This window comes from Lytechinus pictus, chromosome 10 (genome assembly GCF_037042905.1).
Source record: "Lytechinus pictus isolate F3 Inbred chromosome 10, Lp3.0, whole genome shotgun sequence".
Taxonomy (NCBI): Eukaryota; Metazoa; Echinodermata; class Echinoidea; order Temnopleuroida; family Toxopneustidae; genus Lytechinus; species Lytechinus pictus.
The window spans coordinates 14,111,624-14,255,802 of record NC_087254.1 but is presented as its reverse complement, the minus strand read 5'-3'; the positions used below and the strand labels follow the sequence as shown (position 1 = coordinate 14,255,802).

The following is a 144,179-nucleotide window of genomic DNA, read 5'->3' as shown; positions in this document are numbered from 1 at the left end:
AATTTGAGAGAAATAGCATTATGGTCTGCTTTAAAGCAGGGTCTTATATCAGTTGATGTGACCTTTGCTTGCAGGCTTTTACTTATTAACCAATAATCAAGTCTTGATGCAACTCTCAAAGATAAATTTCTCCACGTAAATTGTTTCGTATTTAAATGGGTCTTTCTCCAAATATCTATCAATCTTCTTTGTTTACAAAGTTGAGTTAGTTTTTGTGGTGTTTTATAGTATGAACTTTGACTACCCCGAACATCTTTCTTTGTATCCAATATACAATTCCAGTCACCACCTAAGATAAAAGGTGTTTTGTTTTCTGAAATATAAGGAGATAACCACTTTTGCATTTTCACTAGGAAATGTTCTCTCTTTTTCTTTCAGTAGGTGCATAGACATTGACTAAAACATAATTGTTACCTTCTATCATTACATCAAGGAGTAAAGTTCTTCCATCATTTTGTGAATCTATCTTATTAATTTTTAAAACAGCTTTGTCACTTATAAGAACAGCAACACCGCAAGAATGATTGGTACCATGTGAAAAGAAACATTTTCCTCTCCGTTCCATATTAATAATGGTTTCAAGTTCTTCAGTCCAGTAGGTTTCTTGCAAAAACAATTAATCAACTTTTTGTTGTTTACACCATCTATATATCTGACTGCGTTTAAGTTTGTTCCTTAAACCTCTTACATTCAAACTTAATAGGTGGCAAGAAGAAGTAGACATATTAAAAAAAATTGTAAAAGGAATTTCAAATAAACACACTGTACAAAGTTTCTTAAAAAAGAAGAAAGAGAGTTCATCTTTTCTTTGAGGTTTTCTTTCTTGATTTCTGTTTTCGCTTAGATGCATTGCTCATTTTGTTCCGTGCTGTCACTGGATCTGGAGACTCCGCCGAGAGGTCAGACTGATGTTCAGTTACGGTGTCTTCCTCGCACTCTGAGTACTCCGCTCAGTTTGATACTAAACAGGAAGAGTAATAGTATCTTATCTTGGCATGTCCTGAACTTCCTTGTTCACATTACATATTTCATATTAACGGAAGCTTAAAAGTACAAAGACACATAGATGGCAGATACATCTCTATCAAATGTTAGATTTAAACAAATTCTATCGTAATTTTTTTCGGAACTGAAGTGGCTACCCTGGGTGTAGTGTAAAAGAGAGCGATAAAAGCATTTATTTAAAAGCGTGTAATGATAACGCGCCACCTTTGTGTTTGTTGAAAAATATTCAAAATTTGGCATAAAAAATAACCAGAAACATGACTAAGGTTATGAGTACCTCCACCCGATGGCGTTACCATGGTAATGCAGTTTTGAACATTTTTAGAAAATGAATATTTCATGAGCACTGGCTAAATACTGGTGAAGTAGTTATGATAATAATGGTATTTTATTTCAAGACTGTTCGCAGCAAGAGGTGAATTGTACATAACTTTTACATAAACAAGTGGAATGCCTCTGGCCGTCTCACCTGCATCACGCGATTCAATATAGCAGCAGTGCTGATTTTGAAAACTACTATAACTCGCACAAGATGTTCAGTGATACTTGGTTACTCTTATTTCCACATTTTATGAACTAGACCAATACACGTATAGAGATATGATAGCAATTCAACAAATACCCCCAACGTGGCCAAAATTCTTTGACCTTACATGACCTTTGACCTTGATCATGTGACCTGAAACTCGCACAGGATGTTCAGTGATACTTGATTAGTCTTATGTCCAAGTTTCAAGAGTCAGATCCATCAACTTTCAAAGTTATGATGGTAATTCAACAGATACCCCCATTATGGCCAAAGTTAATTGACCTTTGACCTAAAATGAGCACAGGATGTTCAGTGATACTTGATTACTCTTATGTCCAAGTTTTATGAACTAGACCAACACACTTTCAAAGTTATGGCGGTAATTCAACAAATACCCCAATTTAGCCAAAGTTCATTGACCCTAAATGACCTTTGACCTTGATCATGTGACCTGAAACTTGCACAGGATGTTCAGTAATACTTGATTACTATTATGTCCAAGTTTCATGAATCAGATCCATAAACTTTCAAAGTTATGATGGTAATTCAACTGATACCCCCAATTCGGCCAAAGTTCATTGACCCTAAATGACCTTTGAACTTGGTCATGTGACGTGAAACTCATGCAGGATGTTCAGTGATACTTGATTAACCTTATGTATAAGTTTCATGAACTAGGTCCATATATTTTCTAAGTTATGATGACATTTCAAAAAATTAACCTTAGGTTAAGATTTTGATGTCGATTCCCCCAACATGGTCTAAGTTCATTGACCCTAAATGACCTTTGACCTTGGTCATGTGACATGAAACTCAGGCAGGATGTTTAGTAATACTTGATTAACCTTATGGCCAAGTTTCATGAACTAGGTCCATATACTTTCTAAGTTATGCTGTAATTTCAAAAACTTAACCTCAGGTTAAGATTTGGTGTTGACGCCGCCGCCGCCGCCGTCGCCGCCGCCGCCGCCGTCGGAAAAGCGGCGCCTATAGTCTCACTCTGCTATGCAGGTGAGACAAAAACAATATAAAACATAACATTATCAAAATAGAATTATACAAATACACAAAGCATGAAAAAATATACAATCATTAATACTTTGGGGATTACTATGAATCAACAGAATATTTTCAAATATAATTATTTGCAGAAGTTTCAAAATTTGCTTAAGATATAGTTTACGAGAAAGCGGAATGGAAGGATTTATGATGTAAGTGAATTGGATTGGATAAATTTGACTGTAGAGGATATCGAGATTTTGAATTTGTGACGTATTTAGAGTATAAGGAGATTGAGAAGTGGAAATTATACAATGATTTTTAAATACCTATTTCGTTTTACTGAAACATTACATTTGATCCACAAGGAGTTTTCCTGGTTTTATTACCAAGGCAATGCAATTTCTGATAAATGCAAAAAAAAAGTGTCTTGCACTTGTGAGCCGAATTTCATGAGAATTTGTTGGAAATTTATGAAGTAGTTTGAACTGCAAGATTTCTTCCGAATATTCGCCATATAATATGTTGTTACCATGGCAACACGATTTCTGACACACACAACAAAATGTGTCTTGCACAATTACCGCACGACCAATGTGTGAAACACAGTCATTACTGTGAAACAAAGTCACCATATTGTTAAACATAGCCCCAATATTCTGACACCCAGTTATCACACTATGAAACACACAGTCACCTCACTATAATACAGTAAAAAAAAACCTGTGAAACACACATATATCACACTGTGAAACACGGTTACCACACTATGAAATACATTCACCTAACTGAAACATAGTCATCACCCTGTGAAACAGTCACCACACCGTGAAGCACAGTCACCACACTGTGAAACACAGTTACCTCACTGTAAAGCACAATCACCTCACTAAAGCATACAGTCACCATACTGTGAAACAGTCACCACACTGACACTCCTTGACAACTACTTCAATCTTTACAGTGTTTACTTCATATCTCGCCATGTCGACCTAGAACATTTTATAAGTTGACTTGGCAAGATAAGATATCCCGCCAATAAACTTATTAAGTCGACATGGCAAGATAAAGTATCTCGCCATGTCAACAAATCGATTGCAATTTAAAGCTCCATACTGTATACACTGTAAAAAATGAAGTGTTAATTTAGCACTTACAGTGCTTGTATAGTGACTGCACTTCGGGTGCTAATTTTCTAGTTTGAATTTGAACTAGAAAATCAGCACTCGTAGTGTAGTCACTATACAAGCACTGTAAGTGCTAAAATAGCACTTCATTTTTATAGTGTACTAGGGGTAATTGTCTAGTCTAATTAGAGGGTAAATTTCCGAGGGGGGGGGGGGGGTAACAGTCCCCGGTGGTAAAAATATATTTTCCTTGAAGTAGTTGTCAGGGGCCCTTTGGTTTATTGTTATAGAAACCCATGGTCTAGTATCATTTGACCTTTTGACCTCTCGATGACATTTGATCTCACTATATCATGATCATAATTTCACACACACCGCGGACTATCGGGCTGTAGCCATTCTTTTAGGTCATGTGTTTGAAATAATTCAAAAATTGTGTAATGTAGGTGAAACTTTTGATCTAAAACATGTTATGAAATAATTATTTTTTCCAGACAAAAGTTGTATTTTACACTTTATTTTTGTTTAAGCCCAAATGATTTTTAGATCATGATAAAACTGAATATGTATGCTTTAAAATGATATAGGTTTCAAAATAAGAATGATTTTAATCGGGTCAAGATCACACTTTTCTTTGACCAAGTACATTTAGCAGCTTGAAAACAAGACCACGACACTCTGATTGGTCAAAGAGACTACAAACCTACTAAATTTCCAACCGTTCCCACACTGAGTCCCTCCAAAGTCACACACACCATGTGGTAATCTCTTCAAAATACCCGCGCCAGTTGTTTTATGAACCTTATCCAGCCAATCACAACTCTGGATGTCATGCTACTCCAAAATTTCAGAAATCTCGTCTTGTACCTTTGTGGAAAAAGTGTGATCTTGACCCGATTAAAAGGTGCCACATTTCAAGAGTGACATTGTAAGAGAGTACAAAAATTCAGCTTTATGGTGATACATTGTTAGAAAATGTATCCTTAAAATAAAAGAAGTTCCTGCAGCAGAGTCTCGAGAACACCTGTAATCTTACCAGATTGCGTAATCTTACATTATATCATGTAAAATTACAGGAAATTGGTATTTGGTGTATGGAACCTCACAAATTTCCTTAAATAAAACACCCTTTTCCCCTTTTTTAACAGACCTGTTCTGTTAAATTGCAGAAAAATTCCCATTTTATGAATTTATAGAATGATTCTGTTATTGCTTTCTGCAAAATCTTCTTTTCCCTGTAAAATCGTTTTTTTAACAGTGTATATATAGGTATCATCGAGGCTTAAAAATAAAAAGTTTTGCACAATTTGCAAAAGAAAACAGAGGAAGAAAAAAAAAATCAGTTTTGAGACACATTTTCACCCCAGAAACTCACTTATTCTATTTATCAAAATATTGTATTAAAAATAATGATGACCAATATAAAAGAGTAACATTTACTCTCTGATGGTGCAATGATATTTAATTTGACTTAAGTTTAAAGTAGGTAAATTTCGCTGGTGTGCTAAAACAGTGGCGGTGTCCGTAGGCTTGTATATAAAGCCGGGGATCAATCTTCCCCTCTTCACTAGACTAAATATCATTGAACCCATTGTTTGTAATTTTCTCTTTATTATTTTCACTCTCACTTTTGTTTCTTCTCTTTAGGCATATATTTCGCTTTCAATCACATTTTTTCCCGATTTTACCTTTCCATCATCTGTTTCACTTTCTCTGTCATTTCCTCTGTTGTCAATTTTCCTTTATTCACGTCTCACTCTCTCTTCTATTACCCTACTTCTAATCTATCTTTCTTTCACTTCCATACCATTTCTCTTCCTTTATCCCTTCATATCTTTCTTTCTCTTTCACTTTCCCCTTCTTCATATTTGGGCAACATACTGTCCACACAATTTGTTAAAACTTTATCCAATTGTGGGTAGTTTTAAACCAATTGCATGTGTGCTTTGGGTGAAAACTACACAGTATTGGTTGAAAACTACCCATGCAGAGTTGGATGATTTTTTTAACCAATTGTTGTGTGGACAGTATATGTTGCCCAACATTTTAAGAGTGAACCCTTTGTGCCATAGTCTATCTCCCCCTCCCTTTCTCTCTCTCTCTCTCTCCCATTACCATATCTCACCCTCTTCCAATCCCTCTTTATTACATTATCTCATCCACATATCTCACCCCATTTCACTTTACAAGAAAAAAATCTGGACACGTATAAGGTATGGAGAGCGGGGAGAAGTAAGACGCGGGAGAAGTGGGACACTTCCTCTATAGATCTGTAAAAGTAGAGAACCAATCAGCAATCAGTTTATACCCTGCAATACGTCTTACCTAGCAACCATAGTTGCTCGCTCGCAGCTTTTTAGAAATTCTACGCGATACGTCATATCTAACCCCCTCAATTTTTTTTGGCTCATTACACTACAGCGCGTCCCAAAAAAAATGTCCCTCTGACAAACGGCTGAATTAATTCTACAATTACGTATTATTCTGAATTAAATGTGCAGAACTAGAAAGTTCATTTCATATTCTAACTTCTGTAAAAATTTCATTGGTTTCGCTTCAGCGGTTTTGAATACACAATCTATTATGTAACAGTCGTGCTTTTCAGCCCATTTCAAGTTTGCATGCAGCAATGCTGTATGTTCTGCACCGTCTAGCATATCAACTCCCTTTGATCCTCCAAAAATCTGACAAGGGAATTCCCTAATCTGACCAGGGAAGTCCCCTTGAACCCCATGATCAAACCTAGCTCATCAAATCGCAACCTTGAGCATGTTTAGTAGGTCAAGAAATGTTACACCAATGCCGGACAGTCCATTGCAAGTTTGATAATGTTAAATGCAACACTGGTGGAGACAATAGGTCATGCCTGTTTCAGGCCTTGTTCAATGTTTCACTCATTTCAACTACATGTACTGCATTCTTGTTGCATTAATAATTTGTTATTAAGTTACTGAGGTCAAGTTAATTTACCTATTTGATTAAAAAAGTCAATTTCCACTGGTAATGTTCGAATTTGCAAAGTTACACTTGTGATTTGTCCGTCATTGTTTAGCTTATTGTACTCATCCATTTTTTTCAGGTTGATACATCTATTCCCCATATCAATCATAAAAAAATCTTCATGATGGATATTTCATTCCCTTCTGAACATGCTCATGTTTGTGATTTGATCAGCCTGGTCAGATCAGGGAATTGTCCCTGCTCAGATCGTGGATATTAAATGGGGGTTAACATGCTAGAGGCAGTGTATAAATACTGCACTGCTGCAAACTTGGAATGGGCTGAAATTTACCACTGTTACATAACAGAATGTGTATTCAAAACCGCTGAAGCGAGACCGATTACATTTTTATAGAAGTTAGGTTATGAAATGAGCTTTCTAGTTCTGTTCATTTAATTGAATATGATACTATATTTTGGAATTAATTCAGCCGTATGTCAGAGGGACATTTTTTTTGGGACGCGCTGTATACATCATTGGTAGGAACAAGATAAAATCGTTCTCATTTTTATATGTTACTATACTTATGAAGGAAAAAAAAATTGTGAGAATAATCCTACGATTCTTAAGTTTTACAGGTCATGTGAGTGGGGTAGATCTTTTCTTCGTTTTTAGATAATGCCCTTTTCGAGGGAAAAGGTGCCCTTTTTTCCTGTGCCCCCTACTTTCAACTTCGCTCCGCCGCCCATCATCATTATCATCATCACCACCATCACCGCTGCCATCATCATCACCACCACCAATCCCACCACCATCACTACTATGATGATCATCTTCTTCATCCCCATCATCATTAAAATAATCATCATAATCATCATCATTCTCAACCGTCCACAGCCGACTTGATCCATCACCATCCTCCAAGATGTTAGTCCTTATCATCGTCTTCATACCAACTTTCACTCAAATCCTCTGAAAACCTCAAAATCGCAAGTCTGAACTGAGTGATAAGGACCCCATGGTTGCATGAGCCTAATTACAACAGGAAGGCATAAGATCTTCATTCGACCCAACCCATTCAATTTTTTATATTTGATATAGCTGATTGACAAAAGTGCATGATTATGATTGAAAATCTAACACTGATTCTTGAGATGATAGCTACTGAACTTCCTTTGCCCAAATTGGGAAGATATATAAGTGACTTGGAACTATTTTTTGACTGGCGGAAGAATTAGGGCTATTTTACTGTTTCAGTTGATGAATTTGATCCATTCATAGTTATCATCATAAATGGCGATTTATTTTTAAAATGAGCAGGCTACGATACCCTTTCCTGTTCAGATATGAAATGTCAGATATATATCCTATCCAATGGTATTAAAAATTCCACCCTCCAAATTTCACATTTAATTTTTATTTATTTTTCAAAAGTGCCACTTTAACACACAAGTCTATGGGGAATGTTTTACGCGCGTGACACCTATAAGTAATATAGGGAATTCCCTAGTAGTGGATGGAATACCTGCCCAAACTCCTCAGTAGCAAACAATTTCTCACTGATATCAATATGTTAAGTCATCAAGTGGTGCAAAAAATTGGATTTAATGGCTAGCAATGCTATATCAGGTAAAGTTAGTAGGTCTGTGTATATGTAAGCCTAGGAATGTATGTAGACTGGTCAATGTATAGAGTCTAAGCCTCTTTGCTCTGATTCATCATTATTTTGTGTTAGTGTACATCACCTACTTAATGTTAGAAAGACCTTTACAAATTGCTCATGTTAAAATTGTTCTTTGTAAGGGGGTAGATAGGAGATATAACTTTAATTACTAAAGAGAAGAGTGGTACCTTCATAAGAAGGTTGATTTAGACAAAAGGCACAGAGTAATGGTAAGGTATCTAATAGTGCTCAACTAAGGAGGGGGTGGCTGTATGTGCTCCCATCTTAGTCTAGCCCCCCCTTATTATAACCCATGCCATCTGTAAAATTCTCTCTCCCCCCCTCTCTCTCTCTCTATCTATGTATTTCTTCCTTCTTACGTCTGATAGGCCATAACCCTAGGAAGATTTTGATAAAAAGGTCATATGCAGATGTACTGTTCTCATTCTTTTATTGTTTCCTCATTCAATATCATGTATATATCTGGTAATTATGTTGGGGGCAGTTCTGGTATCCTGATATTTACTCAAAATTTACATAACTACACCTTTATATTACAAGGAGAACAGGACCTGTTGGGCTATACGCAGGTAGGATATGTATACATCCATATAGTGAATATAACATGTATGGGTAACACATTAAAATGAGTCATTGCATAGAAAATAGGCATTTTCAATGCATTTCTTTGTGCTAGTGTGAGTGTACAGATATAAAAGAATACTAAAGTAGCTATTAAAAAAAATATAATTCATAGGTCATATAATATAGATTGCATGAGCCTAATTACAACAGGAAGGCATAAGATATTCATTCGACCCAACCCATTCAATTTTGTTATATTTGATGTATAGCTGATTGACAAAAGTGCATGATTATGATTGAAAATCTAACACTGATTCTTGAGATGATAGCTACTGAACTTCCTTTGCCCAAATTGGGAAGATATATAAGTGACTTGGAACTATTTTTTGACTGGCGGAAAAATTAGGGCTATTTTACTGTTTCAGTTGATGAATTTGATCCATTCATAGTTATCTTCATAAATGACGATTTATTTTTAAAATGAGCAGGCTACAATACCCTTTCCTGGTCAGATATGGAATGTCAGATATATATTCTATCCAATGGTAGTAAACATTCCATCCTCTAATTTCACATTTATTTTTTATTAATTTTTCAAAAGTGCCACTTTAACACACAAGTCTATGGGGAATGTTTTACGCGCGTGACACCCCATGGAAGAACAGTGGTATTTTGTTAATACCGCTGAAAGGGGCCATCCTCCATATTTTATATGATGTATACGATATGTTAAATTTGAACATGTATATATTTTATTATTCTTATATGGAAATAAATACAAACAAACAAACAACTGTTTCCGTTTAAATACAATCTGTCTATACTTTATATGATTCAGTTTGTATAACTAAACCTCGTTTACTTTTCATTTCTCCCATTGTGTAAGAGCGAGTACAACCAGAGTAGATCCTAAATACCGTTGGAATAAGTTTTTATACGTCAATATAACATAATGTGTAAATATTTATCCATTCATTTATTCATTTCAATTTCATATAAACAAAACATGAGCAAACATGACATGAAAAAGTCATATCAGGCCAACGGGAGAGTATAGATTCAGTATCAAACAATTTATGTATATATATATATATATATATATATTGTGTGAAAGAAATGGATGAAGAGAACAATGGTAGGCGTAGCTTAAATCAAGGTATATATATATATATATATATATATATATAGTTCATGTAATATGAACAGAGGAGTACGCTCGAAATGATGTAGGTCTATTTGAAATTTTCCTGATCGGATTTAAGTTCTAAAAAGTCAATTTCTGGGTTAAGATTAAAATCAACTGACTTGATTTGATTTACTGTTTCCTTCTGCAGTCATAACATTCGTATATAATACATTTTTCATTACACAACAAACATACATAACAAACATGATATATTGCTTACTGTATTTTGGCATGAATCATATATATAAAATGGACTTAATAAAATGTCATTATAAAAAATACGATATACTACTAAACATTGATGTTTAACATAATCGTTGCACACACCTATCAATACCACTATTAGATAGTTGATCCTGCATGGTAAAGGCTTGGCAGAAGACACGAAATGCCCTATCAATTGTGAACCCCCCAAAAGACGTAAGAGAACGACCCCCGGAAAATTGCGGGGGGGGGGGGCTGAAACAGCCAGCGTTGATCATGTGCATATAAATTACAGTATATGTCGATGTCACCTACTATCTTGGTCTTCAACATTTAATAATGAGATGTGTTGTAGAAGGAAAACACAAACGTCTCTAAACTCCTGATGTAGGCTGAAGACACCGATGGACAAGTCCTTTGAAGACAAAATAACAAGTAGCCAATGAACTTAGTAATGATTCATGTCATTGTATTTGCTGAAAACTGATATTTACAGTATATTTTTCAACATATAACCAAGTTCAGTGGAGACTGCTACGCCTGAAGGGAAGGCTAAAAACACCCATCATTTATTTATTTTTTTATTTTTTTTTTTTGGGGGGGGGGGTTGACTTAACTATTCGAAGATGTAAATCCTCTCTGTCGTACAGAAGGCGATCTCCCCAGATCGGAACTGTTGAATGTAAAACCAGTGCCTTTTAGGTTTCACAATCATGTGACGAACGAGTGTCTTAACTGGAGCCAACTCGTCATTGTGCTCCTTGACAGTGAGTATCCCCTCATCAGCCTGGAATGAACAGATGAGGATAGACCTTTCGCGACATACTGCAGAATGGCAGAAAGCGCCGTTCTCGACTGATACATTGTGTTCTATTACACCTTGACAGTCGACGACACTCACCGTACAGGCAGAACTACTGCTAGATTTTATTATGAACCCATTCCCAAAGCTGCAGATCTGCTCAGGTTCGTACCCTTGACATGATATCACTTTTATGGCATTTCCACCAGCTGTTGTGAATTCCTGGATCTGTTTAGCTGTCATGTAACTGATGTAGATCTGATTTTCATCGCCAATAGTGAGGTCAGCGATCCCTGCTTCATCAAGAGCTAGCGTCTGAAACCTTGTGCTCTGTATCTCCCATTCTGATGTGTACAATGTCATGATATTACTGGTGGATAGTACAACACGTCGACCGTCAGAAAGGAATCCTATCCCTAGAATATTAACGTCTTTGAGTACTGTTGTCTGCAGTTGGCCATCAGCATTGAAGACGTCGATTCCCCCTGTACTGTATCCTACTGCCATCATACCATCCGAGGTAGCTGCCATCGTATTGATGGTGTTCTCCTTTGTGAGACCAACGTCGCATTTCAGCCAACGTTTCACGAATAAGATATCCCCTATCTCTAGCTGATCGCACTGACTCTTTTGGTCAAACATTATCTCCTCAGCCTGTTCAGCTATGTCACGAGCAAGCTTCTGTTCTGGGTTATCCGTATCGAGGACTGTCTTTAATTCACTTGAAAGTGTTTCATGGATGGTAATGGTGATCCCTTTAAGTGGTGCATTTAAACTGTAGCCAGCCAGTTCACTCGCCTTCTCGATATTCAGGACCATTTTCACACTTGCGTCTTTCATTTCTTCTAGTCTCTCGCGGAGTTCCTTCTTCTGAAGATACAGCTGCCAATCCAGTTCTTGTTTTCGTTTCTTTAGTATCTTACACATGTCATTATAATCCTTGTTTATTTGAGCCTGTATGCTGTCAGTGTGATCAATAACACGGTCCATTTGACTCTTAACATAGGCTACATGATTGTTGAGTGTCTTGGTTTTTATTTTCCCTTGGACAATTAGATAATCAATTTCTTTTCGGATAGAACTCTTATAGTCGTCAGCGTCAATGACAGAGTGACCTTTCTTTTCATGAAACAGCATCCGACATCTCATACAAATAAACTTATTGCAAGTATTACAGACATCGGTACAGACATGATCTTTCCCATCAGACTTATGTTCTTGACAGTAAACTTTTTCGTTGAAGACCACCATCCCTTTCCTGATGTCCTTTAAGGAATTAACTTCATGCTTGATGTTGGGCGACCACTTGTTATGGATTTTTAGGCAAGCTCTACACATCGCCTTTTCGCAGTCACGGCAATGAAGCTTGGCTTCTGCTTTTTTGTCGCACATTCCACAAAGGCCCTTCTTACTTCTGTACTCTTCTAGGAGACACTTGAGAGGAACGTTTGTGTTAAGATTCCATACAATGCCACCATCGACATCCGTCGTGGTCTGACAAACTGGGCATTTTAGGCAATCTTCAACACTCTGTGAACAGCATGCCAACAAACCACGAAGACATCTTGTACAAAATGTGTGCTCACAAGATAACTGTTTAGGATCATCAAAAAGTTCCAAACATATTGGGCACTGTAAATTGGGTGGTAATATCTGATCCATGGAAGCCATCATGGTATAATTCAAAAGCTACGATAATACCAAATTTGTCAATTATAGCGACGATATAAAGACGATTTACTAACTGGACCTCGAACGGAAGATTCAGAAGAAGGCAAAATTACTATGATGCCAGAATTAATCGTTGTCGACAGCAGCTTCAGCACTGTTGAATTTCGAACTGTCCCAATTGGCGCTGTCTGTAAAATACGCTGAAATGATAATGAAAATACAATTATTATACATAATTATGGTATAGTATCATCAAAAGGGAGTTTGCGCAACACTACGCAGACGCTTTCTGGAACGTAGAGAATCTATTGTCAGTGCCCTTCATGACAAAGCAGTCTCTATCGAAATTTGGTGAATCAAAACAGCAGTGCCGTCCGTCGTCTGAACAAACGACATATTTGTGATTTTTCGTCAGCTCAGAATTTTATGATGATCAGCTGTCCCGGCTCAACAATTTTGACAAAGACCTTGCAGCTATTAATTGTGATTTTATGGGCATTTACAATAGATTTACTAAAATTTACCAGCAGCACGTGCTTAAAGGGTCAATTTACCAACATTCATGATATACGATAGGTTGTAGGAACAGAAGGATAAGCACAGGGAAAAAGAAAGAAAGGTGGAAAGAGAGGGAGAGTGAGTGAAATTGATAGAGGGGGGAGATGTGTGTGAATGTGAGCTGGTGAATCTAGGGGTGGGGGGATTATTTATTTATTTAGTTATAGTTATAGTAACTATAACTAAATAATTTTAAATGTTAATCATATGTAGTTATACACACAAAAAACAGAAACTTGCATGTGTTAGTAATCGTACTCAAATGTCAAAATAATTTTGACACTATAGCGACATACTTTGATGAGTACTTTCACTCAATGAAGGTACTTTGAAAACTCATCTTGTCGAGTATATTTCATTTGACACTATAGTGACACATCAAGTGAGTAAATTTGAATAACTCAATCTAATGAGTAACTTAACCCAGTGTAATGAGTATGTTTAAAGTATATTTACTGACTTTTTGAGTATGTGAGCATATTACACACTTGATTAGTTTTAGCGATAATCTGACGATTAACTGCGCTGAGAAAATGAGTAGTATATGACTCTTGTATGTGAGTTTTGGGGTGTTGAGATCATGCATCCAAGTAATTTTACTCGGATCTCGCGTTAATTGCTTGCGCGCACACGTGATACCGGCCAAATGTGCAGAGCATGAAGACTTTTCTGGTAAGTTCTACATGTCTTTTTATTTATTTTCCCCCTTTTCTTCTATAATTACTTTTCTTGACAATAATAGCTTAGACCTACATGTATGGGGCAAACATAAATGCTATTTATGGTGACAACAGGGTGCATTGATCTACATTCTCATCCATCCGAGGCTCACGCCTCTCGGTTTGGGTATGATTACATAAATCATGGACGATGTCACTTATTTGCCCTCCTCATAAATGACACCAGCAATCGTAGCGGCACACTGGCCTTCACTCCCTTCTGGCCCCGGGGTAGCGGCGCAACAACAGGCTGGTGTGTGGTTACCCAAACCGAGAGGCGTGAGCCTCGGATGGATGAGAATGTAGATCAATGCACCCTGTTGTCACCATAAATAGCATTTATGTTTGCCCCATACATGTAGGTCTAAGCTATTATTGTCAAGAAAAGTAATTATAGAAGAAAAGGGGGAAAATAAATAAAAAGACATGTAGAACTTACCAGAAAAGTCTTCATGCTCTGCACATTTGGCCGGTATCACGTGTGCGCGCAAGCAATTAACGCGAGATCCGAGTAAAATTACTTGGATGCATGATCTCAACACCCCAAAACTCACATACAAGAGTCATATACTACTCATTTTCTCAGCGCAGTTAATCGTCAGATTATCGCTTTACCTGGCTGTGAGTTTTTTCACCCGTTCTGCTATCATACCTTACAAACTTGAAGAAAAACTCATTTGTACGGATTGTTTTACATACTTTCACTGACAGGGATACTCAAGAAAAGTAGTTAATAAGTAATGTCCTTGAAAAAAAGATCAGGTGTAACAGAAACCCAGATTCTCGAGTAAAAACACATACGTTACGAATTTTTGCACTTAATTCTTTATGTAAAAAACAATTTTACTCATGGAAAATAGTTCTCGTTTTTTGTGTGTAGTAACTATAACTAAATAATTTTAAATGTTAATCATATTCTAACCACTTATGTAAAACACCTAAGCGTAATTATGTAGTACTATAAACACATGCAATATTATACCTAATATTATACCTTATTTATATATATGTAAATACTATGTTCATTCCTTCTGATTTCCTTTTTTGTAGGCCTGACGAAGGCCGAAAGCTTGCAATAAAAAAGGAAACCTGAGAGCTACGTCTCACTCGTCGTTATTTTTGTCTTCCAAGTATATATATATCGATAATTCGTATGATCGAGGTGCAGCATCATAATATGATAAACGGAGTGATTTTGAAAAAAGAGAGAGAGTCTGCAAGACGTAGCAATATTGTCCAACTCCTTTATTAGGCCAAGCTTTCGACCTTGTAACCGGTCTTCCTCATGGCTTTGAGGGACACAAAATAATATAAACGAACATAAAGATGTCATGCAACATCCGTTACATGCTTGCTTCGATTGTGTTTCTGTTGCATGACATCCTTATTTTCGTTTATATTCTTTCGTGTCCCTCAAAGCCCTGAGAAAGACCGGTTACACGGTCGAAAACTTGGCCTAATAAAGGAGTTGGACAATATTTCTACGTCTTGCAGCCTCTCTTTTTTCAAAGTCACACTTATCATATATATATATATATATATATATATATATATATATATATATATATATATATATATATAACCGGCTCGCGCTTCGCGCTGGCATTATGCCGATGAAATACGTATCCTTTCCATGAATTCCTACAAATGGTCCTTAAATTTTTCTTTGTTACCGTTCAGGTAAGTATATCACAAATTTCAGCTCACCCCTCGTGCTTGCATTCATTGCTTATTTAGATACACATTGCGGGATTTCTTCTCCCTAAAATGTCCCGATTTCAGGTCTAAATATCAACATTTTTCAGCTCGCGCTTCCGGCGCTCGCATTGTTTTCATATGCATCATGTTAATGATAATTTTTTTTTTAAGTGCTAAGAATAATCAGTCTTGAGATTTTAATATTGGAAAAAATAGGCTCGCGTTTCGCCCGCGTATTGCTTAGTATTAGGACGATTTATTTAATGAGATACCTATCATCTTCATGAATTCCTAAAAAGGGTCTTTTTAAATGTTCCCCTTTTTCAGGTCTGATTAAAGGTCAAGTACACATTGGAGAAACAAATTTTAATAAATAGAGAAAAATCGAACTAGCATAACGCTGAAAATTTCATAAAAATCGGGTGCAAAATAAGAAAGTTTTGCTTATTTTCACAAACAGTGATATGCACAACTCAGTGACGTGCAGTCGACGATGTCCCTCACTCACTATTTCTTTTTTTATTGTTTAAATAAATTATACAATATTTCATTTTTTACATATTTGACATTTAAGGACCAACTTGACTGAACCATAAACAGTGCTAATTCCAAATGTTCAGAGAGGAATTAATCGTGGTTTCATATTTTCATTTCATATTATATATAATAAAATACAAAAAGAAATAGTGAGTGGATGACGTCATTAGTCTCCTCATTTATATACCGACCAGGATGTGCATATAACTGTTTTCTTTCTTATTTTACATCCGATTTTGATGAAATTTTCAGTGTTATGTTTGTTGAAGTTTTCTCCTTATATTTAAATCAACTTTTTGTTGGACTTTTTAATAATAATTTTCAACTCGCGCTTCGAACTCACATTCATTTAGATACGCATCATGTTTATGATTATAAAAAAATATAACATTCTGTCTTAACGTCTTCATATTGAAAAAAATATTCGCAATCGCGCATTGATACTATGTTTCATTGTGACTGGTCGTTTAGCACTTGCCCCGGTGCCGTTGGATGAGTGAGGTAGAAGAAAAAGAGAAAGTAGTGAAGAACACAGGGGAGTGACAGGAAGAACACAGACGAAGACAAAATATTGTCAATTATGATTGATCCTAGGCATACAAAAGGATATAAATATCCTCTATAAGATACAAATACAAATTCTATATATATATTCAACAAGAGAATCACTTTAAACTATTTTCCAGTTTTAGGTCGGTAATGAGAACGGGGTCTTAGAGACGCGGACAAAAGTTTTTTTCCCGCTCTATTTTCTTTCCATCCCTTTCTCCTGTCTTCCTTCTCTCTCTCTTGGTTCAAATAGGTTTACTGACCTTTATTGCCGGTAATCATTCTCTTCCACACTCTCATCAATAGCTAGCACAAGTAAATAAACCACAACACTGGTACATCCTCCGTTATTCAGGACAATAGATGACTGTGATATCATTGCTCCTACTTGTATCATCATCAAATATGCTATTCCAAAGATGAAAAAATAATCTACAGCTTGAAAGTTATTCTGCTTCCGTAGTTTGATAAACCGATTAAAATAAATGAATTATCAGAGAAAAATGATCAGTGGATCCCAAAACATCGACCTCCGTGTGAGTCCCTCAGAACTACGTAATGTTATGGTTTAAATACACTTTCTCTCAATCGTTTGCAATGCCACATTTAAGGACTTCATGGACAAAATGCACATTTGTCACCCATAATGATACACACCCACACTCGTCATCCTAATGTAGAGGATTCAGTTAACGTCCAGGTCGCACGAGCCTATTTATAACAGGAAGGTAAAAGACATTCATTTTCCAATTAACACTGATTCTATGGAGGTTAACTGTACTAAACCTCGATCCTTTTCCCAAATTAGGAAGAAATGTCACCAACTTTGGAGCTATTTTGACTGGCGGAAGAATTAGGGCCATTTTACTCTCTCATGTGATGAATTGGATCCTGTCAAATGTCTTCATAAATGCCGATTTATGAGCCGGTCGAGGTACCCTTTCCTCGTCAGATATGGAATTTCAGGTATAGGCCTATTAGTATATCCTATCCACTGGTAGTAAACATTCTACCCTCTAGTTTCATTGTTATTTTTTACGAGTGTTTCAAGTGCTACTGTAACACGCGAGTCTGTGGGAAATGATTTACGCTCGTGAAACCTCCAGGAATATAATTATTTACTATTATAAAAAAAATCCCAATTCATTCCTTTATCGACCCCATGCGGGTTTCATCGGGTTAACCTTCACAACCTTTTCATCCATGGGCCGACAATCTAGGTGAAACTAATTGGGGAAACCCCTACCCCCACGCAATATACCATAAAAATACACACTCGCCATTCCATCGTGGAGGATTCAGTTTACACGCCACCACAATAGGAGCTATCTTTTAAAATCCAAATTTCTAATGTGACCCCAGGGTTCTTACAGGTTGCGGCTTCACCCTCACAACCCTGAAATCCATACAAGCTACACTGTGAAAACTGTGGTGTTAAAACTGACACCAGTGGGTGTTAATAGAGGACCACACCCTCTGGTGTTAAAATTACACCCTAGAGATTGAATATAACACCAAAGAGTGTACATATAACAACCAAAGGTGTTGCAATAACACCTATAGGTGCCAAACTAACACTGTCAATTTCACACCGGTGTAAAATAACTGGTGTGGTCCTCTATGTACACCGGTTAACACCGCATTTTTGCTGTGTAGAAACTAACCAGGGGGTCCCCTTCAACACCGATCCATTCGACCTCTCTGCCCCACCCCCTCTCTCTCTCACATACCCACACCCTCACACACACACCCTCACTCTCTCTCCCTCTGAATTCATTTTTTAATGTCCTCAGGATTGTATTCCTCCGCGCACACTGTATTTAACTACATTTTGATATAATAATCCACCCTCTTTCTCATTTAATTTATGTAAATATTTATACAGTCCACCCTAAATTAAAGCCGCTTTAAACAACAAAAATCAAAGCATATAACTGAAAGTTTGACGGCGGCACATCAACGTTTTAGTTATGTTAAAACACCAATAATTGCCATCTTTAACGCAAATGTTAATTGCGAACCTTTCTCCGAGCACATAGCCGGAACGCATGGTATTGATTACCGAGATCCAAATGTATATATATATATATTATTTGAAATAAATATTAAAACGATCCCGATTAATGGAGGACGTATTCAAGTAAACGAAGTTTAGAATTCCTTCCTTTGTCAAACCCTTGCAGGTTCCCCCAAAGCTTGTATATGGATTTCAAGGATGTATATATATTTTATGTCACTTTATTAAATTTTCGCATAGCCTGTTTGATGAGATACATATCTTGCTCAATAGGCTGATATGTAGCTTAAAATATCAAGTTTTGAAGTCAATATACAAAACATATTTCAGCTCGGACATCGAGCTTTTATTATTTTGTTTGATTTACAAATTGACTTTCTTTAAAGTGCTCTGTAAAATGTTTTATGGTGTGAATATTATTTGCAGCTTTTTGCGCTGTGCGCTTGCATTATTTGATTTGCCAAGTAGGCCTACATATTGTCTTTGATTATTCCATAAATTATATAACAAACTACTTAAAAAAAATCCCTTTTATGACAGTTTATAAAAATTTCGTCTCGCGATTTGCGCTCGCATTAATAGTTAAACATAAATCAACTCATAAATCCTATTCATGATTAAAAAAGTGCTTAAAATATCCAGTTTTCAGGCCTCAAATGTCAACAAATTTCACTCACTAATTAGGCTTATTATATTAATAAATATAATATAATTTTTTTGAATTCCTAATAATTAAATTGTCCCATTTTCAGAAAGAAATATCGACAAGTTTCATATCGTGCTTAGGAAGAGGAATCGGAAGATAGTCATCATTTTCATATGATGACAATATGTCCTTAGGCCTAGAATGTCCTGGTGCTAGGTCAAAATAATAATAAAAATATCAGCTAGCGCTTCGCAATCGCTACACAGTGTTTTAGATATTGCTTAAATTCACCCTTTTCATACCGGAATATCAAATATTTTCCGCTTGCGCTTCGCGCTCGCATTAGTGATTTTCATAAAAAATGAAACGTTATCAGAATGCCCAGATCCTGTCTAACTCTAAAACACGCACACACATGTTTATCGAGATACGCAGCTTGATCTTTATTCAAAACGTGCTAAAATTATCCAGTTTGCGCTCGTATTATTGATGTAGGAACTTCCTTTTTCATGATTTACAAAACATGAATAGAGTGTCCCATTTTTATGTATGAAATCTCAAAAAAAAAATCCGCTGGCGCTTCGCGCTCGTATCAATTGTTTAGTTTTATACCTATACCGTTTATTTCAAAATGTGCTTAGAATGTCAATTTTTCAGGTCGGAAAGAAAAAAAAATTCAGCTCGCGCTTCGCGCTCGCTAAAATTATCTAAAAGTTGAAATATGTATCTTCTTAATGGCTAACTGCAAATCGTCCTTAACAGGTCCCTTTTCAATCAAGCCAGAACCCATATTAAAAATTTCTGCTCGCGCTTCGCTCCCGCAGTAATTATCTAGTTACATACGCATCTTGTTCAGGTTCACAAACACTGCCCAGAATATTCAATTTTTAGGAAAAAATACATGAAATTCCAAAAAAAATTCAGCTCGCGCTTCGCGCTCGCACTATTCAAATAGGGCTTATGAGATTATTTCATTTTTTATAATGTTTTATAAGAATAATCTAAGAAATGACTGCTAGGACATCGGCGTCCCCCCCCCCCCCCCAATTTTTCACGATCAAGAAAATGGGGAGGAAAGGAAAGGGATAAGCGGTGTGAAATATGGGCCTATAATTTTTCAAATGTTATGTCAAAATTTATCACGAACTTTGATTTTTGTAATTAAAATGTCAAAATCTTTGCTCGCTCGCTTCAATCGCAACTTCTTATTAATTTTACACGATATGCCATATCAAGCCCCCTCAAAACTTTTGGCTCATTACGCCACTTAGACAACCCCTGAAACAAACAAAAATCAACTTTGAGCGGCCGATCGGTCAAAATTCGGGTGGAATAAAAAAATTCGGTACCCCCCTATTGGGGGAGCTGGATCCGCCCCTGGAACCCATTTACTCACCACAATCAAATGCTATACATCTACACGTATTCTGAAGTCGGGTTAACCTTAGTCTAATTCTGTGCTAAAATTACGGAAAGCCAAACGTGTCGAAATTTTGACTACATTATGTTTCTTATGTTTACTGCCCTCTTTCCTAGTTATTTAATGGTGAAGACAATTGTGCTTTTTACCCTCCCCGGATGTGCTAGAAATTGAACCTCAACTATTTGACATTTATGTCACAATTGGCTATCCATAGTTAAACCACAACGTGAGACAAGAGTTTGAATTAAAGCAGACTTCAGAATACGGGCCATTGAGTTTCGAGGTGTTATGGAAGTGCCTTATTCCACTTTTGTAAAAGTCGGATTACCTTCTTTGCCATCCTTTGCAATAAACCAATGGTCGGGTTAAACGCAAAAAGGTGACAAAAACAAACCTGTATTAATCTTTTCCCCCGGCATATTTTGGCCTAATCTTTCGAAAATAAACCGCATTTCACCCTGTTATCCTTCATTTAATCTTTCTTATTTTTTCTTGGTCGCGGAAATTTTGGGGGTCATGTGTATTTACCTACTCCCCTCCATCTATAAGTTAGTGACTACATCCCTCATTAGCGGAGGAATGCTTAGAAAATGACGGATTTATGAACAGATTTATGATTGTAAACATATTTATATAATGTGGGTTTTCTCTGAAATGAAATTTAACTTTTTTAATTTAACTTTTTAACTGTGAAAATATGTGATTTCCTTTTCTGTTTTTAATTAAAGCTATCGAACAAAAAGTAAAGGCTTAAATACATGCTTCACATTATTCACACTAATCCTCCCCTTGGGTATAGTATCTCCAACGTGTGATCGCGTGATTTACTTCTGAACAATCGTGCGACAATGTTTTAATAGGTTAAACATAATTGGATAAACACCGTCCAAAGTAAAGTGATATGAACTTCTCGTGTACTTTGTGATCTATCATTAAGAGAATTGTGTCAACAAAGCTTCCTCTCGGTAAAGGTTAGTAATAATAGTAATAATAAAAATAATATCATTATTGTATCGGTTTGTCTGAATGGGCTCAGTTCCAGTAAATGGGGGTCGAAATAACGGGAACTTCGATCATCACCAACTTGGGATTTTTAGGGGATTTTGTTTTCATTGCCATGAACAGAACTTTGATGAAAGATCATATATTCGTTTTTTGAGATCTTTAGGGCCTATCCTGGAATTTCCTAGATAAGCTATTCCAACAACTTTCTTGTTAAAAACTTCCCAATGTAACCCGATACGGAAACTTGGCGTTTATATAAAAGACTGGAAAGTTTTTACATTTTCACCTACATTTCTATGTCCCATCTACCGTAGGTTAGGCGAGGTTTGTCCCTGCCGGTATAGCAGCAGATTTGGTTCCACCGGCGGATGCGGTATCCGCCAGCAGGTATCGTTATCAATAGCAGATATCGTTCTTTATACGGAAAAAAAAAAAATTCTGTGGAGGTGCCGTGGCCGAGTGGTCTAAGGCGCCTGGATATGCATGAAAAAGTCTGGGGTTCGATCCCCAGCCGCGGCAGCTGTGCCCGTGAGCAAGGCTCTTTTATCCTGCTTTAAAAAAAATGGAAATGCTATATGTATTATTTGTAACTAGGTGTGAACTTGTTAAAAAAATAAAATAAAAACAAACAAACACATTAAAAACTTTAAAAATATAAAAAAAGTCTGCCGAGTTGACGCGGTTAGATTTTTATTCATTTTTCTATTATAAATAAAAATGGTAGGTCCTACACAATTTTGAAGGAAATGGGTACCGTGTGCATGCAGGTCGAGAAACGATATCTGCCGAAGAGAAATCGGTTCTGTATCCGCCTGAGTTGGAACACGATCCGCCGGCAAATAGTGTTCCTGAAACCGGATCTGAAATGATAATGCACCATCTTTGCGTTTGTTGTAAAATATTTAGAGGGGTACTCCAGACTGAAAATAATATAATTTGAAGAAACAAAACACTCAAAATTTGATCGAAATCGGACAAGAAATTACAAAGTTTTAAAGATTTATATTCTTTAGGCCAAACAGTTCTATGCATGTCTTCATGAAAATTGAATGAGCAAACTGATGATGTCACATCACAACTTGTTCTTTTGTATTTTACAAGTAGAGAAATAGTATTAAACTAAATTAATTGACAACTGATAATACTTTCGATTCATTGCTGCAACTTATCTTATTACACGATGGTTCACGAACCACGAGTCTCGCCTGATTTCGCGTTCAATACAATATGCAATATGGTATTTTGACCCCTAGATGACCTTTGACCTTATCATCCTCAAGAAAACACATATGGCATTGTATTACCTAATTAGTATTTGTACCAAGTGCATGAATAAACAAAATTGATGCAGATATAAAGAAATGAGAGCAAGTTGAACAAAAAAAAAAAAAAGGATGGACATGACCTTATATCATTTGATCTTTTGACCCCTGGATGACCTTTGACCCCATGATCCTAATGGACACACATGTGGTGTTACCCAAGGATCATTTGTACCAAGTGTAAACATAATTGATGCAGAATAAAGAAATGAGAGCAGTTTGAACACAAACCTGACCTTTTGACCCCTAGATGACCTTTCATCCCATCATCCTCAACAACACGTGGTATTACCCAATGTAATTTGAACCAAGTGTGATAAAAAAATGATGTAGAAATAAAGAAAAAAGAACAAGTTGCACAAAAATGTCAAAACAGTATAGACATGACCTTGTGTCATTTGACCTTTTGACCCATTGTCCTCATGGAAACCCATGTGGTATTACCCAAGTATCATATGTAGCAATTTTAACATAAAGAAAATAAAGAAATAAAGAAATGAGAGCAAGTTGAACAAAAATTTGACCTTTTGACCCCTAGATAACCTTTGACCAATCCTCAACAACACACATGTAGTATTACCAAAGGATCTTAATATTTTGAGATTTTCAACTGTGGTATAATAGCAAACAATATGATGATGTCGTTACTTGCATTTTCTTCTTTTTTTTAAATCGTATGTCAGTTTTGAGTATATTTTTAAGCTTTAGTGTATACTTTTTCAACCGTAATTATTAAATTATTTTTAATGCTAAAATTTGTATTTTTTTTACTTTTACAAAATTTACTCTATTTGTAATTTACTTGATGAAATACTATTGATGATTTTGTACATTTGTATGATTGTGTTCTCCAATACCCACTCTACGGGTGACATGGGAATAAATGTCATTGTTATAGTCATTTAACCAATTGTGATAAAAAATTGACGCAGAAATGAGTGCAAGTTGAACAACAAGTGGAACGCCTCTGGCAGTCTCGCCTGCATTACGCGATTTAATATAGCAGCAGTGCTAACTTTGAAAACTATTATAAAATAATCATTCACAAAAACACCATTCATATAATGACATAATACCACTTTCATTGACCATAGATGACATTTGAACGGTGACTTAAGACTTGTCAACTACACCCATGTGTCATGTGTATTTACCTACTCCCCTCCATCTATAAGTTAGTGACTACATCCCTCATTAGCGGAGGAATGCTTAGAAAATGACGGATTTATGAACAGATTTATGATTGTAAACATATTTATATAATGTGGGTTTTCTCTGAAATGAAATTTAACTTTTTTAATTTAACTTTTTAACTGTGAAAATATGTGATTTCCTTTTCTGTTTTTAATTAAAGCTATCGAACAAAAAGTAAAGGCTTAAATACATGCTTCACATTATTCACACTAATCCTCCCCTTGGGTATAGTATCTCCAACGTGTGATCGCGTGATTTACTTCTGAACAATCGTGCGACAATGTTTTAATAGGTTAAACATAATTGGATAAACACCGTCCAAAGTAAAGTGATATGAACTTCTCGTGTACTTTGTGATCTATCATTAAGAGAATTGTGTCAACAAAGCTTCCTCTCGGTAAAGGTTAGTAATAATAGTAATAATAAAAATAATATCATTATTGTATCGGTTTGTCTGAATGGGCTCAGTTCCAGTAAATGGGGGTCGAAATAACGGGAACTTCGATCATCACCAACTTGGGATTTTTAGGGGATTTTGTTTTCATTGCCATGAACAGAACTTTGATGAAAGATCATATATTCGTTTTTTGAGATCTTTAGGGCCTATCCTGGAATTTCCTAGATAAGCTATTCCAACAACTTTCTTGTTAAAAACTTCCCAATGTAACCCGATACGGAAACTTGGCGTTTATATAAAAGACTTGAAAGTTTTTACATTTTCACCTACATTTCTATGTCCCATCTACCGTAGGTTAGGCGAGGTTTGTCCCTGCCGGTATAGCAGCAGATTTGGTTCCACCGGCGGATGCGGTATCCGCCAGCAGGTATCGTTATCAATAGCAGATATCGTTCTTTATACGGAAAAAAAAAAAATTCTGTGGAGGTGCCGTGGCCGAGTGGTCTAAGGCGCCTGGATATGCATGAAAAAGTCTGGGGTTCGATCCCCAGCCGCGGCAGCTGTGCCCGTGAGCAAGGCTCTTTTATCCTGCTTTAAAAAAAATGGAAATGCTATATGTATTATTTGTAACTAGGTGTGAACTTGTTAAAAAAATAAAATAAAAACAAACAAACACATTAAAAACTTTAAAAATATAAAAAAAGTCTGCCGAGTTGACGCGGTTAGATTTTTATTCATTTTTCTATTATAAATAAAAATGGTAGGTCCTACACAATTTTGAAGGAAATGGGTACCGTGTGCATGCAGGTCGAGAAACGATATCTGCCGAAGAGAAATCGGTTCTGTATCCGCCTGAGTTGGAACACGATCCGCCGGCAAATAGTGTTCCTGAAACCGGATCTGAAATGATAATGCACCATCTTTGCGTTTGTTGTAAAATATTTAGAGGGGTACTCCAGACTGAAAATAATATAATTTGAAGAAACAAAACACTCAAAATTTGATCGAAATCGGACAAGAAATTACAAAGTTTTAAAGATTTATATTCTTTAGGCCAAACAGTTCTATGCATGTCTTCATGAAAATTGAATGAGCAAACTGATGATGTCACATCACAACTTGTTCTTTTGTATTTTACAAGTAGAGAAATAGTATTAAACTAAATTAATTGACAACTGATAATACTTTCGATTCATTGCTGCAACTTATCTTATTACACGATGGTTCACGAACCACGAGTCTCGCCTGATTTCGCGTTCAATACAATATGCAATATGGTATTTTGACCCCTAGATGACCTTTGACCTTATCATCCTCAAGAAAACACATATGGCATTGTATTACCTAATTAGTATTTGTACCAAGTGCATGAATAAACAAAATTGATGCAGATATAAAGAAATGAGAGCAAGTTGAACAAAAAAAAAAAAAAGGATGGACATGACCTTATATCATTTGATCTTTTGACCCCTGGATGACCTTTGACCCCATGATCCTAATGGACACACATGTGGTGTTACCCAAGGATCATTTGTACCAAGTGTAAACATAATTGATGCAGAATAAAGAAATGAGAGCAGTTTGAACACAAACCTGACCTTTTGACCCCTAGATGACCTTTCATCCCATCATCCTCAACAACACGTGGTATTACCCAATGTAATTTGAACCAAGTGTGATAAAAAAATGATGTAGAAATAAAGAAAAAAGAACAAGTTGCACAAAAATGTCAAAACAGTATAGACATGACCTTGTGTCATTTGACCTTTTGACCCATTGTCCTCATGGAAACCCATGTGGTATTACCCAAGTATCATATGTAGCAATTTTAACATAAAGAAAATAAAGAAATAAAGAAATGAGAGCAAGTTGAACAAAAATTTGACCTTTTGACCCCTAGATAACCTTTGACCAATCCTCAACAACACACATGTAGTATTACCAAAGGATCTTAATATTTTGAGATTTTCAACTGTGGTATAATAGCAAACAATATGATGATGTCGTTACTTGCATTTTCTTCTTTTTTTTAAATCGTATGTCAGTTTTGAGTATATTTTTAAGCTTTAGTGTATACTTTTTCAACCGTAATTATTAAATTATTTTTAATGCTAAAATTTGTATTTTTTTTACTTTTACAAAATTTACTCTATTTGTAATTTACTTGATGAAATACTATTGATGATTTTGTACATTTGTATGATTGTGTTCTCCAATACCCACTCTACGGGTGACATGGGAATAAATGTCATTGTTATAGTCATTTAACCAATTGTGATAAAAAATTGACGCAGAAATGAGTGCAAGTTGAACAACAAGTGGAACGCCTCTGGCAGTCTCGCCTGCATTACGCGATTTAATATAGCAGCAGTGCTAACTTTGAAAACTATTATAAAATAATCATTCACAAAAACACCATTCATATAATGACATAATACCACTTTCATTGACCATAGATGACATTTGAACGGTGACTTAAGACTTGTCAACTACACCCATGTGTCATGTGTATTTACCTACTCCCCTCCATCTATAAGTTAGTGACTACATCCCTCATTAGCGGAGGAATGCTTAGAAAATGACGGATTTATGAACAGATTTATGATTGTAAACATATTTATATAATGTGGGTTTTCTCTGAAATGAAATTTAACTTTTTTAATTTAACTTTTTAACTGTGAAAATATGTGATTTCCTTTTCTGTTTTTAATTAAAGCTATCGAACAAAAAGTAAAGGCTTAAATACATGCTTCACATTATTCACACTAATCCTCCCCTTGGGTATAGTATCTCCAACGTGTGATCGCGTGATTTACTTCTGAACAATCGTGCGACAATGTTTTAATAGGTTAAACATAATTGGATAAACACCGTCCAAAGTAAAGTGATATGAACTTCTCGTGTACTTTGTGATCTATCATTAAGAGAATTGTGTCAACAAAGCTTCCTCTCGGTAAAGGTTAGTAATAATAGTAATAATAAAAATAATATCATTATTGTATCGGTTTGTCTGAATGGGCTCAGTTCCAGTAAATGGGGGTCGAAATAACGGGAACTTCGATCATCACCAACTTGGGATTTTTAGGGGATTTTGTTTTCATTGCCATGAACAGAACTTTGATGAAAGATCATATATTCGTTTTTTGAGATCTTTAGGGCCTATCCTGGAATTTCCTAGATAAGCTATTCCAACAACTTTCTTGTTAAAAACTTCCCAATGTAACCCGATACGGAAACTTGGCGTTTATATAAAAGACTTGAAAGTTTTTACATTTTCACCTACATTTCTATGTCCCATCTACCGTAGGTTAGGCGAGGTTTGTCCCTGCCGGTATAGCAGCAGATTTGGTTCCACCGGCGGATGCGGTATCCGCCAGCAGGTATCGTTATCAATAGCAGATATCGTTCTTTATACGGAAAAAAAAAAAATTCTGTGGAGGTGCCGTGGCCGAGTGGTCTAAGGCGCCTGGATATGCATGAAAAAGTCTGGGGTTCGATCCCCAGCCGCGGCAGCTGTGCCCGTGAGCAAGGCTCTTTTATCCTGCTTTAAAAAAAATGGAAATGCTATATGTATTATTTGTAACTAGGTGTGAACTTGTTAAAAAAATAAAATAAAAACAAACAAACACATTAAAAACTTTAAAAATATAAAAAAAGTCTGCCGAGTTGACGCGGTTAGATTTTTATTCATTTTTCTATTATAAATAAAAATGGTAGGTCCTACACAATTTTGAAGGAAATGGGTACCGTGTGCATGCAGGTCGAGAAACGATATCTGCCGAAGAGAAATCGGTTCTGTATCCGCCTGAGTTGGAACACGATCCGCCGGCAAATAGTGTTCCTGAAACCGGATCTGAAATGATAATGCACCATCTTTGCGTTTGTTGTAAAATATTTAGAGGGGTACTCCAGACTGAAAATAATATAATTTGAAGAAACAAAACACTCAAAATTTGATCGAAATCGGACAAGAAATTACAAAGTTTTAAAGATTTATATTCTTTAGGCCAAACAGTTCTATGCATGTCTTCATGAAAATTGAATGAGCAAACTGATGATGTCACATCACAACTTGTTCTTTTGTATTTTACAAGTAGAGAAATAGTATTAAACTAAATTAATTGACAACTGATAATACTTTCGATTCATTGCTGCAACTTATCTTATTACACGATGGTTCACGAACCACGAGTCTCGCCTGATTTCGCGTTCAATACAATATGCAATATGGTATTTTGACCCCTAGATGACCTTTGACCTTATCATCCTCAAGAAAACACATATGGCATTGTATTACCTAATTAGTATTTGTACCAAGTGCATGAATAAACAAAATTGATGCAGATATAAAGAAATGAGAGCAAGTTGAACAAAAAAAAAAAAAAGGATGGACATGACCTTATATCATTTGATCTTTTGACCCCTGGATGACCTTTGACCCCATGATCCTAATGGACACACATGTGGTGTTACCCAAGGATCATTTGTACCAAGTGTAAACATAATTGATGCAGAATAAAGAAATGAGAGCAGTTTGAACACAAACCTGACCTTTTGACCCCTAGATGACCTTTCATCCCATCATCCTCAACAACACGTGGTATTACCCAATGTAATTTGAACCAAGTGTGATAAAAAAATGATGTAGAAATAAAGAAAAAAGAACAAGTTGCACAAAAATGTCAAAACAGTATAGACATGACCTTGTGTCATTTGACCTTTTGACCCATTGTCCTCATGGAAACCCATGTGGTATTACCCAAGTATCATATGTAGCAATTTTAACATAAAGAAAATAAAGAAATAAAGAAATGAGAGCAAGTTGAACAAAAATTTGACCTTTTGACCCCTAGATAACCTTTGACCAATCCTCAACAACACACATGTAGTATTACCAAAGGATCTTAATATTTTGAGATTTTCAACTGTGGTATAATAGCAAACAATATGATGATGTCGTTACTTGCATTTTCTTCTTTTTTTTAAATCGTATGTCAGTTTTGAGTATATTTTTAAGCTTTAGTGTATACTTTTTCAACCGTAATTATTAAATTATTTTTAATGCTAAAATTTGTATTTTTTTTACTTTTACAAAATTTACTCTATTTGTAATTTACTTGATGAAATACTATTGATGATTTTGTACATTTGTATGATTGTGTTCTCCAATACCCACTCTACGGGTGACATGGGAATAAATGTCATTGTTATAGTCATTTAACCAATTGTGATCAAAAATTGACGCAGAAATGAGTGCAAGTTGAACAACAAGTGGAACGCCTCTGGCAGTCTCGCCTGCATTACGCGATTTAATATAGCAGCAGTGCTAACTTTGAAAACTATTATAAAATAATCATTCACAAAAACACCATTCATATAATGACATAATACCACTTTCATTGACCATAGATGACATTTGAACGGTGACTTAAGACTTGTCAACTACACCCATGTGTCATGTGTATTTACCTACTCCCCTCCATCTATAAGTTAGTGACTACATCCCTCATTAGCGGAGGAATGCTTAGAAAATGACGGATTTATGAACAGATTTATGATTGTAAACATATTTATATAATGTGGGTTTTCTCTGAAATGAAATTTAACTTTTTTAATTTAACTTTTTAACTGTGAAAATATGTGATTTCCTTTTCTGTTTTTAATTAAAGCTATCGAACAAAAAGTAAAGGCTTAAATACATGCTTCACATTATTCACACTAATCCTCCCCTTGGGTATAGTATCTCCAACGTGTGATCGCGTGATTTACTTCTGAACAATCGTGCGACAATGTTTTAATAGGTTAAACATAATTGGATAAACACCGTCCAAAGTAAAGTGATATGAACTTCTCGTGTACTTTGTGATCTATCATTAAGAGAATTGTGTCAACAAAGCTTCCTCTCGGTAAAGGTTAGTAATAATAGTAATAATAAAAATAATATCATTATTGTATCGGTTTGTCTGAATGGGCTCAGTTCCAGTAAATGGGGGTCGAAATAACGGGAACTTCGATCATCACCAACTTGGGATTTTTAGGGGATTTTGTTTTCATTGCCATGAACAGAACTTTGATGAAAGATCATATATTCGTTTTTTGAGATCTTTAGGGCCTATCCTGGAATTTCCTAGATAAGCTATTCCAACAACTTTCTTGTTAAAAACTTCCCAATGTAACCCGATACGGAAACTTGGCGTTTATATAAAAGACTTGAAAGTTTTTACATTTTCACCTACATTTCTATGTCCCATCTACCGTAGGTTAGGCGAGGTTTGTCCCTGCCGGTATAGCAGCAGATTTGGTTCCACCGGCGGATGCGGTATCCGCCAGCAGGTATCGTTATCAATAGCAGATATCGTTCTTTATACGGAAAAAAAAAAAATTCTGTGGAGGTGCCGTGGCCGAGTGGTCTAAGGCGCCTGGATATGCATGAAAAAGTCTGGGGTTCGATCCCCAGCCGCGGCAGCTGTGCCCGTGAGCAAGGCTCTTTTATCCTGCTTTAAAAAAAATGGAAATGCTATATGTATTATTTGTAACTAGGTGTGAACTTGTTAAAAAAATAAAATAAAAACAAACAAACACATTAAAAACTTTAAAAATATAAAAAAAGTCTGCCGAGTTGACGCGGTTAGATTTTTATTCATTTTTCTATTATAAATAAAAATGGTAGGTCCTACACAATTTTGAAGGAAATGGGTACCGTGTGCATGCAGGTCGAGAAACGATATCTGCCGAAGAGAAATCGGTTCTGTATCCGCCTGAGTTGGAACACGATCCGCCGGCAAATAGTGTTCCTGAAACCGGATCTGAAATGATAATGCACCATCTTTGCGTTTGTTGTAAAATATTTAGAGGGGTACTCCAGACTGAAAATAATATAATTTGAAGAAACAAAACACTCAAAATTTGATCGAAATCGGACAAGAAATTACAAAGTTTTAAAGATTTATATTCTTTAGGCCAAACAGTTCTATGCATGTCTTCATGAAAATTGAATGAGCAAACTGATGATGTCACATCACAACTTGTTCTTTTGTATTTTACAAGTAGAGAAATAGTATTAAACTAAATTAATTGACAACTGATAATACTTTCGATTCATTGCTGCAACTTATCTTATTACACGATGGTTCACGAACCACGAGTCTCGCCTGATTTCGCGTTCAATACAATATGCAATATGGTATTTTGACCCCTAGATGACCTTTGACCTTATCATCCTCAAGAAAACACATATGGCATTGTATTACCTAATTAGTATTTGTACCAAGTGCATGAATAAACAAAATTGATGCAGATATAAAGAAATGAGAGCAAGTTGAACAAAAAAAAAAAAAAGGATGGACATGACCTTATATCATTTGATCTTTTGACCCCTGGATGACCTTTGACCCCATGATCCTAATGGACACACATGTGGTGTTACCCAAGGATCATTTGTACCAAGTGTAAACATAATTGATGCAGAATAAAGAAATGAGAGCAGTTTGAACACAAACCTGACCTTTTGACCCCTAGATGACCTTTCATCCCATCATCCTCAACAACACGTGGTATTACCCAATGTAATTTGAACCAAGTGTGATAAAAAAATGATGTAGAAATAAAGAAAAAAGAACAAGTTGCACAAAAATGTCAAAACAGTATAGACATGACCTTGTGTCATTTGACCTTTTGACCCATTGTCCTCATGGAAACCCATGTGGTATTACCCAAGTATCATATGTAGCAATTTTAACATAAAGAAAATAAAGAAATAAAGAAATGAGAGCAAGTTGAACAAAAATTTGACCTTTTGACCCCTAGATAACCTTTGACCAATCCTCAACAACACACATGTAGTATTACCAAAGGATCTTAATATTTTGAGATTTTCAACTGTGGTATAATAGCAAACAATATGATGATGTCGTTACTTGCATTTTCTTCTTTTTTTTAAATCGTATGTCAGTTTTGAGTATATTTTTAAGCTTTAGTGTATACTTTTTCAACCGTAATTATTAAATTATTTTTAATGCTAAAATTTGTATTTTTTTTACTTTTACAAAATTTACTCTATTTGTAATTTACTTGATGAAATACTATTGATGATTTTGTACATTTGTATGATTGTGTTCTCCAATACCCACTCTACGGGTGACATGGGAATAAATGTCATTGTTATAGTCATTTAACCAATTGTGATCAAAAATTGACGCAGAAATGAGTGCAAGTTGAACAACAAGTGGAACGCCTCTGGCAGTCTCGCCTGCATTACGCGATTTAATATAGCAGCAGTGCTAACTTTGAAAACTATTATAAAATAATCATTCACAAAAACACCATTCATATAATGACATAATACCACTTTCATTGACCATAGATGACATTTGAACGGTGACTTAAGACTTGTCAACTACACCCATGTGTCATGTGTATTTACCTACTCCCCTCCATCTATAAGTTAGTGACTACATCCCTCATTAGCGGAGGAATGCTTAGAAAATGACGGATTTATGAACAGATTTATGATTGTAAACATATTTATATAATGTGGGTTTTCTCTGAAATGAAATTTAACTTTTTTAATTTAACTTTTTAACTGTGAAAATATGTGATTTCCTTTTCTGTTTTTAATTAAAGCTATCGAACAAAAAGTAAAGGCTTAAATACATGCTTCACATTATTCACACTAATCCTCCCCTTGGGTATAGTATCTCCAACGTGTGATCGCGTGATTTACTTCTGAACAATCGTGCGACAATGTTTTAATAGGTTAAACATAATTGGATAAACACCGTCCAAAGTAAAGTGATATGAACTTCTCGTGTACTTTGTGATCTATCATTAAGAGAATTGTGTCAACAAAGCTTCCTCTCGGTAAAGGTTAGTAATAATAGTAATAATAAAAATAATATCATTATTGTATCGGTTTGTCTGAATGGGCTCAGTTCCAGTAAATGGGGGTCGAAATAACGGGAACTTCGATCATCACCAACTTGGGATTTTTAGGGGATTTTGTTTTCATTGCCATGAACAGAACTTTGATGAAAGATCATATATTCGTTTTTTGAGATCTTTAGGGCCTATCCTGGAATTTCCTAGATAAGCTATTCCAACAACTTTCTTGTTAAAAACTTCCCAATGTAACCCGATACGGAAACTTGGCGTTTATATAAAAGACTTGAAAGTTTTTACATTTTCACCTACATTTCTATGTCCCATCTACCGTAGGTTAGGCGAGGTTTGTCCCTGCCGGTATAGCAGCAGATTTGGTTCCACCGGCGGATGCGGTATCCGCCAGCAGGTATCGTTATCAATAGCAGATATCGTTCTTTATACGGAAAAAAAAAAAATTCTGTGGAGGTGCCGTGGCCGAGTGGTCTAAGGCGCCTGGATATGCATGAAAAAGTCTGGGGTTCGATCCCCAGCCGCGGCAGCTGTGCCCGTGAGCAAGGCTCTTTTATCCTGCTTTAAAAAAAATGGAAATGCTATATGTATTATTTGTAACTAGGTGTGAACTTGTTAAAAAAATAAAATAAAAACAAACAAACACATTAAAAACTTTAAAAATATAAAAAAAGTCTGCCGAGTTGACGCGGTTAGATTTTTATTCATTTTTCTATTATAAATAAAAATGGTAGGTCCTACACAATTTTGAAGGAAATGGGTACCGTGTGCATGCAGGTCGAGAAACGATATCTGCCGAAGAGAAATCGGTTCTGTATCCGCCTGAGTTGGAACACGATCCGCCGGCAAATAGTGTTCCTGAAACCGGATCTGAAATGATAATGCACCATCTTTGCGTTTGTTGTAAAATATTTAGAGGGGTACTCCAGACTGAAAATAATATAATTTGAAGAAACAAAACACTCAAAATTTGATCGAAATCGGACAAGAAATTACAAAGTTTTAAAGATTTATATTCTTTAGGCCAAACAGTTCTATGCATGTCTTCATGAAAATTGAATGAGCAAACTGATGATGTCACATCACAACTTGTTCTTTTGTATTTTACAAGTAGAGAATTAGTATTAAACTAAATTAATTGACAACTGATAATACTTTCGATTCATTGCTGCAACTTATCTTATTACACGATGGTTCACGAACCACGAGTCTCGCCTGATTTCGCGTTCAATACAATATGCAATATGGTATTTTGACCCCTAGATGACCTTTGACCTTATCATCCTCAAGAAAACACATATGGCATTGTATTACCTAATTAGTATTTGTACCAAGTGCATGAATAAACAAAATTGATGCAGATATAAAGAAATGAGAGCAAGTTGAACAAAAAAAAAAAAAGGATGGACATGACCTTATATCATTTGATCTTTTGACCCCTGGATGACCTTTGACCCCATGATCCTAATGGACACACATGTGGTGTTACCCAAGGATCATTTGTACCAAGTGTAAACATAATTGATGCAGAATAAAGAAATGAGAGCAGTTTGAACACAAACCTGACCTTTTGACCCCTAGATGACCTTTCATCCCATCATCCTCAACAACACGTGGTATTACCCAATGTAATTTGAACCAAGTGTGATAAAAAAATGATGTAGAAATAAAGAAAAAAGAACAAGTTGCACAAAAATGTCAAAACAGTATAGACATGACCTTGTGTCATTTGACCTTTTGACCCATTGTCCTCATGGAAACCCATGTGGTATTACCCAAGTATCATATGTAGCAATTTTAACATAAAGAAAATAAAGAAATAAAGAAATGAGAGCAAGTTGAACAAAAATTTGACCTTTTGACCCCTAGATAACCTTTGACCAATCCTCAACAACACACATGTAGTATTACCAAAGGATCTTAATATTTTGAGATTTTCAACTGTGGTATAATAGCAAACAATATGATGATGTCGTTACTTGCATTTTCTTCTTTTTTTTAAATCGTATGTCAGTTTTGAGTATATTTTTAAGCTTTAGTGTATACTTTTTCAACCGTAATTATTAAATTATTTTTAATGCTAAAATTTGTATTTTTTTTTACTTTTACAAAATTTACTCTATTTGTAATTTACTTGATGAAATACTATTGATGATTTTGTACATTTGTATGATTGTGTTCTCCAATACCCACTCTACGGGTGACATGGGAATAAATGTCATTGTTATAGTCATTTAACCAATTGTGATCACACTTGACGCAGAAATGAGTGCAAGTTGAACAACAAGTGGAACGCCTCTGGCAGTCTCGCCTGCATTACGCGATTTAATATAGCAGCAGTGCTAACTTTGAAAACTATTATAAAATAATCATTCACAAAAACACCATTCATATAATGACATAATACCACTTTCATTGACCATAGATGACATTTGAACGGTGACTTAAGACTTGTCAACTACACCCATGTCCACATTTCATTCACTCTATCCATAAACTTTCAAAGTTATGATGGCAATTCAACAATTACCCCAACATGGCCTACGTTTATTGACCTTAACTGACCTTTGACCTTGGTTTTGTGACCTGAAACTCACAGGGGATGTTCAGTGATACTTGATTACTCTTATATCCCAAGTTTTATGAAAAAGATCCATAAACTTCAGAGTTAGGATGGTAATTTAACAAAGACCCCGAACACGGCCAAAGTTCATTGACCTTAAATGACCATTGACCATGGTCATGTGACCTGAAACTCGCACAGCGCCAGTTGATTTGTATCTTGGTATAGCGCCATCTGCGTCAGTTATGCGGCTACACGTTCGTCCGACTCTTGACTTGATTACGGTTAAATAAAGTATTGATCACAACTACAAAGTTGCTTCCGATTCCTCATTTATTGTCGTGGTGGCCGCTTATGGGATTCACTCACGCCTGAATTTTTTCTTATTCCACATTTGAAGGACTTTGCTGAGAAGGAAAACAGCCGGTTGCACCGTAAAAGTAAGTTTACCGTGAACGAGTAGTTGGTTAGATCTAGCCGAAATTAGAGTCGGTCCCACAGCCTTACAATGGCGTGCAGTATGCCTAAAGTACCAAAGCAATGGTGCTTGGGTAAAGTCGAATCAATTACATCCTTTGAAGGATGGAGACAGAATCTTTTGTACACCTTGAATCTTGATCCTAACTTTGCTTTCTTCCTTTCTGAGTCGGTAACATGGGGTAAGAAAACAAAAGCTAACCCCACAAGGGGTTTCATAGATGACAATCCCTCTGTTCCTTCAGAGTTGCGCAAAACTGCTCAACAGAAAGCGAACCTACTTGATCTTATGCTCGGTCAGATTGCTAATATTTGTCCCGTCATCGCTAGAAATTCTATTGTTCGCAATTCCACTTCTTTGAATGACATTTGGGCCACTATTAGACTTCACTATGGCTTCCAGGCAACAGGTGCCCATTTTTTGATTTTTGCGAGATAAAGCTGGAATCTGATGAGGATCAGAAGATTTATATCAGAGATTACTTGCCTTTGTCGAGGACAATTTGTTGACGGCTGGTGGTGGTATTACCCATCACGGTGATCCCATCCTGGATGATGAAGAACTTTCGCCTACAATTGAGAATTTCATTGTTCTGCAGTGGCTTCGCCTTTTGCACCCTGACCTTCCCCAGGTGGTGAAGCAGAGGTACGGCACAGAACTCCGTTCACACACACTTGCATCCCTCAAACCTGAAATTTCTCAGGCCCTTACTAGTCTTTTGGAGTCAGTTGAATGTTCCAGGGCAATGCGTACAGCGGCTTTTCCGCCTCGTGGTCGTAGTCAGACTGCTCCCCGGCGTACTCAGTCTCGAACCCCAGCGAAGTTCCGTCCTAGGTCTTCCAAATCTTGTCCACTGTGCGTTCAGGCTGGCCGTCCTAGTGACCATTTTTTGAGTGTCTGTCCTTACCTTCCAGACTCCGATCGGCAGTACATGGCAAAGGCCAGGCAGGTTGCCAAGATTTTTGATGATGGAGGTTCTGATGATTTTGACTTTGATGTTGACCCCCAGGAGTCATGTGACGAGGCTTGTTTGTCACCAGACCCTGGCCGTGGAGGTACCTCTTCCACACTGCGTGTCCAAGTTCGCCAGTCTCCTTATTTCGATGCAGTTTATAATCATCATGCTGTTTGTATCACCCTCGACAGCGGTGCTACTGGGAACATGATGCGTGCTTCTACGGCCCGAGTATTAGGTTGTAACGTGTCCTCCACCACCCAGTCAGCTCATCAGGCTGATGGGTACTCTCCGCTGCAGGTTTGTGGTGAAACTCGTTTCACCGTCTGTCGTGGCAGTCATGAGTTCCACTTTGAAGGATTGGTCATTGAGAACCTTGATGTTGACGTTTTGGCTGGTACTCCATTTATGGAAAGGAATGATGTGGCCATCAGGCCAGCAAGGAGGGAGATTTCCTTGGCTGATGGTACTGTGATTAGTTACGGTTCCTGTAATAAGCCTAAGGCTGGTCATGCAGTGTGTCGCGCATTTGTCCTTCGTGCCCCTTCTCAAACTACCATCATTTGGCCAGGTGAATTCCTTGAGTTTTCCCTACCTCCTGAGTTTTCTGCTGATGAGACACTTGTCTTGGAGCCTCGCTCGGATTCCCCTCCTACACCAATGATCACAGAATTCTTTCCGGCTCCAGGTGTTGTCTCGAGTGTTGCTGGTAGGATCCGCATCCCAAATCTCTCTCGCGGTCCTTGTGTTATCCGTCGCAATGAACATCTTTGTCAGGTTTGTCCAGTGGTTGTCTCAGATGGCAGTCAGGTTGCGCAAATTCCTCCTAGTCAGACTGCCCTTCCCTCTGTGGTGCAGGGAGGGCCGACCTTATCACAGCCTTCTCAGTCTGTTATTGTGGATCCTGATAATATCCTCCCCCCAAAGGCAAGGGGAGATTTTCAGTCTCTTCATGCAGAACATGATTGTGTGTTTAGCCCTTCATTCAAGGGTTACAATGGTGCATCTGGTCCATTCAAGGCCGTTGTGAACATGGGTCCTGTGCAGCCCCCACAACGCAAGGGTCGCCTTCCCTTGTATTCCCAGGAGAAGCTTGTTGAATTGCAGGGAAAGTTTGATGACCTTGAGAAACTTGGCGTCTTTGCACGCCCTGAGGATATTGGTGTTACGGTTGAATATGTCAACCCGTCGTTTCTTGTGAAGAAGCCAAATGGCGGCTCTCGTCTTGTCACAGCCTTTGCTGATGTTGGGCGCTACTCTAAGCCACAGCCCTCAGTTTTGCCTGATGTTGATTCCACTCTGAGAAAGATAGGTCAGTGGAAGTACATTATTGCATCTGACCTTGCAAGTGCCTTTTATCAAATACCTCTCTCTCGGGATTCGATGAAGTATTGTGGTGTTGCTACCCCTTTCCGCGGCATTAGAGTTTACACCCGTTGTGCTATGGGTATGCCGGGATCAGAGACGGCATTGGAGGAGTTGATGTGTCGAGTGCTGGGAGATCTATTGTTTGAAGGTGTTGTTGTCAAACTTGCAGACGACTTGTACTGTGGTGCTGACACCTGGCAGGCCCTTTTGCATAACTGGTCCAGGGTGTTACATGCACTAGCCTCCAATGGTCTTCACCTTTCTCCATCTAAGACTACCGTCTGTCCAAAAACCACCACTATTTTAGGGTGGGTTTGGTCTGAAGGGAACCTCAAAGCAAGTCCTCATAGGATAACAACTTTGTCAACGTGCTCATGCCCTTCAACCGTGAAGGGAATGCGGTCTTTCATTGGAGCCTATAAGATGCTTGCTCGCGTTCTGCCGAATTGCGCATCCTATCTGGGCCCCCTGGATGAATCGATTGCAGGTATGAAATCTCAAGACCGCATCTGCTGGACAGATGAGCTTCATGATGCCTTCAACAAAGCCCAGTCCGGCATCAAGTCTACTCGTACGGTTACTTTACCCCGGCCATCTGATCAGCTATGGATTGTCACTGATTGATCCGTGAAGAGCCATGGTCTCGGTGCTACCATGTACATCACAAGAGACCGGACGCCTTTCGTCGCAGGTTTCTTCAGCGCGAAGCTCCGTGGTCGTCAAATCACATGGTTACCTTGTGAAGTAGAAGCACTGTCCATTGCTGCTGCCACCAAGCATTTCAGCCCGTACATCATCCAGTCTCACCACCCTGTCTGCATTCTTACTGACAGCAAACCTTGTGTTCAGGCTTATGAGAAATTGTGTCGTGGTGAGTTTTCTGCCAGTCCACGGGTTTCTACCTTTTTGGCAACCATTAGCAGATACCAGGTTTCCTTACGTCACCTGGCGGGCTCCGCTAATGTCCCATCTGACTTCACGAGTAGGAATGCTCCCCCATGCCATGATGTTCGATGCCAGATCTGTACTTTCATTTCACGGATGGAAGACTCTGTTGTCCATCTTACGTCTGTTGCTGACATCCTCTCAGGGAAGATACGCCTCCCTTTCACATCTCGTCACGCGTGGGGTAAGATTCAGTCTGATTGTCCGGCCCTCCGCCGTGCCCATGCCCACCTTACTCAGGGTACTCGCCCATCGAAGAAGTTGACAGGTATCCGTGATGTGAAGCGATATCTCCAGGTTGCCACCATCGCCCGTGATGGCTTACTGGTCGTCCGCCGGGATCATGCATTCTTGCCACAGCAGGAGTGTATCGTCATTCCTCGCAATGTCCTACATCTTCAACTTGGTCACCCCACATCACACCAACTCAAGCAGGTTGTCTCACGGTATTTCTATGCCCTTGATCTTGATGCAGCAATTCAACAGGTGACTGTCGGTTGTCACAGCTGTCTTTCCCTCCAGAATGTTCCTCGTGTTGCTACTCCCCAGTCTACAGGTGACCCTCCATGTGTCATTGGGGTGTCTTTTGCTGCGGATGTCATCAAGCGTTCCCGCCAACTCGTTTTCATCCTCAGGGAGAGTGTCACTTCTTATACTGTAAGCGCTTTGATTCCAGATGAACGCAAGGAGACTCTCCGCACAGCCCTCCTTCAGCTATGCGCACCTCTCAGGCCACTTGATGGCCCTCCATCTGTCGTCCGCACTGACCCTGCGCCAGGATTTTCTGCTCTCCAACACGATGAGTCTTTACGCAGTCAGGGCATCACTTTGGAGATTGGCCGTGCCAAGAACATCAACAAGAATCCTGTCCGTGAGCTGGAAGATGAGCTGCTTCGTGATGATCCCCGTGGTGGTCCTGTTACTCCACTTGCGCTTGCTCTGGCTACCACACGTCTTAACAGCCGTATCCGTGGCGTTGGTCTTTCTGCTCGTGAGCTTTGGACCCAGCGTGACCAATTCACAAGTGAACAGATTCCGTTGCGTGACATGGACGTTATTACCAATCAACATGAGAAACGGCTCTCCAACCATGGCCCCAGTATGGAATCGAAGGCACCCAAACGCCTATCTTCGATGGGAGAGTCTCTTGTTCACGTTGGTGACCTTGTCTACCTGCGCTCGGACCGGACTAAGACCCAGGCCAGACCTCGCTACCTTGTCTGCAGTGTCGACAACGATTGGTGCAACATTCGCAAGTTTGTTGGGAGCCAACTACGTTCTACGTCATACCGTGTCCGGCGCTCGGATTGCTTGAAGGTCCCCCCAGGGATTCCTACCTCTCATCCTTCTCGACCGAGGGTTTCTGATGACGACGACGACCACCGTGATGAGGAGTTAGCCAGTCCCACTCCAGCGGATGACTCACAATGCTTGCCTAATGCCTCTGACGTTACTGATGTGCCGGGTGTCCCTTGCCCCCCTCCTGACCCCCCTGATATTCCTCACGAACTTTCTCACCCTGATGTTAGTCCTTCCCTTTCACTTTCTGGTCAGTCAGATCCCCCAGGGCCTTTTGACGTCACTGCCCCCAATAATGGCCGGCGGTATCCCTTACGCCGTCGTGTCCCCCCTTCGTATTTTAGCGACTACGTTTGTGATTGACTTTGGCCTGCATTTATGCCCCCCCCCCCATTGCCTGTGCCTTGTCCAGCTTGCCCTTTACTGATGGACTCTCGCTGATGGACACTGTTTTTTCATGTATATCTTTTGTTTTTTTAAGCATTTTCGTACGCTTTACCTTTATGAGTGTATCTATGTGTGCTAATGGGTTCCTTAATGCGTCTAGTTTTTTTTTTGGCGAACAAACAGACAAAAACAACAAGCCAGCTCTATTTAAATGTTTTGATTCTAATTTTATAGTTTATTGCTTTCAGGATCCACACCTTACCAAACGAATACCTCTTCTTACTCCAGCTAGTTCGCCTTTTACCAATTGCTGCACATTTTTGCGCTTGTGATAAATTATGCTGCGCATTTAGTTTTTTTGGTTATTATTTTGGGTTTTGTTTGAAGTCCCATTAGTGGGTATGTCTTCGCGTTAATGTTTGCGCATTTGCTTTGCAGTTGTTTGCGAGTTTACACCTTTATAATATGACAATACTTTTACAAAGCTTTTCGCTTTGGATCTTTGCAAAATTCTTTTCATTTACATAAGGAAAAAGTGATTACGCCAGTTGATTTGTATCTTGGTATAGCGCCATCTGCGTCAGTTATGCGGCTACACGTTCGTCCGACTCTTGACTTGATTACGGTTAAATAAAGTATTGATCACAACTACAAAGTTGCTTCCGATTCCTCATTTATTGTCGCAGAATATTCAGTGGTACTTGATTAACCTAATGTCCAAGTTTCATGAACTAGATCCATAAATTTCAAAGTTATGAAGGTAATTCAACAAATACCCCCAACTTGGCCAAAGTTCATTGACCCTAAATGACCTTTGACCTTGGTCATGTGACCTGAAACTCAGGAAGGATGTTCACTAATACTTGATTAACCTTATGTCCAAGTTTCATGAACTAGATCCATAATTTTTTTTAAAAGTTATGATAGTAATTCAAAAAATACCCCCAACTTGACCAAAGTTCATTGACCCTAAATGACCTTTGACCTTGGTCATGTGACCTGAAACTAGTGCAGGATGTTCACTAATACTTGATTAACCTTATGTCCAAGTTTCATGAACTAGGTCCACATACTTTCTAAGTTATGATGTCATTTCAAAAACTTAACCTTCGGTTAAGATTTTATGTTGACGCCGCCGTCGGAAAAGCGGCGTCTATAGTCTCGCTCTGCTATGCAGACGAGACAAAAATGGACTAACAGACCAACCAAAAAAGTGATCACTACATCTCTGCCAAACTTCGTTCAGGCGAGACAACATGAAAGACATATCGGTAGTTTGCCAATCTGTCTACTGCCAACTTGTCCACTCAATACATGGCCTAACTTCACTTAGTCTGTCATTCCATCCATAAACACTTCGTCTAGCAACCATTTGGTCCAATCATCACTTCATCTTATCACCAGTTCGTCTATGACCATTTTGTCTCATAACCAGTTGGTCTAATGTCCATTTTATTTTTATTAATTTGTTCAATTAACACCAAGTCAAATTAGACCAAATGGTATATGAACTAAATGGCTATTGGACCAACTGGTTATTAGACAAAGTGGTGAGTGGAAGAAATGGGGACTAAACCATGTGGATGGCGGACGAACTGATGGTAGACAAGGCAAAAGCAATTTTGTGTCTCGCCCACTTATGAAAATGACCAGAAATATCGTGATTTGCGAGGGCACGCAAGAGAATTATATCGAAACTTCATTGTGAAATGACTGGGATGGAATAACACTTGTCATAAGAGCCTTGCACGTAAACTTTAATGTTGACCTGAAAATGACCTTTGACCTTACCAGGTGACCTCTGACTGCAGCATAACATGCAGGTCGCCTAAGTACATCTACCATCCAAGTTTTGTTGAAAAGTAACTTACGGTTGCGGAGTTAGGTGTCATAAGAGAGTCTTGCATGTAAACTTTAACGTTGACCTCAAACTGACCTTTGACCTAACCATGTGACCTCCGACTGCAGCATAACATGCAGGTCCCCCAAGTCCATCTACCATCCAAGTTTGGATGAAATGCGACTTACGGTTGCGGAGTTAGGTGTCATAAGAGAGTCTTGCATGTAAACTTTAACGTTGACCTGAAAATGACCTTTGACCTTACCATGTGACCTCTGACTGCAGCATAACATGCAGGTCCCCCAAGTCCATTTACCATCCAAGTTTGGTTGAAATGCGACTTACGGTTGCGGAGTTAGGTGTCATAAGAGAGTCTTGCATGTAAACTTTAACGTTGACCTGAAAATGACCTTTGACCTTACCATGTGACCTCTGACTGCAGCATAACATGCAGGTCGCCCAAGTCCATCTACCATACAAGTTTGGTTGAAAAGCGACTTACGGTTGCGGAGTTAGGTGTCATAAGAGAGTCTTGCATGTAAACTTTAACGTTGACCTGAAAATGACCTTTGACCTTACCATGTGACCTCTGACTGCAGCATAACATGCAGGTCGCCCAAGTCCATCTACCATACAAGTTTGGTTGAAAAGCGACTTACGGTTGCGGAGTTAGGTGTCATAAGAGAGTCTTGCATGTAAACTTTAACGTTGACCTCAAACTTACCTTTGACCTAGCCATGTGACCTCCGACTGCAGCATAACATGCAGGTCTCCCAAGTCCATCTACCATCCAAGTTTGGATGAAATGCGACTTACGGTTGCGGAGTTAGGTGTCATAAGAGAGTCTTGCATGCAAACTTTAACGTTGACCTGAAAATGACCTTTGACCTTACCATGTGACCTCCGACTGCAGCACAACATGCAGGTCCCCCAAGTCCATCTACCATCCAAGTTTGGTTGACAATCGACTTACGGTTGTGGAGTTATGTGTCATTAGGTTTGTGACGGACGGACGACGTCACGACGGACGACATTTGGATCCCTAAGTCTCGCCTTCACCTCCGGTGGGCGAGACAACAAAATGATAGATCAGTTGGCAATTGGATGAATTGGCAGTAGACCAATTGAAAACAAACCCACATATCATTCACACATGTATGAAAAAAATTAAATAATTATGATTTCATGTAAAAACATACAAAGGAAAGTGGGGATGTGACATCATCAGCCCACCTAATGAATATTCATGACATGAAAATATAAAAACTGTTTTAACAATATATTGCTGAAATTTGAAATTCAATAACTGTCATTGGTTATCAGTTTCTGATGACATTTTCAGCATTTTGCTACGTGAACTTTACTCTATTTATCAAGATAAAAATATTTTCGGCCTGGAGCACCCCTTTATTATTTGGCTTAGAAATAACCAGAAATATCACTGAAGGTGATTAATAGCCCCAGTCTGAATGAATCTTGCATGTCTTTACCCCAAGATGAATATCTATGCCAACTCTCATGAGTACTGGTTAAAAACTGGTTAAAGAAGTAGATTGACTCACAAGGAGTTTTCCCGGATTTTGGATGTATTACCATGGCAATGCAATTTCTGGCAAATGCAAAAATAAAATAAAACCTGTCTTGCACATCTTTACCTCATGAACAATGGGTGAAACACAGTCACCTCACTGAAAAACATTCATTAGACTGTGAAACACAGTCCCAACACTGTAAGGCAGTTACCACACTGTGAGACACAGTCACCACACTGTGAAACAGTCATCAAACTATGAAACACAGTCGCCACACTGTGAAACAGTTACCACACGGTAACAGTCATCAAACTATGAATCACAGTCACCACACTCTGTTTGAAACACAGATGGACAGGGTGATCAGACTTTGAAACACAGTCACCAAATTGTGAAACACAGTTCCCACACTGTAAGACACAGTTACCACACTGTGAGACACAGTCATCACACTGTGAAACAGTCAGCACATGGTAACAGTCATCAAACTATGAATCACAGTCGCAACACTGTGAAACAGTCAATACATGGGATTAGTCATCAAACTATGAATCATAGTTACCACACTTTGAAACGCAGATGCACAGAGTGATCAGACTTTGAAACACAGTCCCCATACTGTTAAACAGTTACCACACGGTAACAGTCATCAAACTATGAATCACAGTCACCACACTTTGTTTGAAACACAGATGCACAGAGTGATCAGACTTTGAAACACAGTCACCACACTGTGAATCACAGTCCCCACACTGTAAGACAGAGTGATCAGACTTTGAAACACAGTCACCACACTGTGATACACAATCATCAAACTATGTAACACACATTCATCACACTCTGACACAGTCACCACACTGTGAGACAGTTACCACACTGTGAAACACACACACCACACAATGAAACACTCAGGCAGCACACTGTGAAACACGGAGTGAACACTATTTCACACTGTGGTAGAGTGTGTTTATTTACAAGACAATTTACTTTTGTGTTGTCTGCATGATTATGCCATGTTATGCTGTAAAAAATTGAATAATAGATCAATTATTGATTAACAATATATTGTTAATCAATAATTGATCTATTATTCAATTTAATTACAATTTTTTACTCTGAAACAACCAGAAGCATAACATGGCATAATCATGCAGACAACACTAAAGTACCGTTGGTTTGTACATTATGGCCACCACTTGACACCTTTTCATGTGTGTGAATCAGATTTATACCCTTATCATTATTTGTAGTAATGGTTACTAAATTTTGATATTCATCACGATGAATAATGAAAATACACTTTATTTCAGAATATTCATTACAATTTTCTTATGATCATGCTGTTATATATGTCCTATGTAACTTTTTGTTTTTTGTATGTTTTTATGAATGAAGAATAAATCCAGATACAATACACGAATGCACAAAACATTGTATAAATAAATTAATTTAATTTCCATTCTAAACCAGACATTACAGAAAAATAACAGTGTAACATCATATTGTTAGTATTATACCAACATTGGTACATACAGAAATACATATTACAATCAATGTACACACATTTGTATCATGACATCAAAATACAAAATAAAAATATGATATGCTATATTATTAAGGGTGAAGAGAGGAAACATAATCAGAACAAGTGGAGCACCTCTAGCTGGCAGTTTTGCCTTGCATTACCCGATTCAATATAGCAGCAGTGCTGACTTTGAAAACTATAGAATAATCATGCACAAAAAAACACCATTCATATGATGATGAAATACTATGTTCACTGACCCTAAATGACGTTTGACCTTGATCATGTGACCAAAGACTTGTGCAAGACAATCAGTGATACTTCATTACTATTTCCGTGAAACATTTCATTTTAATTGAATTTTTTAACAAACACCATATTTCACTTTTGAAGATACCATAATTTTTTACATGATACTATCCAGCCTCAATATTCTGACGACGAAGTAGTTCTGATTTGTTGCGAGACTGATATCACCCAAAGAGTACGTAATATGAAAAATAGATTTCAAATTTTATAATGATGTAAAAAGGAAAGGAATTTGATAAACCATAATGAAGATGTTTTAGGATCAAAGTTAGATGTCAAAATGATTATTAACATTAATTTACGTAAAGTGGTTTGCTATGCTAACGTGTACCAGGTGAAGTATGTCACATTCAGAAACAAATATTGTAAACAAATTCTGTAGAATTCATGAATAATTATTAGGATATTAATTTGCTTAATAGGTTGTAGATTCTACAAGGTAATGAAATTATAGTACAAAACACAGGTTTGATTAGTGAGATTAAGCTTTGTCAAATACGATACAAGGCACAAGATTTGTTATGACGTCCATTTTGTGTTTATCATAAGGTTACGACTTACAATTTTAAGTTAGGCCGTTATGTCGAAATAAGATATAGAGCATGTAGATAAAATGTAGATGAATGTTTTGTGAGGTTTAAAATTAAAGCTTTAAGCTGCGTTATGCATGATGTTAGGGTCTATATAGAATATTTTTTGGACAGTGTTGTATCATGTATGGAACTATATGATGTACCATGGAACTATGTGATGCGCGTACGCACATTATTGTAATACGGCTTATGATGTGCATATTAAACCCTCCATCTTGTATCGGGAGTGAACCACAATCACAAATCCTGCTCTGTGAACTGTTGTTTGTACGGCTGTGTGAACTTAATTGTTATCAACATTAATACAACATGGTGGTAGCTGTCATGCTGTCGACATTTTAATCAATGCTCAGAATGGACAAATGAGCAATGTGTGAGTTTATGGACTCTCAGGAGCAAAAATTTCTGTGGTCGATTGCGTTCGACGTTCGGTCAGGCTAGTCATCAATGCTGCACTCAGAACGGGCAGGTGATGTGAGTAATACGTGAGTTTATATGAACACTTGTTTATGGACGCTCACAGGCAATATATAGCATTGCTGATATGGATATTAACGGCTTTATTAGGTCAAGTACAGTGACAATTCTATGCAGTGACAGGTCTACCGTCTATGCTAGGAACAAATTATGTGTGAGTTTGTATGGACGCTTACGGGCACACATGTGGCACTGCTGTCAATGTTATCGTAATGATTGGTTCCAGTACAGTAGCTGTCTAGGTCTAGATAATTAACAGGCCTTTGCTAAGAAGGGAGTGATGCGTGAGTTCTTGAGAACGAAAAGGGGCACACATTGCTGGTACAGTTTTAGTGTGGAGCCATTGACCTATACATTATGATTCCCAGAAGGAAAAACTAGTAGACCATCTCCTTTAGTTGGGACCATGTCCAGGGTCCAGGACCTAAGGCTGCTGTGCAAGTCTATCTGCCAGGACTAAAGTTAATGTGTGATTTAGAATACATGAACACTTTCGAGTAGACCTACATAAACACTGTTTTACAGCCAGTTGACTTCTCATGCAGGATGGTTTGCTTTTGAACTGGAAGTGGATCCAAGAACTGATTGACAGCAAGTTTTGAACCTCATTGTTTGATCAACTCTAGATCTAGTTCCTAATCCATGTTATGTACTGTACATTACTATATATGTCATTGCACTATTACTCACATGCTCATATGTATATTTTTACTTGTTGATCTTTTGCTCATACATGTAGACTACATATTCATATGTATTTTTATCTGTTGTTCTCTTGCATGCTACAGGGAGAAATAAATAAATTGAATATTGAAACAGACACAGATAGGAACCTCATAACATAAGAAAAAAGATACAATTAGTTGCACAACATGGCTCGCTATCCAGAAATGAATTGGGAGTGCTCCCAATATTTCAGAGGAGTTTAAGCTTTTTAAGCAATGGATGGAGCTTTATATTCTGGACAATGAAGTCACAGATACAGCGAAGCAGGCAACTAAGATCAAGCTAGCATTAGGAAATGAAGGTTTGAGGCGGATAAAAGCATCTTGTCTGTCAGGAGAGGACCAGAAGAACCCCAGCTAAGTATGGGGACTGTTTGAGAGTCAATTGCGAGTATATGTAAATTTTAGGATCCACAGGTTGGAATTGATGAGATACCGGCAGAAGTCTGGTGAAACTATTGATGACTTTGTAAACCGTTGCAGGAGTAAAGCCAAGGAGTGCACTTTCTCTGATGAAGAATTAGCAGAAAGATTGATTGAGTTGGTCATTTCATCTAAAGCACTGGACCAGTTTCAGAAGGATCTCCTTGATAAGCCGAAAGGATTTTCAATAGACCATTTAGTAGAAGAGGGTCAGAAATATGAAGCAATCCTTGCTGGGAAGAGATGCCTGCAGACCTTGCAGACCCCTGGGCATTAAGGAAACGTTGATGCCATCCATTTGGACAGCTTTCAAGAGTATCTGCAATGTCTGCAGAAAGAAGGGGCACTGGGCAAAGGCAGGAAAGCAAAGAGCAGCAAGCAGCTCTAACAGAAAGCTGTTAAAGACTTGCTTTTCAACCCAAAGCAGAGAAGAAGCTATAAAGAGAACCAAAGAGACAGATGAAATACTGGCTGAATCCTGGCTTTAGAGTGAAGGGCTGGTCATCTAATGAGAAGCTGACTGATAGACATGATCAGAATACAGACAGTAATGCATTGTTAGAGTCTCTAACAGAGGAAAAGGTCCTAGGTGTTCTGTGGGAGCAACAGAAAGACTTATTCGCATACAAACAAGAATCAATCCAAATTAACAAAGAGGAAGATCTTGAGCAGAGTTGCTCAATTATTTGACCCTTTGGGCTTTGCATCTGCTTTTCTAGTGAAGGCCAAAATAGGTATATATGCAGAGACTTTGGCAAATGGGGCTCGAATGGGATGTTGAGCTTCCAGCAAAGAATGCAGATGGCCGTCTCTGTTTGAGGAGATAAAGGGACTGAGAAACGTCGAGCTGGACAGATGTTTGACTCCTCCCTTAGCAGGAGAGCAACCAGACCTATGCTCATTTTCAGACGCATCGGAATACGCATTTGGTGCATGCGTATCCATGAGATGGCGACTACAGAATGGAAGGTTTGACACCAGGTTCGTGACAGCCAAGTTAAAAGTGCCCAGACTTGAGTTACAGGCAGCTGTTAAAGGAGTATTAAAGGAGCTGAGAATGACTGTGGAAAATACAGTCTTCTTCACCAACAGTATGATTGTCTTATCATGGATGATAAGCAAGGCAAGAGTGTTCAAGCCCTTCGTATCAGCTAGAGTTGGAGAATTTAAAAGTAGCTCTGACCCAAGTCTGTGGAGACACGTCCCAGGTAGCCTGAATCCAGCAGATGAGATATCAAGAGATCTGTCGATCAACTACATGACAGATGGAAAACAGGCCCAGAATTTCTATGCCTGCCTGATGACCAGTGGCCACAACATGCATTACAGGCAGATACTTCGGCTGGATCTGAAGAGAGACGTAATGTGAAAGCAGTCATGCAAATAGCAAGCCCTGAAGTCGACTGCACAAGAGTATCCAGCTGGAGACAACTTCTAAGAATCACAGCATTTGTTTTGAGATTTGCTCGAATTCTGAAGAGCAAGATCCAGAAGAATGCGATACCTGATATTGAATTCACTCTTACATCATCAGAGTTGAGTGAAGCTGAGAAGTACTGGGTTATCCAAGCACAACGAAGTCCAAAACCCAGATATGAAGGGGAAATCAAGGTGCTAACTCCCTTTCTAGATGATGAAGGCGTGCTGAGAGTAGGTGGCAGAGCAGAAAACCTGAGAACATCATATGAATCCAAGCATCCAGCTCTGCTGCCATCAAATTATCATGTGTCAGTTCTTATCACCAGACACATGTATGAACTAGGTCATCATGGCATTGCCATGACCACTGCCAAAACTAGGAGAAAGTTTTGGATTCTACAGGGAGCTAAGCTAGCCAAGACTATCAAGTTCAGATGTGTAGTTTGCAGAAGGAATGAAACACAGATGGCAGATCTTCCAGATAAGAGAATGGCATCATTCACATCGCCATTCCATTTCACTGCCATTGACTATTTTGGACCGATAGTAGTAACAAGTGGAATGCCTCTGGCCGTCTCACCTGCATCACGCGATTCAATATAGCAGCAGTGCTGATTTTGAAAACTACTATAACTCGCACAAGATGTTCAGTGATACTTGGTTACTCTTATTTCCACGTTTTATGAACTAGACCAATACACTTATAGAGATATGATGGCAATTCAACAAATACCCCCAACGTGGCCAAAGTTCTTTGACCTTACATGACCTTTGACCTTGATCATGTGACCTGAAACTCGCACAGGATGTTCAGTGATACTTGATTACTATTATGTCCAAGTTTTATGAACTACATGTAGACCAACACACTTTCAAATTTATGGCTGTAATTCAACAAATACCCCAATTTGGCCAAAGTTCATTGACCCTAAATGACCTTTGACCTTGATCATGTGACCTGAAACTTGCACAGGATGTTCAGTAATACTTGATTACTATTATGTCCAAGTTTCATGAATCAGATCCATAAACTTTCAAAGTTATGATGGTAATTCAACAGATACCCCCAATTCGGCCAAAGTTCATTGACCCTAAAATGACCTTTGACCTTGGTCATGTGATGTGAAACTCATGCAGGATGTTCAGTGATACTTGATTAACCTTATGTATAAGTTTCATGAACTAGGTCCATATATTTTCTAAGTTATGATGACATTTCAAAAACTTAACCTTAGGTTAAGATTTTGATGTTGATTCCCCCAACATGGTCTAAGTTCATTGACCCTAAATGACCTTTGACCTTGGTCATGTGACATGAAACTCAGGCAGGATGTTCATTAATACTTGATTAACCTTATGGCCAAGTTTCATGAACTAGGTCCATATACTTTCTAAGTTATGCTGTCATTTCAAAAACTTAACCTCAGGTTAAGATTTGGTGTTGACGCCGCCGTCGCCGCCGCCGCCGCCGCCGCCGCCGCCGCCGCCGCCGCCGCCGCCGTCGCCGTCGGAAAAGCGGCGCCTATAGTCTCACTCTGCTATGCAGGTGAGACAAAAATGAGCAAAAAACAAGACGGCTAAATACTACATGGAGTAATATTTACCTGCCTAAATGCTAGAGCCGTTCACCTAGAGTTAGCTGTTGATTGTTCAACTATGGAATTCATCTAAGTTCTGAGGAGGTTTTCCTCAATACGTGGGCAACCAACTGAATTGCTCAGTGACAATGGTACCCAGTTCATCAGAGCTGAGAACTAGGCGAGATGGTTTGTGGCTGGAGGGAAACAGGACTGAAAAACTACTGTGCTGAAAGGGGAACAATTTGGCATTTTACCACCCCTTTGGCAACCCATCAGAAAGGTTGCACTGAGTCACTTGTCAAGTCATGTAAATCAGCGCTGAAGAAAGCAATGGGTAGTCAAACATTGATTCCATTTGAACTCTATACCTGTCTGAAAGAGATAGCAAATCTGGTGAATCAACGACCAATCGGCCGAACTCTGAACGACCCAGACGACGGTGCCTTCCATTGTCCGAACGACATGCAAATGGGTAGATCGTTGACAACAGTACCCCAAGGACCATTCATCGAATCACGAAATCCAAGACGTCGCGTAGAGTTCGTGCAGCTGATAGTGAACGTTTTTGGAAGAAGTTTTTCCATGGCTCATACCATGCAAAAGATGGAACACTGAAAGACGTAATGTACACGTGGACGATCTTGTTGTGATAGCAGACTCAAATGCAATTGAGAAAAATGGACTCTAGGTCGGGTAATTCATGTATATCCAGGGTCTGATGGATGCATTCACAACGTGAAAGTAAAGACTGTGGACTTTGAACTGAGGAAACCCATCAAAAAGACTTTTTTATCCTGCTGAGGGATATGATGATTGAATTTATGAATATATATATATTCATGTAAATTCAGTAATGCGTAAGTTGACGTAACATTGGTAAAATATGAAAAAGAAAATTACATTGGATAACAATGTTGGTAAGAATCTCCAGTGATATCTAGTTTATTTTGCTCAGAATATTATATCTTACTTGAATCAGGATTTCAGTAAATTCAGCTTTATACGCAGGGTATATGTTAAAGGTGCAAGTTATATGTTGATATTTTGACGTAATTTGCATATTTAGAAGTATAACTTGAAAAATCTTGGGAAAAAAAAGGGTTCAATTTTGTAAACTTTCAATATCCCCCTTTTTGGGCGGGGAGGATGTTTCCATGAAACAGTTCATTTTCATTGAATTTTAACGAACACCATATTTTACTTTTGAAGATACCATCAATTTTCCTAGGATACTTTGCAGCCATAATATTCCGACGACGAAGTCGTCTTGAATTTGAGGACAGAAAGCTGCCCTAAAAGTTCTGATTTGTTGCGAGACTGATATTGCCCAAAGTGTAAGTAGTATGAAAAATAGATATACAAATTTAATGATGTAAAAAGGAAAGGAATTTGATAAACCAAAATGAAGATGAGGACAAACAAGTGCTTTCATATTTGTAATTCATATTAGAATCTATTGTTGAAATCATGATGGAATATAGTTCGTACTAGAGTAACATGTGTACATGTATATGAAAGATACATGTATGTCACTCATTGGTTGGCAAGATGCTGCGAATTTATTGGCTACCAAGAAGGAAACAGAATATAATACTCGGCTTATTCACAAAGATTTTAGGAATTGGACCCCCCAGCATACGATATATCAAGAAAAATATTGGCAAGAGCGAATCAGGAAAAAATTGGTTTTAAAATGGCGAGTTGTGTCGGGGAAAGCAGGATGTGAACTTCCTTGAATTTAAGCCAATGCCCTGGAAGTCACGTTTTCTCATTCTTTCTCTCTCTCTCTTTTTTATCTCATCTTTGTATGTTTCATCTTTTTCTTCCTTTATCCCCCATTCTTTCTGAACTATTTTTGTTTTTTCTCCTTTTTCTACATGGCTCTTCATTACAATTTCATGCTTGTTATAAATATTTTCAATTTCATGTAATATGTATTGTACATGTATATGCTATCACATTATGATAATCTATGTTTGCTTGTTGTGATTACTCATATGTCCTGCGCGCGATTTTTCTCTTTCCGTAACCTTAACGCGTCGAAAATGCCAGTAGTGTCACTTGAGAAAAGACTATCAGTGCACAGATGGTTTATGTATGCATGCGCATGGACTTATGTTCTACAGAGTTACACATCGCCAGCCACGTACATTGCTATATCGGCATCGCGAATCGCTCTGCCATCTGCCTTGATCTTCAGGAAGATAAATTGAGAGTAGCTGTATGTGATGTGGTGACTGAGAAAAGTCAAGTACAGAAAGATGGGAAAGAAGGATCAACTTCTGAGACAAATATTCCAATACTACCCCTTGGAGTAAAGCTAGATGGATTGAGCAGAGAACAGGAGGAGAAAGTTCGGGAACTCCTTCACAAACATGAGGATATTTTCTCAGCTGGAGCATTCGATCTTGGTGAATGTAGTGTAGCGCCACACCATATCCAACTAAAGGGTGACTCGGTCGTTAGGCTTCCATGCAGAGACGAAAGTGTAAGGGAAACTTGGGATAAAGCTGAAAAGTAATTTTCTAATCAAACTTCAAATTCAATAGAAACTCAATTTCACCATAATGCCAATTCACATGCAGAATATTTGTAATAATGAGTTCTGTTTTACCTACATTATTTAGTTCTAATCTTTCAATTTATGCAAATACATTGGAATCTTAACAAGAGTAATTAAACATTAATAATCAAAGATCAGGTTCAATATCCTTTCACTAATTTGTGGCAGCATTTTGTCATTTGCCATTCACTCTAGCTGCAAAAATAAATCTTTGGATCTGGGCCAAGAGGCCTGTAATATTTATTGAGACTATATTTCACTATTCTAAGCATCGATCTCCATGTACCATATTTTGTTTATTCTTCAACAGGTGAAAAGGAGAACCTTGCATTCGGCATCTTGCCCCTTGTACTTGCCAGCAAGGTGCAAGGCAAGACAGGGAAGTGTTCTGCCATGAGGATTTTGAAGTCATTCATCGATGCAAAACCTGTAAGTTGCTTTTGCATTAAGATGGCACTTTTATTATCAATATTGTGTATTTACAAATATTTAAATGAGATCTGCCTTATTTGTTACAAATATCAGTTTCTTGGAGAGTTGAGAACTAGATAAACTTTTCCGAGGCAGGTCTGTCCGCTGGAACAAGCACACATAATGATTAATTCTCATGGGAATAACCTAATATATTGATGATGAACAAATTGAAAGTTGTTCAAAGTCAATTTCTTTAGAGCAAGGTTGATAGCCATATAAAATTTCAAACAAAATACTTCAGCAAGTGCCAATTATGGATTGTAACGGCTGTTTTCAGGAACAAAGTGACCAACTGCAATTTTATTGTTGCTGGTTCCGGCAGGACTTAAAATCCTCTTAAGTGCTGGTCAATCACTCTGAGTGCTGGTTATTGCCGACTGTCACCGACCAGCACGGCTACATCCCTGCCTTCAAGGTATTTTGTGATCCTGCGATCTTCCATTATCTTAGAGTGTATGAATATTATTTTTTAAAGCAGAAGCCTGATAAATTAAGCTCTTGAAAAATTAGACTTAGCAATATCAAATTAGAAAATTAGCTACAGTTGTCTTACAGAAGTGAAATATTTGTAATATGAATTACCTAACCTGATACATCTTTTCCAATATTTTGTTTTGTATTTTGTACAGGAAGGAATAGACGCGGAGTTCTATGCCAGCCAGCTGGACATGCCACAACCATTCATTTTGATTCTGGGTTCAAGAATTAATCCACTTCAAATCTTTGTTATGGTGGAGCGAAGAGCAGTTGAATTCAGCACCCTCACCAAAGCTGTAGATTACTGTTTCAAGCTGATTTATGCACTTGATGTGGAATATCAAGCAACATGCATCGCTGTGTGGGATTTCTTTCAGCGTGCCATCTACAATGTGCCAGGAGCTAGTCTTGGCTCTGCCTCAGTACGTGAATTGCGTGCATTCATTTTCAGGGATCTGAAGGAAGCTTGAGATTCAGAAGTTTACCTGATGCTCAATGATTGCTTTGAAAATGTTTTATTACAAGGGTTTGACATTTGGATGATTCCAATTTTATGAAGTTTTCTCAAATTAGGTCTAATGGGTGTAACATGTACATGTATATGTATGTGAAACATTTTGTAAAACTTTGCTTTGCTCCCCATTGGTTAAACTGACATAGAATGTTATTTGTTCAAATGGAAGTCACCTTTTCTCATTCATTCTTTCTTTCTCTCTCTCTTTAATCTCATCTTTGTATGTGCCATCTTTTTCTTCCTATATCCCCCATTCTTTCTGAACTATTTTTTTCCTCCTTTTTCTACATGGCTCTTCATTACAATTTCATGCTTGTTATAAATATTTTAAATTTCATGTAATATGTATTGTACATGTATATGCTATCACATTATTATAATCTATGTTTGCTTGTTGTGATTACTCATATGTCCTGGGCACTCCATTTCTCCTATGATTGAAATTAATTCCTTTTATTTCAATGATTTGAATGTTTAATAAAGTCATGAATTACTGGAGGGAAAGGTTTTCGGGGAAGGAAAAACAGGAAGGGGAAAGAACAAAATAACTCGATGAATTCTAGATTGCACGCAGTAAAACTTTATGGCCCGTATTCTGAAGTCGGGTTTAATTTAGACCATGTTCTAACTCTTTGCTAAAATTATGGAAAGCCAAACGTTTCAAAATTTTGTTTACAGTGATTGCTTCTCATGTTTACTGTGCTCTTTACTACTTCTTTAATGGTGAAGACAGCTGTCATAATTATCCTTACCAGGCAGTTAATAATGTTTTGGGAGTCAAATGAGCTGATACATTGAACCTCTACTGTTAGAGATTTATGTAACAACTGGCTTTCCATAGGTAAACCACAACTTAAAACGAGAGTTTAAATTAAACCCTACTTCAGAATACGGGCCTATGCCCCCGCCATTGTCAGATCAAGGATAATATTACACACCTTGCTTCTAAAAGTAAAAAAAAAAGACTTCTATAACCTTTGCATGACGTTAAGTCTCCAAAGTAGTGATCAGAGGGATAAAAATACATTGTTAAATCCTATTTTGCAATGAAACTGCAGCTGTATACATGAAAAATAGTAATAGAAAATATATTAAAATTTGGTGAGTTAACATTACCAGAGATCATGAAATTCTTGTCAATGTAAAAAAAATAAAGTGATGTGAATGGTCAAAAGGTAATGACACGTAAGACCAAATCTAGATACATGTATACTTAGTTTGAGCTACATGTAGGTCTAACTTAGAACAAAAGCTTCAATCTCTGTTTCGTCAATTATTCTGATGGACTACAGCTTGCTTCATGACACTTCCTCAATGTCTGAAAACTTCTACCAGACAGATTTTAATCAACTTAACTCTAACCAAGGACATGGCCTAATCCTAGGCTAGTAAGGATAGCCTAACGACAGAGTAAATGTTTAATATTTAGCTGTTCCACTGGATGCTATTTCCTACCTAGTTATACTATTTGGAGATCTAGAATTTATATCAATTGGGTTCATAAAAATTACATGGACTGATATTCAAGACATGGTTGTTTCTTTTGGCTCAAAGGTATGGCACTGGTCTGACTATGCCATCGAGCACAGCCCTTGGGAAAATATCTAAACAATTTTGTGCAGGTACAGGTCACAAAGAATTACTGTTAGTTTTCAAAAGGTTTAGACATAAACTGTTACCATTATCCAAGTCACGATAGCTTTATATGTTGCAATAAGTGTCAGAGTTCTTTGTCAGAATTAATACACAAGAGTAGTCCACAACTAAAAATATGAAAGTAAACTTTTCAAGGAGTTGGGAGAAAAAATTAATATGTAGCAGAATAAGAACTGGGACAAGGATAGATCATTGTGATACTCCACAAAAAACAGGCTACGCACAAGAATTTACCCCATCTCTACAGACAAACTGCTTTCTTTCAGACAGGAAACTTCTGAACCACTTGAAAGCATTCACTTAAAGATCATTAAAAGATAATGCATGCAATGGAACAATATGATCAATGGTATAAAAAGCATTAAAGTAGTCTAAATATATCCAAGATGTGCAAGCCATCATTAAAGGGATGGTCCGGGCTGAAAATAGTCATATCTTAATACATAGAGTAGAATTCACTGAGCAAAATGCCGAAAATTTCATCAAAATTGGATAACAAATAATAAAGTTATTGAAGTTGCAGCAATAAATATCTAATGCAATAAATCAGTTGTCAATACAATTTTTCTAGTTCTTGGAGGAAAATATTGAATAAACCTAATTTCATATAATAAAATACAAAAGAACAAGTGGGGATGTGACATCATCAGCCCACCTAATGAATATTCATGACGACTGTTTTCACAAAATATTGCTAAATTTTAAAATTCAATAACTTTATTTGTTATCCGTTTTTGATGAAATTTTCGTCATTTTGCTCAGTGAAGTCTACTCTCTTTATTAAGCTATAAATACTTTCAGCCCGGACCATCCCTTTAATAGCCAACAAAACATTGTTAATGAAAAGTACATAATATCGAAAGTGGGGTTTTGAATTTTCAAACATTAATTTTGATAATTCACGAAGAGATTAACTTCTCCAGAATATGTGAAAAGCTGAAAACAAAGGAAATAGATGGTACATCCTAATTTTATGGGAGTTTTCTTTCTTGAAAATGGACACCATTTTGGCAATTTTCATTTTCAAGGTTATTATCCCATGTACAATTGGCAAACTGAACGTGTGAGTGATTGAATATTCTATGTTGTCTTTGTACAATATTAGATGGGTTTTTTTACCATATGATTCAGGTCCCTGTAATTGGTTGCATTGATTATTGTGTATAATAAATTGTCTCAAATATCAATGGCTATTGCTATATGTTATGGGGGCCTCAGGGAGTGTGTCATAAAAGGACTTTTCAGATGTCATATGCGACAAAGTAAGTTTTATTCAACAGTCACCATAGGAACTGTGCTTTTCAGCCAATCAGAGTCAAGGAAAGTTTAACGATCCTACAGCTTGTTAGGCAACAAAGGTTGGTGAAAGACTCTCCGGGGGGAGGGGGGGGGTAGTGTGTCCTAAAGTCATGCTTAGTGCTGACGCACACATGATTATTTTACGCCCAATCTTATTGACTAATACGCAGCAGTGAACGCCCTCTTAGCATGATTTGACCAATGCGGTGATACCTTTTATTTGGCATGCAATTTGACATCGAGGTGCAACTCTACGTCATACTTAGATCTTTGTGAAACACCCCCCCCCCTTCCTGATCCAAAACTGGACATACACTGTAATATAAATAAAATGGCACCTGTAATCCCTTCAGCTGCCTATTCTGACAGGCCTCCTGCTATAACTGCGTATCAATCCTTTTCCTGACAAAGAGCTCATCCTCATCGCTGCTTCCATCATCATTTAGAAGGTTTTCCATGTCCCCATTGATATCATTTGGAGACATTTTTGAAGAACCTGCAAAAGTTGGGATATTTGACAATGAATAACCTGCACATTGCTATGCCATTCCAATGCAGTGGCGTATCCAGGATTTGGAAGTACATGTACATGTAGGAGGGGAGCAATTACCAAATTTGCAGCCCTTGCGCCCCCCATATGGATCTGTCACTGTTCCAGTGTGGATTTTAAATGATGTTCTATGATGATGTTCAGCCTTCACTAGATGGTTCCCAAAACTACATTTTGTTATGGCATTCAGCATTCTTAATGTCATGAAGCTAAAATAAATGACAAGCTACCTCATTACATGAAGATTAATCCTTAAGGCCCTGTCACATTTTTCCGTGCAAGCCTTGCCTTGCGGGTGATTGACCGCAACCCACCTGCAAAAAGGCTTTGAGCATGTTCAAAACTTTTCTGCATGCTAATCTTAATCAGACTTGCGTGTGCACCCATGTGTAACTGCGTGTGAGATACTGCCAATGCGGGTGACCTGGGGGCGACCCGTCAGTAGCATCATCATAGTTACCAGCAAGTCACCAACAAGGCTTGTATGGAACGCTGTGACAGGGCCTTTATGTCAAAACGTGCAGTTAAAAAAAGTTTTATAAACAAAAAAAGAGCTAAACAAGCAATCTTCAAAGTATTTAAGGAATAATGAGGTTATAAAACAGTTGATCACATGGCTCAAACATTAATCAAACAAGATAGATTCCCGACTGCACACAGTCTAAATCAATACCTTTGACGTTGCTACATAAAGAATACAGTGCACACCCAGTTTGAAAATAATGAAATAACCTCTTTGACCTTGTGATCCCAAAATCTAAAAAAGATTGTAATTTTTCATTAAATGAAATTGGAAATAACTTTAATATTACACAAATTATATCCTTACTTTTAAATAGCCAATTAAAAATTTTATCCCTCAAACAGTGCTTAGGTTTTTGTAAGAAAGAGATATTTTTTATGTAAATAATAGCCACAATCTTTGACCTTTGAACTCACACCCCCAAAACAAAAACGAACAAAAACACATACCAAAAAAAAAACACCGCCCAAATCAGACCACTGTCTCTCTTAGAATACATATTCAGGTATGGACCAAACTTCAACTTGACTGCTTAAATGGTCCTACAGTTATCATTCAAATATCTAAATTTATATAATGAGCTTTGTGACCTTTAACCTCATGACCTCAACATGTCACTCCTCCATGCACACAAATATCTATCAAGCTTGCAGTTGAACCAACAAATGGTTTTGTAGTTATCGCAAGAACAGATTGTTATACATGTATCTCAATAAAGTTCAAGGTGAAAAGATCCTAACTTACTTTTTGTTTCTATTGCTTTCAATCCCACATGTAATGATATTCCAGACAGACAGACGATCATCCCTAGGAAATTTACAAGTGACATTTCATCTCCCTTTTTTGAGGCAATGTATAAAGTACAGATCTCCTGTAAAGGGTACAATGAAAAAGATAGAGAATACAATATATATCTCATTTCTACAAATATGGATGCATTTTCATTTTATTATTCAGAACAGGAAGGAAATAGATGTTTAATAACAATACAATTCAAGGTTCAAGGTTTATTCTCATCAACATTTCACATTTTCAAACAACAACTCAATAAAAACAATATTATACAATACAAATTTTCATAGATAATAAATAAATATTGTTGTAAAATATGAAATGTATACATAATATAATAGAAAAAAAGTACTAGAATGTATTCTTGTAATTGGTTCTAAAATAATGACAAAGAAAATGAGAGATTTGGATATGAGGGAGCCAAAAGTAAAAGCAAAACTTGTTGGTTGAAGGCTCCAAAGAATATGCAGTGAGAGTCCCATAAAATATCAATGTGACAAGAAAATACTTTAATACTTTAACTTAGCACTCTGTAAAGGTAGAGTGAGAAAGGGAGAAATATAGGAAAAACAATCATATTGAACCTAAATACATCATTATACAAAATCGAGACTGAATTACATATAATGCATCAACATTTATAGGAAAATTTGAATTTATCTTTGGAAATGGTATCACTTTAACAAAGGCTTGAATAGATTAAGAGAAGGACATTCTTTAATATTATCTGGAAGTTTATTCCAAAGTTGAGGGACTGAATATTGGAATGCTCTTTGTCCATATGAAATTGTGTTTATATTAAGGGGGACAAACATCTTTGTTACTTGAACATAGCTGCCTGATCGGGCGATACTCATTGAGAAGCTGTTGAAAGTGCGAAGGGGCAATTTTTGCTGACATTTCAAAGCAATTACCGGTAAAAGAAATTTGAAATGTACAACAAATAAGACTTATCTACAAGAACAGGGGCAAATACCTTTTTTTTTTACCATTTGAATGTTTGGTAACACATTTCAATTCAAATTTCTGAATTTCAAATGGTTAGAGGCTCTGCCTGCCTGCATGGCACAGCTCACATATAAGCAGTGTGTGGGCCGCAACACTTCATATAAATTATCCTTCGAACATTTAGCATCAAAATAGAGAGTACTAAGATTCATCACAGGTTTCATCTCACTGAGTTTTTTTCTGCCCCATGGATCCATGCATCCTTTGATTTGCCTGAACCTATTTACTGATCATCATGGACAGGGTATGTTTAAACAAGAGTGTTGCTAAGGCGAGCAAATAATAAGCCAGCCTGTAACGCAGAAAATGGAGTTATTGGTCAAGCAAGAAAAGTGGGAGGTGGCAACTTCACCTTTGACTCTCTGACCTTAAAATCAATAGGCATCCTGGGATCTATGCTACATGTAGTATCATACACACCAAATTATATGAGCCTAGGTCAAGTTAAACTGAAGTGATCGCGTTTACAAGGACAGCAGAAGGGTAAGATGAAAACATGTCACTGTGGGCTTGACCTTTAACCTTTTGACCTCAATATCAATAGGCATCCTGGGATCCATGCTAGTATCATACACAACAAATTATATAAGCCTAGGTTAAGTTAAACTGAAGTTATCGCGTTTACAAGGAAAGTTAACGGACGGACAGACACTGAGCGTGATACCATTATCCGTCCCGTAGGACGGGCGTATAAAAATTATGGTTCCCATCTCTAACACCCAACCAGCCAAACTACATGTAATAAAATCTGCACCAAAGTATTTGCAGACAGTCACCTTCTACAAACGGGAGGAATTCAACTGCATTTAGCTCTCCCTGAAAATAACTTTGTAAATTTATAACTTTTTGTCCTTCCTTAGTAGTTTAAAGGTCAAGTCCACCCCAGAAAATGTTGATTTGAATAAACAAAGAAAAATCAAACGATCATAACACTGAAAATTTCATAATAGGATGTAAAATAAGGAAGTTATGACAAAAATAAAGTTTCGCTTATTTTTCACAAAACAGTGATATGCAAATGAGACAGATGATGATGTCCCTCACTCACTATTTCTTTTGTTTTTTATTGTTCGAATTACACAATATTTAATTTTTTACAGATTTGACAATTAAGGACCAACCTGACTGAACCATATAAGATAAGATAAGATAAGATAAGATATTTATTTGTCTTTCTTTCTGCACATACATTTTATCTTACAAGTATGATTTCACATTCTACAAATGAAAAAAATCAATTAACCATAAATCATTGTTACAGTAGAAAAAAAGAAACATAGCAAATAACTAAACGTATTGAGAGAAAGACAAGGAGAACCCCTGAAAAAGCAAGGCTTGTAAGGCTAGGGTCTCCTTTGTTTCAAGTACACGACTGAATAGTATTCAGTGTTGACATGTAATATCTTTAAAAATACAAAAGAAACAAAAAAAAATGCAACAATAAAACAAAAAAGACAAACTAAAACTAATCAATGACAAAAAAACACACACTAATAGAATACATTGCTTGAATGTACAGTTATGAAGTCTAATAAACTAACAACAATATGATATAATTAAGTGATATATGATGGAAGAGGAAATAAGTATGGATAACATGGCATGAAAAAAAGAGGACGATCGTATGTATAAATAATAATAGTAAAGTAAAAAAACAAAACATGACAAAGGTAAAAAAAACACAAGAAAAGAATACAAAAGGAAAAAAACATGGGCTGATCCTCTGCAGAAGAATCCAGTTAGACAAGATACAAGATAAATATATATTGATATATCATAACATTCTCCAGTCTTATATACAGTTTTATAGGCTCCAAAATTAAAAATAACATAGTATATAAAAGCATATCTTAACCTAGAGCAACTCACAAATAACAATTAAGAAGATAACTTTGAGTACACGCTGAAAAGTATAAATGCTTACCGATTTTTTTATATTTGAATTGAGAGAGTTCCAGAACCTGGGTCCTGTATTTACAACTGTCCTAAAAGCAAAACTTGTATGTAACTTGGGTAAGTGGAATGCAGAAGCATTTCGTGTATAATAGTTATGTATGTCACTATTTTTCATGAACATTGTGACCAGAGCTGGTGGCATGATGCCTGCATTGTATGCATACATTAAAGTACCAAGTTGAAAATCATAGATATCTTGTAATTTTAGAATTCTATGCTCATAAAAAAGTGGGGTAGTATGCGAGCGATAGTTAACATTACAAACAATTCTTAAAACTTTTTTCTGAATCAAGTACACCCTTTCTAGATTGGTTTTAAGAGAATTACCCCATGCAAGAACACCGTAATTGAGATACGGGAGAATTAGTGTTGAATACATCATACAAAGAATATCAGTAGAGAAAAAGGATTTCAATTTGTATATTACATCACTCTTTTTTGATAATGTCTTACATAGATGATTTATATGGGTTTTCCAAATCAGTTTTTCATCTATATGCAACCCCAGAAATTTATTAACACATCATTAAATATAACATCACCTGGAACTTCTCTTATCGTGTTGCTAAAGAGCATATAATTTGTTTTCTGCATATTTAGAGATAATTTATTTGCTTGAATCCACAAAGTGACTTTCCTCAGTTCACTATTAACTGTTTTTAAAAGGGTCTCAGGATTTCTGTGGGAATGATACAAACTTGAATCATCTGCAAATAAAATGAACGATAAAATATCAGAAGAATAGTGAAAATCATTAATATACACAATAAATAATAACGGACCAAGGAGGGATCCCTGGGGAACACCACAAGTGACATTCTGTAAACCTGACTCAGCATCCTTTATTGAGACAAATTGTTTCCTGTCAGCTAAGTAACTCTTGAACCAGTCCAATGCTGTACCCCTGATACCATAATGTGATAACTTGCCAGTCAAAATATCATGATCTACTGTGTCAAAAGCTTTCGAATAATCAAGAAATATACCAATTGTATGCATCTTTTTGTCTATGGATTGTGATACTTTATCAATAAAATGTAGCAAGGCATGGGTGGTGGTATGTTTCTCGCGAAAGCCAAACTGAAATTTAGAAAATATATTACTCTTGTTGAAAAATTTCAAAGTTCTAACATAGATCACTTTCTCAAGAATCTTTGAGAATGCAGTCAATAGAGAAATAGGTCTGTAATTATTCAGGCATTGAGGGTCTCCTTTCTTAAAAATGGGTACGACCTTCGCAATTTTCATGTCAGTAGGAACTTTCCCACATGACATTGATAGATTAAAGACATGAAGTAGGGGTTGAATAATTCCTAAGATAATTTCTTTAATTAAGTTGTTAGAAACCCCATCACAACGTTTTTAAGAGATTTCACAATGGTAAGCAGTTCTTCCCGAACTACTGGTAAGAAAAATAAACTTTTACTATTTTGCTCTTTCATAAAATCTCTGTAAGTCTGCTGAGATAGTGGCACTGCCCGTGAAAGTTTTGGACCAATGCTGCAAAAGTAATCGTTAAAGTTGTCTGCTATAATATTCCTTTCTTCCACCACATGACCGTTAATTTCAATACTTTTTACATGAGATATCTTTTCCTTTGACTTGAATACTTTCTTAATCACTTTCCAAGTTCCCTTGATATCGTTTCTTGTTGCCTGAAATTGAGTGCGTTAATATGTTTTCTTTGCAGTACGAAGGACTGAAGTAAGCGTATTTTTATAATTTACATAACGTTTACGTGAAGATTCGGTACCACGCACTTTATACGAATAATACAGCTTATTTTTCTTGTTAATGGATCTCAACAAAGAAGCACTAACCCATGGCATAATAGGAACATTTTTACGATTTCTTCTACTTTGCTTTACAACTGGTACATTTTTATTATACAGAGACATGAATTTTTGTAAGAACCTTTTAAACGATATGTTCACATCATTTTCTTTAAGAACTTCACTCCAGTCAGTTTCTATCAAGGCTGCCCGCAGCTTTGCGATATTAGCGGAAGTGTTTTTCCGAATTGATTTGGATTCTTTTTTACAGACTTTATCCAAGCTTAGACGAGCGAAGATTGGGAAATGATCTGAAATATCTGATACAATAATCCCTGAGGATGGAAAAGGTTGTTTATTACAGAAAATGTTATCTATGAGCGTAGATGAAGTTTCAGTTACCCTTGTTGGTTTAATAATTAATGGCATTAAGGAAAAGGACAGCATCATATTAAGAAACGCATCATAATGATAGTTTTCATCACACTGAAGGAGGTTTATGTTATAATCACCCATTATGAAAATTGTTTTGTGTACGAAAAGTGGGTTTGAAAGAATACTATGCATTTCGTTCACAAAACTCTCTAAGTTACTCTGAGGGGGTCTATACACAACTCCAAATAAAACATTTCTTTTTCCTGGAATGAAGCACTCTGCGAATATTGATTCCATATGCTCAGCCATCATATTTAGCTCATCCCTTAATTGAAAGTCCACTGAATCTGGAATATATAAAGCAACTCCACCTCCTTTTTTAGCATATCTATGATTAGACACAAGATTATGACCAGGAATATGATAAAGATTTAAGTCATTCTCACTCGAGAACCAGGTCTCAGTGACTCCAATCACTGTTTTACTATCTTCATATAGTATTAAACAATGCCAATTCCACATGTTCAGGGTGGAAATAATTGTTGTTTCACTTGATAATGAGGAGAAAATTATAATATTTCATATAATAAAATACAAAAGAAATAGTGAGTCGATTATGTCATCAGTCTTCTCATTTGCATATCGACCAGGATGTGCATATACTGTTTTGTGAAATTAAGCAAAATTTGGACTTGTCTTTTAAACTCAAGAACAAAAGTCCTACTACAACTTACCTTAAATATTCCTGATATTGACAGAGTTAGCGTTGATGTTTGCCGTAGAAGTAAGTATTCTGACATGGCTAACATAAAAGCCAAACAAGCTCCAAGCAGAAGTTTGGCACATGTTCCTATAAGCACCTGAATATCACTAAAACCTAGAAAGGCCTCCGTTGTACAGAGCTTTACTCCTAAGATATATGTATGTGTATGAAATGGAATATTGAAAAAATTATGTTTGTTTCATATCAGAGCCGAGTACATTTTTTGACATGCTTTGGTGTCAAATAATTATTTATCGCGCACAACAATTCAAAACTGAAAGATGACAGATACTTAAAAACTCACCTACAATAATTGAGTAATTGAACCTTGCGAGGTTGCCAAAAATTAACAATTGAAACATTATGAGCAAAAATTATTGATTTTGAAAAGTTGTAAATTACTACCACCCTGAAAAAGCACCCGATGTTAACCAGGCAATCCCGTCATTTATCTGTCTAACGTGGATACAAACTTTCCCTTTTGAGTCCTTAAAATCCTCTTGCCTCCCCTTCTATTTGTTCTTTTTTTGTTAGGATTTTTGTTATTGCGCTTTGTCTCAGTAATGAAATCCAAGTAATATGTTAAATGTATTTTTCAGAGGGGATAAGTGTTGATGGGTAATTATGGCCCTTTTCAACCTCCAATACAATTTGAATTCCATCTGTATTCCTGTATTATAACTGCTATTATTATGAATAGTAAAAATCATTGAATTTTTATGTTTGTTTTTCACTCGATTTGTGAAAATTACAATTAGAATTAATTTTTACATCAGCACTGCTCCTGACCTAATACCTAACTCTCACAAGGTCTTGAGTGATCAATGATTTGATTTTGATCATTTTTGTAAATTTTCCTACTTAGTTGCTGGTGCTTGAAACACCAATGCCAGCACTAACACAAAACTTTACACCACCCGTCGTTTACTCTTACCTTCAGCACCGACAGCAAGTGGGAGCAACCCAATTATCATCACAGGCTGTAGATGGTATATTATATCTATAGGATTATGTAGACCTGAAAAAAAAAATAATAAAGTAAATCATATGTATGCAGTTTGGTAAGATAATGTCGGTTGTGGTTAAAATGTAAAAATTTAGTTCGAACATAATGCAATCAGTGACCAACCAAAAGTTGTACATAAACAATTTTTTTTAAATTTGCCTATGTGCCTATTGATTATAATATGAAATGTGTAATTGATCCAGCCAAGTCTTTTTCGGGGTCTTTTTCTAAGCAATAATCTTATGCTCTCCCACACATGAATTTATGTGTTGATGAGCTTCTGTTTGATAATTTTCAGCCTAAATGTAGATTAATAATGAGCACTTTTAGAAATGTACGTCCACATAGTGGACTGGTACGAGATGACGTCATTTTTTGGCGTTCCATATGCCTCACGTCCTCACACACGTCCACTATCAGAATCGAGAACCTCGCCACATCCATTTTGCGGTTCTCCTAAATCCTAGTGGCCGTTCAAGCCCAGCATGACGATCAACCTTTCCCTTTTAAAACACAGTTTTCAGTGACTTTTCACAAAATTAATGTAAGTTGTACGATGCATTATGCTCATATTTGGAATTGCTTTCTGACCTCCAAAATTTATATCAATATATATCCTAACTCAAGTAAAAAGGAATCAAAGCAAGTGAAAGGGCGCGTGTGCACAAGTTGCACTTTCGCATCACCCGACCGGGTCGCCAGGCGATGGTACGCCAGATCTTCCGGGACGGGCAGCGTGTCATGACCCGCTGGTTATCGCGCTGTTTCACGTGGACGTACGTACACGTACAAGTCGAGTGAGATCTAAAGTATTCGCAATTGTAGTGAACAAGGGCAGACGACGACGTTGACTCAAACGATCAGACGACTGCTACGTCGTTCTCGTTCACTGCTCCTAAAACTCTTCACTCTCACAGTTAGCTTTTATGTCACTGAACCAGATATATTGTAGATCTACTAAAAAATGGGTGCATCTAAGTCACATTAGAATATCATAATTTTGTTTCATGTTGTCATGTTTTTTTTTTTACAAAAGCAACTGACCTGTTTCTTGCTTTTGAGTTAATATTTGTGCTAATGACCATCTCAGACCACTGAGAACAGATGCCGCAAGCACTAAGATAAATCCTTCAAGGTTGAATTGAGTTGATTCATACGTAAACATGAAGAGACCCACAGCTATGAGCACCACAATGATAACCTGCATCCAATGCTGTAACAAATCAGAAATGGGAAAATAAAATAATGAATGAAAATTTCTGGAAGTAGACCTTGAGATAAGAAACGGAAAGGAATACCCCTGGGTGATCATACCTACATTATGCAATTTAATACAGCAGCATCTTTGACAGTGTGACATTGAAATTTTGTTTTTTTCATACCCCATTATAGCAAACAGCATATGAAATACAGGAGGGTAATAGGCAAGTTCACCCTTATTCCAGCCCAAATCCCAGACCTGCCAACCTCTGGGAATGAAAAATCGTATTCTGTGATAAAAAAACCCTGTATTTTCCCACAAAAAGACTGTATTTTATAATAAAATGCGCACTGCTATGCAGATAGCAGGCCTGCCAAAATTTGAAAAAAAAAAAAAAAGGAGTCCCAATCGCGGCGCTCTAGCTGCATGCAAGATAATTCTATGCCGTAGTAATAATGGCAAGCATCAATTGATTCTGAAGTAATGCAGACCTGCCAACCTTCTACAACAACTACAACAAAATTTTGAAGGGGGAAAAAAGTATTTTTTGACAAAAAAGAGTGTTTTTAAAAAATTTGTCTCAACGTAACAATCGCCAGCCTGTTCTCTGATAAAATGTGCACTGCTCTTGCAGATGAAAAAAAACAAAAAAAACATTGAGACATGTGTATACATGTATCTCACCCTGGTTTTAATATGATTGAAAAAAAAAACAAGTTACCTGAAATAACATTCATCCAATTACCATATTTGCGAAAGTTTTATGAAATAGAGACATATAGAGATGATTTTTCTAAATATAACCATTTTTTTCTGATTCTTTGATATTGAAGACAATTGTCTTATCAATCCTTCCAAGCAGTTAATAATGATTTGAGAATCAAATCAGCTGATACACTAAATCTCTACTGTTGGGGGTATATATCACAACTGGCTTTCCATAGTTAAACCACAACTTTAGACCAGAGTCACTGGCCAAAGCAAAGGGTTAAAATAAACGTTGAATACACACATGATTTAATAGAAAAGCAAATAACTTACCGGCTTTTGGAGGCCGAAAACTATTGCAAAGATGAGGATGAAAATGATTGCAGATGACTTGCACATTGTGTACAAGGAGATGGTAATGAATACAAGACTCCAGTTTGAAAATCCAATGTCCAACGCACTTGTCAAGCCTGAACGATAAATATAATATTAACAAGACATTAACTATTATGGCCCGTATTCAGAACTTCGGTTTAACCGTCTCAAGAATAATGGGTAACCAAATGAGACACCTATCTCTATATTCAATCATCAATTCATTATCACATTTTGCATTCTAATCAGTAGAAATTGACTTGAAAAATGATGAATATGAAAGTCTTCTTCACCTTCATAACATAGGAAGGACCCCAATAAATGCAAGAAGCATTACAGTGTAAAAAGATTCTTGACACTTCGGCCCATATTCTGAAGTCGGGTTTAATTTAAACTCAGGTTTAAAGTTGTGGTTTAAGTATGGGAAGCCAAAAGTATAAAATTTTTTATTAAGTTGTATGTTTCTTATGTTTACTGTGCTCTTTCCTGAATTATCGATTGTGAAGACAATCATCTATTTATACTTCCTACACAATTATGAATGATTTGAGAGCCGAATGAGCTGAAGTATGATATCTCTACTGTTAGTGATTTATGTAACAATTGGCTGTCCATACTTAAACTACAACTTTAAACCTGAGTTTAAGTTTAACCCGACTTCAGAATACGGGCCTTCTAGTTTACCATGATTTTATCCCAGACTTTGACCATGATTTAAGTTAACCTGGGGTTGAGAAAAGGGCATAAGGGTCATGGTTCTAGATCAATTGCTATGACAACAGAGCTGATATCTATAGGGGGGCTTTTGTCCGTAACTCCACGGAGTCCTATTACAATGCATCGCGATTGATCGTAGGCTTAATATTCACGATTTATTGTACAGTGTAGTCTATGCAATCAATTGTTAACATTTATTCTGCGATCAATGCTAGATTTGTGGTAGAGGATCCACGGCTTAAATAAATCCGAAGCCGCCAGAGCCAAGCCATCATAGTCTATGGCTGTGGATGCCCCTGACTGACTGTAGTCTCAATTGGGGACATCAACAGTGTACTGAAGTGTGACGTCATCAATTTTCCCTTTTTGCAGTTCAGCGTTTTGGATACCATATTTTGGTAGAGCACGATGAAATACCTCCACGACCCCAAATTTGGTGGGAATCGGTCAATGGTCAACCTCATGAATACATAATGAGCCCCAATGAATTCATGAGGTCTTATCTAAGGCTCCAACCAAATTGGAGTTGTGGATGTATTTCATCATGCTCTACCAAAATATTGTATCAAAAATGCTGAAATGCAAAAAAAAAAATTTTTGTGACGGCATCACTTCTGTGCTCTATACACACAAAATATATCTGTATACCTTGTAGACTATCAAATTACAAGTCCACCCAACAAAAAGTTGATTTGGATAAAAAAGAGAAAAGTCCAACAAGCATACTGCTGAAAATTTCATCAAAATTTGATGTAAAATAAGAAAGTTATGACATTTTTAAGTTTCGCTTAAAACAGTTATGCACGTACCAGTTGGTATGGAAATGAGGGAACTGATGACATCGCTCACTCACTATTTCTCTTGTATTTTATTATATGAAATATGAAATGTAATATTTTCCCCATTGTCCTGTAAAACAGTTTTATGTCTCCCTGGATGTGTAGAATTACCATTGTTTAACATTATATGGTTCAGTCAAGTTGGTCCTTATTATGATATAGATCTGTAAAAATTGAAATGTTGTATAATTCAAAAAAAAAAAAAAATAGTGAGTGAGGGACTTCATTGATTCTCTCGTTTGCACGTGACTAAATTGTGCTGAACTATTTAGTGAAAAATAAACGAAATTTCAAAATGTCATAACTTTCTTATTTGACATCCGATTTTGATGAAATTTTCAGCATTACGCTTGTCTGATTTTTCTCTATTGATTCAAATCAACATTTTTCTGAGGTGGACTTGACCTTTAAATTAAAATGATTAAATCCTACCTGTTGGTGTGACCATCTTAAGATACGTTGTCCAGTTGAGAGAGACTGGTTTTATTGAGGTACAAGCTCTGAGCAGACTTCTAACAATAAGAGCTAAAACAAACTTCACAGCAAGGTGAATGATGGTGATAGTAAGTGGGTACCTGAAATCCTAAAGGGAAAAGTTACAGGAAATAAAGTATAAATCAACAACAATACAATATCATTCATTACAGTACAGAATTACTAGGTTGTGAATGAATGGAAACATAGCAATAGAAGGTACATATAATGGGCGTTTTAAACAGTCACGCCATGTCCTATCAGAAATTACTGATGTTTTGGATTTCAGCGCAAATTTTTTTTTATGACAGTATGACAAATATGCTGGGAAAATGAAGTGAAATAGAAATTTGAGTTATGTTTCAAGCCAGCAAGTACATTATATGATTTGAACGAGTGAATTTAGTTAGTAAGTATAGATTTAAATTATATATCGTTTCTGAGTGAAAACCTTGCATCTCAAAATGAAATATCTTGAGGTCAGCTCAGAAAAGGCTGGATTTTAGAGTTACAGTATGGTGTAAGTGGCAACCTTCTTTTTGCCTAGGAACAATTTTTTTTCCAAGAATTAGGAGATTACTTTCAGACAATATGGCCCAAATTCACAAAGGTGGTTTTGAAAACCATGGGTTGAACTCATGGTTTATGCAGATTTCCTCTATAAATTACCATAAAATTACTGTTATGTCCAATGGTTTAGCACACTATTTTATTCATGTGTCCACTGTTTTTAATTAATGAGTCCAATGTGCAAACAGTAGATTCGTGACTAAAATAGCATACTACTAAACCGTGGCAACAGGTGTCAATTTAGCGCAACGTGACAAAATCCTGCATCAGGATTGGACATTTCTTAATATATGTGGTATTTAAGCATAGTTTATACAGGAAATCTGCATTGACCATGGGTTCAACCGATGGTTTTCAAAACCACCTTTGTGAATTAGGGCTTACATGTATGAGGTTGCCACCATTGCCATACTTCTGAAATACAGCTTATTCTGTGCTGCCTTCATTTTTGTTTTTACATTTTGAAATATGAGGTTTTAGCTCCACAGTGATGGTATTCAGGATGCTCTAGCAGTATTGCAATTCCTATTACGGTCAACAGATATATATATCTTACCTGAAATAGCCATTTGTTGTAGAATGTGAGACTAATTGAAAATGTATAGTAGAAGAGCACAAGTGCAATGACTTTAATCCCAAGGAGGATGACCTGCATCCATCTTGATTTCACTAGACTCGGCGGTGATATCTACAGGTTAATGAATGATAAAATTAAATCAAATTATAATATGACTGATACAATTTTTAAACATAGCAAGTAAGAATTATGATCAACATATTCATTTGAGAAAGAGGTGGGCTAGGGAGGGGAAAGAAAAGGTCATACTTAAGAGTATAGGGGGCAATTTTGGGACAATTTTCGTCCATCTGGGCAGGGGGACATCAGACAAGACATCTCATCCAGTGTAGTTTCCTCCAGCAAGAAATTCATCCACATTGTGCTGCACTCGACCCAGGTGAGGTAAATGGGTACCTGGTAGGAAATAATTCCTCGAAATGCATGTGCACTGTATAAAGTAATTACAGCCGCCAACTAAAGCCGGAGTAATAGTATCCAAGTCCTTTGGAAGCGCATAGAAACATTATTATCATGTGATATGTGCTATACAGGAACCGTTTATTATTATTAACCCTCTTCCATAGGCCCTTTCCAAGGTTTGCTCAGGCAAAATCCTCAATCACTGTCCTCCCATTACCAAGGTTGGCGTATAATGATCAAATACCGTAAGTAACGGTGTATTAACCGCAACTTTTTCTCGGCGGGATATAAGCAAAAGTCGGGGGTGCGGTTTATCCACGGTGACCGGTCTGAGCCTGCCCGTGTAACCCCTCCCGAACATGTAAGAAGTCTGCCAGTTCACAACACATCGAGTGGCCGGGCGTAGCCGCCCAGGGCAATGTCGTTTAGAGGGGTATGAGCCGCGGGTAATGGGAAGCGATTATTACGATCTTAATCAAATAGTGTCCATAACAAATGCACCCACCTTCATGACACTAATTTCGACTTTATTCTCGATTCAAAGCAGCGAAGTTCCCTGGCTAAGTTCAAAGAGACGCCAAGCATTCTCGGTAATAATTTGTCACAGCTGAGCAAGAGCCGAGAGCTAGCTTGCGTTGTATTGTGGTTTTAGTGCGACTTAAGCTGGCGCTATTCATTTTAACCCCTCTCAAAGTCCCATTTCGCGCCAGCTTATTTTTTTCTTTCCTGTTTGCTTTTCATAAGATACCATGTATACCGTGCACCACGTATGAGAGAGACGGCACAAAGTCGTAAAACAAGTGGAAAAAATGCAAATTTCTTTGTTTCTTGAACCTTCCTGTAATCCCGTATCCAAAATTCATGCTAAGCCATCGAATGCTAGACAAATTCTGAAAGTGATTGTGAGGTTGTGATGCAAGAAATGTGAAAGACACAGTTCACAATTTGATAAGATGTACTGGTAGTGGTACCGTATCGAAGTTTGCAATGTACATGTACAAGAACGGCAGTGCTGTGTGTGTGTACACTGTGACTGTGAGGTGAGTGAGTGTGTAAGTGGCCAATATTGTCGGGACCTTTCTTTCTTACTAACATTTGTAGATCTATGAATTGATCAAGAACAGCAGATTTCCGCATACCGGTAATCTCTTTGAATACTTTGAAATCTTTAACTTAGTTTTTGTTTCTTCTTACCTCAAATATGCACATGTAAATGTGAGAAGGATTTTTTTTTTTTTTTTTTTTTTTTGGTCCAAAGTTGGGGGTGCGGTTAATACACCGTTACTTACGGTAAAAGGAAGCATGTTTCAGGATTTGTTAGAATCTATGAACAAGCAAAACTTTGTGGCAATCACAACAACAAAAACCAATCCTAACCGGTGTGATGTTAAAGGGATGGTCCGGGCTGAAAATATTCATATCTTAATACATAGAGTAGAATTCACTGAGCAAAATGCCGAAAATTTCATCAAAATTGGATAACAAATAATAAAGTTATTGAAGTTTAAAGTTAAGCAATATTTTGTGAAAACAGTCATCATGAATATTCATTAGGTGGGCCGATGATGTCACATCTCCACTTTCCGTTTTCTTATGTTATTACATAAAATCATAATTTCTTCATTATTTCATTCTTGTGTCAATAATATGTCTCCCTTATAATGAAATAAGTCGCAGCAATAAATATCTAATGCAATAAATCAGTTGTCAATCCAATTTTTCTAGTTCTTGGAGGAAAAAATTGAATAAACCTAATTTCATATAATAAAATACAAAAGAACAAGTGGGGATGTGACATCATCAGCCCACCTAATGAATATTCATGACGACTGTTTTCACAAAAAATATTGCTAAATTTTAAAATTCAATAACTTTGTTATTTGTTATCCGATTTTGATGAAATTTTTTGGCATTTTGCTCAGTGAATTCTACTCTCTTTATTAAGCTATATTGTATAAATACTTTTAGCCCGGACCATCCCTTTAAGATTTCGAAATAATGAAAAAGCTTTGGTCAGTATGGAGTCGGTTCCATCAATGTCACTGAAGAATTCAGTGTAAGACCCTGTTCTCATTACAGTCCTAAAACCAGTTTAGTGGAAACTACTTTAATGTGTAATGGGAATGCTTGAAGTGGTCTTTGAAGCTACCTTAAGTGGTCTCCCAAACCAGTTTGGAAAAACCCATTTGCGATATGGTTTTCAAGACTGCTTTATAGATGAGGACACAACCGTTCTTCAGGAAGTGATCTCTGTGTATGTGTGTAGGATGTCTATTAAAATATTTGCGCTCAATTGCAAATATTCTGTTGCAATTTTACAACAGATAGATCAACGTTAGTTATAGCAAATCAGATTAAACTTCTTGTTTCAAGGATTAGATTAGCAATCAATCACTAATTTGCAATTAACTGCAAGACATATGATTGTTTTATGGACCGAAAATAGACTTGCAATTGATCGCAAGTTTCTTGCAATGCCCCATAAGATTCTACTCACATTATACACTGATTTGTTGATCCTTCCGGTCAACCTACTTTGTTGCTTCCTTTCATATGTCATCTTTGGTATAAGAGCAGTCAACCCAATTTAGCATACATCTGTAAAAGTAAAAATATAAATGAAAAGACAGATTTACCATAGTGAGTAATAAAAACATGCAGGGAAGATCACATATTCCAGGTGTAAAGAACTTCGTAAGATATACAAAGTGAGCATCAGAGGATTTTTTTTCAAACAAATATTTTTGTGGTAAAATGTTTCTGCATCAGAGTTCCAAAAATATTCAATGAGCGAAAACCCTTAGCTTTGATAAAAAAGACAATTTTATTAAGGGAGTGTTCAATATCAATGTCATGGATGAAGGTTTCCGTAATTTGAAGGTAAACGAATGTAGCAAACAATTATTTCATGAGAAAGCCATTAAAATCAAGGTTATTCGTCACACTATAGATTATCAAAGATCTCGATCTGATACATTTTATAGTGAAATCATGAAATCTTAGCTGAAAACTGGTAACACCTCTGATCACTATAAACTCAGCATGCATTACATGAGACAGTGGATTAATGTTGCTTGGTGAAATACCAAACATTTGATATAAATCCATGTTTATTTCGCTGATTTATCAGCGATTACACATTTCTTATATTATTATTATTATTTATTTGACCAATATAAAAAGTACATACAAATTACATTAGAATAAAAAAATTACAGTACATGAACATGCAAAGAAATGCGGGAACGGCATGTGGGTCAGGGGGCACAAAAGCGAAATCCATCACTGTTGCCTGAAGGCATGAGCCCCCACACATGCCGCTCCTAAGACATAAATAAACTATATAAATACTCTTACACAAAAAATTGCACGTTAAAAAAGGGAATACTGAAAAGGGTGCCAAAATAATTAATTAGATAATCTTGAGATGCATTAGAAAAAAAAAGAAAAAAAAATACCACTGCAAAATTGTAGAAATATAACAAGGTAAAAAGAAGTCCAAAGTAGAATGGAATTAATATCAAAAACAGTAAAAACATTTTCAGGATATAACCACTTGATATATCATAACAATACATGTACAGTGAAAAAACATGATAAAATATGATAAAACTCATTAGAATAGGAAATTGGGATAAGGAAGCATTGTATTAACGAATCGAGGAGATAAAGAGAAAGGATAGAGCCATTAGACACATATTTTTTTACATACAAACACTTGGGTGGTCATTTTATTGGATTCTGTTCAAACTCATTTTGAGAATGTTGCCACAACTGGCATCTTTTTTAAACTCAGTATTTTCACTTTAAAAAAGTGTATTCATTTTGCATGATGCTTGAATAGATTAATTGTAAAAAAACAATCAGTAATGTTCAAAGGTGATGTTCAGAAGTATTCATACCCCTAGTTAAAATAAGGACATTCTAACAACTTTCATTGTTAAAGGACAAGTCCACCCCAACAAAAAGTTGATTCGAATAAAAAGAGGAAAATCCAACAAGCACACCTCTGAAAATTCCATCAAAATTGAATGAAAAAAAAAAGAGAAAGATATGGCATTTTTTTGTATTTGCTAAATTTCACAAAACATTTTAATACAGTATACATGTATGCACATCCTGGTCGGAATGCAAATGAGTAGACTGATGACGTCATCGGTCACCCACTCACTATTTATTTTGTATTAAATTATATGAAATATGAAATATTCTCATTTTCTCCACATTGTCAAGAGAAACAAAATTTATTCCTTCCTGAAAACGTGTAATCACTTCTGATATACTGCTCTCATGAACATCAAGAAAAATAATTTGGAGAAATCAAGAGGATAAAAAAAGCAGGAATTGAGTTCATATCATTCGGTAAGTTTTATGCAATAGTTTGAACCTATTAAAGGACAAGTCCACCCCAACCAGAAGTTGATTTGAATAAAAAGAGAAAAATCCAACAAGCATAACACTGAAAATTTCATCAAAATTGGATGTATAATAAGAAAGTTACGACATTTTAAAGTTTTGCTCAATTTCACATCCTGGTCTATATGCAAATGAGGAGACTGATGATTTCATCCACTCACTATTTTTTTTATTAATTAAAATATACTAATTTACTCCTCATTGTCAAGTGAAGCAATGATTAATTTCTCCCTGAACATGTTGAATTAGCATTGTATAATACTATATGACTATTAAGTCAAGTTGGTCCTTATTGTCAAATCTACAAATTAAACAATAAAAAACAAAAGAAATAGTGAGTGAAGGACATCATTGATTCTCTCATTTGCATGTCCCTGAATTGTGTATATCACTGTTTTGTGAAAAATAAGTGAAACTTTAAAATAACTTTAGATTAACTTTCTTATTTTACATCCAATTTTGATGAAATTTTCAGCATTATGCTTGCTTGATTTTTTATTATTGATTCAAATCAAATTTATTTATTTATCTATTCATTTTATTATTATCATTATTATTATAATCCCTATCATTATTTTATTTCATTATTTTTTTTTTTTTTTTTGGGGGGAGGGGGTCAGACGACTTTTTACAGTATACTTAAAAGGTCGTCTGACCCCCCCCCCCCCCAATTTTTTTTTATCATAGTACAGTATAAAAGTAAAGTTGTCATAATAAGCCTACATACAGTCCTAGGTATATAAAGAAGTTGCACCCCCCCCCCCCATTGAAACAAGTTAAGAGCAGTAAGTTGCTTATTAGTCAGAGAAGAAATAACTTGCATAAAGAAAAAGTGTTAATGCCTGTGGTTGGTATGTCAACGCCCCAAGATTGATACTTTGTTGAAGCCCACATTACACCACGTGGTCAAAAGACAGGCTAGGGAGTAATTCAAAAAGAGGTTTGTCAGTGATTTTTTTTTTGTTTATAGAGGGATGTTACAAGCTATGGCAAACCCTTGCATGTGATTGGCAGAAAGCAAATCTGTTGTTGAAAATGCTGAAATCCTGAAATGCTCCCCATCTCGATCAGCTTCGTTTGTGCACTGTAGCACTCATCCTACGAACGAGGTACACAAGTGCATGGAGCCGCGATGCACCCCATGTACGTGGCGGTGAGGCCTAGGCCTTATGCAGCACAAGCGGCTAGCGGAGCTCAGACATCAGTTTAGGGGCGATGTATTCATTTAGAGGTTAGATTATCGGTTTCTGATTTCACTCTAAATACGCTGAGAGAGCCAAACAACTTAATTGTTTTGGCTTAATTTTACTGCAAAAATACCCATAGACGACAATACAGAAGAAAAATACCGGTATGATATTTTCAACCTTTGGTATGACGGCACTCACATGTATTGCGAGGTTAGTATACTAACCCTGCACCATGAACCGTGTTTGGCTGTGGATCTATTTCGGTATTGAAATTTTAGCGGCGGTATCCATAGACCATAGTAAGTTCATACCTACCTCGGGCGATGTTCGTGCAGGCTCCACTCCACTTCACTACCGCTACACTCCGCTCCACCTACCCGAACATCGGGACCGTGAACCCTTTCGGATATACCGAGTCACAAAGGTGGGATGGCAATCATGATAATCGTAAAAATCAAACAAAAAAAATATAACGAAAAAGATGATTGACTTAATATCTTACTCTACACCCGTATTTCACTCCGTTTCCATCCTCCGGTTATCCTCAAAATTGGTGATTTTGGGCCAGTATCAAATTCCTCGCACGTATTATTCACAGCCGATTTCAAAACGCGTATCGAGTGGACCTGATCCTAATAATAGCAACACTGATGTGTGTTGCTGCCCTCTACGTTCGTTGCATACAACGCTTTGAAATCGGCCGTGAATAATACGTGTGAGGAATTTGATACTGGCCCAAAATCACCAATTTTGAGGATAACCGGAGGATGGAAACGGAGTGAAATACGGGTGTAGAGTAAGATATTAATTCAATCATCTTTTTCGTTATATTTTTTTTGTTTGATTTTTACGATTATCATGATTGCCATCCCACCTTTGTGACTCAGTATATCCAAAATGGTTTACGGTCCCGATGTTCGGGTAGGTGGAGCGGAGTGTAGCGGTAGCGAAGTGGAGCCTGCCCGAACATCGCCCGAGGTAGTTCATACCTATACCAAAAGCTTCAGTCTCTGTTAGATTGGTTGTTCCACTGAACTCCGTTGGCTCCACTCACCAATTACAGACACCGAAGGTCTAACTCGATCTGTACAGGGACTCAATGGCCATATGCTTATGTATTAACTTCGGATATACCAGGGAAGTAAGAGTTGCGCGACAGCCGAAGTAAGTCACTGTTTTTTTCCTTTAAGTTAATTTTTATCGCGTTTTGGTGCATTTCAGGACAAAACGGAATAATAATCTTTATTTTGGTCCAGTTCTTTTTATACATTTTTATAAAATAAAGACAAGAATCGATGAGCCCCGTCGGGGGGATTTTGTATTGTTAACCCCCTAATGGCGGCTGCACAATCGCAAGCCGTCTGTGTACGAGGAGAAATTAAAAAATGTTTTTAAAAACTCCTCAAAACAGACAGCTGCAGCACTCCTAGTACCAATGAGGTCCAAACATTACATGTATGGACCTCATAGGCGACATCAGTAGTATTTTTGGTTAGAAATACCTGAGAACAGGATATTTCTATATTATATCACAAGTACAAGCTATATTCCTTTCTCTTATTTAAATTATAATTTTATAGTGTAAATGCATCGTTAGCAACAACCAAAAAATGAAAGAAATGAAGGGGAACTTACATTTTCACGGCTTTTTCCTGATTTTCTGGGCAGTTGCTCTTCACTTCTGACTCGCGATCGAAGCTGATATGAAGATCACGTGATTCGCGTTCTCGTCAGCTGATCGGTTGGTTATTCTTTTCGTCAGACGTTAATAATACCTATATATTTTATAATGCTAGCATTCATCGCTAATTTAGGTGAAAGAGATTGAAGTTAAACAGCGCCAGGTCGGAATCATAATTATTTTGGAAGAGTGTATTTATACACTCGATCTCATACCTGACGTAGACGGCGCTATTCAACAAATGCACAATCTTCAATATAAAAAATAAAACAGAAAGAACGCCTTGAACACAGGCCAAAATGCCTAACGATTTCTCCGCGGCATTAACAACTATCGTAAAGGGCGCTCCATTTATTAATAAAGATGGACGTATAGCTGTCTATGGCGACAAAATTTGCCGCAAATATTTACGAAGAATTGTGAGAAATGGTCTGAAAATGCAACAAAAGAACCGGTGAGTACCGATTAAACATTATCAATTTAATAGAACATATTTGAAGACTACAGTTTAACAATTTCTAGATAATATTGCTTAGTTCTAAGCTAGGGCGGCCCAAATGCGCGTGAGTGGAGTCCCAGTTTATTAACACGGGTAAGTATTGGGGTGTCGCCTAGAGTGGGCTGCAGCCACTCCTAGTACCAATGAGGTCCAAACATTAACATGTATGGACCTCATAGGCGACATTACCCAAATTATGGGTTGGACAATGCTGTTCTGATTTCCAACCCAAGACTTTGGTAAATGTACACCTTAATACAAGTTAGAGTTATCCGATATACCTTTCATTCGGACGGCAAACCTTTATTTAGTTGTAAAAATAGTTGAAATTAAAATCAATTATTGTTAAACTTACATTTCAGGCCCTTTTTGTTGATTTTCGGTGAGCGTTCCACACAGCTGCGACGAGTGATCAACTCCGAAGTAATACGCGTACTGGTCAGCTGATCGGTCAGGTGATACGTTGGTTATCTTTTTGTCAGACGTTCATAATTTATGTTAAGCGTATCAATCTTCAGTATCTTGATTTCAAAGCATCAGTATTGCAGAGAAAAGTCATTATTGATTGGAATCAGTGGCGGGGGGGGGGGGGGGGTTGGGGTGAGCATTTCTGCCCGTTCCCCCTTTTGAGATTTATAGTAAACATTTTGGAATTAAATATTTTGTTAATACTAGTTATGTGCCCCCCCCTCCCTTATGAGAATCACAGCATTATTTGTAATGGGGATATTTCGTTCATATTCTTTTCTCTTTTTTGCCTTTTTTTTGCTTGTCAAATTTTACTGGGAACAAATTAACAATATGACTTTCTATACATCACTTTTAGGGACAAACTTTTTATGGGGGTGGGGGCTTGCCAAATATAACGGTGGAAAAGGTGACCTTCTTTTTTAGTGACAACTTTATAAAAAAATTGTCAAATTTTACGCGAGACAAAATGACCTTCGATCATTGCTATAGTTAAAACCTTTTTTTTTTTTTTTTTTTTTTTTTTTTTTGGGGGGGGGGTTGCCAAATATCACGTGGACAAAATGACTTTCCCTTTTCTTATTTTTGTGGGGGGGGGGGGGGCTTGCCAAATATTACGCGGACAAAATGACTTTCATTTTGAGTGACCATTTTTTTTTTAACTTGTCAAACTTTACGCGAGACAATATAATGACCGGTTTTTTTTTTTTAGTAAGAACCTTTTTTGGGAGTTGTCAAATTTTACTTGAGAAAATTCACCCCGCCCCCCCCCCACCCTACTTAATTTGGAAAATCTTGGATGCACCTCTATATAGTTTGAATCATAATGAAGATTAAGATCATGCGTATATATAGCTTACATCCACGGCAGAGGCGTAAACCGCCGGGGGCATGCAGGCTGGCCCTTGATCCCCGGTCCAGTGGATTTCACCAAAAAAAAAACGGGATAAGAGAAAAGGAATGAAGGAAGGAAAAGAAAGAAAGAAAGAAAGAAAGAAAGACAGAAAGAGAAAGGGAAGAGAAATAAAAGGCCATAAAAAAGCAAAAGGAAAGAAAAATGCATGCGAGAATAATTCCGAATGTTATGTCAAAATCTATTGCAAAATTGATATTTGTAATAAAAGTGACAAAGGTTTTGCTCGCTCGCCTCTTCATCTGGTAGGCGCGTAGCTAGGGGCGGTGCCCCCCGAAAAGGTCCCTCCCCCCAAAAAAAATAAGGAGGGAATAGAGAAAATAAAAAGCGAAATGAGAAAAGGGGGATGTATATAACTTAGTTTATAATTGTTTTTCCTCTTTTTGGGGGGAAGGGGTCAAAACATTAACGTTATGTTTTTCTATAAATAGGTCTAATTGCTAAATATCCAGAGTTATCGAGACCCACCTGCTGATATTGCACTGGGGGTACACGATGGAAGGGTTAGGCCTAGGGGCCCCCGAAAGTTCTACAACCAAGATAAAAAAGAAATGAAGGGAATTAATGAAAAGAAAAGGAAGTGTAAGTTAAGATATCTATCTCAAATTTAGATTTGCACAAAAAGTTTTTTTTTTGCTTGCTTCACTCGCTTGGAACATATAAAGCAACTTTATTCCCACGCGCCATGTATGCCTACATTCACATTGGCCCTCTTTCTTTCTTTTATTTTATTTTATTTTTACTCATCACGCTACCGTACTGCCACACACGGGTTTGCCCTAATGATCGTGGACAATCATAAAAAATATCATTTTCATACCATGTGACTGGGAAATTTTTGGCTCCACCCCCCCCCCCCTCTCGATCCCTGTATCGATTTTGACTTGATAGGGGCCTATACCAGATGGAATTAGCTTCATTCAATATAAAATCATAACGGATAGAACGCCTTGAATACAGGCCAAACAGCCTAACGACATTGCCGTGTCACGTGACAACCAGTATTAAACGAGAATGTGCACAACCCTATGGCGACAAAATTTGCCGCAGAAGTTGAGCAAGTTCTGGACAAAAAGGCTTCAATACCCCAAGAAAAGACCAGGTGAGTACTATTATACATTTTTTCAATTTAGTAATATCTAGAGTCTAATTTAAGAACATATTTCGTCATGGAGCTCCATGGTAAGATCAAGTAATTTAAGTCCAACATTTAATTCGCGTGCACTCACTTTTTTAACACAGGAATTAATAGCCTTGGTGCTTAGAGTGGCTGCAGCTACCATCACTTCACTCACTGACTCAGCATTCTTTCTGGAAACATGATTGAAGTTAGACCAAAAGCTTCGGTCTCTGTTATGTTGGTTGTTCAGCTGAACTCTGTTGGCTTCACTCACCAAATACAGAGACCGAAGTTCTAGCGCGATCTGTACAGGGGACTCAATGGCCATATGTTTATGTACTTAAGATCGGATAAAACGGGGAAGTGAATTTGCGCGACAGCCGAGGTAAGTCACTGTTTTTGTTCCTTTTAACTTGATTTTTCTCCGTTTTTTGGCAATTAATGCCAAGAGGGAATATTAATTTGCATTTTGGTCGCGTTAATTTTCAAAATTTTTATTCATTAAAGACAAAAATTGAAGAGCCCCGACGGGGGGATTTTGCATTGCAAGTCCCCTAATGGTGGCTGCACGCTAGCGAGCCGTCTGTGTACGAGGAGAAATTTAAATTTAAAAAAAAAAGTTAAAAAACTCCTCGAAACAGACGGCTGCCAGCTGTCTAGATTGAAGACTGAAGTGTAACCTGATTTGCTGCAGTTAAACTTGATCTATCAATTTTGAAATTGGAACAGAATAGATATAAAGTTAGACCTCCTCCCCATTATTATTTGTATTTTTTTAAATTGTAATTGTCTTGAAATTTGAATGCAATAGCATTAGCAGGTATTTTCTTTCAACACCCCATCCATACCCTACGTATGGGACTACACATTTGGCTTTATGATATATTATCATTGATTATAAGTGTCTAAACTCTAGAATGCGTCAAAAAACAAAAGTATGATACACATTCCGCATTTTAAAAGTGCAGTTTACTCTACCGGTATTTGATTTTTCTAAATAACCTTCTAGTAAATAACCCCAAAGATACGATAAAATGAACAATTCTTACAGTATTCGGGACTTGTTTGGACTGATCGCCTTCGTGTCGTTATACCAGGGGTCGGGACAACTCGGACCACGGGACATCTCGGACCGCGGGCCGAGTTGTCCCACCCATTACGATATTTTTTTTTCACAAATTTGCGTCTATTTTTCCGTCATTTCGAAATTTCTTGTAAAGATTTTCTAGAGATATGGTCTGATGGTAATGTTCTTCACTTTCTATTACTTTTTTTTCGCTGAAATAAATAAAAAAGTGTGATTTTAGGCGTTTTTCGACAGCTCGCGATTCCCATAGGCGCGCGTGTATTAACTGTGTAGGTGCTCGGCTCGGCCCCGCTCAACAACTGACTTGATTTTGTGATCATTTCTCCTCAAGTTACCACTTTTATCGCAGAAGATGGACTTTCTTGTATTCCATTAACTCCATTTTCTCATCAAAAGGATAAAATTTGGAGTATTTGCACGATTTTCTTAAAGTTTTTCACCTTTTCTCTCTGGTCGTAAGAAGCGAACAACCGATGAACGGTCCGCTGCTCTTCATCGCAATTCTACGTAGCTTGGCCGCCTAAACTGGCGGGGTGGGATTCAGCCCGAATCCCCAATGGAAGTGGGCGTGCACAGTCAAAGAGCTGAGCTTGACTGAGTGAGAGAGTGAACTACAGCTTGAAGCTTGGCAGTGTCGTATAGGCTCTGCCTTTTTTTGTGTAAATAGATATATATATATTTTTTTTTCTATATTGATTTTCCCTGGTGTAGAGCTTTAAGATTGTAATAATTTAATATGCTTTAATTTCTTTGACTGAGACTGAGTGTGACTGAGCTGTGGTGTGGATGTTTGAGTCGCACAAAAAATACTTTTACGTGGGTGGGGGCTCGGGGCGATTTCACTCCTGCCCCCAAAATGTGAAAAAATATTTGTGTTGTAAATGTGTTGGCATGCCGGGCTGAGGGTAGCCATCAATAAAAAAAAAATATTTTGGGGGCTTAATTTTTTAATCAAATTGATTAATTTTAGGCCTATTTATTTTTTTTACATTTTATTTCTGTTTTTATATTGACTTTCTCTGGTGTAGAGAGCCGAGTTTTAAGTTGCAATAATCAATATGCTTCAATTTCTTTGACTTTGAGTGTGACTGGTGTGGATGTTTGAGTCGCACAAAAAATACTTTTACGTGGGTGGGGGCTCGGGACGGTTCACTCCTGAAACTTCATGAAACTTGGACAATCAAGTATCACTGAACATCCTGCAGCAAGTTTCAGGTCACATGATTAAGGTCAAAGGTCATTCAATAAGGTCAATGAACTTTGGCCATTTGGGGGTATTTGTTGAATAACTAATTTTGAATAACTATTTTATAGTAGTTTTCAAAGTCAGCACTGCTCCCGGGCACTGCTGCTATATTGAATCGTGTAAAGCAGGTGAGACTGCCAGAGACGTTTCACTTGTTGTATACAGGGCTCTCTTTTAACTCAGTTTTTTTTTTTATTGAAGAGACCACTCTTTCTCTAGAAAACGCTTTTCTAATGTTTTCAAGTTCAGGCCAGTCTAGAGTGGGGATTCCACTGGAATGTCCATGCAAACTATGCTCAGTGTATTGATTTTGAATATTTAGTATTTAATACTTTATTCGTTTCTTTCCTCTGTTACTTTTTTACCGTTTTTTTAAATCTACGATTTATTCAAAGATGTACAGTGGCGTCAAATTCGTCCGCCAAAAAAAATTGACAAGCAAAAAAAGGTCTTCAAGTTCAAAGGAGCGGGCCAGGTATCAGTTTTGACTCGTCAGTGGGTGGGGGGCAGTCTGCCCCCCGTAGGTACGCTAGTGGATATGTTCTTTTTCTTCTACTTTCTTTTGTTATATATTTTGTAAAGATTTTTTTATCTCATTTTATACATTGAAAGAAGGAATTTGAATATGATGGTTTACATAACCTTGTTAAAAGAAAAACAAATCTTCAAATAATCATAGAATGTAGTGCGCATTAAACTGCACGTCCTTAAATTATGTTATGTTTAAATCTAGAAGGATCATCTTCATTTGGAAAAGTAAATAGGTTAGATTTTGCATTATGTTTGGAAGTTCAATTTCATTTGCAGTCAGATGATATAAGATTGATATTATTTTCTTGTGAACAAATAACAAATTCACAAACAATTTATTTTAAAGAATGCATTGATTAATACTGTCAAGGAGGTATTTTTTCTACTTAAGTGAAAAATAATTTGTCTAGAATGTGGTAAATGCTTTAGCCCATCTGGATGCCATTATTTTGATGATGTGATATTACTTTTCATGTCTTGGAAATATATGATATTTGGATAATAAAACTGTATTATTACTGTAAATGAAATTACAAATTTTCTTGATTTCATATTTTGTTCCTCGAAAATATTTTCCTTCCTAACTTAGCGATGTCTAGCAACGTGGTCGGAACGTCTGAAGGCACGGCTAGGTTTTCTGGATCATTCATGGCTAGTCCGTCAAGTTAGTCTGTCATGCTAGTAATGCAACCTAGTCCAGCTTGACGTACCGAAACATGCTAGTTCAGCAACCTAGTCCAGCTTGGTGGACTAACATCATGTTAGTCCAGCAGCAAGACTAACTTGAAGTTAGTCCAAATGGGCACCATTTGGACCAACTTAAAACTAGTCAATAACTAGTCGAGCGACTAGCTATATGTTAGTCCAGCTCACTAGACTAACCAATAACTAGTCGCTGGACTAGCATCAAACTAGTCAGGCTTGCATGACTAACGTTAAACTGGTCGCTTGACTAGGAACATGCTAGTCAACCGACTAATGAAAGGCTAGTCTAGCAAGATGGACTAAGCAAAACTAGTCCATCATGCTAGTCCAGCAAAGCAGACTAACTTAAAGCTAGTCCAGGTGGGCACCATTTGGACTAACTTTAAGCTAGTCTGGCGACCAATTTTGGTTTTCAGTGTAGAATGGGTGATATTCTATTCAAAGAAAAACAAAAACAACATCACTCCAAAGGAACTGCAAAAATTATTTGATAAAAACAAAACCCTCTTCATAGTTGCTCTTTGCAATATCGTATTGACCACCCTTCTCCTGTTTTTAAAACACAGACAAGTATGATTTGTTGCTACCCCCCCCCTTCCATGTACCTGTCATTTCTTTGTATTTTCCCTCTTTTTCTTTGTTTTTTCTATTGATCGATGTATCAGTGTTTAGTATTGTTGTCTTTTTTTATACCAGTAATAGAATATAAATTTAATTGAAATGAGAGTGATGAACATAATGAGAAAGGGAGACAATGATAAGATAAGAATGGAGATAAAATATTACAATTTACAGAATATAACATATACATGTATATTTCTATTTATTCAAAGTTCACAATTCATTTTTATTCAGGTTTACATTTAAAATTTAAACAAGTTAATTAAGTGATTAAGTGATGCATTTTGGAACAATACTAAATTAAATACATTTTATATTGAATAAACAATAATTGGTAAAAATACAAAACACAAAACTTCTAACTCTATTCTTTCCTCCTGTAAAAAATTACAAACTAAATGAAATGGACATTAGTTCCATGGCAAATCGAGGGGGGGGGGGCACATTCCGCCCCCCCCCCCCCCCTTGAGAGGTACTCAAAATGCAACTGCTTGTCAAATTTTTCCTGGGAAAAAATTATGATTTGGTATTGAAGACCTTTTGTCAAAAAATTCCTATACAAAATGCCCTCCGTCCCTGTAGGGAAATTTTGGATCCGCCCTTGATTATATTTCAAATGGGAATAAGACCGAGTGGCCCTAAAACTTGATTGAAAAAAATATTCACAACTGCAGAGCAAGGCTTCAGTCTCCAAGCTCACGACTGTGCAAGTACATCCACTTCCATTGGCAATTCCGGCTGAATTCCACCCTGGCAGCCTGACATCCACCCTTACCAAGAAATAAAATTAAAGAAAGTAAATCAGGGAAAAACAAGGAATGGCACAATGAATTACATCAATTTATTTTAAATCCTGTAAAAAATAAAAATAAGTAATAATTAATTTGATTAAAAATTAAGCCCCCAAATAAAACATTTTTTTATTGATGGCTACCCTCAGCCTGGCATGCCCACACAGATACACCTAGAACATTTTCACATTTCGGGGGCAGGAGTGAAAATACTCCGAGCCCCACATAAGTATTTTTTCCGTGACTCAAATTTCCACACCACAAAGTCAAAGAAATTGAAGCAGGAGCATACGCAGGATTTTTTAAGGGGGGTCAAGCTGAATGAAATGTTGATCAACAAAAGAAAAAAAAAGTTCTTTACCACCAATTTTAGGTCGTTTCCTCCCAAAATATTGACAAGCAAACAAACAAACCCCCCCCCAAAAAAAAAAATTAGGGGGGCCGGGGAATGGGTATAATTTTTTTTTAGGGTGATTGAACGCCTGTAACCACCCCCTGCGTACGCCACCAAATTGAAGCATAATTATTGCAACTTAAATCTCAGCTCTACACCAGCGAAACTCAGTAAAAAAAAAAAGGATATAAAAAATAGACCTAAAAATAATTAATTCAATAAAAAATTAAGCCCCCAAATGAACATTTTTTATTGATGGCTACCCTCAGCCCGGCATGCCAACACAGCTACACCACAAATATTTTTTCACATTTCGGGGGCAGGAGTGAAATCGCCCCGAGCCCCCACCCACGTTAAAGTATATTTTGTGCGACTCAAACATCCATACCACAGTCACACTCAGAGTCAAAGAAATTAAAGCATATTAATTATTGTAACTTAAACTCAATATAAAAAAACAAAAATAAAATGTAAAAAAAATAAATAGGCCTAAAATTAATCAATTTGATTAAAAAATTAAGCCCCCAAAATATTTCTTTTTTATTGATGGCTACCCTCAGCCCGGCATGCCAACACATTTACAACACGAATATTTTTTCACATTTCGGGGGCAGGAGTGAAATCGCCCCGAGCCCCCACCCACGTAAAAGTATTTTTTGTGCGACTCAAACATGATCCACACCACAGTCACACTCAGTCAAAGAAATTAAAGCATATTAATTATTGTAACTTAAACTCAATATAAAAAAACAAAAATAAAATGTAAAAAAAATATATATATCTATTTACACAAAAAAAGGCAGAGCCTATACGACACTGCCAAGCTTCAAGCTGTAGTTCACTCTCTCACTCAGTCAAGCTCAGCTCTTTGACTGTGCACGCCCACTTCCATTGGGGATTCGGGCTGAATCCCACCCCGCCAGTTTAGGCGGCCGAGCTACGTAGAATTGCGATGAAGAGCAGCGGACCGTTCATCGGTTGTTCGCTTCTTACGACCAGAGAGAAAAGGTGAAAAACTTTAAGAAAATCGTGCAAATACTCCAAATTTTATCCTTTTAATGAGAAAATGGATTTAATGGAATACAAGAAAGTCTATCTTCTGCGATAAAAGTGGTAACTTGAGGAGAAATGATCACAAAATCAAGTCAGTTGTTGAGCGGGGCCGAGCCGAGCACCTTACACAGTTAATACACGCGCGCCTATGGGAATCGCGAGCTGTCGAAAAACGCCTAAAATCACACTTTTTTATTTATTTCAGCGAAAAAAAAGTAATAGAAAGTGAAGAACATTACCATCAGACCATATCTCTAGAAAATCTTTACAAGAAATTTCGAAATGACGGAAAAATAGACGCAAATTCGTGGAAAAAAAATCACGAAACGGGTGGGACAACTCGGCCCACGGTCCGAGTTGTCCCGTGGTCCGAGTTGTCCCTGATTCGTTATACCATACCGGTACCGTAGTTAAACGTTGGCAAATAAATATGGCAAATTCGGATAATAATATGGACAGATAAATGATATGAAAGAAATAAGTGAGAGACCGGGGTGGGAGATGTTAAAAAAATGATAACAATAATTATGATCAGAAAATAGAGAAAAGGGGGAAAGCGATAATGATCTGCTTCAAACTTTATAACATGTTGCTTCAAATATCCTGTTTTCAAGTCAATATATATATATATGCCATAACTCGGGCCTAATCATTCTGCTCGCGATTCGAATTTTTATCATTTTGTTAAATACATGCATAAAGGCGGATCCAGGGGGAGGGGCCCGCCCCCCCCCCCCATTGGCGGAGCAATAAAAGAAAAAAAAAGAAAAAAAGAGGGAAAAGAGAGGAGAAAAAAGAAGAGGAGGAAGACGAGTGATGAGGGGGTCACTAAATATAATTTTCGCTCGATCGCGCTTTGCTCTCGCATTGCCTGTTTGTGAATTTCATATCTTGTTCAATATGGAGTTTAAATATCAAGTTTGGAAGTCAATATACAAAACATATTTCATCACGGAAATCGAACTTTCATTATTTTGTGTGATTTACAAATTGATTTTTGAAAAGTGCTCTAGCTGTAAAAATTTCAGTTTTATGGTCTGAATATTAACATTTCTGCTTGCGCTGCGCGCTCGCAAATCAGGTACCTATTATTTTCGTGTATTCCATAAAGTTTTCAAAATATCCCTTTTCAGGTCTGATTGTCAAAACGTATCAGCTAGCGCTGCACGCTCGCATTTTGATTGGCTAGTTATGTATGTATTGATTATACAACGGCAAACTAATTAAAATCCCCTTTTCATGACAGTGTATAAATAAAATTTAGAATCGCAATTTGCGCTCGCATTAATGGTTAAAAAATATTTTAACTTGCATCCTATTTATAATTACAAAAGTGCTTGAAATGTCCAGCTTTCAGGCCATAATATCATCAGATTTCGCGCCCTCATTAGGCATTAATGAATAAGATATTAATTTAATAATAAAATTGTCCCTTTTGTTTCATCTTGCGCTTAGAAAGAGGAATAGGAAGACAGTCATTAATTTCTTGACATGTCCTAAGGATGTCCCGGTCCTATGTCAAAACTCAAAGTAATTATAATGAAAAATATCAGATCTTTATTAAGATCCATATCTACCTTGCAATTTTCCTACAAAGTGCTTAACATATAGAGCTGAAATTGACTTTTTTCAGATCGGAATATCAAATAGTTTAGGCTCGCGCTTCGCGCTCGTTTTGATTTTCATGATAAAAGATATATTTAGAATGCCTAGATTCTAGGTCTAAATATGAAACACGCGCGCGCATGTTTATTCAGATACTCAACTTGTTCTCTAATTAAATCCGATCCAGTTTCAGATCAAAATATCAAAAATGTTCTGCTCGCTCTGTGCTCGCATTATTAATGTAGGAAGATTCCCTATTACTCATTATTTTCATGATTTACAAAACATGAATAGAGTGTCCCGTTTTTAGGTCTAAATCTTGATATTTTTCCGCTCACATCAATTGTTTAGTTATATAGCTATCCTGTTCACGATTACAAATATTGATTAACATTTTCCATTCTTTATGTAGAAATATCAAAAATTTTCAGCTCGCGCTTTGCGCTCGCATTATTTGATTGTTGAAATATGTAACGTCTTCATGGGTAAGTGCAAGCAGTCCTTAACAGGTACCTTTCCGATCAGTTCAAAAAGTATGTAAAAATTTTCTGCTCGCGCTCTGCACTCACATTATTAATGTAAGGAAGATCCCCAATTACTCATCCTTTTCATGATTTACAAAATATGAATAATGTCTGGTTCAGTTGGTCTAAGTCTCGAAATTTTCCGCTCGCGCTTCTCGCTCGTATCAATTGTTTAGTTATATACCTATTCTGTTTAAGTTACAAAAAGTGCTTAGAATTTCCATTCTTAAGGTAAAAATGTCAAAAAATTTCAGCTCGCGCTTCGCGCTCGCATTATTTGATTTTTAAAATATGTAACGTCTTCATGGCTAACTGCATGCGGTCTTTAACAGGTACCTTTTCCATCAGTTCATTGCTGCTCGCGTTTCGCGTTCGTAGTAATTATTTAGTTGCATACACATCTTTTTCAGGATAACAAACATTGCCCATAATGTTCAAATTTCAGGGAAAAATACATAAAGATTTAAAAAAAATGAGCTGGCTCTTCGCGCTCGCTTTATATAGATAAGAATTATGATATTATATATTTATGTTGATTTATAAGAATGAAGCTAAGAAGTGACTATTAGGACTACCCCTTCAAAGAAACCAAAGATCATCTTCGAGCGGCTGATCGGGGGAAATATGGCTGAAAAAAATTCCGCCCCCCCCCCTATTGGCGAAGGCTGGATCCGCCCCCGTATACATGTATATGTATGTCAAATATTCAGCTCGAGCTGTAGTCTAGTAGGATAGGCATCCTGTCCATGAAAAAATGATCAGTTTTTAAGTCAAAATTGCCTATAAATGTCAGCTGGCTCTTCGTGCTTGTATCATTTATTTAGTGGGATCCATATCTTCATAAAGATTTTCCTACTCAAAAGATCAGTATGCAAACATTTCCAGCTCGCGATGAACCTTTCATTTATTACTTAGTGATTTAGGTTTGACACCATAGGTAGTTTGTATGGACCCTCTAGATCACTGCTTAGTAAGTAGTAGTCTCCAATTGTGGTATCACTTTTTTTCTACAGTTGAATTTAAATAGCGATGTAATATAGCAAAAAATGAAAAATAAATAAAAAAATCAATAACCTTTAAGGGGAAGATGAAATGTAAGTTGCCATATCTCCGCTTGTATATAATCATAAATTCGTCATCCATTAATCAAAATGTTGCTGGGTGATAGCTCTGAAGTTACAGCAACATTTAAAAGTAAAATTTTGATATCGGACCTTCAAAAAAGGAATATACTCATGGCCAATGTCCATTTTCATCTCAAGTAGATATGAAAAAATTGAGACGATAAAGTGATGAAGTGTGTTTAAATATGCGGCGCTCTGTAAAACTACATTTGGATTTAATGTGCGTAATTCAAAACAATATAAAGATTTTTAAACGTTTGCAGATATCTTTTAATTGCTCTGTGGGCTACTATTTACAATCTTGTAGTGCAACCATGAATAGAAGTACCTTTTTGCTGGCGATATAATCTGATCCAAACCAAATTCATTACCAGATGCGTAGGAAGCCTCCCCCCCCCCCTCCCTCGAAAAAATGGTGCCAGGCACAAATGGCGGAGGTAAAAGTGACAGAGGTAAAAATGGCAGAGGTAAAAATGACAATGGTAGAAATGGCAGAGGTAAAAATGACAATGGTAAAAATGGCAGAGGTAAAAATGGCAGGGACAAAAATGGCAGAATGGCAGAGGTAAAAATGGCAAAGGTAAACATGGCAGAGGTAAAGATGACATGCTACGAGTCAACAAGCCTAGAAAAGAAAATTAGTCATGATTATTGACCTATAGTTGATTTCATATTATTTGTGTTGCTTTTTCATCATTTCAGGTCTATATTTTATCAGTTGATATGATAAAACTCAAACATATTCTTGCCAAAATGATTAAATTGAGAGATCAACGAATGGATTTATTTTGGCCAGTTCGTAAGTAACAGCGCTTCATATGCATAAAGAACGATTTTTGTTCGGGAATACATCGAACCACTTGCGCGAGTCCCTTTCATAACATTTTCCCGCCTTAACAAGCTTCGCGCCAGTGTGAATAATGCCATTCTTAAAAGAGAATGCATGATCATGGATAACAGAAAAATGAGATAACGTTCTGTAAAACTAATTTTCTTTATTTTCACATCATAATGGATCCGATTAGATATTGATATGACATGCATAGTTTTATGTAAATAATGCAATTATAGCAATTATTGTGCATTTTTTTGTGTTAAGATTTAAAATTTTAAGATTAAAATGGCAAACTTTCGAAGAAATAGGCAACTTTCGGAAAATGGATGGGGCGACCTTCGCAGCCCCTCCCCCAGGGGCCTTTGAACCCTGTAATAAGAAAAATGAAAGTTTGAAGAAAGAAAATTGAATATGGTTTGGATCAGATTATATCGCTAGTAAACAAGAAATTATAATTGATCCATGCAGAGTTGTATCTCAAACTAAGATATTACTGATTTCAAATGAATAAAAGAGGGTTTACTACATAGTCGAAATTCTATCTGCCTCAATAGGCAGATAGCATATTTCAAACTTCGGAAAAAGGACGGGGTGACTTTGGCAGCCCCCCCTCCCCCTGCGGGAGGCCTTTTAGCCAATGAACCCTATGAAAAAAAATTACAATTTAAAGAAATTAGAAAAAAATTGAGTTTGTAGAAAGAAAATGGAATATGGTTCGGATAAGATTATAACCCCAGTGAACAAGAAATGCTAATTGATTCACGCAGCGTTGTATCTCAAACTAATGGCACTACAAGATTGTAAATAGCCCATATAGGGTATATAAAACAAATCTGAAATGTTAAAAAAATATTGCCGAAATCTTCATTATGTTATGAATAACGCATATTTAATCCCACTGTAGTTTTATATGGCGCCTCATGGTTAACAACATAAAATCACTTAATCGTATCATTTTTTGTTCATATCTACTTTGGATGGAAGTGGATATTGGCCATGAGTGTATTGCTATTTTGAAGGTTTGATATCTAACTTTCACTTTTAAATGTTGCTGTAACCTGAGAGCTATCAACCAGCAACATTTTGATACATCAACCGCGTATTGATGATACATACAAGCGGAGATAATGCAACTTACATTTCACCTTCCCCTGGAAGGTTATTGATTTTTGTTTTCAATTTTTTTGTTATTTCACATAGTTCTTTAAATTCGCCTGTAGAAAAAGTGATACCATAACTTGAGACTACTACCTTATTAGCAGTTATCTAGAGGGTCCATACTAACTACCTATGGTGTCAAACCTTTTCTGTGGTGTGGGTTGTACGAACAGCTCCGTTGATATTTTTCTCTCGGTCTACTATGTTTTTAATGTATCTATATATAAATTTGTAAAGAGATGATATTTTTGTTTGATGTATGTACTTCATTTTGTATATGAATTGAAGTTGTTGACAAATAAAAGCCTCTTAATACAATATATATATAATCCACATATGAATAGTGAAAAACACCATGTTAAGAGTGCTCGACTATATAGGAGCAATAAACAAACAAGGAGAAATTAGTGTAACTTCATGCACTACAGATCTGTTTCGTAGGAACAGCAAGAACGCTGCTCTCACTCTTCAGGTACAACGTGAAGTGATATAGTGTAGGTTATACAAGTTCATTTATGAGAAGTTAAATACACAATGGATTACAGAGGTTTAAGGTCCATTATTGACAGTTCGGCGGATTAAGGACGTTCCACAGTTATATTTGTGCGCATTATGATCTGCGCATAGTTTACACTCTGCGCGCTGACGTCACAATGGATGAACAGGTATTAATTAGCTGCGGGTATGAGCTGATTTTTCTCATCTTCTGCACTTTAACTGCAGATCCTATGCGTTATTTCATGAAGCTAAAAAATTGAATTATTCCATGGACCATTCAAAAAAATATTCTCTACAATTTCAAAATACTTTACCCTGCAGTGCTGCCAAGAATCACGAATATTAGCCCGAGTTTGAATAAATGGTAGAGTGGTTTTGATTTTTCAATTGTGTTTCCTTTATTGTAATTTGATTCAAGTATCTGTCAGTAAGCATTTAGTATATAATTAAATCTTTTTTTTCAATTAATATTTCAGAATAATGCTCAAAAGTAGTACAAGATGTATGATCTGTTATATCCATTTGGTACAGTTGATTTTTTTTATTCCTCTGTAGCAAAACTATTGGGGGCACATAAAAATCTAAGAATCTCAATATCATTACTATATTTTTTTAATTATTATTTGTTGGATGCACATCATAGAATGAAATATACAAAGTCCATGTAATTATTTAGGTTATATGGCAAGCATATCAAATTACAGGAAAAGTGTAATGGCAAAAATTGATTTAGTATAAATGTTCTGGAGGTATGGTCCAACTAAAAAGAGGAGAAAAGAGGGAGAAGAGATATATGCACTGTATATTGCAGCAGACAAAAACAATTCTTAAAGAAATGTCATTATTGGAATCATAGCACAAATAATGAGGTGGTGCAAATAAAATGGAAAGAAAATGGAGGTATTATGAGTTGCCGGATAAGAGTGCTCCCTTTAAAGAAGAAAGAATTTAAGAGAGGGAAGTTGAAACAGCATTATCTCTTACACTTTAAGGAAGAGTGTCCCAAAGTCTTGGAAGGCGCCTAGAGGATGAATAGAAAAAAAAAAGTTGAGGGGAGCGTTTCATCAATATTTTCATCCGACAAGTTGTCAGATCTGACATCTTTCCATGATTTTGATTGGCAGAGAGGCACTGTTCCTCTGGTAACTGTCGGATAAAATGGGACTTGTCGGATAAAACGTCCGACAAGTCCTTTCATGAAACGCCCCCCCTGGAGGACAGATGACGGAAAGAAAGTGTTTCGGGATGGCGGGGGTTGATATAGATATTTGCACTGAGCTGTTCACAGTTACAAAATCCATGAAGACACTTAATTGCAAAGGAAGATAGGAGATAATCTCACCGGGAGGCAAGTGAGGACCAGTCGAGAAGTTTGATCTTTGTAGGACATCTCACCACGACGCTGTTTTAGGGCAAGTCTAGTGGCTGTACTCTGAACACGCTCAAGCTTATCCACCTGTTTTGAGGTTGTGGATGCCATGCAGGCACACCATACTCTAAGATCGGTAATACTTTTTACTTGTATAAGCAGAATATGGAGGATGCATGAAGCACCACATGCCACCAGTCTTATGAATCCCAATAGACGATTAGCACGTGATACAACAGAGTCAATGTGGGTTTTCCAGGAGAGATCGGAAGAGAGGATCAGTCCCAGGTATCTGATGGAAGAATCAGAACTTAGAGCAGTATTGTTTAAATAATAGGTAGGTGGGTTAACTTGTCTACTTCTTGTGATATGCATCACCTTTGTCTTTGAGGTATTAAAATTCATTCCATTTATTGCACACCAATAATTCACAGCAACGAGATCTGATTGAAGTTGATGTTCATCTGCAGATGAATAGATGCTCCTAAAAATAAGAACATCATCTGCAAACAGAACACAAGGAGATAGAGCATTATGGGAAATATTGACAAACAAGTTAAAAAGTGTGGGGCCCAGGACACTCCCTTGGGGGACGCCGCTTGGGACATCAATCCAGTCCGATGAAGAGCCTAAAAACAAAACTCGCTGAGATCTGTTGGAGAGAAAGGAGTGAATCCAGTTCCATAAACTAACTTGAATGTTAAATGATTTGGCAAGTTTATACAAAAGCTGTGTGTGTGGCATTCTGGCGAATGCCTTCGATATATAGAAGACTGCATCAATCATGGGTACACGGGCTTTGTCCAAGGTACAACTCCACTGGTGATAAACATTTGTCAACTGTGTTACACAGCTCTTACCAGAGACAAAACCATGCTGCCCAGGGTTGAGAAGTCCATTTGCATGAATATGTTCCTGGATGTTCTTAACGATGAAACCCTCAAGGAGTTTACAAAGAATTGAGGTTAGAGTAACAGGACGATAGTTCGTGACAAGTGATTTGTCCCCACCCTTGAAAACGGGTGTAATATGTGCCCATTTCCAGGACAATGGAACTTTGCCACAACCTAAGGAGGTATTGAAAAGAATAGAAATAGGAAGTGAGATTTCTTCTGCAACTTCAAGAAGTATACTGGGAAGAATGCCGTCAGGTCCAGGAGACTTATTTCTCTGCAGACGAAGAAGAGCCAAGTAAACCTGTGAAGAAGATACAGAGAAATGTTAAAGAACAGGAATGTGCAGATTACAAGTAGGGGAATCATCAGGTAGAGTACATTGATGACTGAATACAGAACTAAAATAAGATCTGAAAGCATTTACAATATATCCAGGATTTGAAATATCTACATCATTAAACCTAAACTTAGGGGGAGGAGGCGAGTTTTTGCGAGTTCTTATAAAAACCCAAAACCTACGTCTATTGTCATCACAGGCAAACAATGTATTAACATAATGTCCAATACGCTTTTCTACAGTCCTTCTTCACATTATTTCTGACAACTTTATAATTTGACCAGTCTACATGATTATGAGTTCTCCTAGCAAGTCTAAACAGAGAATGTTTTTCATTAATCAGAGACCTGATTTCGGGTGTGATCCAAGGAGAGAGGTGATTCTTCCGTTTGTGCACCTGTTGGATAGTTTCCTTAATGGCAGCATCAAGAAAGACTGTGAAGATTTCGTTGCACTCATCCACATCAGTTCCAGATAAAATAGCTCGCCATGGGATCAGATGAATGAGGTATCGAAGTCTCGCAAAATCTCCACGACGAACCTGTAGAAAGGACCTCAAAGTGGCTCGTTGGGGGCGAAGGTCTCGGAGAACGGATACGGATGTTAACAGCATGATGATCGGATGTTACTGGGTTACTTGCAGTATCAACGTGGATCAAGGAATAAGGCCGATTCGTATAAACAAGATCGATAATGGAACCTGAAACGACATCTCCATTGACCATGATTCTGGTAGACTTTGCTTGTAAGCTAATATAGGTAACTAGATGTACTAAGAGAGGGAGGGGCAGAGAGAGGGGGAGAGAGAGGGGGGGGGGGGAGAAAGAAAAAAAGAGAAGTGGAAAGGATGTAGGGGTTGAGAGGGGTTTCCCCCTAATATTTTCTAGCTTGTATGGATGACAAAGTTAAGGTGAACCCGAAACCTAAGAACTCTGCATGGGGTCGAAAAGGGAATTGTGTAATTTAATCTTGGTTTACTTTCAGGTCTAAAAAAAAATTCTTGAAATATCCAAAAACTTGAGCTTGCGCGTCACGCTCGCAATAATCCAGGTCTTTTGAGATGCCTCATCGTGTTTGTAAGAATAAAACAAATGTGAGATGTTCCTGAAACTTCCTACCGCCCTTTCACACGGGAAAAAAAATCGTAATTTGAATGATGATTCCATTAAAAAATAAGGCTAAATAATGACAAATTTTTAACACGTGTGAAACCAGGCTAGAACATGATTAGAATCACGAACGCTTATCACAATCACAACTTAAACTTCTACTCCGGAGGTGAATTCCAGTTAAGTTTCACTCAAATTACGGTACGAATTTTACGTGGGAAAGGCTTGACCTCCAAAACATCTTTTTATTTATTTACTTTTTTTTTTTTTTTTTTTTTTTTTTGGGGGGGGGGGACCTTACGTGACCTTTCAAGCACTACCGTAGATAATACAATTGTCATGCACTCATCGTACTTTGTATTTGCGATGCAGGCATGCTTTGATTGACAAGTCACCAAGGATACAAACCACCTTCGCTCAGGAATTCGAATTCAAATAACAGTTTTCGAGTGAGCGTGTGAAAGGTCCGATGATTCTAAAGACGAATTGCAAACATCATTACAATGATGATTCACGATTCACGTGTGAAAAGGCCCTTAGTTAGGTCTACCATTAAAACAATAAGAACAATATCAGCTTTCAGCGGTCGATTGAGGAAAATGTGGATTTAATTATTTTCTGCGCCACCGCCCTTTATTGGCGAAAGCTGGATTCGACCCGGCCTCTTCATACTGTTATATAATACAATCCAGAGCACAGGAAAACTAAATCAGAGAGAGAGAGGGAGGGGGAGAATGGAGGGTGTTGAAAGGGGTTCCTATAGCTCACATGTCAGGTTGAACCTGCACCCTAATAACCCAGGGGTCAAAATAGGATTTTCGTAGATGTGTGTAAACTGAAGCGTCTATGATGGAATGGTGAGTGTGTATTATTATGGGATGGCAAACAGGGTCGGATCCAGAATTTTCCAAAAGGGGGGCACTATTTCTTGAGAAAAAAATTTGACAAGCAAAAAAAAAGGGGTTTTAACCAAAAATTAATGATATTTCGTCCATGAAAAAGTTTGACAAGAAAAAAAAATTAAGGTCTTCACTTTCAAAGGGAGGGGGCACTACTATGTTTACTGCATTCTTACATTAAAAATTCCAATTGTGCCTCTCAAGGGGGGGGGGCACGGGCCGGTTTGGCCCCCCCCCCCTGGATCCGCCAGTGATGGCAAACATGTGGATGGGTTTGAAGGATCTTTAAATCTTTAAAAAGCAGGAGGAGGGTGGTCAATACAATATTTCAAATAGCGGATTATGAAAAGGGTTCTGTTTTTAAAGGTCAAGTCCACTCCAGAAAATTTTTGATTTGAATCATAGAGAAAAATCAAACAAGCATAATGTTGGAAATTTTCATCAAAATAGGATGTAAAATAAGAAAGTTATGACATTTAGAAATTTCGCTTATTTTTCAGAAAACAGTTATATGCACAATCTTGAGACGTTGAATTGAGTGTGTCGATGATGTCCTGTACTCACTTTTTCTTTTGTTATTTATTGTTTGAATTGTACAATATTTCAATTTTTACAGATTTGAAAATAATGAACAACTTGACTGAACCGTAAACTGTTTAAACAATGGCAATTACACTTGTTCATGGAGGAATAAACTATTGTTTCACAGGACAATGAGGGAAAAATATTTTTTCATATTTCAGATAATAAAATACAAAAGAAATAGTGAGTAAGTGATGTCATTACTCCCCTCATTTGCATACTGACCAAGATGGGCAGATAACTGTTTTGTGAAATTAAGCAAAACTTACAAATGTCATAACTTTCTTATTTTACATCCGATATTGATGAAATTTTCAGTTTTTGCTTATTGGATATTTCTCTTGTTATTTAAATCAACTTTCTGTTTGGGTGGACAAGTCCTTCACAAATATTTCTTGAAGTTCCTGAAGTGATGCTGATTTTTTTTTAAAGAATATCATGTAAACCATTCCAGAGAACTTGACCTCTGTATCTAGCACTGTTTTTCCCTAGTGTTGTTATGAAATAAATACTATGATATTTTATAGTTCCTGGTATCATAATTATGGATGGAATCATTTACGGTGTACCAATTAGAGAATTGTTGTGATAATATACTTTTGGTATGTTCATACATAAATTCTACACTTTGCTGGTTACATAGTTATTGATAAATTGTTAATACATTATATTTTATAAAAAAAATTGAAGTATGTACGTGCGAAATGATGCACCGTGTCAATAACTCTTATCGCGCTTCTGCAATAATTTTTTTTATCTACTAGCTAATTTGAACAACTGCCCAAATTACGTTACCATAAGATAAGTGTGGCAATATCAATGAGTTATAAATAAGTAAAAATGCACACCTAAGGTTATAAAAAATTTCATTCTGATCATAATGCCAATGACTCTCGCAATCATAGAACATTATGGTTTGACCATGTTAGTTTTTCATCAATAATTAGACCTAAAACTGTGCAATTCATCCTTTTAATACATTATATACAGTGCGTATCAAAAAAAAGTTTACACTTAGAAAAAATCCTGTAAAATTATACATTTGTAATATCCTGAAGATTTTTCCACATTTTTACATTGGTACAGATCCATTTAAGCAAATGACGATATAACTGTCAAAAAATATTTCCGCTTGAGTGAGCACCACTTGCTTTTGAAAAGTTAGTGAAAAATGATTTGCGCAGAACTTTGAAATAGTTATGCGAATAAAAGTAGTCCTTAATCACGAAGAACACGTGGAATTTAGCTAGTAAAATTGATTTGAAGATATCTTTTACCTTTTTAACTTGTTTCCTTGCCAAAAACACTTCGAAGGGTGCATTGCGCCCCATCCCACTCCCCCACACACCGAGGCCATCGTGACGATATTTGCTTTACACTGAACTGTGATTTACATGAAATGGCTTAGGCTTGATTTTAATTTTGTTAATCATTGTCAAGTTTGGAAAAAGTGTGGAGAAACAAGTATTAAATGAAAAATGAAATGTAAACCCACTTTAAATGATAAAAACTTAGTGAAAAAATGCTGGAGATGTCTGATATAAACTTTTGTTCAGATTCAGTTATGTCCTCAGATCCAGCTGGCTCAAAAAGGGTAAAGGTTGTGCTGACTAAGTGTTGAAATTTCAATTGGGTGGCAAAATTGTAACAAAATGCTTGAATGTATCAGTTTTATTTCAATTGACTAAAAGTGCAAGGGAAATGTATGAGAAATGTTTCGCAGGGTAAGTTTGATTTCTCCCTTTTCCCTTGACACAGCGTGAAAACGAGCATTTCTGCGCAAACAGATTTCTGCGAGCTTTACAAAAATGGACAGTGCTCACTCAAGTGTAACATTCTGTCAAAACTTTTACTTTCATTGGATAGATGAGACACAAACCCAAGATTATATGTGAACAAATTACCCACGTGTTGTATATTTTTTTAATTCCCGGGGCTTTTTCAAAGTGTACACTTTTTTTTGATACGCACTGTATAGCAGAATTTGTTATATTCATATTGTATAGATTACTATAACATATCTTGTATTTGGAGTAGTAAAATTAATATATTTTGTTTTCTCTAGGAACCCGTAAAACATTAATCTTAAACCGGGATGGATGCCTTCATTTTATAGATGAACCCACAATATGTAACCCGCATCAACCGAAGATCCCTGCATGGGGTCGAAAAAAGGGAAGAGAATTGGATTAAAAAGAAATGAAAATATTATTTCGATGATTCATGCATGGATGTGGCATGTAAACTTAATCCACCACGATGCGATGGGATGGCGAGTGTGTATCATTATGGGATGGCAAACACAGTATGTTGTGAGTGGCGCCGGGGGGTGAAGGGGGGTTTCTCTGATAAGTTCTAGTTGGTATGGATGCCATGGTTACAAAAGGGGAAACCTGAAACCCACGCCCGAAGAACCCTGCATGGGGTCGCGAAAAAGGAATGAAATTCGATGAATCCTGCACGGATGGGACATGTAAACTGAATCCACCAAGTGAATTATGATGGGATGGCAACCATAGTATAATGTGAGTGGACATGGTGGAGAGAGTTGAAAGGGGTTTCCCCGATTGGTTTCGAGATGGTATGGATGACAAAGTTTGTTAAATATATTGAGATTCATCCGCAACCTAAGAACTCTTCATGCGGTCGAAAAGGAAAGAATTTGGATTAAAAAAATGAAGTAAACTGAATCCGCCACGATGTGAAGCTGAGAGTTTATCATTATGGGATGGCAAACATGGAACATTGCGTCCGTGACAGTGAAATTGGAGACGATTGAGAGAAAATGTATTTAAATCACAACTCTTCGTAGGAGAGGGACTCACATCACTTCTGGGGATCAATGTTGTGGCATCAAAGATTTTTCTATGAGAATTCATTTATTGTATCTAATACTGTATCAAAATGGATTTCAAGTCAGCTGTTTATCTTTTCATCTTCGGAATAGCATATTTTTTTATTGTACAAGTAGGAGCAATATCACAGTCATCTATTGTTCTGGATAACGGAGGATATACCAATATTGTGGTAGCTATTGATGAAAGTCTGGAAGAGAATGATAGATTGATACCTGCAATAAAGGTAAGTGAATCCATTTGAACCACCAGAGAGAGATAGAATGAGAGAGAGAGAGAGAGAGAGAGAGAGAGAGGGGGGGGGACGCGAGAGATTGAAGAAGAGAGGGGGAGGTGGAGATAGATAAAGCGAGATGGATTTAGATTTATTTATTTTCTTTTTTTTCTTACTCTTCTTCTTTTTCTTCTTCATATAGAAGACTGGTTGCACTCAATAATTTAGTGAAGCTGAAAATGAGCTTTCTGATAGTCTCTTGCCTTAGCCTTTTATCTTTTATCTTCTTTATTATGTTTACGTTAATTTGTCAAGAATTTATTTATTCATTATTTATATTATTTATTGTATATGTTATTCTTTGTGTTTCTTTACATGCATAATTTATATTTTTTCTATATTACGTTTATAATGGAAATAAAACAAACAACCAAATCGGACACCCCTCTCTCAACGCACCCTATCAAGAGAACTCCCCCTACCCCTCCATGCAGTTGTCATCTCGAAAGAGTGCTGTAAATCCAAGCCAGTGTTACATAATAAAAATAATTCTCCCGAATAAATTCGGACCGATTCTGCCCGAATATGACCTTACTCGGATGGATTTGAAACCAATTGGGACCAATTCGTTTCTGATTCTGGGAGCTCCCCGAGTCTGATATACTTCCGGAATTGATCCCGAATCAGAGAAGAATCGCCAAGAATTGACTGCCCAGAATACCCGGAATCCAACCGATTTCCATCCGAATACATCCCAAATGTGGCCCGAATAAATTTGTCATGGCCACATTCGGGAGTATTTTGGAGGGTGTTCGGCTTGTTTTGAACATTTCAAAATGAGCCGAATCCCTGCACGAATGTTCCCAAATCCCTTTCGAATTTTCTCGCATTCGGGGAGGGAGAATAGCATACTCCCGAATCCTCCCGAATAATTATGTGTACTCTGATTCTGGGAGCTCCCCGATTAAGTAATGAATAGATGCTGAATCCACAGAATCCATCTGATCAGGCCATATTCTGGCAGAATCGGTCCGAATTTATTCCGGATAATTCGGTTTTGGTGTAACCATGGCTCAAACGTCAATTCCCTCCCGTCTCCATTCGTCTGAACTTTCGGAATTTTTCAAATTCTTCTCTCAGGTCTGTTCAGCTATTGTCTATGGTTTACAAGCATCATTTCATTACTCCTTTTTTTTTTTTTTTAAATATGTATATTTAAGAGCGCATATCATAGTTTCCTCTTTTTCTCGTATGGCTTAGAAGTTTTATGTCCTGTACAATTTTTATTTCGTAGAAAATTTTCATCGATGGGTCACGTTATTTGTATCAGGCGACACGAAAACGAGTATACTTCAAAAGTGTCACCATTTTAATCCCATCAAACTGGACAACAAGACCGGAGTATCGATCACCAGGACGATTGACCTTTGACATGGCTGACATCCGGGTGGCACAGCCAAATCCTCTGTGGGCCCCAGGTCCTTACACCCATCAGGTCCAGGGATGCGGAAAGCCCGGAAGCTACATTCATTTCATCGAAGAATTCCTGACGAACCCTGGATACACGAATTTTTATGGACCCTTAGGTAATGATCATTCATAAGTTATATGCTTATTAGGCGTTATCCCTTCCTATAAAATTTATTGATATTTTCGGTCGACCGGACTTAAATTATAGCAATGTGATATCGGATGTTATTACGTACAATATAGTTTTGAGGAAAACTTTGCCTCTCATTACAATCACTATCATTATGACATCATGATTTTAATTGTCATCTTTTGGGAAAACGGGGACATTGAGTAATATTTGTTTTAACATTCCGTTTTTTCTAGTGCGATAATCTTCTTATCCCGTTATCATTAAAACTGATTGGGATAGTCATGGATCGACTCTTAGTCCAGACACAACAGACAGGCATACGTTCCTTCTTATTTGGCCCAACATCATTGTTTTTATGTGTGGATGAAATTTCTCTTGGGCTTACAAATTTCCGAGGAGGGGGGGGGGGGATAAGGAGTTTATTTTGAAGTGAATACATTTTTATATTATTGTTTCAATGTATCCCCAATATCTGTTATACTTGTTATTGCCTGCCCCAATTTTATAGCGAAACAAATTTAATCAATTTTTGTCTGCTACACCCCATTGTAAAATCCTGGACCCCTCCCCCGTTTCAGATAGATATATGTTGTACAGTCAAAGTTCAATTTAGGATTAAGTTGATTTAACAGCTATAGTATATGTATAATGAATCCATGATATATTTTCAGACTGTGTCAAGTTTCGGAAAGATAAATGAACTGATTTTAAAAAAAATCTAAATAATGATTCTATAGGAAAGGTGCTGGTACATGAATGGGGACATCTCAGATGGGGATTATTCAATGAATACCCGGATCCAGTGGGTGACCAAAATGACATACGTCATTTCTACCAGTCCATGGAAGATAGAAAATACAAGCCCGTGGTGTAAGTTGCGTAAGAACTTCATTATTTTAGAGTGATTTTAGAATAAAGTTGAAGTTTAACATGATTTGGGAATATAAAGAGGAATCTAATACAAATTGGAAGGTGAAGGTCTATCGAGAAAAGAAATAGAGAAGCGAATATTGGAGAAGTTTCAACAAAGTCGGTCGTGAAATAAGGAAGTTATAAATTAGTAAATGTAGAAAAAAAAACATTCTAGCAACATTACACATAATTATGGGGAGTTTGAATTGGCTTTTATAGTATGAGGCAATTAAGGATAAGGACTTCTCCATTAACATGGCTGAAATTTCCTCAATTTCAATTGCTTTGCAGGAATTTACGAATTATAACAATGATAATAATACAATATCTTGACATAAAATATTATGACGAATAAAGGTGGCGATATCATAATTCTTATTACAAAACAATCAATACATATTTAGACTGGCTTGTTCTAATTTCATAATGTATATTTGTATGTAGGTGTAGCCTGGGAATTGAGGTTACACCAATGATAACCATCAGATCAGATGAGGACAAACATCGCTATGTAGAATGCCAGGGAGACGAAGACATTGGGTATGAAGAAGGGTGTATGGTAACGCCAAGAGGACCCGGGTCTGCTACTGGATCTATCATGACTTCTCTTCTAATATTTGAAGAGGTACAGTATGCCTCAATAGCAATATGCATTGCGATAGTGTATAGGTTCAAATCCAGTCAGTCGGCAGGTCCTCAAAAAGCAGCTTCATTTATCCCAGTGATATTCAGGACTAGAAAGGTTTTTGCATATTTAATGAGCTTGATGCGGACCAATTAACACCCATTTTATTTCTGTCATCGCTGCTCTAAACATATATCAAATTTCATAATCTTGGTATCTTGTAAAGAAGAAGAATCATTCTTTTGAGTCATGTGTTTGAATTGATTTTAAAAATTGTGATGAAGGTGAAACTTTCGATCTAAAACATGCTACAAAATAACCATTTTCACCTGACAAAAGTTGTTACTTTTACACTTTACATTTTTGCTTGAGCCCATATGATTTTTAATTCATGATAAAGCTGAAGATCTAAGCTTTAACATAAAATAGGTTGTATAAGAAGAGGTGTTGGAAATGGGTCAGGATCTACCTTTTCATGGGCCAAGTACATTCAGCACCTTGAAAACAAGAATACCGCACTCTGATTGGTCAAAGAGACCACGTACACAGACATAGACACACACATTCCAACGGTTTCCACGCTGGGACCTCTCCAAGGAATGTGGTAATTTCTTCAAATTACCCAGGCATGTTCCTTGCAACATTATCCAGCCAATAAGAACGCTAGATTTATGCTTCTCTATGCTACTCAGAAATTTCTGAAATCTCGTCTTGAATCTTGATGGAAAAGCTGGATCCTGACCCATGTCCAGAGTGATTGATTGATTTTTACCTGATTGCTAAGAAAGCATGAATGCTTGTAGCAAGCAACCAGAGGACCGACGGCTTAATGTCCTCTCCGAAGGACCTGGTAATGAGGATTAATGCCTTACCAAAGGACACTAGGGTACCACATATCAAGAGTGACGAGAGTTGGGGTAATAATAGTAGCGCTTTGCGTCCTCAGCCAAAAAGCGCTATATAATTCCAAATATTATTATAAGCATTATTTAAAAGCAAATTGTCATTCAAAAATAGGGAGTTTTTGCAATCGCGATGGGGACAGATTCTACAACATAGAGAATCTATTGAAAATATCCGTCAAATCACAGCTGAACAGCTGAGAGGTCTTTGTTGAAAACTGGTGAACCGGGACAGCTGATCGCAATTGCAAATAGGTCGTTAGTCCAGAGCACAGGACGAAACTGCTGTTTGATTCGCCGAATGTTGTAGAATCTGTCCCCGTCGCGATTGCGGAACCCCCTATTATCAGTTCTTAGCGTAAATGCTTTTAGGCTTACCTTTTACCTGAGATTCTAGAAGAGTGCTGATGATCCCAGCAGTCATGCTGCCAGTTCAAGGTCTTCATCCTTCTCAGTAGATGGGTATCTCCTTCTCAGTAGTTGGGTATCTTCATAGAAGTTAAGTTTGTTTTACGCTTTGAAATAAAAGAAGAAATGAAAAAGAGACCGATAAAAGACACAAGACTTGTTAAATGGCTGACCCCGTCAAACATGAAAGCAGTTGATTTCCATGCAAATATTCTTACAAAAGATAAGGAAGAAATTAAATTTAGAACAATGAGAGTAGAAATTATATTTAAGGATCATGATCTGATGATTGGATGAATAATAATAATAATAACTCGGAGTTAAAAATATACACACCACCCCTTCTCTAAAAGATAAGCAACTTTTGTGACAACGATGAAAACGATCCTGGTAACCTTCACAACAGAGAAGCACCCAACAAACACAATCGTCTCTGTGAATCAAGGAGTGCATGGGAAGTTATGAGGGAGCACGAAGACTTCAAAGGTACGTGTTGGTGATACATGCATATTATTATAAGCATTATTTAAAAGCAAATTGTCATTCAAAAATAGGGAGTTTTTGCAATCGCGATGGGGACAGAACGTACTAGTGCGAAAGTACAAACACATTTAAATTTCAATTATGGCAGTAAGAGCAATCTAAGAGTGACCATGGAAACTACTACATTTTTGTTGCCAAGCAAACGGGCGCAGAAATCGGTTATTGGTCAATATAACGCCATAAAAAGTCACGCTTAGTTTGCGTAAGCTGTTTGAGTACTAAGACTGATAGCGCCCCTATAATAGCAATTTTTAATAAATTATGATTGGCCAAAAAGCATTGACTAATTACTTATCGTCATTCATTATTTCAACTTTTTCGTTTTTTCGTCGATACTAATACATTACGATACTTAAGCTATAAATATTAGCCCTTTCATTTTGTTTGTCATATTGATGTCATATTTGTTAGAGAGCTTTCAATGTCGAAAGTATTAACAAAAATAATGATGAACTCTTTTATATGATATCACTATAAATCTCATTGGTGTATGTACATGGAAATATTTTGCAAAGGAGAGATGAAACAATGTGTTAGGCCTATCCCTCTCGAACATGCAATCAAAAGATGAAGTAGCGAACCGACAAAAAGATGTATAGACAGTATATGGAGTAAACGTAACGAATTATGAAATGGATTTGATAAAGACATCGTTTACTATTTCTAATGACAATTCTTCAATACAGTGGCGTAATATGAGCCAGAAATTTTGAGGTGGCCAGATATGGCGTATGGGGCAACATTTCTAAAGAAAATATTCAGAAATTATTGCCAGATTTCACAATTTTTTCTTTCCTTTAATCCCAATTTGTATCGCCTTTGTCTCGCGAACGATGTTCGGCAGATACCTTTCATTAATTTTCCTGTTGGTCTGTTAGTTGGTTCCTCTCATTTCTTTATTTTCTGCATTGATAATGTATTCACACTGGGTTAAAATGACCCTTGGGTAATATCACAGGTGTGCTCATGAGAATGATGGGGTCAAAGGTAATCTGGGGTCAAAATGTCAAATGATATGAGGCCTTATGTATATAAATTTTTAAAGATTTTTAACTTGCACTCACTTCTTCATTTCTGTACCCTTTGTACTGATAATTAGTAAAAATGATCCTTGGGTAATACCTCTGTGTGGTCATGAGGCTGATGGGATCAAAGGTCATCTAGGGGTCAAAGGGTATATGAGGCCATCGTGTGCATGATTTTTTTTTTTTTTTTTTAACTTGCTCTCATTTCTTTATTTCGGAATCAATTTGTACACACTTGGTACCAATGATCCTTGGGTAACACTCCATGTATGTTCATGAGGGTGATAGAGTCAAATGTCATCTAGGGGTCAAAATAACATATTGCTTGTTATATTGAACGCGAAATCTGGCGAGACTCGTTCATGAACCACCTGTTTTTTTTGGGGGGGGAGGAGGGGGGGGGGGGCGTGTCAAGCGCCCCTCATCGGTACGGCACCAGTGCTCCAATGCATGAAATTGAATTGAGTAGGCCTATATGATGCTGATACAATATCTTTGTACTGGTCTTGTAAATAAATGAAGTAGAATTATTTTGTTCCCATCTGTGAATCGTGATTATAAATTGTTCTCAACAGACAACAACTCACCACCTCGGGAATTGAGTGATGTTGACATTATGCCATCGTTTACACTGGCACAAGCTCGAAGTAGTGATGACTGTCGTATAGTCTTAGTCATTGATACATCGGGGAGCATGGATGTGAGTTACTTTATTCATGTAGATCCTGTTTGTATATGGTTTTTATTATCAATTTTTTTTTCTTATACATGCATTAAATCAATTAACTGGAATATTTTTAATCAGGTACAAAAGGTAATTAAAAGCTGTTTTTTATCTGTGCCATGTCATCATACTTCTAAATTTATTTTCCTCTTGTTTAGACGAATGGCAGAATTACGAAAGCGGAGAGTGCATCCACTGCTTTTATTGATCTGGTCACTGAAGGAACATGGGTTGGTTTGGTTGGTTTTACCGATAGCACTGATATAATACATGGGTTGATACAGGTCAATTCATCAACCGAAAGATCTTCGTTACTTGACAGCTTGAACCTTGTCGCATCGGGCGGGACATGTATTGGATGTGGTTTAGAGACTGGACTGCAGGTACTAAAATCTTTCTTTTTTCTTTTTTTAATATTATTGCTTTGTTTTAGTTTTATTTTCCCTTTATTTCATCTTCCTATTTATTTAGTTAAATTCCTTGACTTTTTCACTTTTTTTCAATTCCTTTCCATCTTCATTTTTTGTCACTTTATCCATCTCATCTTTCATGATCCATTATTTTAATTATACTCTTCAATACTGGCTTACTGGTTGGGGAGGCAAAGATTGCGAATATAATTGATTGTGTGTAATCATTGTACTGTATTTTTTAAAATTCTTTTTCAACGAAATCTTGCAGGTGTTGCGAGAACATCCGTCAGGAGACCTTGCTGGAGCAGACATTTTATTGATGACTGATGGAGAAGACGGCGGTTTTGCTTCCCACACTATAAGACAGACTTTACTGGCGGAAGGGGTGAGAGTCCACACAGTGGCTATAGGAGATGACGCTTACGGTGAACTGAATACAGTATCTCTGGAAACAGGTGCGTATATAGGTCCATCTTCATGATCTTCGAATCCTTTGCTGTCATGATAGGGGGAAAGGGGATATAAGAAAAACAAGAGTGAGACAGGGAAAGAGGAAAAGGAGAGAGGTAAGTTGAGGAAAAGGAAAGAGGTAAGTTGGGAAAAAAAGGAAGGAAACAGAAAAACCCATTAATCTCACGAACAGTGAAAGAATTAAGCCACTGAAGACGAGTTTGGAAACGGTTCTATCGTTCGATCAAGCGCGAAGTGCGAGGCCATATGCAGCTGGAAGGAACGATTTCGATGCTTGTAACTGTTCCAGCTGCCCGGGGGGGCCACTTCCATTGACGAGTGGATACCATGCGCGTCCATGGGGTCTCGAAAAGCACCCTAAACACGTATTTTCCATATTCTGAAAATGCACCCCTTAACAAGAAGTATTGGCATGTGAAACCCTACCCTTAACAAGTATTGGAAACAAAACGATACTCTTGGCAAGTATTCCCTAAAATGAACCCCTAAACAAGTACAGGAATATTCTATTGTTATGTCACGGGTCCTTCGGTCGTTGGTTTTACCTTTACACATCATTTGGTTTAGTACGACCCCACCTTCCACACCTAGTGCAAATCGGACTCTAAACACGTAGTGTTGGGGCAAAAAGGACATCCTTTATAAAACAGTTTAATTTTGTTTTATCATCCCCGCAAATTTGACCCTAAACACGTAACTCTCCTAGCGAAATAGATACCCTTTTTCATTATTTTTTTAGTTTTTGACACCCTTATCACGTTACGTACGTAACGTGCCCTATCTTGAAAAAGACATCCTTTTTACGTGTTTTTTTTTGGTCGCGCATGGTATCCACTCGTCAATGTAGGTGGCCCCCCGGGTTCAGCTGACATTGACAAGAATGTTAGCCTCGTTCGGGCTATGTTGGTCGGAGTGAGTTCGTCGGAGGAAAGGTCGGAGGAAGCCAAGTCAGAGCAACGTCGGAGTAGTTCCCGTCTGGACAGAGTTACTCCGACCTTCCTCCGACCAACTCGTTCCGACGTGCGAAGTGAAAGATGTGCATGGATATGAGTATGCTCGTGTTCGCGGACGATCGAGAGTGCGTCTGTCTGTCTGCCAGGATGTGTGTAAGGGTGTGTTTGTGTTTGTGGGGGTGTGGGTGTGTGTGTGTGTGTGTGTGTGATGGTCTGTTGTGTGCGTACATATGAGCATGGAAGTATGTGAAGAGTGTTTCAAGAATAGTACCCTTACCAAAAAGTAAACAAACATACATTATTCAGTAACCATTTACTTTTGAATACAATCTAGGAGGCCGTGCTTTCTCTTATGGTGATAATGATGGCTCTGCTAGTCTAACCACTTCTCTCAGTGAAACTGTTCGGAGCTGTAAAGGAACAAAACGCGTAGAGGTATTTTTGGATGCACAATAAATACTATTTAGCATAGAGAAAAGTACAAATGTGATTTTTTTTTTATATTATGCAATATCATGACTACGTTGACTAGCAGTAAAAAAAGATAACAATTCTTCGTCGCTTCGATAATACGAATGGAGTGGTTGTTTCCCAGCCGATAAGAATTATTCCCTTTTTACCAATCTGTTATTGTCGTCATCATAAAGTCCACTATTTTAGGGGAATGAAAATGGGAATGGAGAGTCGCTAAAATACATATCTTAACGTTAAGACATTATATAGTTTAAGAATGGGGATTGGTAAGAAATTGATAGTGATGATGATTTTTTTAGAATAACAATATGATAATAATGAAAATTTTGATAGTTATTATGATACCGCAGGTATATACTAACAATGATGACAATAATGCCAACAATCTTGATAATCACAAGATTACGAACAACGAAATATTTTCCACTTATAGCCTGGATCTCAGAGTAAACTGAATTATACACTCTGGAAAACACAATATTCATTTTAACAACATAGACGTCAACTGTGCACCTTCATAAGGGAATATAAAGAAACCAAAAGTAAGGTTTGTAAGGTTAGGTAAATTAGAATACAATTTTGTTGTAGACAAACCCAGGGGGCGGATCCAGGATTTTCCAAAAGGGTGGTACATTTTCCCGAGAAAAAAATTTGACAAGCAAAAAAAAGGTCTTCACTTTCAAAGGGGGAAGGGCACACTTCAGTTTTAACGGCATTTTTACATTGCAAATTTTAACTGTGCCTCTCGAAGGGTCGGCCGTGCCCCCCCCCCCCCTGGATCCGCCGCGCCGGTGGTCATAATCCTTGGCCTCGTGGGCCCTCTGCCTCGATCGTTGGAAGATCCCCTAACAATGATAATGATTTTAATGAATACGAAATACACATAGCGCTCATTTTTAATATTGTTTTATCGAATGCAATAATGCTATAAAAATATAATAGAGTCCATAATTCTTGTACCTCATAGCTTTGTGCAATAGGTGCTACTCTTGGCGACGGAGACGTGAAATCAGGACACATCGATATTGATCCCTCGATAGGCTTCAGGACCCAGTTCATAGTAACTTACACTGAAGGCTCAGATGTCACACCAGGTAATGTGCACATTTATCGTTTGTATTTGATACGTTTATGATACGGGATTTTAAAAGATGATTCTAAAGGGCATGGTGGCTCAGTGGTAGAGCCTCTGCCTCATGAACGGGAGGTCGTGAGTTCGATTCTCGGCCGAGTCATAGACCTACCAAAGACTTATGAAAACCCTGCCTTCTTGCTGGCGCTCAGCATTTAGATTGGAGAAGGGTAATAATGACATAATGTTACGCAAGGCCCGCTCTTAGAGCAGTTTCCTAATTGAAGTGACTACCCTGGATAAATAAAACGTTATAAATTATCATTACTATTATTTCAAAATACTCTCTTGACTCCCAGAGAGAGAGACCGCTACCTCGGTAAACAGATTTATAACGTGGTCAGTGGCGAGGGTCACGACATTGATCGAGAATGTAATGTGAATGACAAGGATTATCCCCTTTAATCCCGACATACTCTTGAAAACGAAATAGAAAAAACTACGATTCAACTTCAAATTTTTCTTTTTAATTAAGGAAAAAACAATTTTTCGTTTGTGTATTCAAGTTCAAACACCCCCACCATTATTTACATATATAGGAGATTTGAGGTATTTGAAAAGAGAGGAAAAAAAGAAGATTAATACTGATATTGCTATCAGTATTTTAATATGTATTTGCATATATAATCACTTTAATTATTATCATCATAATATTTTTTTCCTGTAAATTTTATAACCAATGACTGCTATCCTCATTGCATTAGGAGTTACACTTACCCTAACCCAGCCGAACAACACGACTATATCGCCTGGTAGTCCTGAATATAGTGACAATGTCCAAAGGAAGGTCATCAACGTTGTAATCGACGGTAAAGCAGAGGTAAAATCGTAAAAAAACCTTCTACGTTCATTAGTTTAGGTGTGTGTGTGTGGGGGGGGGCTCAGTTTAAATGTTTAAGGGCTAAAGGGCATAATCTGAAAAAAAGCGGCGAGCGGAGAAAGCGAGCCAATAAAATTAAGTTTTTCAATACAAAAATCTAATCATGTGATAGATTTGGACATGATATGTATTTTTTTTATATATATACTCCACCCAGTTTCTTTTCCTTTTCTTTCTCCCCTCCTTCTTTGTCGTGTTTTTTTTTTTTTTTTTTTTGGGGGGGAGGGGTCCATGGCTCCAAGTCCGACATCTGTATGCCAGCAGGGGGGGGGGGGCAGGCCTTCAGTTTTAAGTGTATGTTTGCTTTGTATTTCTACAACATTGCTAAAGTATTATATATTGTCGGTTTTCAGGTTGTTTCCTTGTATATGCTCTTTTTTAATTTCAATTATTGATTTTGGATGTTCTCCGCCTATTTTACATCATAAACCGGGATAAAGAATAGTAACAAAATCATTTGATATTCAAAATGGTGGTAAAATAAACGTGACACACCCCATGCGTTTGGTTGCGGGTTGGAGTAAATTTTTAGAAAAAAAATGCCATGTATAAAACAATTACATGGACATCATGGCATTCTGTTTAATTCTGACAATTTTCTTACTCCATCCATCTGTTTTAACAATATCTGAAAGGAGTGGCTTCATTCAATAACAATATTCAGTGTACATGAGAAAACTCCGAAAAAAGATGTTTATCAAGACTCATACATATATATATGATATTTCATTTCATAAAATAGGTAGACCATATTTCATTTCATTCAATTCTATACAGTCCGGCAGATGGTTTTATCAAATTGAAAACAAGTATCCTGGAACACAGTCTGTGACATTTTCCGGCTATTCTTCACCAAATCCCGAAGAGGCGGAAGAAGAAAACGTTATAATTGTGAAGTCCTACACCAGCACTTCGATCTTAGAACAATCTGAGAATTTAAAAGCACTTGTCACATATGCGGAGGTCACAAAAGGGTCCCTGCCTGTTATAAATGCATCCATCCAAGCAAGTGTGGAACGACCGGGAGGTGATATTATAACATATGATCTCCTAGACAATGGTGCAGGTAAATTTCAATTTTATCATTGTTCCACTGCAACGTTGCCAGAACTGGCATAATTATGCTTTCTGGCATAATTTAGACCCTTTCAGCATAATTAATTATGCTGGCATAATTAGACTTTTTTTAAGCAAAGAATCTGGCATAATAATAGCATATTTAGCATAATTTTGATCGATTTTTTTTCCCCCCACATGTTGTTTTTCATTTTTCACATTTCTACTAACTAATGAACGGCGCCAGCACCAACAGAAGTGGGGGAAATCGTTTACATGCATGCATCCACTCCCAAAATTTAGGTTGATGACCTTTTTTTTTTTTTTTTTTTGCTTGTCAAATTTTTTTTTGGTTAGCCACTCCTAAAATTTAGGTTGATAACCTTTTTTTTTTTTTTGGCTTGTAAAAAAATAACGGTTTGGCATAATTTTTCGCGATTTAGCATAATTTAGCTGCTCCTCTCGCATAATTTGATTTTTTTTTCACTGGCCACGCTGCACTGCTGGCAGTTGCTGCTGGTGCTTGGCTAGAGTGGATGCCTGCCTAACCCGGCATGGTGGCTCGGTGGTACAGCGCCCGCCTCATGGAGGTCATGGCGGGGTACGATCCACCGTGACGGTAGAGTCATACTAGAGGCTTAAAAATGGGACCTTCTGCCTTTTTGTCAGGGGCTCGACGTATGAGAATAGAGAAGGATAATAATATGTTATGCAGAATAACAGCTGAAATGGCTAACCTGTGTTAATAAGAATTATTATTTTCATTACTATTATTATCTTTATTATTATTATTGTTATTATTATCCCTCTTCTAATATCATGTTACCAGTGACTCCATGAACTCAATGGCTTGATGTGACTTCTCCATATTTTACACCTGTGCATGCTGCCACTTAATTTTACATTACTCATGTTTTCTTGGTTGTTTTGAGTAACAAGCTTTCATGAAAAATCCATCAGTACACTGATTGGATTTTATATTAGCATTGAGTAGGTTTATAATTTCACCAATGATATCAATATAGAGGTGTTGTAACTCAGTGGATAAGTCCCCGGACTTTGAACCGCAAGGTCCGGGCTTCAGATCCAACCGTAGCAGTTGCGTCCTTTGGCAAGGCCTTTATCTACATTTGCCTCTCTCCAGACAAATGGTAAGGCACCAGGACCAGATAACCTTAATGCTGAGCTTTTTAAAGCAGATCCAGAACTGGCTGCAAATATATTGCATCCTCTCTTCACTGACATATGGGAAGGTAAAAAAGTTCCAGATGATTGGTTACAAGGGGTCATCATCAAACTACCCAAGAAAGGTTCACTCCGAAAGTGTAACAACTGGCGGGGTATTACGCTATTGTCTATCCCAAGCAAGATTCTAACAAAAGTTATTATCCAGAGACTAACAAGGGCTGTCGATGAGCAACTGAGACCAGAACAAGCTGGTTTTCGAAGAGGAAGAGGGTGCATTGATCAGATTTTTGTCCTGCGCAACATTATTGAGCAATGCACAGAATGGCAAAGGCAGTTATACATTAATTTTGTAGACTTCGAAAAGGCCTTTGACAGTTTACACAGAGACAGCTTATGGAGAATTTTGCGTAGTTACGGCATTCCCCAGCCTGTAGTAGCCATTATCAAGAGCTTCTACGACAACTTCATTTGCAGGGTTGGGAATAGTGACTTGAGTTTCCAGGTGAAAACTGGAGTGAGACAAGGTTGTGTTATGTCTGCATTACTGTTCAACCTGGCCATTGATTGGGTAATGAGGGAGGCTACTGCAGATCAGAAAAGGGGTATTAGGTGGTCACTCTTTTCAACACTTGAAGACTTAGACTTTGCAGATGATCTGGCTCTGGTGTCTCATACCCACCGGCACATGCAGGAGAAGACATCCCGCCTTACTAACTTTGCACATCAAATTGGGCTGAGGATCAATCAGAAGAAAACTGAAGTAATGACACTTAATGTTGAAAACCCCTCAAGTATACAAGCCAATGGCGAAGACCTTCCAACAACAGATAAATTCACGTACCTTGGAAGCATTGTGACACATGATGGAGGTGCAGGAATAGATATAATGAATCGCTTGAACAAAGCAAGGACTGCATTCTCTATGCTGAATCCTATTTGGAAGTCACAACAGTTGAGTATCAAAACCAAACTAAAGGTTTATCAAAGTTGCGTCCTTTCAACTCTCTTGTATGGATCAGAATGCTGGAGAATTACAATGAAAGACCTTCATAAGTTATCAGTTTTCCACAACAAATCTCTAAGGAAAATATGTCGCATTTTTTGGCCGAATATGATATCAAACGAAGAACTATATGATAGATGCCAATTGGGATGCATGGAAGGCATTATACAAAGAAGACGCTGGAGCTGGATTGGCCATGTGCTAAGGAAAGAGGATGGTAGCATTACCAAAACGGCACTCTATTGGACTCCAGAAGGGAAGAGGAAGAGGGGGAGACCCAAGAACACCTGGAGAAGGACCGTAGAGAGGGAAATGAGGGACCTGACCTGCACCTGGGGGACACTACGGCGCTTGGCTTTGGACAGAGTGGAGTGGAGGACTTTTGTTGCTGCCCTACGTGCCCACCCGGCATAATGGGCAGTAAGTAAAGTAAGTAAGCCTCTCTCCAGGTGTTGTAAACGATAATCCGGTAGGAAAGAATTTATTGAATGCTCGAGAGTCCGATCAGGGTAGCCGTGCTCAAGCCAGAGTAATAGTATGCAGGGTTTAGAAACATTTGTATCAATTGCTATATAACAAGATGTATATCATTTTTCTTGTTATTATCATTGTTATTATTATCATTGTTATTATTGTATTATTATTACAATAAAGGTGCCGATATCACTGCAAATGATGGTGTGTACAGCCGATCATTTCTTGACTACACTGGGGAAGGTTACTATGGTATCAGTATCACGGCAGAGAATGATGGAAATGCTATGGTCTTGGTTGGTTCACAAGGGTCGCCAGCAATGCCCTTCATCAACATCACAGATGACGGTTACGTGGTCTCAGATACATCTATAGGTATACAATCTGATTAGATTAATTTTCGACTAATCGCAAACCTATAAACCGCATTATCGATGACCGAGGTTGATATGAAATGTATATATCATATGTCATAATAAAAAGCTTCTTTTTTGGGTCTATATATATAGTGTGTGTGTGTTCGAATAAATATGTTTTAAATTAAAATAAATAATGTGAAGACGTTCTAGCCATCTTAAAAAGAAAAGATTTACATCTACTTTCATATCGCAAGTTTGATGAGGGAGAGAGAGTGGGTTCGAGGTTAAAATGTCAATAATTATTCGATACATCATGTTAAGAAAATGTGATTCGCAGACTTAGTAAAAACAACCAGCGAGCTGGGATTTTCGTTTTTTTTCTGTTTCTGTTTATGGTAACTCCCGTAGAACTCGGCAGGACAGCGTTTTGCTGGTAAACGCCAATCTGGTATATAACCAATTACCTCGGAAACATTTTACGTCTAGGTTAATCAGTCATAATGGCTGGCCTTACAGACGACAAATATTACTCTCGGGTCTTTTTATCAAAGTGGAGACAATGGCAGAGTGGGGATTCAAACCCACAACCTTGAGATTATGAATCCAATGCTCTACCACTGGACCACACGACCCATTTTTCAAATGGATCGAGAGGGAACGCTTCAAACTTTTACAAACTTTTACCTTTTGGATATATTTCTTAATTTAATGTAGGAAACTACACCATACCACTTCCAGGAGATAATATATTCGACAACTTGGTGTTGGAGAAAGCGGCGCCTTTTACCAGAAGCTCGTCAGCCGGTTCCACCAATGTCCCGACTCTTCCACAGAATTTTACACCGGGCCAAGATCAGTTCCCACCAAACCGAGTCCATGATCTTCGGGTTAAACTGACATCTCTTAACGATTCATCCGTGGTTCTTACCTGGACTGCACCGGGTGATGATCTAGATACGGGAACTGGTAAAAAGAATACCTCTTATCTTCTTTTTAATCACTAATTGATTATAACGTGGAGCGTTGTGGCCCTTTTGATTATTCTCCGTATTTTAAAACAGAGGTTCGTGGGTTCGAATCCCAGCCATGGCGAATTCCTTCGGCAAGACATTGATCCACAATGTGCTCCACTCAACACAGATGGGGTAAAAGGGTACCTGGTAGAAATATGGAAAAATGTGCGAAATGTCAAACCTACCTATCAATATGAAAATTTGTTTAAGTTTCAAAATATCAAAATTTATCCTCCCAATTATTGTTAGTAATAAAAACTCTCGTTCTAAAATATATCCACACATGTTCATAGGATACGGCCGTAAGTATAATTGCACTGCCGTCAGAATTTTCCGTGATAAATCTGTAACACGAAGAAATCATGGCTTTTTTCTTTTATGCTCCCTCAAAATTGCTCATTTTTCTTACTCATTCTATTTATAAAGCTGCATCTTATGACATCAGAGTATCACAGTCTTCAGCGTTAATTTTGGCAAATTTTTCCGATGCAACCCGAGTGGAATTCCATCAGGTTCTGCGAGGGAATATGTCAAGTCCCAAACAATTTGGATCAGTAGAAGAATATGTGATCAGGGTTGAGGACGTCCCAGGTGTCACATCATTCTCGTATGCATTTGCTCTCCGAGCCTCTGATGACGCGGGTCTGACTAGTCCACTTTCTAATGTCGTGATGGCAACATTCAGGAGGGTGATTCCTACAGCACCTGCCCCAACTGTTGGTCCATGTAATGGCATGCTATGTCATAATGGAGGCACTTTGCATCAGAGTAATTGCTCTTGTTTGTGCTCAGATCAGTCGAAGGGAGAAAATTGTCAATGTAAGTCTCACCCACTCTACTATTGTTCAGCATCAATCCAAAATAGGAGTGTCTATATGCATTGTTATGTATTTAATCAACCTTGAACAGATTAAGACCAAACTCAACAAGAAACGTGCTTGACAGGAATGTTGATATAATTCTATAGAATGATAAAGATAATGAAAAAATAAGAAAGTGTGGTTGGCGATGGGTCCAAAAATAAGTTTGACAAAGCAACCAAGAAAAAGTAAGTCTCTTCGAGATTTATACGTCTATTTTTCTTAATAATCCCAAAATCAATAGAATTCGAGCTTTCTCATTGTTTTCTCGCTCAGTAAATCTAACAATGGGGGCAGTGTTTCATGGGAGGCCTTGCCGGATTTTTTTCCCGACAATTAGAGCCTACCATGTTTCTCCGTCAATCAAAAGTCGAGTAACATTATCAAATCGGACAACTTGTCGGACAAAATATGTGGATCGAATCCTTCCCACGGTATAATTTATTCGTAATTTATCATTTTATTGTGTCGTGCGACGATCCTATAAAACAAGTGCTTTTTTTGTTTTGTCGGGGCACCGGAACCGCAGGCGGGGGATTGTTTCAGGCACTCCCACTTCATCATTAAACGTGTACAAAAATGTACAATATGAATAATATATTTTTTTTTGGCATGGTCAGCGCGGATTATTTGAAAGGGTAGGGGTGTGTTGTCCCAAAATCTGAAACCATACTCTTTCGGGAATGGAAGTTGCTTATGAAATAGGGGGGGGGGGGCTTAAGAACGATATAGTCCTCTGCAAATAGGGGTGCTTGGGAACTAGAACGTGAAATGGGGGTCTTGAGAACCGACTCCCGGAGTAAGGTGCTCGCAGGAAATGCATTGGCCAACACGTCACTACACATGCACCGACCATAAATTTCGCACTCGATTGACAGATTAATTATAGCATTAAACGCGAGTGCCCCCTCCTTCTTCGTTAAAAGAAAACAGCGGCCCCTGCGTCGTATTTGGATATGTCACTTCTCTGTGCCGAAGTAGTTTTTATGATTTACACTAAAAGCCTAAAACTCTATGTTTACACATCACAATGTTATCTTGATTAGATGTGAAGTCACAACTCAGAAATGGAGTCCAGATCGATCTTCGTGGGAACACTACTCAGGTACGTACAAATAATAATCGAACGTTTTCAGAGAGGCCCACATAATCCCTGCTGGAAAGTACACAGTGTGATCAAATTCAACAGTATGAAGATATTTTTACACTGTGGACACTTTGACAGTGTGACCGATCACAGTGTGTTCACATGGTCAACTATGTGATTATGTGATTCGCACTGTTGAGATACTCAAATTTAACAGTGGGAAGGGGATTTCACACTGTGTTCCACACTGTGAACACACTGTGGCACACACTGCGGGATACTGTGGTATTCCAGTAGGGATATTCTCTGCGCTTCTACCAGTTTCTGTATGATCTGTGTGTTCGGAAATTTGGGTGTGTTGTGTTGTGGTACTTGAGTTAAGTGTGTGTGTGTGCGGGAAAGGGTGTGCAGAAGTTTGCAAGGATGGATGTATGTACATTGCACACAGGTTCATAAACATATCTCCTATTACATATTATGTTACCACACACTGTCACCTTTACTTCTAAACTGAACAGCTGATGATATAGCTTTTGGAGTGCAACAAATTCAAAATTCAAGAAATGTAACCTGGAATGAAGCAGGAGCATGTATTTGAAAATGATTACTTTTGCTTGCTATATGACAAGATGTTTTCAAAATCCAAAGACAAAGTATAATTATGTTATTGAATAACCATCAAGATTATAAAAAAATAAAACCCGCAAATAGTTGAGACCTACACATAATAACTGTCGTTTGTAAAGAACGATCTTAAATTCCCCTTTGTTCATGAACTGGATGTATTTACATAATTGAAAATATTTCGGAATGATGTCATTCTGATTCTGGTTCTTGTCGCGGTCGCTTCGATTTCCATCTTGAAGAAAAAATACATTGATTTAAAAGTGGCCGAAAAATTGCTAGATGAGGAGCAACATAGATATTTATAGTTGATTTATCCATGGGGCATTAAGATAAATACTAGAATATGGTCCATATTTGGAAGCGAAGTCTGTCACGAAATCAATGTTACAATTGGCCATAGAAAATTTTCTCTATTAATGAGGACATATTTTCAACAAGTATAATCTTTCACCTATCTTTGATTTAATCTATAGGTTGTTTCATGTATTACATAAAAACCATCAATAAGCTTAGTATTTTATCGTAAGCTCATAAAGTCCCTCTACATATGTTTTATTTACTGTATATTTGTTTCCGGAAAACACTCTTCAGTGGACAAACATTGTGGATCCCCTACTCGAATCAGTGACACAACTGTTCAACATCTTCTGCAACAATAATTTCGACGTCTGCTGCCAAGGCGAGAGAAAGGTTGCAAGGTAAAAAAATGAAATCACATTTGTTTTAATGGAATTTATATATATATATTTTTTTACACAAGTAACATGCTCTTGCCGTTTTTAGCGATAAACTTGGTATACTCGCAATTTGTATATATATATGTATATATATATATATATATATATATACAATATATACTGGCCAACGGACACAAAATGTGTTCATAACGGATACAGCGGACAAGCAAAATTTCGGGGTGGCTCCGTCCGATCCGTTTTCATCCGCTCCAGACAATGAACAAAATGGGCGAACAATGAAATCACAGTGGACGGATGCTGATGGATATAGAGCGTATGAAACACGTATGCAAAGAGTACACAACGGATACCGTACATAACGATTTCAAACGGAGGGCAAGATTTCTTTCCGTTTTACATCCTCTCTGCATCCGTAAGTGCAGCGGGACCGGGCCTTTAGACCATCTGACGTATACATGTATACCAAGTAATTGACCGTTCCTTTGGTTACAACACTTTCAAAATGATAATGATCAGCGCCTTAGGTACCCTTTGTTTATACAAAACAAAAAACTCTCAACTCACAATGCTTGAGCCAAGTGCATAGCTAGCTGATTAGGCGGTGAGATAGTATCGGAATGACATTAATTATAATGAAAAAATATTTATGTGTTCAATAGTGTTAGGATTTTTTTTTTCCCTTTAATATAGTTTGCTTTAACTTAATGTTTTAATATGGCAGGCAGTATCACATAATTTGTTCTATTTTAAATCTCTCTCTCTCTCTCTCTTTGCCATTGTCAGTGGAAGTACAAAGATTGAGTTTGTAACGAGAAATGATATAAAGCTTGCTGACGGATATCCGGTTATCAAAGGAACGGCAGATGACGGAGAACCGTATTTGAGCTCGTTTGTCGTGTATGGTATTAAAGCCGCTGGCCAAGATTTTTGTTCCGAAGCTTCAGGATTACTAACAAAATGGAAACGAGAAGTTATATCAAATGTCAAGAGACGATCCGGTCAGTATTCATTTTTTTCAATGAATGCATGAAGGGGTATTATTCTAAGAATTCAGTAGTAAGAGAGACGCCTCGAGATTGGTTATTGGTTCATGTTGAAGACCGGATAATCAATCTATTAAATTTGACCACCAATAAATATCTGGGCCCCGTCTTACAAAGAGATAAGATTGATCTGATCTACCACAAATATGAAAAACCAGCAACGTCAACACCTAACATGCATGTTTATTCATATTAATTTCTAGATGTGATGTTTATTCATAAATAGATTAACATTTTTTCTTGAAGTTCGATGTGCTTCTCTTTGTTTACCAAGTTTTCAAAAGACACTGCGCAAATTTCTTTTAGAAAAAACATGACATAAGATTTCCATATAGCTGAAGTTGATCGGATCAATCGTAACTCGATCTTTGTAAGACGGGGCCCAGAACGCTATTCTTTGATTTCCGCACCAATCAATAATGAAACGCAACAATGATGCAAGTAAAACTATAACATGAAATGTTTTGTATCTTATAAAATTCTCTCACAATTTCTTGAGGATAGGTGAGTTTCACTATATCTCACTTTTATTTCAGTTGAGCATACGTTCATCTCCAAACATCTGTTGTTTGAAGCCATTTTGAGTGGCCGTCTAGCCATATCTACCCACCTGCGAAACACCTCATCAAGGGATATCTCTATCGTTAATATTACCCTACCTGTCCGAGAGAATAATACAGTTCCAGCAGACACCAAACCACAAGGAACAGCAGCCATTATTGTAATTATCTGCAGTTTGATCTTCTTAATTGTATTTATTCTTCTGGGAGTCGCTTATTACTACAAAAGGTAAATGCCGTGTGGTTAATCATTATCACCATTGCTACTGTGATTGTTTTCGATATTATTGTTATCAATATTGCTAAGCTTTATCTCTTTATACAAGTAGAATGAATGATGATTTAGTCTCCTAATATAATGAAGGAACCTTCAGGTCTTGGAAAGTCTAAATAACGGTCTTTGTTTAAGTTCTGATCACGTCTCTGTTATTTATTTAATTTATTCATCACATAAAGCCGTCGGATGCTATTTTACTATACTATGTATCACATGGGAACAATAAAAACAATATTCACTTACGCTATGCCATGTAATCAACTTTCCAAAAGGATGCAATACTATCTCCAAATCACAATACTCATCCAACATTAATATCCACTTGTCACAGCCATCCTTACACTCAGGCTAACAGGTTCAAAACAATTTGTAAACCGTCCAAACGTGCAGTACCAACTCACCTACATGTACTTCATCTCAAACAACATTTCAGTATTTAATTCAAATGCTATGAACCACAACTTTTTCATGAACCAAGTCATGTACTGCCTCCGTCATAATCAACAAAAATCATCCCCATTCGGGATCCCAATAATTGTTAAATGATCCAACCATTTTCAATGTCTCAATTATGTACATCACCGTAAAGAGTTCATGATCCTAAAACCCCCGTCACACTAGAGGCGGAATGAGCAGGAATGCCGTCGGAATGAAAATTCTTGGTACATTCCTGGATATTCAAAGCGCATTCTAAAAATTCTGACTGCATTCTGAGTGCGTTCCAGACATTCGGGTCCATTCTTGTGACCGGCCTGAACGTTTTGCTCATGTTCAAAACTTTCGAAGTGCATTCGAATTGGAGAAATATCGAACGACATTCGAAGTGCATTCTGACTGCTCTCTGACTGCATTCTAAATATTCTTACGACATTCTAAGAGCATTCGAGGCATTCTGATCGCATTCTAGAGAAAACCGAATCGCATAAAACGCCGCCAGCTGCTGTTGTATACGTCATTTGGCAGTAGAAGTCACCCGGTCATGATATCTTCTGGGTCTTCTCCTCCTTTTTCTTCTCCTGGCGTCCTCCACATCTCTCTCAAGCAGTTCTTGCTGGAGGACAGCAATCTGGAGCAATGTAATTTGGTCCAGGAGGTCCATACTCTGTGGTGGTTATGGGCTAGACTGATGAAAATTCTAGATTCGGAAGCATTTTATAGCCTATCTGGGACCATTCCGGCGGCATTCTTGATAAGTTCGGGACATTCGTGTTGCATTCTAAGTACATTCGAAGTACATTTCAAGTATTTGAGGTGCATTCTATTTGAATTCTTGAAAGTTCGAACCGAACTCGGCGACCTTTCCGGCAGCGTTCTGAATTCAATCGAGGTACCTTCCAACCAGACTTCGGGCAGTACATATACGGGAAGCAATCGAACCGCACTCGTACGGTATTCGAAGTGTATTCTAAATATTCTTGCTGCATTCTAACAGCATTCTTAATATTCTTCCTGTGTTCCGACTGTATTCAAGTTGCATTCGACAGTCAATACACCTGGAATGTGCAAGAATCATTCCAGGCGGGATCGAAGGACGTTCTAAGTATTCGAACGACATTTTTGCAAAAGTAGTGAAAATTTCAAATTCCCTCCCGAATGTGGCACGAATTTTGAAAGTTCTTCATTCCGGCTGGTTCTGCTCGATTCCTGCTGATTCCGAATAAGTGTGTGACGGGGGTATAAGTACGAAAACAGTATATGAATGAACGACCAAGCCTCTTAACAGCACTCCACGTGCATGTGACATTGTTGAGGTTACATATTGGGGAGGGGTGCATCCATGGGAACAACTAAATTAAAACAATATTCACATCAGCCATGCCATGTAATAATCTTCTTTATCCCTACAAACATGTAATACTAAATTGATCTCCAATCACGATACTCTTCCAACGTTACTATCCACGTTTGACGTTTCACAACCGTTCATGCGCTCAGGCACTGGCGGATCCAGAGGGGGGGGGCACAGGGGGCACGTGCCCCCTTGATAAGCAAAATCAAAATTTGTAATGTAAAAATGCCATTAAAACATAGGTGTGCCCCTTCTTTTGAAATTGAAGCCCTTTTGTTTTTATTTTTTCCGGTATACGAAATATCCTTAATTTGTGGTTGAAAACATTTTTTTTTTGCTTGTCAAAATTTTCCTCCGAAAAATTTGCCCCCCCTTTGAAAAATCCTGGATCCGCCCCTGCGCTCAGGCTATAACATGTTAAACAACGGATCCTGATTGTGACTTCTCTGAAGTATCCTAACCAAATACAAACTAATTTAACTCAAACAACATCAATATTCAATCCCAATACTATTAAATACACTCTGTTCATGAACAATCTCTTCGCCTAATGATGGACTCCCTCTACCATATCAACGAAAAACCATCCGTATCTACTTGTCAAAAGGATCCAAACATTTCCAATATCTCACATCACTGGTGTCTGTTCTTTATGCCTTTGTTCCATACCTGAATCTTCGTCTATACGAAAGCAAGAGTTTTATTCTCCCAATAAGTTGCGGTGTACCATAGGGTAGCCCTCTTCGCCCACTTCTTTTTATTACTTATATTAATGATATTCAAAAGACATCAAGTTTTCTCTAATTTATACCTTTCGGTGACGAGTCAAATGTTTTCTTTTCCCATAATGACGTTAACCACCTCGTTATGATTGTAAATTCTGAACTGATAAATGTTACGGACTGGATCAAGGCCAACATAGTTTCGCTTTATCACCAGAAGACAAATTACATGCTCTTTAGCAACAAAGTCCATACCCTACCAAACAGCACATTCTTTGACAATTACTTCGTTATTGAAAATGTTTAAGACACCAAGGGTTTATTAATTGCTCATAGAGAATCATACACAATAAGGGCGTAGGGTGGTTTGAGCATGGGGGTGTGCACTTCCTCGGGAGTTGGAACTAAAGTGGTATGGGGGTGCACATTTCGGGGAGGTGGAACTAACAATAGATAAAATACCCTGTCACAGACAGGTTTTCCTGCTATCAAACTTGATAGCTTTAGAGTTTAGATGATACAGAACTAAAGCAATGGTGAAGGTTATTATCTCGTAAATCAGCAGCTAATCCATGCCCATGACAAATACTTCTTCTTTAGCTGGCTGGGTGTGTCTGCCCCATATGCACTTCAGTAAAGGCGACCGCACACCTTACGATTGGTCTGCGACCCGATTTCAGAATAAAATGTAGTAGAATTTGATGCTAACATTGAGACTTGGAATATCTTATTGTGTAATGTTCTAAATCATCGTACGAATGCCTGTGTTCAAATCTTTAACTGTGCTATCATCCTTAATTCTTAGAATAAAAGCGAATTTAATATCTAGTCGTAATGACGTCATAGCAGTCGTACGATTGCCTATACGATTTGAAATTAATTTGGCCTTTACTCTAAAAGAAAGGCTTGTAATCTTTCAAAATGGTTATATATATTCTTTCAATTAATTTTAACCTCAAATAAAATTATATGTTCCATTAACTTTTTCAGAAAATGAGCAAAATGCGATTTGTTCCAAAATCGGATCGCGAACAGTCGTAAGGTGTGCGGTGGCCTTAAGGAGCAAGGTCAAACTTAATTTGCAGATTTACACCTGAAATATCTTTAATACAAATGATAATTATCATGGGCTGAATAAAATAAGGCGTGCCTATCAATTACCTCTGGCATTAGGGACTCTAAATATACATTACCTCTTTCACACTAATAATTTTTTTTTTAAACTCATTCTCCAACTTTATAACATTCACTATCATTCAACACCAATGTCACAAAAAGCAAGTTCTCGATTTCTCTACTTTTATACGTCTTTATTCTAAGTTATTCTATTGAAAGGGATATGCAGGTATAGATGTAGTAAATGCAATTTAGATTCTACTGTCTGTGTCACTATTATCTATTATTGGAACACAGGTTCAGGAGGAACATTTTGGACCTAGCTGAAGCAGCCAAAGGTGAACCAGAACACTGTGGCAAAACTGGGATTGAGAATGTGAACAATTCATCCGGAGTTCCGAAATGCAGAATGAGGATGGTTGATGTGGAAGATCAGATTTAAGAGTCTCTCCAAACAAGATTTTGGCCAAGCTTATACGTTCGTTGATTATGGCCAGAAGGTGCCTGGAAATGTCTGGCTATATTCGACAGATTCTATAGGATCTCGATCACGTAGTGGATTTCCAAACCTGGTACTATATTAAATGAATTTGATTAAAAATAGTACAGTGCGTCCCAAAAAAAACTATACACTTTTGAAATGGCTGCCAAATAAAAAATGTAGCACTTTGGGGAAAAAGACTTACATATATGGAAAGCCAATAAAGTCAACTTTCAAATGACACAAAAAAGTTGGAAAACTATTCATGCTTGAGCGAGCACTGCCCACTGAAACAAAGGGTATGAAAATTAGGGTGGGCTGGAATTAGCCTTCCGATTTATGTAAGTTTTTGAGAGGCAAATCCTTTCGAACTTGCAAAGTTAAGGGCGATGTGATAAATTAATGATCAACCATGACCAGTTTTGGTTGCTTAAGCAAATTTTATAAATTATTAAATTGAACTTTAATGCATGAGTGAACACAAGTTAGACTTTTTGGGGAGCATTTAAACTTTATCATTTGGATCTCTTTTTGGGCAGCATTTCAAATTTATCATGTGGATCTCAGCAATGTGTTCATGGGCGTCGGGAGAATAGGGGGTGAGATAGGACTTAAGTCAGAGAAGTAGGTTGATGGAATAAGGGTCAACAGAACATTCAGCCCCCGCCCCCTCCCTCTCTCCCGCCCTCCCTCCTGTTGAGAGACTGATGGCTATTGTCATGTACGCGTGAAGTCCAGAGCAGAATGTTGATTTAATGATTAATTCTGAATTGGGACATCAACTTTTTCCTATCAATCATTTAATCAACAATTTATCAGTAAATCAACTTATTCAATGTGCAATGTGATCAATCAAACATTCAGTTTTTTTTCAATTAATTATTTCATTAATCATCATAATCATTAAATTTCTTGGTAATCATTGAAAAAAAAAACTGACCATCAGCCACCGGTCACTTGGCAGTTAAGTTTTGAATAGGCTACAAATGATGCAGGAAGTGAGACAGAGAGAGGGGGGGGGGCTGGGAAATGGAGGTGGAGAGGGGAGGGTACATATGACTTTTAATTTGTAAAAGGAAAAAAAAGAAGAGGAATGCCCTTTTAACCAAGTCTTAGCATATCTCGCCCTCTTGCTTGTAACGGGTACCATCACATTACTCTGACTCTCACGAACACACTTCTGAGGTTCACAAGATGAATATGCAACAATAAAATTAAAATTCCTGTTCACTCATGCATTAAATTACAATTTAGTAACTCATGAAATTTGCCTAAGAAACCAAAACTTATCTCACTCATTAATTTAGCTTAACAAGTTCCAAAGGACTAACCACTCAAAAAAACTGTAAGGCTAATTCCTGCCCATCCTACTTTAGCTGAGCTTAGTTTCTCAGGAGGAGATAAGCGGGGGGGGGGTGAGATTGAGAGAGGGGTTGCTAAATGTTCTGTTGACCTTTATCCCATCAACGTACTTCACCTACCTAAGTCATATTACCCCCTCTTCTCCTGACTGTCGTGAACACATTGTTGAGACCCACATGATAAGACAAAATGCTGCACCCAATTCATGATCACTCATGCATTAAATTTCAATTTAATAACGCATTAAATTTTCACAAACAACAAACTGATCACAACTGATCTTTAATTCACCAAATAACCATCAACTTTGCAAGTACCAAACAAAAAAAACTGAAAGAAATTGGAAGGCTAATTCCAGCCCACCCTAATTTTCATACCCTTTGTTTCAGTGGGCAGTGCTCGCTCAAGCATGAATAGTTTTCCAACTTTTTGGTGTCATTTGAAAGTTGACTTTATAGGCTTTCCATATCTATAAGTCTTTTCCCCCAAAGTGGTACATTTTTTTATTTGGCAGCCATTTCAAAAGTGTATAGTTTTTTTTGGGACGCACTGTAGAGATCAATTATTCACTAAACTAAACTTGTTTACACCAACTATCGATGTGTATATTCGTGCTTGAAAATGTGTTGTGTCATCACGAAATTCATAATTATTAATCGTTGTTATAGTATACTAATATATAGTAAGATATATTATATGTATATATATGATAATAATGATGATAATAATAATAATAATAACGTTTTATTTACCCAGGGTAGCCACTTCAGTTAGGAAACTGCTCTACCAGTGGGCCCTGCATAACATAATATGTTATATGAAAGAAATCAATGAAGAAACCAATTTTTCGCATATATATATATATATATATATATATATATATATATGTATGTATATATATATATATATATATATATATACGTCACGTAGTGAAGAATAAATTGAAACTAGTTAAATTTCATTGTAGATATATAAAATGATATCACGTCAGGTTTAATTGCGTGTATTAAGATATAATAGAGAATAAACTGATATCTTAGTTTGTGAATTAATAATTATTTAAGATTCATACATGCTTGCATTTTTTCTACAGTGTATATGTACATTGTACTAGTACTGTACGTATGTACAGTGTATGTATATTTGAGGTGCCTTACATTTTGTGGCTGGTCCAGTTCTTTTATGATTCATCTATTTATTTGCCAATTGCCATAAAACAAAACATCATTAACAATACATCAAAAAAGGCTTAATAAAGACGGAAATAATATGTAAACATTTAAATCGAAAGAATAGAATTACGATTAACTTCTTTGCTGGAAAAAACACAGTGTGTTCACAGAGTTAACTGTGTGAAAATATAATTCACACTGATAAAATGCTAAAATTCAACAGTGTGAAGATGTTTTCACACTGTCGAGTGTTGACACCTCGACAGTGTGACTGTTCACAGCGTATTCACATGATCTACAGGTGAATGCCGTGTAAAATGCTCAAATTTAACAGTGTAAAGGTGATTTCACATTGTGTGTGAACACACTGTGACAGAGACTGTGGGACACTGTGGTTTTTCCCCATAGGGTCTATTCATGTTTATGTATGTGTCTATGAGAGTGACCCCCCCCCCTCCCACGTGATCGACTGTGTGGTGTACTTTGGGATTTTTTTTCTATAGTTAGCGTTTTATTTTGGTTGCTGTTTAATTTTTATTTTGCTGTGTTTGTACACATTGTTTACCTATTTTTGTTGGCGCATCGTTTGTTTTATTTCCGTATAAAAAATAACAGATACAAAGTACATACAAATACATATAACATGAGATGATGAGGTCAATGTTAAGATACAATAATAAAAGGTATGAGATAAAGTAAATTATACGGTTGGTAGTCCATATTCAGCTGCAATAATGCATTGCTGCTGGTCTTCCATGGAGCCAGTTTACTGGCAAAAAGGCTATGATCACCATAAGAAAAGGAAGTTGACCATCAGACATAGAAGTGAAATCATTAAAAACAAAGAAAAATCATATAACCTACACTTACCCCCCCCCCCCCCCGGTACATATCAGTGAGTTAATTTCATTTAGCACATATATATTCAAAAAATGTATTTTAAAAAGAATTTAAAGTGGTGACATTACGCACGCACAAAGGGATTCTGTTGAATTCAGAGGCAGCTCGGTAAGATAAAGATCTTTTACAACTATTGGTTCTAGGTCTGGGTAATTTTACATTATTTTCATTTCTAAGAGGGTAAGGAGTAGCTTTTGTATGAAACATATTTTTCATATATTCAGTGGAAATTTTACTAATATTATACATGAATAATATCAAGTGAAAATACTGTCTCTTCTGAATAGTGTCCAAACCCAGAATAGAATGAATTTGGGAGGTTGAAGTGTGTGAATAGGGGTCAATTTTCAAGATTCTTCTTCCAGCTCTATTTTGAATTTTTTGAAGTTGGTCAAGTAGAGATTTGATTGCAGATTGATAGATCGTGGTCTAGTAGTTATGACCCTTGTCTTTCAATCTGAGGGACGTGGGTTCGATTACCAGCCATGGCTTGTTTTCCTTCAGCAAGAAAGTTACCCACATTGTGCTGCACTCAACCCATTTATTATTATTTTTTTTTTTTAACAAACAAGTGCACACCTAGTTACCAATAATGCATATAGCATTTCCATTTATTTGAAAGCAGAATAAACGAGCATTGTAGATTAAATGCCTTGCTCACGGTCATAGGTGCCGCGGCCGGGGATCGAACCCCGGACTTTCCATGTATAGCCAGGCGCCTTAGACCACTTGGCCACGGCACCATCATCGATTGCACCCATAAGAGTTGCAATCGATCGCAACTCTAAAAATCATGCGCAACTTGATTTTCAACCAATCAACAGCGCGCATTTGGGACTTGCGATTGATTTTTGGCTTGCGTTTAAACGCAACTCTTTCTGCAACGGGCCCCAGGTGAGGTAAATGGGCACCAGGTGGGTGTTTTATAGAGCAACTTTAAGAACGACTGGTGGTCCTTTCTTACGCGCTAAATAATCACCAACAAATAATGGTGAACGTCATTTACCACAAGAAAGGATCACCAGTCGTTCTTATAGTCGCTCTTAACTTACGGACAGCTTTATGAAACGGGCCCCCGGTAGGAAGAAATTCCTTGAATGCTTCAGCGCCTATAGTGGCAGCACAGCTTAAGCCGGGGGGTAATTATAGCAGTGCTTTGTATCCTCTGGAAAGGAGCGCTTTATAAATCCAGCTATTATTATTATTACCTATTTTTGTTACAGGGAAAGTTTTGACACGTTCTTTGCTTTTTCAGTTTACCCTTTTCCTTATTTACTTTATTACTGTGCATAAATGAATTATGGAAAGCATTTATCATCTGCTGTATATATCAGAGGCGGATACCTGAATTTCCAAAAGGGGGGGGGGGAATTACAGGAAAGGTTTGACAGGCCAAAAAAAAACACAGGAAAGAATTGACAAGCCAAAAAAAAAAGAGAGAAGGTCATTTTGTTCCCCCAAAAAATTGGGTCCTCACTTGCGTATGCATGGCATGTACACCCCCCTCAAAATATTTTTTGTCTTCTCAAGGGGGAGGGGGGGGGGGGCACGGGCCGTAAGTGCCCCGACCTGGATCCGCCACTGATATATATAATGTTTGGTTTTAGTGATTTGAAATGCATTTATGTGATCTAATGTGTTTTAGATTTTTTTGATGATTTGGAAATAAAGACATTGAATTGAATAAATGGAACTCCTTATTATGACAACTTCTTAATCAGCTTAATAATGCCACACTAGAAATAATTAATGAAGATATTTCTGATTTGTTCCTTTTATTTCGGTTTGCATGAACGCAAAAATATTGATGAATGAAAGCTAACCAAGGTCGGATTTTTAGTTAGTGGAACCATTCAATATGTGACTGTGTGATATATTTTCTATTTCAAATCAGACCCTGAAGCATATAATATTTTGTTCATCATCAGTCTAAATGAATCAGACCAGTTACATTCATTTAAAATCTAAATTTTGATCCAGTGATAATATCTTTTTTTTAAAGATATGTATTACGATTGATATTAAAAACGAAAATTATAAGATGTATGACACTGCATCTTATCCTAGACATGTATTTATATGTCTAGCTTGCTATCCACCCATAAAGCTTCAGAATCAATATGGATCAGAGGTATTGAAATTACATATCATGCAAAAAATAAATAAATGTTGGTTGCCAGATTGTAAACAAAGTAAATGAAACGTTGAGGAAGGCAGAGCAGAAGGTGAATTTTACAGGAACATGGGAATTAATGAAGGGGAAGCTGTATTTAGAATTGGTTGTAAAATTAAACAAGAGGTGATCAAGGTTAGGAGAAAAGTAAAAGCAAAAAATTATGAAGGAGGGAGGGAGAGAGAGTTGAAGAAGAAAAGGAAGCGCAAGAACGGTGACACGACATTTGCTCCTGCTTTTTGCTCCTGTCTTGTAATTGGTTCATAATAATGTAAAGATAAGGATTTGGGTTTATCTGGTGTTGGAAGTTAGGTTTTGTTTGGCTTAACGTGCAGATTTTTCATCCCAGCAATTGTCGCCGGAGCAAATGTCATAGAACCGCAAGAACAAGAGGGATAACAATATTAGAACATGAACATAGGAAGCGAGAGAGTATCAAACGAAAATAGATGGAATAAACGAAAGACAATGTGAAAATAGAAAGCCATACACAAAGTATACAACTGAAGATAATGGCGGTGTGATGTCCCCGGCCCTGTAGTTAGAAAGTCAACATAATTGATAGGATTATATGATGGCTTCACCAACAGAGCCGGGACAACCAGAAATAAACTAAATGCTCATAATATAAGCCTAATACAGGATGTTTGTTTGGTTAGACCTGTAAAATCTAGAAATGAGGGTTGTGAACTTCCTATTTGAATAGCGCGAGCTAAAAGTTAATATTTATGATCCTGAACAAGATGCGTATATAGATAAATAATTACTGCTAGCAGAAATTTTTTACATCCGTTCTGGCAGCCGTTTCATAAAGATGTTCGTAACTTAAGAGCGACTTTAAGAACGACTGGTGAACCTTTCTTACTCGCTAAACCATCGCTAATGGTGTATACTATTTACCACAAAGAGAATATGTACTTGACAAATCAAATAATGCGATGTCCGAGCTGATCGAAATATGTTTTGTTTAACTTAAAAAAATGATATTTCAAGATCCATATCGATCAGCCTATTGGGCAAAATATGAATGTCATCGCACATGCAATGCGAGCGCGAAGTGCGAGCAAAACTTTTATACAGTGGCATGAAACATATTTTTTTCTAAGTCTGATCCCCTCACCTTATTTCCTTCATCGTCTTCCTCCTATTATTTTTCTTCTTCTTTTTCTCCTCTCTTTTTTTTTATCCCCCCCCCCCTTTTATTGCTCCGCCAATAAGAGGAGGGGGGTCTGGGGACCCCACCTGGAACCGCTTATGATGCATGAGGTCTGCAATCCGACCCAAACACAAATGACCTACATATTGATAGCCTATTTCCTTCATCGTCTTCCTCTTATTTTTCCTCTTCTTTTTTCTCCTCTCTTTTCCGGCCTTTCTTTTCTTCCCCCTTCTTTTGCTCCGCCAATAAGAGGAGGGGGGGGGGGGGGGGGGGGCGCTAGGGACCCCACCTGGATCTGCTTATGTTGCATAAGGTCTGCAATCCGATCCAAACACAAATGGCCTACATTTTGATAGCCTTTTCGCAGAAAGAATAAATTTTCAAAAACAATTCAGCTCGGCGGCCTTAGTTCAAACTTCAAACTAATTAAAAAAAGTTCTCCCCTTAAATAAGATAAAACTTTTTTATGTAGGGTCTACCGTAGATTTTATTTTTGTCTCACCTGCATAGCATAGCGAGACTACAGGCGCCGCTTTTCCGACGGCGGCGATGGCGACGGCGGCTTCGTCAATATTGAAATCTCAACTAAGGTTAAGTTTTTTAAAAGTCATCATAACTTAGAAAGTATGTAAACCTAGTTCATGAAACTTGGGCATAAGGGAATACTGAATATTTTGCTTGACTTTCAGGTCAGATGACTAAGGTCAAAGGTCATTTAGGGTCAATGAACTTAGACCATGTTGGGGAATCAATATATCGAAATCGGTTATGTCTTCATAACTTAGAAAGTATATGAACCTACTTCATGAAACTTAGACATAAGGGCAATAGTGTATCACTAAAGATCCTGCCTGAGTTTCATGCATATAACTCTATGGTTTCAGGTCACATTATCACAGTCAAAGGTCACTTATATATAGGGTCAATGAACTTGGCCATGTTCAGAGGGACTTTGTGGATTTGTCGTCATAACTTTAAAATTTTATGAATCTAGTTCATGAAACTTAGACATAAGAGCAACTATGTATCCCTAAACATCATGTGCGAGTTTCAGGTCACATGATCAAGGTCAAAGGTCATTTAAGGTCAATGAACTTTGGTAATATGTTGGGGGTATTTGTGGAATTGTCATCATAACTTGTAAAGTTTAGATCTAATTCATGCAACTTAGACATAAGAGTAGCCATGTATCCTTGAACATCCTGTACGTATTTCAGATCACATGACCAAGATCAAAGGTCATTAAAAGTCAATGAACTTTGGCCATGTTCGGGATATTTGTTGAATTGGCATCATGACTTATAAAGTTTATGGGTTCATGAAACATATAGGCTCCATCCCGCGGGGGCTCCATATGGGCAATCATGCATGCAAGTATTGTTTTGCGCACAACTTATTAGGTCACATGATCATGTTCAAATGTCATTTTTGGTCAATGGACATAGCATTTTATCATCATATGAGTGTTTACTTTTGTGAATATTATTCAATATCTGTTTTCAAAGTCAGCACTAGCTGCTGCTATATCGAATCTCGCAATGCAGGTGAGACTGCCACTTGTTTCTCAGAGGATTTGTCATCTCTGCTATACCATACCGGGTACCGATTCGCTGTACTGTATGCGCTGATGTCATTTTTAGTTTGCTCGATACCAATGGGTAGGCACTTATGATCCAAGTTTGAAAGGAGACTCGTAAAATGACGTCAGTCTCGCCGATGAATATTCATTAGATCGTGGTCGTGCGTGTTCAATACACACTGCGTGCAGGCATGCAGATAGTTATATGCGAGGAACTTTGGCTCCAGAGACAAGTTGTCAAATAACGTGTGTGTGTGTGCGTGTGTGTACCATCGGCTGGTAGTATGCCATGCTGTCTAAGACTTCAAACGCGTCGGAGAGAGTGCATGGCAATTCGGTAAAACGAAGTTTCCGATATAAAGCAATAAAATAACACTATGTACAGTAGGCCCGGGGGGCCACTTATATTGACGAGTGGATACCATGCGCGACCAAAAAAACACGTAAAAAGGATGTCTTTTTCAAGAGGGCACGTTACGTACGTAACGTGATAAGGGTGTCAAAAACACAAAAATGTTGAAAAAAGGGTATCTATTTCCAGTACGTTGAGAGGCAAATGTCAGATCAGGGGAGGCAGGAGTACAATCAGGTTTTTTTTAAGGGAAGAATAGTGTAGAATAAAATGTATTATATATAGCCAAATGATCTAGGTGAGGGAAGTGAACAATGATGTTTTTTAAAAAAAGAATGAATATACCTTAATTACCTGAATATTATGGTGAAGCCAATTTAAAAGGAGGTGAGACAAGTTTCAATGGAGGTTTAAAAAAAGAATAAACTGTATTATGGTGAAGCCAATTTAAAAGGAGGTGAGGCAAGTTTTAATGGAGGTTTTTAAAAAGAATAAACTGTACTACAAATTATGGTGAAGCCAATTTAAAAGGAGGTGAGGCAAGTTTCAATGGAGGTTTTTAAAAAGAATAAACTGTACTACAAATTATGGTGAAGCCAATTTAAAAGGAGGTGAGGCAAGTTTCAATTGAGGTTTTCAAAAAGAATAAACTGTACAAATTTAAAAGGAGGCGAGGCAAGTTTCAATGGAGGTTTTTAAAAAAGAATAAACTGTACTACAAATTATGGTGAAGCCAATTTAAAAGGAGGTGAGGCAAGTTTTAATGGAGGTTTTTAAATGTATTATGGTGAAGCCAATTTAAAAGGAGGTGATCCAAGTTTCAATGGAGGTTTTTAAAAAGAATAAACTGTACTACAAATTATGGTGAAGCCAATTTAAAAGGAGGTGAGGCAAGTTTTAATGGAGGTTTTTAAAAAGAATAAACTGTATTATGGTGAAGCCAATTTAAAAGGATGTGAGGCAAGTTTCAATGGAGGTTTTTAAAAAGAATAAACTGTATATGGTGGCCAATTTAAAAGGAGGTGAGGCAAGTTTCAATGGAGGTTTTTAAAAAGAATAAACTGTATATATGGTGAAGCCAATTTAAAAGGAGGTGATGCAAGTTTTAATGGAGGTTTTTAAAAAGAATAAACTGTATTATGGTGAAGCCAGTTTAAAAGGAGGTGAGGCAAGTTTCAATGGAGGTTTTTAAAAAAGAATAAACTGTACTACAAATTTAAAAGGAGGCGACGCAAGTTTCAATAGAGGTTTTTAAAAAGAATAAACTGTACTACAAATTATGGTGAAGCCAATTTAAAAGGAGGTGAGGCAAGTTTCAATGGAGGTTTTTAAAAAGAATAAACTGTACTACAAATTTAAAAGGAGGCGACGCAAGTTTCAATAGAGGTTTTTAAAAAGAATATACTGTACTACAAATTATGGTGAAGCCAATTCAAAAGGAGGTGAGGCAAGTTTCAATGGAGGTTTAAAAAAATAAACTGTATTATGGTGAAGCCAATTTAAAAGGAGGTGAGGCAAGTTTCAATTGAGGTTTTTAAAAAGAATAAACTGTACTACAAATTTGAAAGGAGGTGAGGCAAGTTTCAATGGAGGTTTTTAAAAAGAATAAACTGTACTACAAATTATGGTGAAGCCAATTTAAAAGGAGGTGAGGCAAGTTTCAATTGAGGTTGTTAAATAGAATAATTAGTGTCATAAATATTATGGTGAAGCCAACTTGAGAGGAGGTGAGGCAAGTGCACAATGATGTTTTTACAAAGACTGTGGAAGATGGTTGCACTTGCATTGTGTTTCACTTGCAAAGCCACCACAGGCAAAGGATGACTACATATGCCCCATTTGCACTGCTCTCTACAATTAACTTGCTTTAGTTTACTTAAGTTTTGTAAGAGATGTACATTATCATACGCTAGAATGTGAACTTGCTATATATGGAGGTTTGATGGCATTTACTCTGTAAAGTCAAAATCCCTGAACGTCTTAGGCTAGATGTTCTTCTACTATAGTTGTTTGCCATCAAAATGATTAATAATCAAGCTTGCATAGCTGTAACTTTTCAGGCAGAAGTCCAAATTCAGACTTTCACGCATATTTTTTTTTGGGGAACTAAATGATTTCCACTAGATGATTTTCAGACTTTTATTTTATCTCACCCACCAGACGTGAAGGCGAGACTTAAAGATCCATATATCGTCTGTCCATCTGTCACGAACCTTATGACACAAAACTCCACAACCATAAGTCACTTTTCAACCAAACTTGGATGGTAGATGTACTTAAGAGACTTGCACGTTAGGCTGCAGTCGGAGGTCACATGGTAAGGTCAAAGGTCATTTTCAGGTCAACGCTGAAGTTTACATGCAAGGCCCTCTTATGACACCTAACTCCGCAACAGCAAGTCACTTTTGAACCAAACTTGGATGGTTGATGTATTTAGGAGACTTGCATGTTATGCTGCAGTCAGAGGTCACATGGTAAGGTCAAAGGTCATTTTCAGGTCAAAGCTGAAGTTTACATGCAAGACTCTCTTATGACACCTGACTCCACAACCACAAGTCACTTTTCAACCAAACTTAGATGGTCAATGTACTTAGGAGATCTGCATGTTATGCTGCAGTCGGAGGTCACATGGTTAGGTCAAAGTTCATTTTCAGGTCAATGTTAAAGTTTCCGTGCAAGACTCTTTATGACACATAACTCTGCAACCGTAAATCACTTTCAACCAAACTTGGATGGTAGATGTACTTACAGGACATGGTAAGATTGAGGTCAACATTAAAGTTTACTTGCAAGACTCTTATGACAAGTGTTATTGCAGCCCAGTCATTTCACAATCAAGTTTCGATATAATTCTGTTGCGTGCCCTCGCAAATCACCATATTTCTGGTTATCTTCATAAGTGGGCGAGACACAAAATCGCTTTTGTCGTGTTTAATCTTTAGGCCCAGGAGCTTGCCTTTTATTGTGATCATTTTTTTGCATATCACACAATTATCTTTTTTTTTATGTAAACAATAACGTGTATATACCTGAGGAAACCAAAGTATGGTGTCTGACTATGGGCCTGCCTATAGGGTTTGACCTTCAATTGTTTGCTGTAGTAAAAATTATCTTAACTCTACTTTGACTTATGATTGGTACATTGTTAGCATTACAGTTACATATTTCTATGGTAATGTTTTTTTTTTTAATGTCAGTAGGTGGTGATTGCTTTGAGTATGATCGGTTAGAGTGAGCATAACAACAATTTTTTATAAATATTTTCTTAGCAGTCCTATGGGACAAATTATGATATCAAGTTCCATGTCTGACCATCCATCAACCTGTAAATGTGTTAGCTTCAGTTTAACTTAACCTAGGCTCTTATAATTTGGTGTGTATAATACCAGCATGGATCCCAGGAAGCCTATTGATTTTGTGGTCCAAGGTCAAACTGACATACTCTTCTGTGTTAACTTCAGTTTAACTTAACCTTAAGTCATATAATTTGGTGTGTATGATACTAGCATGGATCCCAGGAAGCTTATTGATTTTAAGGTCAAAGGTCAAGGTCACAATGACATGTTTTCATCTTACCCTTCTGCAGTCTTTGTAAACGGAATAACTTCAGTTTAACTTTACCTAGGCTCATATATTTGGTGTGTATGATACTAGCATGGAGAAAGCATAACGATTTTAAGGTAAAAAGGTCAAGGTTACAATGACATGTTTTCATCCTACCCTTCTCAAGTCCTTGTTAAGGAAATAACTTCAGTTTAGCTTAACCTAGCTAGGCTCATATAATTTTACGTATATGATGCTACCATAGATCCCAGGAAATCTATTGATTTTGAGGTCAGAAGGTAAAAGGTGAAGTCACCACCTTTCTCATTTCTTGCTGGACCAATTACTCTATTTTCCGTGTTACAGGTGGGGCGTATTATGAGCGTGCCTTAGCGACACAATTGTTTTTAAATAAAGTGATTTTAATTTTTCAACCAGTATCTCAAATTTCTGCCATCTTAACCAAAAATGGGTATCAGGACAACTACCCCCTGGACAATCACCCCCCGGACAACTACCCCCCGGACAATTACCCCCCTAGGACAATTACCCCCCGGACAATTACCCCCGGACAATTACCCCCTGAGGACAACTACCCCCCGAGGACAATTACCCCCCGGACAATTACCCCCCGGACAATTACCCCCCGGACAATTACCCCCCGGACAATTACCCCCCGGACAACTACCCCCCGGACAATTACCCCCCCGGACAACTACCCCCCGGACAACTACCCCCCGGACAATTACCCCCCGGACAACTACCCCCGGACAATTACCCCCCGGACAACTACCCCCCGGACAATTACCCCCTATATAGACAAAGGGAGTGCACAGAGTCATACGTCGGCCGTACGTTTGACGTAAGAAGTACTCAAGGCATTCTCGAGTATCTTGGAATCAAACGTACGCCGTAGGAAAGCTGTAAAATTGAGCTCCATCCATAGGCGGATCCAGGGGGGGGGGCGAGGGGCCCGCCCCCCTATCGGCAGAGCAAAACAAATGAAGAAAAAAGGGGGAAAGAAAGAAAAAAAAAAAGAAGGGGAAAGAAAGGAGGAAAAATAAGAGTTAAAATAAGAGGGAGACGAGTGAAAAAAAAAAGGTCAGGGGATGACTTGGAAAATGATTAAAAAATATATTTCATGTCACTATATTAATTTTTTCGCTTGCGCTTCGGGCTCGCATAGCCTGTTCGATGAGATACACATCTTGCTAAATAGGCTGATATGTAGCTTAAAATGTCAAGTTTTGAAGTCGATTTTACAAAGCATATTTCAGCTCGGACATTATTCATAATTTTGTTTGATTTACAAACTGATTTTTAAGTGCTCTGTTAAATGTCCGTTTTATGGTGTGAATATAACTTGCAGCTTGCGCTATGCGCTCGCATTATTTGATTTGCCAAATTATATAACAAACTACTTAAAACCCCCCTTTTATGACAGTTTACCAAAAATTTCGTCTTACGATTTGCGCTCGCATTTTTGTTAAAAATATATCAACTCACATATCCTATTCATGATTACAAAAGTGCTTAAAATATCCAGTTTTCAGGCCTCAGTGTCAACACATTTTACTCACTCATTTAGGCTTATTACATTAATAAATATGATAATAAAATGTTCATGAATTCTTAATGACTAAATTGTCCCTTTTCAGAAAAGAATATCGACAATATCACAGTTTCATATGTTTCATATCGCGCTCAGGAAGAGGAATAAGAAAATTGTCATCATTTTCATATGATGACAAAATGTCCTTAGACCTAGAATGTCCAGGTCCTAGGTCAAAATAATAATGAAGATATCAGCTCGCGCTTCACACTCGCATCATTTATTAAGTGCTTTCCACATCCACTTCACAATTTCCATACACAATGCTTTAGATAGTGCTCAAATTCACCATTTTCATACCGGAATATCAAGTATTTTCCGCTCGCGCTTCGCGCTCGCATTGCTTTTTCGATGAGATTAATATCATGCTCAATATAGGCTGATATGGAGCTTAAAATATCAAGTTTCGAAGTCAATATACAAAACATATTTCATCTCGGATATCGAGCTTTCATTATTTTTTAATTTACAAATTTATTTTTCAAGTGCTCTGTAAAATGTCCGTTTTATGGTC

General features: G+C 37.3%; 3 protein-coding genes across 6 annotated transcripts; 1 reads left to right on the top strand and 2 right to left on the bottom strand.

Annotated features, from left to right (window-relative positions):
• Positions 1 to 10,482: 10,482 nt before the first annotated feature.
• On the bottom strand, positions 10,483 to 22,731 carry LOC129269871 (uncharacterized). Of its 2 annotated transcripts, none has more exons than XM_054907329.2 (2): positions 17,037 to 18,114; positions 10,483 to 12,912 (listed from the first exon to the last, which is right to left on the bottom strand). In XM_054907329.2, the coding sequence occupies exon 2, from the start codon at positions 12,713 to 12,715 to the stop codon at positions 10,856 to 10,858; it is 1,860 nt and encodes a 619-aa protein (XP_054763304.2). In that variant the 5' UTR covers positions 12,716 to 12,912; positions 17,037 to 18,114; the 3' UTR covers positions 10,483 to 10,855. The 2 variants fall into 2 exon arrangements, with proteins under 2 accessions (XP_054763304.2, XP_063961455.1); XM_064105385.1 differs by lacking the exon at positions 17,037 to 18,114 and adding an exon at positions 22,619 to 22,731 and having other exon boundaries at positions 10,786 to 12,912.
• A 36,286-nt stretch (positions 22,732 to 59,017) lies between these two features.
• Positions 59,018 to 85,078, bottom strand: LOC129269145 (solute carrier family 35 member C2-like). Of its 3 annotated transcripts, none has more exons than XM_064105382.1 (10): positions 85,012 to 85,078; positions 76,173 to 76,273; positions 73,253 to 73,384; positions 72,085 to 72,235; positions 70,055 to 70,191; positions 68,857 to 69,025; positions 67,741 to 67,824; positions 66,778 to 66,953; positions 60,885 to 61,011; positions 59,018 to 59,563 (listed from the first exon to the last, which is right to left on the bottom strand). In XM_064105382.1, the coding sequence occupies exons 2-10, from the start codon at positions 76,233 to 76,235 to the stop codon at positions 59,445 to 59,447; spliced, it is 1,158 nt and encodes a 385-aa protein (XP_063961452.1). In that variant the 5' UTR covers positions 76,236 to 76,273; positions 85,012 to 85,078; the 3' UTR covers positions 59,018 to 59,444. The 3 variants fall into 3 exon arrangements, with proteins under 3 accessions (XP_063961452.1, XP_063961453.1, XP_063961454.1); XM_064105383.1 differs by lacking the exon at positions 85,012 to 85,078 and adding an exon at positions 84,072 to 84,146 and having other exon boundaries at positions 59,345 to 59,563; XM_064105384.1 differs by lacking the exons at positions 59,018 to 59,563; positions 60,885 to 61,011 and adding an exon at positions 61,057 to 64,603.
• An 18,763-nt stretch (positions 85,079 to 103,841) lies between these two features.
• On the top strand, positions 103,842 to 131,492 carry LOC129270221 (calcium-activated chloride channel regulator 1-like). Its single transcript, XM_064105381.1, has 20 exons — positions 103,842 to 104,407; positions 105,690 to 105,981; positions 106,736 to 106,868; positions 107,355 to 107,535; positions 109,199 to 109,331; positions 110,989 to 111,113; positions 111,296 to 111,520; positions 111,819 to 112,005; positions 113,309 to 113,409; positions 114,416 to 114,542; positions 115,285 to 115,400; positions 116,238 to 116,526; positions 119,362 to 119,556; positions 120,255 to 120,506; positions 120,980 to 121,372; positions 122,460 to 122,518; positions 123,719 to 123,825; positions 124,609 to 124,823; positions 125,405 to 125,657; positions 129,630 to 131,492. The coding sequence occupies exons 1-20, from the start codon at positions 104,231 to 104,233 to the stop codon at positions 129,772 to 129,774; spliced, it is 3,705 nt and encodes a 1,234-aa protein (XP_063961451.1). The 5' UTR covers positions 103,842 to 104,230; the 3' UTR covers positions 129,775 to 131,492.
• Positions 131,493 to 144,179: the final 12,687 nt, after the last annotated feature.

Excerpts from the sequence above, each read along its gene's own strand:
- LOC129269871 (XM_064105385.1), bottom strand. The coding sequence starts at position 12,715 with ATGATGGCTTCCATGGATCAGATATTACCACCCAATTTACAGTGCCCA.
- LOC129269145 (XM_064105382.1), bottom strand. The coding sequence starts at position 76,235 with ATGACATATGAAAGGAAGCAACAAAGTAGGTTGACCGGAAGGATCAAC. Across the intron at positions 66,954-67,740 it reads ACTTGCTGTCGGTGCTGAAG|GAGTAAAGCTCTGTACAACG; the intron begins GTAAGAGTAAAC and ends CATATATCTTAG. Across the intron at positions 59,564-60,884 it reads GAAAGCAATAGAAACAAAAA|GTTCTTCAAAAATGTCTCCA; the intron begins GTAAGTTAGGAT and ends CAACTTTTGCAG.
- LOC129270221 (XM_064105381.1), top strand. The coding sequence starts at position 104,231 with ATGGATTTCAAGTCAGCTGTTTATCTTTTCATCTTCGGAATAGCATAT. Across the intron at positions 120,507-120,979 it reads TGATCTAGATACGGGAACTG|CTGCATCTTATGACATCAGA; the intron begins GTAAAAAGAATA and ends CTATTTATAAAG. Across the intron at positions 121,373-122,459 it reads GAAGGGAGAAAATTGTCAAT|ATGTGAAGTCACAACTCAGA; the intron begins GTAAGTCTCACC and ends TATCTTGATTAG.